The sequence below is a fragment of the Echeneis naucrates genome, chromosome 16, assembly GCF_900963305.1.
Source record: "Echeneis naucrates chromosome 16, fEcheNa1.1, whole genome shotgun sequence".
Taxonomy (NCBI): domain Eukaryota; kingdom Metazoa; phylum Chordata; class Actinopteri; order Carangiformes; family Echeneidae; genus Echeneis; species Echeneis naucrates.
In genome coordinates this window covers 16,966,328-17,110,506 of record NC_042526.1, presented here as the reverse complement: position 1 = coordinate 17,110,506, position 144,179 = coordinate 16,966,328, and the positions used below count along the sequence as shown (strand labels likewise).

Sequence of the window (144,179 nt, the reverse complement as noted above, 5' to 3'; positions counted from 1 at the left end):
CTCCAACATTCATCAGACAAAACAATTGGTTCCCTAGGAACACTTCTCCTCGACGGTTTTCTCAGTTCTTTTTCTGGAAAAACTAAACCGCAGATGACTGAAAGAGTTGAGTTGTGTTTTTGCCTCAGAATGTCCGTGTTCCTCAAGATGATGATCTTTGTCTTTTCAACCACTTCAGTCCTCATCAGGCCATTTTCAGCCATGAGGGGGCAGAAAAACATCAAAGCAAAAATTGCTCAAACTAAAAATGTTGGCGATAATCAACAAACCAGCAGAGACCAAACAAAATGAGTGTTGGATCCACTAGATTTCTGGATGTAAATCCATTGATTAGATTTCTAATGGATGGCTTTGTCTAACAGGTGGGATACAGATGATTTATTAGAGCCACATGAGTGGAAATAGCTGCCTACTGCGGTTGATAAGAGCAACGCAATCATACAGTTCAACAAGGGGACAACATTTGGAAGTATTCAACAACAATATATTGTGATTTGGCAACAGAAACACAGTCATGATTGTGTGTCTTTGCTCCAGGTTGTGTTCATTTGATATGGTCATGGTCCAAATGGCAGAGCATTCCAAGCTCCTCGAGTCGGGTGATGTGCTGCAGACAGTGAGGACAGCTCACGATTTGGCTGCGTCGCATGTGATACATCTTCATTAAGATAGGACCAGTGAATGTAAAAGCTACGACATAATCTGGCAGGGTCTACATTATCTGTGGTAGAGAATGGGGGGGGGGGGGGGGGGGGCAAAAAATTGGTCAGATAAGGCCAGAATTTGTGGATCAGTGGACAACAATTAAAAGTAGCCGCACCAGAGAATATTAGAGTGACGAGAAAAAGCAGAAACTTAAAATTCAACGGGATATAATTTTTATCAAACTGCAGCTGGAAGACATTTAACACTAGAGAAATGTGGAGTAAGCCGATGGGTACAACTAGACCTCTTATTTTAATATTAGTCTCAAAAAGATCCATTATTACAAGTTCAAAGCAGAATTGGTGGAGCTCTTCTGAGTCCAACCAGGAAGAAGAAGATAAAGAATATTGAAGCTTTGATAGATAAAATATATTGACATGGCAGCACAAGTTTGACTCATCAGAGAGTCTCTGGTCTTCAATCTGCTGGTTTTGCGTGACAGCACTTCTCTGTGGTGATTGGACTCCAGTTGAAGTGTGAAGACATGAACCTGGCAGCGAGTCGTATCTTGTCTTGTCTTGTGTGATAAACCGAATGAAGTTTAAGCTAAGTGGGCATTATGCGGAGGGAAGAATTTTATCACAGCTGAATGTAGCAGGTAGAGATCAGCATGTGCCTTCTTCCTGCATCTCTCTGCTCCCTGCCGTTCCCCCTTGCTGCAATAGGATACCATTTTACTGTTGAACATTTAGATCAATAATATATTTGCCTGCCCTGCTGAGACGAGTGTAATTGTGCTGATATGTCAAGGTTTAATACAATTTACCTTTGAGTGCTAGCTATGCACAGATCCTACGGTATCATGGTGAGAATTGAATTTGCCTCTGTAAGCAGAACAAGATGAGAAATATGCATATGCAATGAATAGGTTAAAATAGCTAGTCATAGCCTACAGTCAGATACGGACATCATCTTGTCAAGAAACAAAGTTCAATTAAACCAATTTATGAGAAGGTAGTTGAGTGTGGTCTGGATGCTGACTCAGCTTGCTTCTGTTCTTCATTTGGCAAAGTGATAAGTCTGTACAATTATTGATAGACTGCCCTGTAAATTCAGATTTTTTTCAAATTTCCTAAATGTTAAAAAAATGAAGCGTCTACAGTCTGAGGCTGCACTTGCACAGCTGCACAGACACCATTTTGTGAGCGAAATGCTCACAATGACGACGCTAACATGCTCACGTTTTAGCAGATGTAATATTTATCATGTTCATCACTATGTGCAGCTGAGGCTGATGGAAATGCCAACATGTTTCATACTCCTCATAAACTACAGTAGTGGACTAAGCACAGTTCTTACCAATGATAAAATGTCAGGGGTTCACTATATTACCAGGACGTGAAAGTCTACCAGATGACACGGCAATCAATCTATAATGTCCATTCACAAACTACATGGCAAGCTTGTGACGGCAAAACAAGAAAAGTTGACATGATCTGTTGTACCAAGTTTTTTGGACATCCATACAATAGTGGCTGAGTTATGTCAGTCTGGATGACATTCTCTTCTACAGCTGTGCCTCAAGGTGGCTCCCTCTGGATTTGTGTTTCAAAACTTGAAATTCTGTTCTAGCGAACTCTTTCAATTCATGGCTCAAAGAACAGAAGGTGAGCAAGATTAATGACACATCACCGCACATGAACACTGTGTGTGAATTAATGTTTCAACAAATAATCCATAGCCTCCCTACCTGAGGGTGGTGGCTCCTCTCTTTTCACTCAGCAGCAATAAACAACAGTTCAAAGAGCTTCCACACTGAGCCCAAGGGCTCTCGTTTCTGCCGCCGTCACACACATGATAGTAAGGCATGCTTTGTTGATGCACAATATTCAAACACAAACTAAGGATGACTAAGGAGGATTACTTAGTCTTACTCTTATTGGCTTATATTGGCGTTTTATGGCACAGGCACAACAAATGTCATTGTGATTGAATACCATCTGTATTACCACTCATAAAAGAAGATATCAATCACTTCAACTGACCTCCCCTCCCCTGACGAAGTGTCTCATCAATGAGACACATCCTGGTGCCTGAGGGCTAAAGGATTATTGGTTGAAATCAATGCCATGCCAAGTATTGTTAGTGAACAATATGCCCTGTGATTCAATACACAGCACTTTCTTGATTGGATTGTGGACACCACTGACAAGCAGCATTAATGGACTGAGCATGTGATTCACAGTAACTAATTTACTGCTTGGACTATTATGGGCATCCGCTTTCATGCACTAGCATGGCAGCAGCATTAGTGGCCGTAAATTTTCTGTGACTTGGCTAAAGGCCAGCTATGAATTTGTGTTGTTTGTTTGCATGCAAATGAATGTGTGGTTATGTCAGTGTATACGATTATTGACATTTGGGACACATCCCAAAGATTGAGGGTTTGTTTACAGAAGTTCTCCTGGATCCCTTGGAGCCATGAGGGTGTTTCTCTCACCACAGCCACTTTAATTACTGTGTTTTTCATTTTGTTTTTGACCTAGGGTCCTTTAATTGCTTCATAATTACAGTAAACTTAGCAAACTTTGCTCTGTGCAAACACTTTTTTCATATCAGTTGTCTTTTCCTTCTGTCTTTTGAGCTGCCTGAGTCCTCAACCTCAAATACTGTAGGTCATTTAATTGTCTCCCACATGCACATTTCTCCGTCACTGGCATTTCTTAATGAATTTACATTCCTGGGCCCACACACCGAGGTTGCCTCATTGACTATTGGAGCGGCTCAACCTGTGTCTGGAGCCTTTAATTGTTTTTCCTGGATTCTGACAGAGAATGACACATGATGGATTTGCCAGAACACTTATCTCTGACACTGAAAAGGACAATCTGTGTACACCTTGAAAAACATTCATGGTCAAATGAGAATTTCTGAGTGTGGCTTAGCCAGTCCAAACAAAATTAGAATGGATGAATTTCCAAGCTTGGTTTTAGACCACAGAAGTGCTCTCATTTGGGGTTGAAAATGCATTCAAAAGAAATCCCCCTCGAGCAAAATGGGCTGTTCCACAAACTCCACAATTTACCGCAAATCTCGCTCCACCTCATGAACTGTTGGCTGTGATGGAAGTGTTAAATGAGCTGGGGTTTCTGGAAGAACATGGACATGCCCCTCATGTGAAACCTATTAGAAAAACCTAATCTCAAACTAATTTAGCATTCTATTTCTTGTACTCTAAGGCATTGGTAACACTGAAATAGATTAATCAGATACATTACAGCAACTGTGCAATTTAAGGTTACCTAGCTGCAAAATACATAATGAGCTGTAGGATTCAACTAAGGAATATCGCAGAAATTGCTTTAAGAGCCATTTTTCAGATCCGTTTATTATTTTCAAGGGCACTTTGACCACCAAAACACAGAGATGGCGCCTCATCAAAGTCATTATCATTATTTATGCATGCTCATAGGACTGAAGGACCTAATTTTTCAGCGATGTGACTGATAGTGGTTGGGTGTGGTTACTGGAAGCCTAGATAGTATATTTCTCAAGAAAACCTCATTCTGACTTAAGCAAATGTCATTCTGTAATGTGAAGTACACCAAACTGGAAGGCCATTCCTCGCCTCTTTCAGGCAGACATTTTACTCTGCGTTAGCTGCTTCAATTTTAGGTTTTACACCCTGAGAGAAAAACAACTGATATTTCAGGAGCTCCCAGTAGAAACACTCAAACAAACCAAACTCCTCCAGAGTGGCTGAAATCAATCCTCCGTTGTGGGCGTTTCCAGCCTTTTTGGGAGTCTCTGGTGGTTTTTTCTGGGAAGTGTACAACCTGGGAATGCCACCATCCACTTGGTAATTCGTACTCTTCCCGAATCAGTCATCAAGTTTTAACATAGAGCGGTTAAGTGTCAGATGACCATTTAAGGGCTATCGAAGACACTTCGTAATGTCCCCATTGTGTGGGCAGCTGTATAGAGTTGTGAAGTTAAATGTGCAGGTGCCTTTCATCAAAGCAACCATGCAAAATTCTGTGATGTGTCACAGTCTGTGGCTGAGGTCTCTGAAGGTTCCGGGCATTGTTGGTTTGTCTCGGGATATGTACCGTGCCACATGGACGTCAGGGAAGGTCCCTGTCGACTGGCAGACTACTAACATCTCAAATTGACTTGCTAAACAGATTTAGAGGAGAAACGTATATATTTCCCTTTGATATGAAGTGTAATGTATTCGAAAACAGAAATACAACTACCAAAGAGGTGGATCAAAGTACAGGACTTATCGTTACTTTCTATCACTGCCATAATCACAAGGTAGACGGAAACCATTTGCCACCATTCAGTGCCAACTTGAGCCTACTGAAGAGCTCATGTTAGCCCAGCATCATGCTCCAAGACGCCAGTTTCTCCCAAAACCACCATATTCTTGTTACAAAGTTAGAGCCAGGGAAGGCTCAAGGGGCTGTCACTTAATTTCAGTTTGACAATAAACTGGTCATTTGTTCATTAAACAGAACGTGACCACTGATATTAGAATTTAAATATAGTTTCACAGAGAGACATTAGAGAGAGGCAGTAATTACAGAAAAGTCTGAGGACTTAAAAGCTGATGCCGTGTCAACATAGTAGAACAGAAAACAAGAAACCCTCGCTTGATTTGAAAAGTTGTCCATCTTGACAGGAGAATAGCCAGCTTTCAATTAAAGTAGAAAATCTTTATTGTCATGGGACCCAGAGCAAGCCACTGGTACGTGCCTTAAGGGCCTGACTTCACTCCATTTCATTATCTCTCTGCTTCATGCATGGATTTCCTTTTACCTTTACCCTGCAGCCATTCGATGTTCCATTCACTCAGTATTCCACCTATGGAGGCATTCAGGGGAGATCAGTTCAATGCTGTGAGGCAGAGCCAATTCTAAATTGTTGTTGTTTAAAGTTTTTAATAAAATTATGACTTTAACTGCCTTTATGTTGTCTACGAGTGTTTTCTGAAAATAAATTATCAACTATGAAAAGGTTTAACTTCATTCATTAATTCATTCATCTTCATCCACTTATACATTTCCAGGTCAAGAGGGGTGCTGGAGCCAATCTCAGCTCACGCTGGGTGAGGGCTGGGGTCACCCCGGACAGGTCACCAGTCCCTTGTAGGGCCAACACAAAGAGACAGACAGCCACAACCACTCACACTCACACTCAGACCTACAGACAAGTTAGAGCCACCAGTTAACCCAGACATGATGTCTTTGGATGGTTGGAGGAAAAAGGAATACCTGGAGGAAACTCAGGCACAGAAAGGCCCCAGACCGGAAACTGATTGTGGGTTGACAGCGCTAACCACTGCACCAGCGTACTGCTCGGTTTAACTTTAATCCTGAGCTAATTTTCAAGACAATGCTTGCTTGTTTATATTACAAATCCGGCTCATTATCTTGGACTATATGTACTTGGCCTCATTCTAACTTTATGGAAGGGCACAGTGGATGATCTGTGAGCAAATGTATGCAGACTGCAGGCTTCATTTGACATTTCTAATAAAAATTTGATTCGTTATGTGGAAGGGTTCCAAGTTGATGTAACAAGTGAATGACAATTTAATAAGAAGATTAAGTCCTAATCCTGTTTGAAGATCACTGAGGTCTTCAGTGTGACATTGAGGGATAATCCAGGAGGCTTCACTATAGATTATTCTACAGTGCACAAACAGTGATGGAATAATCCCCAGTGCCATTATTGTGGCTGAGAATTAATAATAAGTCGTTTAAATACTCATATCCTGACATAATAACCTGGACATAGGATCATGGCAATGGCCAGGGCTTCACTGGGACAACACATAATCAATACTGAAGTGTAAGTAGAGATGTCGTGGGTCCAGCAAGCGTGAATCACAAGCAAACAAATGCACCAATAAATACAAGAAATTGTCCATCTTTGGAAATGCTGAATCAAGTGTCTGAGGAATCGATTGTATTTCATGAAAAAAGAGTGGACACTGGCCAGTTGTACTTAGTAGTGGGACAGTGTGAATATGAGTGTGAATAAATTAACTGCCCACTGAGGAAATACAGCTGCTACTACTACTACTAGTAACGATAACAAAAATAATTATAATTATAATGATAGCAATAGCAAGTGTGGGGAGCACCATGACGGCATAGTGGTCAGTGCTGTTGCCCCACAATAAGAAGGTTGTGGGTTCAGTTCCCAGCCTGGGGCCTTTCTGTGCAGAGTTTGCATGTTCTCCCCCTGTCTGTGTGGGTTTCCTCCGGCTACTCCGTTTTCCTCCCACCATCCAAAGACATCATGGTTGGGTTAACTGGTGATTCTAAATTGTCCGTGAGTGGTTGTTGGTCTCTGTCTGTCTCTGTGTGTTGGCCCTGTGATGGACTGGTGACCTGTCCAGGGTGACCCCACCCTCACCCAGAGTGAGCTGGGATTGGCTGTTAGAAGATGAATGAACTTTAATACCTCCAATACAAAATATATTACAATGTCATGCACACCTGAGGCGCACCAAGTTACCCATACAGACAGGTATGAGTCAATTTACAAAAAAATAAACTTTACCAATCTCGGTCTTGGTTCCTGGAAGAAGATTTTAGTGTCTGTGGTCCTCATGTCTCCAGAGGAAAAAAGAAATTAAAGACTTTCCAACTGAGATTTACATACTGAATATGCTGACCGCAATGTTCCTACTGTAGTGTTGCACACATGGACACAAAAATACTTCCAGGCATACATAAGTCCAAAGTATTTCTTTCAATTAATTTCTTCTCACAAGCACTTCATCATAACAGCACACTGAAGGCTGTCTGAGTCTACTGAATGATGTATGTGCTCTCATGTGTCTCACCCAAAGGACCCCCTGAGCTGCCCAAAATGCCTGTGTGAGTTTTTTCTCATTGTTACCATAAATTAACCTACTAAAATATTAAAGTTGCTTTGTCACATAAACATATATCAAGGCAACATTGAGCTTATGAGCAAACTACATTATAACCAAAAAATATGAAAAGTGAGGTATGAAGGTGCATTTCACCCCAACCTCTGTGCGGGTCTCACACCTGCAAGCAAAACAGCGGGTATATAAGTATTTAATTTAATTTAATTTGATTTGCATCCCTTTTGGATTTGGATTTGATTTGTCTGTGCAGTGTAACGGTACACAGAAGAATTCATTGATGTAAATGTACTTAGCTGCCTTCCAAGTCATTATCTTACTAGTCTTAGTCTTACAGACAACAAATCTGTGGGAGTTGGGAGAAGATAGAGACAATAGATGAAGAAAAAAATCAGCAGAGAAACTGCTAAAAGTTGATCAAAAACTTTTTATTGATAAGATTCCTGTGACGTACGGGTGTTTGGAGTCTGGATAAAAAGAGGGCACCTGTTGACGGCAGCGCTCTCATAGCGGTGACACTGATAGCTCGTGGCAGCAAAACCAATTCTAACAGCAAGACCTTCTCATGATCCTCTTCATCCAATTATGCTCCTGGGCAGCCTGCAGAGGGGCTGAAATTGCATCATGACCTTAGTTTATACCTCCCTGATTTGGGGTGAAACCTTCATGCCAGCATTCTCTTTTCTTTTTTCTTTTCTTTATTTTTTATTTTTTTGGAATTCTTATAGAGTGGAGGCTTATACTGAATTTCCTTTTGCTCTCCATTTGCTACAGACCTTCTTAATTGTCATTCAAATATACATTTTATTAATTCTGAAAACTTCTTCCTGGGTGAAATCATTCAGCACCCTGCTTGAAACATGAAGCCTCCCACACATGCCATTTTCATTGTTTCGAACATTGGAGGACTTAGGAACATGTGTGTGGTGTTGTGTTGAATCAAAAGCCTGAGCAGGTTCTGTTTGCATTGAGATGAGGTGTAAACAACAGATCTCTTTACTGGCTGAGGAGCATTGCTTAATTACCCAATCATTTATACAATAATGGATGTGATAAAGCTTCTGTGTGAAATTACTTCTCAAAAGACAACCTTATTATAAATTATATGCACATCGATTGAAATTCATATTAGAGATGTAGACATCACCTTCCGGCAGTCAGCCTAGATAGGCTTGTCAGGCATTATGAAATGATTGCCCTCTCTCCCTGATTATATATTACAATACATCAGTGTTTTCTGCTTTTTGCTGCAGTCTTTCCCTCCACTGTCTAATTAACAGCACTTTTAAACACCAGAGCAGAAAGTCATAAAAGCATCATTTGGCTTCATGATACCACCTTTCATGCCATTCCACTTTCCTTTGATTTCATTAGAAAATGTGTAAATGCTAGGAGACGGAAATAGAACAACTCAGCAGGACTTTCTATAGAGTATGCTCGTGCTTTGGATCAAATTAAAATGCCCTCCTCTGCAACAGATGCAGTTCTAAATCATCTTACATTTGTCTTGAGCTATTGAAAGTTCTTTCCAAAATCCTAATTCAATTAACATTTCAGGGAGCTGCCTTTTTCTAATCATAATTATATGGTCTGGCATTTATATGGCTTGTCCACAAAGAGCACTGTCCCATTTAATCTTCCGCAGCACATTGTCATGATAGTTCCCTGACTCCAAGTCCAAGATAGCTGTAATGGAGCTCCACACCAGTTAAGAGCAATCATTCAGTTGATATAATATGATTGTTCTTTCCATCAGCTGGGCCAAAGGTGTGAAATGCGGAGAACACACAGCTGCAGTGAAGCCAGCTATAGATGGGGTTGGATGGTAACCAAGAGTGCTGGTTTATTATAAAGTGAAACCTTGTGTGACATATATTTCTTTCATGCATTGCATTTTGATTTTGTACAGTTGCATTATTCATGAAAGTACAAATGACAGGCGTATGCACAGAATATCACAATGCAGGAGGATGTATAATCAGTTGCAAATAGAGTTTGATTTAAACGTTAAGGTTAGAATTTGCAGAAGATCACGACCAGTGGTTTCTGCCTTGAAATAAATAATAATAATACAAAAAAAAAATTGTTTTGGAGGATATGATGCTCCACAAATTATGAGACACGTTTTCTACTTCAGCAGTCTTTCTGCATAAAACCTATTAATCTCTTTTACCTGAAACACCATTGCTTTTCGTTCTGTGATACGGCTGTTTCACAGAAACAACTCCTCTCTTCTCAGAGACTGTTGACAGACTGTGTCGTTATTATTCAGGTGTTGGTGTCCCAGGAGGAATCCTCCTATCACAGACAGAATCCACTGTTTTCCCACATACTCCTCCACAATGAATACCAATAACAAAATCTCACTCTGTTTTGTTTCTGGCCACTCGTTCAGTCAGTGACAACAACATACACAGTTTGAATAGACATTTTCTTTGATGACAGTTCTAGCAAAGCAAAGCAAACGCATCCTTGTCACAGTGCAAGTTGGGAGGCTCTAATGTGATGTAAAGCCACTGGCCACATTTCCATGCATATTCAATATGTGGTGAGTTAAATTTTGTATAGCCGTTTGATCTCCATGTCGTCAGTATGCACAGCAAATACCAACCCAGTTACATAAATGTGACTATATTTATTGATGTGATGGCATCAGTAATGTTGGATCAAAAATAATAGGCCTAATAATAATTATAAAAAAAGCAAGAAGCCCATTGAAGTTTACAGAGGACACCCAAGGTAGACATAAAAGAAACAAACTTCCACCCTGATTCCAAATTTTTGGCTGTGCACAGAATCTATAAAAAGATGAAAAAACATCAATGCGTTAGTTTATCAAAGCTTTGCTTGTCTGTGACCTCCAGCCTCAAAATCATTTATTCTTGTAATGTAAGTTGACAAAATGAGTCACAGCTATTCATTTCAATCAATGAAAGTCGGTGGCACAAAGAAAAAGCTTCCTGAGGCTCTTGATTCTCAGACAATATCTGTTACGGAATCATGTTCTTACCCAGGATTTTTTGAGAAGGAGAAAAACATAAAATATCACCAGACCTGTGACATATATTCACATATATGTTGGGTGTCACAGTCTAGCTGTAAAAAACAAACAAACGAACAAGCAAAAAAAAAACAACCTACACACAAAAAGATAAGCCTTCCTGTGATCCCAGCATATTTTCACACTTACGGATAGCATCTCCACTCTGAGGAAACATCCACACACCGCAAAGAAAGATCCAGGGAAATGAAGGAGAGGCAAAATTGTCAACAACTTAACTTGCTTTACTAGTCAGATCAGTCTGCCAATGCAGACATTAATTAATGAGAAGCCTTCAGATCTTTTCATGTCTTTTAATGTCATCTCAGTTAGGTTTTAATGTGATATTCAAAATAGGATTTTGTCTCCCATTAACAATGAGTATTTGCTGTAACTGAATAATTTCTGCTGCTATATAGCCTGCAATTAATGAATAGAAAAGCTGGCTTGCAAGGAAAAAAAGCAAGATCAAGCTATAACTATAAAAATCTTTGTTTTTGTCAGCAAATGCTGCTAACATTCAAAGTAGAGAGAGGAAATAGTTATCTCTGTACAAATGCCTCCAAGCCACAAAACCTTTTGTACTTCTTTGGTACGCTCAGTGTAGCGCTCTCTCAGTCATGCTCCAAAGGGGATAGAAGCGTGGTGAATGAATTTTAAAAAATCTCAACAGGAGACGAAACTAACATATTAAAGTAAGAACCATTAAATGTGGAATATCTGCAGAGAATGTGCATAAAACAATGAAGATGTGAGCAAATGGCTCTCCTCAAAAATTATACAGCATACCAGGCTTGCATATAATATTCAGTGTGGGACTTTTTCATATAGCTTCTCTACAACATTTAGCACACAACACTGACTTTAAATGTCCTTGCCGATGAAAACTACAGTCAACTAAGCCACTGGAAATCTTACAGCCTACAGAGGACAAAGAAAGCTTGTGAATGAATGATAATTTTATTACCAGACTTTAATCCGATTTAAAATTGGCTTCTGAAATATTAATTGTGCTTCTTATGTGCCAGCTTAATGATCACCCTTAATACTTGCAATGGTAAAATATTTACAAGCACATGTAAAGTTTTATGAGGAAAAAGCTAATCAACGGGAAAGGATTGCATTAACTTCCTATAGTTCAAAATCACACTAATTTTGTCAAAATCACAGTGGAACAAAGGTCAGCTTCACACTGTGCTCGAAGAGAATGACGTAGTCTAAACAAAGCAGGACTCTCTGTTTGAGGCAAAAAAAAAAAAAAAAAAAAAAAAATCTAAACAAGCGAAAATTTAGACATGAATTCAAACAAGGAGGAAGAATTTTTCTCAATACCTGTTCTACACTTGTATTAATAGTATTCATTTCTGGCCCCTATTTAAAGAGATGGTTTTCTACAACATAAAGGGGACACATCTGAGCTGTTTTGTCCGTTTTATTGTCCTGTAACAGAAAGGCAGGCCTTAGTTTTCCCCTCATAGAAGCACAGATTTGTGTTAACTTCCAGCTCAGTTTTTAAATCACAAAAAAAGGGGGCTGAAAATAAACTGGTGGTTTTTAATCTGATCACCCGTCTATAACTCACTTCTTCATTCCTAATTTTTATTTTCCCTAGGCTCTGTATAGCAGTTCTTGTCATGTGTTTCTATTCTGCTCAACATCCATTTGTAGATGGACTTTTGAATTTGAAGCAAGTAAATCGTGCTTTGGACAGTGAGATTCTGTTCATATAATCATGATGCTGTTTTAAATACCTGAGTTGCTCCACCAAAAAGTGTTAACTTCAGTCACACTGTTGAAATTAACTGGGATCGATATTCATTTCACTATGAGCTTTATGCCGTTATACAGAACTGGAAGAGCGGAAAATTGATATTCTTCCAGTTAAATCTGACATAAATTGGATTAACTTTGTAAGTGAAAATGGCTGAGCTATTTTTCGATGTTTTTCACAGTCTAAAATGGTGATGAAAATGTTTTCTTTAGCTTACAATTGTTATTGGATGTTTAGCCTTTGACTGCTTTGTGGATTAATAAGACAAAACATTTCACCGTATAGTAAATCATTTTTTTCCGTATCGTGAGCAATAATAATAATCCCCGCAGTTCCACTTAAATGGAATCACAACAACAGGTCGGGAAAGGTTAAACCCTGGTATTGATTGGAAAGGTAATTAACTTGAGTGAGTCATGGCAACTACCTCAGCCATCAGCAGATGTGCTCAGATGAGACAGGAAGCTAAATTCATGCACTGTAGAAATTAACACCAAAGTGTTCACAGAAAGATAGTCATATATTGCATCCGCTAATTCCAACAGGTTTTGGGCGTTCTCTGTGGACAAATGAGAAGCACGGGCTTCAAGTCCAACTCCAACATCTTCACTTTGCAGCAGTAAATCTAACTTAACCAATATTTTCTGTCCTCTTCAACTCCCCAAAGCAGTGTTTCCTATTCTGTGGCGCCACATTTTGAAAAAGACTCTTGTAGAGACGACACTCCAATCTCAAACACAAAGTAACTCATCCTTTTGTCCTCTTGTCGCCAAAGACTGGTTTGTTGTGATGGTTTAGAAATTATTATTTGCTGTTGTTTTTGGTTTTAAAGATATGTTTAGGGTAATGTTGGGCAGAGATATAATTTATTAGGCTCACCAAACCAACATTAATCTGTGGGAGGCTTAATAAGAAACACCTCTCTAGGTCATGCAAAAGAGTTGAATCAACAGAATTGTATTAGTTTTAGATTTAAACCTCCTTTCTGAAAGAATAATACAAATTATTAAAGCTATACCCGAACTGTGCCCAATATTTAATATTTCTTCTTTCATTCCAGGTTCTGTATTGCAATGACATGAACTATTGGGCATTCTCGAGCATTTTTCTGAAACACTTTGCAGATCACTTCTGATTTTGCCATCCATGACATCTTAATCTAAAAATGTTGGAGCAAAACTATTCATTTCTTTGTTTCACGTCGTCTTGTTGAGTGCAGGAATAATGGTGTGAAGTTCACCTCTCAATTGCCATTTGACAGTTTGACAGCTGTGTTGTAATGAGGGCTTGTTGGATTTGGCATTAGTGCAGTCTGGGCCAAGGACTTGTGTGTAGGCCAATCATACAACAGTTGCATATGCATATAGTATGTGGAATATCCAAAATATGACTCTGGTTCCACATGAAAGCACTGAACTAAACATTTAAGTTGGTATGTCTTACCCATTGTATCAGAAAACACTTAAATCAGATTAAATCAGCAAGCTCATTCAATCTTGTACCGCTTTTCCGTTTCCAGGTTATGGGTGGTGCTGGAGCCAATCCCAGCTCATACTGGGTGAGGGCGGGGGGTTGTTACACACCCTGGACAGGTAGGACTCCAATTACTCCTCTGAGCAATAGAACAACCTTTAACCTATTAAATTCACCTCATAATGCCCAGAGATGCAACATAGTCTTCCAGCAATTTGCATTTAGATTGTGCTTCCTTACCAAAGCCTGTGAATGACTGTTTGTCCCGAGCCAAAGTAAGGTTTCCGCAGAAGGCCGTGGTAGATGGCCTCTCTGCTGGCACGCTCTCCAGGAGTAACTAACTGTACAGTTGCAACACCCAAGTAAAATGTTGAGACAATCCAAGGCCTAGTTGAGTTCATATATTTTGTCAGTGGGGTAGCAGTTTTTTCATAAATTATTAAAATGAATATTTATCAAGGTTTTGCTACTGGATCCAAGTGGAAAAAAAAAAAAAAATCATCCATAATTGCCTCATTTTTGCTGCAGTTGACAGATAAATTTGGCCAGGAAAGAATTCTAAATGGTGAAACAGGGACATTTTAAGCATCTACAAAGTTCGACTGTCTTTATTTCACATTGAGAGCAGCTTTCCTTCAGTCTCATTCATAATGCCACTTTGTCCTCATCGTGTCTGAGAGCTGAAAAGGTGGCTGATGGTTTCTGCAGGTAGTGCAGTCAATGTATCTATATCACGGGTCCATTCTGTCCCACTGGAAGATGTGGCTCTTTTATTGGATGTATTGATGAAAGCAGCTCTGGCAATCAAGTTGAATGGGCTGAGGCATTTATTTTCATTAACTGTTGATATTTCTTTAGGCTTCACAGGGATGGAGAAGAGCAGGTCATTTGTGAGGCATCGCGGTGGAGTCATCAGCGCTACCTTTGGACGGATTACCACTCAGTTTATAGGCCAACACTCTGCACTGCTCATTTTATCTGATGCATGCCTCTTCCAATACCCGTGCTATCGAGGCAATGAGGGTTTTGTTGCTGTGTGACTCTCAGATTATCAGAGCCTTCATATTACCATATTTTCTGAAGCATACCTACCTTGGTGTCAGATGTGACATTTTTATTGTCCGAGTTTTATTGCAATGCCTATCTGTCTCATTACATTCTGATATCAGAGTAATTTGACAGAGAGCGCATTTGGAAAAGATTTGCTTCTTACCGACAAAGCCACTCCTGCATATTCTACTTCATGTTCCCTGCTCTTTTCGTCTCCCGGGTCTTCTGAATATGAATAGACAGGTTGAATGAAATGATGGTATCTGTGAATATGCCTGTTTCAGAGGGCTAAGGCTGACAACAAATGATAGCGAATCCCGCACCCCCATCAAAAAGGTTCATTATTCCAGACAATTTCAGTACATTCATTATTTGCAGCCCTTCTTCACTCAGTCAGTTGAAATAGTGGGAGATCTATTCATGAGGGCCTTAATATTTCTCTTTCATCCACATTCGACCGACCAAGCTTAGAAGCTTGCTAATGGGATAATGGTGTTGGAATAAGACTTTTGTGGAGTAAATATAGATTGAATAACAACATGGGAAGTGAGTAACCGAGTACTCCATTGTCAATACACCATGCAATCTATAAAAAAATTAAAATTTGTCTCGATGCCTTTGCTGTGGTGTGCGCTGCACACAGGAAGGGAGAAAAATGTGCCATAAATACACAATAAAACACAATCCTTTCAGTATCTGAAAATAAATTCTGTAAAGAAAACCAATTTGCTTTTATGTGAAAACACATCTGAGTGATAACTAGATACTCATTGCATATTCTCTGTAGATATAACACTCCTGTCTTTGTTAAAAACATGCAGCATTGATGGAAGAACTTAAAATGAATCCCTTTTTGACAGCTACCATAATGTTTTGATATTTATAATGTAAACACCAAGAATAGTGAGTATTCACGGCAGCTGTAATTACAGGTTACAAATCACAAACTAATTACATTAACAAATGCCTCTAATATTACTTATTATGACAGGTTTACCCGCTTGTGAATCATTTTGTCTAAACTACACCTTAACTTGCACACGCAACAATTTATTGTATTGTATAGAAAACTTGAAAGCAGCAGTTAAGCAAAGGTTAAGTGATGAAGCTGGGCAAAGATTCACCGCACTCTCAGCCATCATTTCTCCGGGACAGTATTCAAGACCTTTGTCTGTACTGTCAGTTGAATCTGCCCACTGATGGGAGCGCTGATTATCCGTGTGCATTGTGTCGTACTGACCATGGCACTTTACATCACAAGCCTTGTCAGCAGCAAATGCCTTAATAACTCCTCCCTGGAGCTTTTTACCTGAAGTAACGTCTGATTAATAAATCACAGCTCATTATACCTTTTCAAAAAGCCTGAGTCAATTATGCACATATTCAACACAATAGCAAGCTAATTATGAACACAATTAATTAATGCAATGAAGAAAATGCCACCATTGACAAGTGGATTGAAATCATTTTTAAACATGTCATGTAAATGAAGACCGTGCTTCATCAACATTTTATTAAATGGTGGGTATGTGTTAAAAATTAGAGCAGACAAGTTATGGAGTGAAGTGTGCAAATTAACAATTTAGCTTGATTCATATTTCATGCCTGATTTGCATATTTGACAGATTTCCCCAACTCACAGCCAAATTAAAAGCAGCTGTCAGTCAAGAACAGCCCCGTCGAAAGAATGGATGCTAATCCAGTTTAATTTGATGGTACAGGTTCTGTTCTTGCATTGCTCCCAATCTTAAACCAAGCAGCATCCAGCAATTCAGTGAAGACCGTGATTGAATTCCCCAGAGATCTTCAGACCTGAGACCTGCAGTCACACATCACTGAGATATGGGATATACTGCGGGAGAGATTCTGTGATTAATAAGGAACCAGACAGGAGGAGACTGCAGGCTGGTGTTGCAGGGAGAAATGAACACAGCGCCAAAGTTATATATGGGAGTGGGTGTAAGCAGTGTAAATAATAACAGTGTGTATGTATGTATCAGTGTATACTTGAGAAGAATAATAATTTCAAATTAAATGCTCAGGAAATAAACTTGGTTAGAGATGCATGGCTTGGGTCACTTCATGATCCCCTGGTGTAACGTGCAGGAGTTCCGTACAACATCGACTCAGAAAACATGAGCCGACAGGAAATGAAACCTCCTTTCTTTTCACTGTACTTCGAGATATGCTGTTTTATTTATCAGACAAGTATTTCATTTCATGTTGGGAAAACCTATTTTTGATCCTTTTTTTCTTTTTCTTTCTTTTCTCATAACACAAAGTTCCAGTTCCAGGGATACAGAATAAGAAGATCAAATTTATTGATGAGTGGTGTCACACTTCTGAGCTCTGGAAAAAAGAATGAAGTTGTTGTTGTTTCTTTTTATCTCCAGTGCTGTAGACATGATAGTGAAACAAAGCAATGCAGGGGAGCTGGCGGCTTACGGTAAATCCAGAACAGTAAAGAGCAACTTTGTGTCCATGATCGCTTCGGCCCCCAGTGCCCGCCATATCCCATAACCGCGTGGCATGCGCCATGCTGTGTGTGCAGAGTACATTTCAAAATAAGAGATTCAATACACACAGGCAACATTTTCCAGCATTCTCCATCTGCTGTGAGGCTGTTTGTGGAGCGGTTGAAGCCCCATGTATAATTCTGACAGGTACTTTTCTCCATCCCACATGCAGCTGCCTGTGAGGCTGTCAGCAAACAAAGGAGGAGTTGGCATATTGGAAAGAACAGCTGGTGAGTGCTAATATAGAGGGCTGCTGATTTGCCAGGGCCTCTATTGCACACATATGTACACTAAGAGATGCGCTCAAGCTCAGATTCCAGTCGCTGCAGAACTTCCAAGCAGCGTTGCAGTCTTAATCCTAAACCCCGGTGGTAGTTCCTTCCACAAGCACCTGTGTTGTCATACTTTCATCCCAAGGATGAGACACAGCTGGCATGTGCTCAGCAACATGAGGCAATAGTTTCTACTGCAGCCCATTTTGAGTCCAATGAGTAAATGGGATGGGACTGTGGTCAACATATGATGATGCTTCCCTGTCCATTAACATATTTTTAATGGCTTAATGATGCATGCATATGCAGTAGATATCAAGTAAACACAGGAATGTGAATTTGTTTGCTGTCTGAAAAAGACTTGCAGGTATTCCAGTGGTTATACCACGGCAGTGCTGAGGATTCATCCTGCAGATGAACAATGAAGTTGTGGGTCATAGAACTGAAACAGTGAGCTGAAAGACATTGAATGTCAGACTGCTGTGTCTCGCTTCCATCCCATGTCTCAGAGTCTTTTCGTCCGTGCAGCTATCAGAAGCAGTTTCAATTTGCAGTTCATAGAACGGCATTGGTTGTTTGTGCAGCCGCAATAGTCCGATAAATTACCCAAAACCCACAGACTAACTGCCAAGATCCCCCCTGTACTCACTCCAACTGAGCATCGCAGCCAGGTACACAACCCTGTGATGTCATATGAAAGCTTTGGGAGCCTGAGGATCTAAAAAAGAGATTGGAGACCAGGAAATAGGACATGCAACAAGAGGGTAAAATCAGCTTATAAAATTCCCTCAAGGGGCTCTGAAGATATCTTCACACAAACATTTGCCTCACACCAGCCCACACACACACACACACACAGTGGCAGCGCGGCGTAACGCTTGTTGTGATCCATTAGTGGAATGATAAGAGGGGCATGTGGCAGGAAGAAGACTATAGATCTCAATGCAAATTCTGTGTCTTCTGACAGGATGAAAAGACTATTCTTTAGGGGAAAGTGTGCCAAGGCGGCGGAAGGCTTCACTGGGGCAAAAGAGGAAGACTGGTAAACAAGAATTAAATGATGCCGAGTGTTCACTGAGGCTGCTGGCATGACATTTCTGCTCTGCGAGATTAATAATGAAGGAGATTACAGGCACCTCGATGGGGATGCACAAATGAGACAAAACCCAGGAAGATTACAGCCCACGTCAAATAACAGAGAGCCCCAGACTGCTGTTGCGAAATTAATATTTTATGGCCTTCCTTCAAAGACCACAAGGAGGGATCTTGACGTGGGTGACTTCATATCAGTGATATTGGGACGCCTGTGTATTGAAAGGATGCACTGGTTATCATTCCCATCATATGGTTTGGCAGCTTGTGAATGCACTGTAAAAGGAGAGACAATGAATTAAATATTTCCTACGGGATACAAAATATTACTGTTGTTGCGAAGCTAAATGTTTAAAACTGTCATATGCCGAAGGCGAGGCAGCGATATATGAGGAGACATGAAAACATGGGAGGGGGCAACTAGAGGTTAGAAACGACTTTTATGCTAATAAAGTTACAATATTTCAAGAAATGTACAATATGTTATCATAAAATACAAGATTTGGAGGAGTTTGCCAGTTTGGATGCACCCTTTGCAAAAAAGCAAAACAAAACCCCTAATATAATGCTTTTTGCCATTTACAACTGGCTGAAGGCAGACAAATATGAACATGGTAAGCCATGCTCCACTTTCAGTTTTCAAAGCCTGTTCTGGTGAGTCTTGATGTCGACTGTCAGTCAGACTAGATCAAACAGATATGGATTGATGGGTGAATTCAATTTGCAAGTTTTAGCTCAATGTTGATTTTGATTTCAGACAGACGCATCAGCACCCGACGCGTTTTCCAACCCCTCTTCCAAAAAACCAGAAAGTTGCTCTTGATAGACATCACGCAGATGTCTTTCATCTTTTCTGTTATACACACAGTGCATGTGTTTAAGCAAAAGCCCAAAGGCTTTCGCGGAAGGTAACATGTTTGTTTTGTTTTTTTTCACCCACCTTATGGGACAGGATGTGCCTTCGACACACTGTACCTGCATAACCAGTGTTGCCGTCCCCTCAGAAAAAATAATTGCCTCTTTTGTGGGCACACCATTCCCTGTGATGGGGCCTGGTAAAATGTAAGCCATTACAGTCACATAGCGTCCCTGGCATTTGAGTGCGAGGCCAAATGTAAATAACCAGTGATGGGTGGTGATGCACGGTTATGTCAGGCTGCATCTCTGTGTAGCCGAAGGTCATTTGCTTTGCAAGAATTGTTCATCACCCATTGTGTTCACGTTGTTGCAGTGGGACATAGAATTCATTGCTTTCTATTTGTCAAATGCATTTCATTTCACCACCATATGAACCCAATAATGCACGCAGCGGTGCAGATGAAGCACAGCAGAGTGTTTAAGGCGTTACCGCACTAAACCAGATGCTTCAAGAATTGACAGGAGAAGCCATGTTTAACAGCTTTAATGTAGGATATCGCTAACAGCAGAACCTACTGCGATGGGTGGCTAACAATTCTGTCCGAATTTGTGCAGCACAAAGTAAATCAAGTTTGCAGAACACATTTCCAATTTGACCTTTATTGGCTCAGCAAGAGATTGAAATCAAGCACTGGAGTGTGGAGGGTACTTAGAAAGGTGGGCCTAAAGCTGCTAATGCATACCTGATGAACCTGTGGAGCTGAATAATATAATATCCGCTTTGTCTCTGCTGTTTTTATTCATAACTCTATTGTTCTTTTATCAAATCCACCTGTCCCTGAAGGAATTCCTTGAGGTGTAGGAATCTACATAGAGTTCAAGCCAGTGTGTGCACGTGCGTATATGTTTACTCTACACACGTTTGCCAGTAAAATCATTTTGTTGAGTTTGTTGCATAATCAACATAATGCATCAGGATGTCCAAATCATCCAAAAAGAGGACTTGAATACTTTTGAAGCTGACAGCCTGTAGCTGCAGGGAAAAACACAGAGGGAGATGAATTACTTCACTGTACATTTGGTGCAGTACGAACATTTCTCACTAAAAGTAGTGACCAGAGTTTTATTTGTCAAATTCAGAAGAAGAAAAATGGAGCTAATCTGCAGTAAACTAAGGACCCTTGGATGGCATTTCAAGATATTTGGCATTGTGAGGGCCAGACCTTGTTCTTCTTACCTCTGAAGGTAGTCCTGTTTGACTGCGGCTCTACCTTTGGGGTGGGCTGAATGAATTTGGGACCAAATTTGTGTGAAGTACAGAAAACTAAACATGAAAATTCCCGAAATGTTTAATTCATGTGACCAAAACCAAGCAGAACAAAAGAGGTGTGGAGAGAAAGACAGAGGGAAGGAAGGAGGGAGAGTCCTTTACACAGTAACAAAGTCTCTGCAGTTTTAATATCATGGAGCAGATTCCAATGCCACGCAAAAGCGAAAACTGTCCGTCTCAGTTTCAAAACTCTTGCTAGACCTCATGAATCCCTTCCTGACTAACAACAGACATTCTGGGGCCCAGGAGCTATGATATGTTTTCTAAAAAATAAAAATAAGATCAACATTTGTTGTATGTAGACATATATGAATAATATGTTAGATGTAGTTATTACATATACCATTTGGTTAGTTGGTAGTCATGATATTTAAGCTGGGAAAATAAACAATTCTAACCTCCTGAGGGAGGATCATTTTTGGACATTCAGGAATTCAGAAAACAACATGTACTCTGAGCTGAACACATAAGGTGAATAATAGATGAGTTCAATGACATCAAATATAGGTGACAATAACAAATTGGCAATCTTAATGACTTTTTTGAAAAATGGGACCAAAGTCCATGAATGTATGAATGTTCTTTGTTTGTTTGTTTGTTTGTTTTCACTGTTTAGGTGATGGCATATCTCAGCATTTGTGTTTTAATTAATTCACAGACCAATGGTAAGCCGATTGTGCTCTAACACAACTTTTCAATGGAGTTCAACATCGTGGCCAAGAAAATACTCTACTACAGCAATGCTGAATTTACAGTTAATCAGAGTAAATCTGCAAGAGCCCCAAATTATAACATAGTCATATTAGATCCTCATTTCTAAAAGGATTGTGTTTTTTTTTTTTAAACTTTGATGTGGTCGGTCCTGTGAAAAATGAGCCTAAAGGTCACCGGTGCATTACGAGACATCATTTTTTGTTGTTAGGCAACACCTAGAGCTAGGGTAGTTCACACAGTCACTATGGGAGGAGGGTGGGGTGAAGAGATGGGTCAACAAAACACAGGAATATGACACAGGAGAGCTGTGTTCAATTCCCATGTGTAAGTAGCGGTTGTAATGCACAATGCCTACACACCATTTAGAAGCTCATAATGTGAAATCTGACCCGCTCCTGACTTTAATGCAATCAGGTCAGCATTACTGCCATTACAAAAATGAGCTTTCAGCCACTGTGAGAATAATCTTTCGGCACCCTAAACTGTCTTACTGCTTATTTACCCCTATGATGGGTCAAAATAATGCTTCTGCTGTGATGACAGCTCATTTTACACTTTTAATGGTTCACGCTTTAAAATTCATATTTATAAGAAAAAAAGATGACCGCAAAAACGAACACTGATGCAAAAATGTTTATCTTGAACGGTCTGTCATTTTTGAATTGCATATCTACAAACTGCAAACATCTGCAAATTTCTTTTATTTATATTTCATACTTCTTATAATTTCCTATTAGATTAAATATGTTATCTGACCAAAACTGTTACCAATATCTTTATGTGCTGAAATCCTTTGTAAGCATCGTTCTGCATACAGAACTAAGAATGAGGTTAAACAGGATGTTCATATTTAAAATTCAGAAAACAACATGTACTCGGAGCTGAACACATAAGGTGAATAATAGATGAGTTCAATGACATCAAATATAGGTGACAATAACAAATTGGCAATCTTAATGACTTTTTTGAAAAATGGGACCAAAGTCCATGAATGTATGAATGTTCTTTGTTTGTTTGTTTGTTTGTTTGTTTGTTTTCACTGTTTAGGTGATAGCATATCTCAGCATTTGTGTTTTACACAGACCAATGGTAAGCCGATTGTGCTCTAACACAACTTTTCAGTGGAGTTCAACATCATGGCCAAGAAAATACTTGATAAAATTGATAAAATTTACTTATAATAAAATTTACTTATAATAAAAATAATATAATAAAAATAAATTTATTTATATTTCATACTTCTTATAATTTCCTATTAGATTAAATATGTTATCTGACCAAAACTGTTACCAATATCTTTATGTGCTGAAATCCTTTGTAAGCATCGTTCTGCATACAGAACTAAGAATGAGGTTAAACAGGATGTTCATATTTAAAAGAAATATTAGCCCTTTGGATCATTGGTAGAATTAATGCCATGCATTAGTCCAACAATATGGCCATGCATGAATGGCTATCAGATCCCTCTGTGTTTCTGATCATCAAAAGAAATATTAGCCAAGCTATTCAGCCTCGACTGTTGAATAGAATCTAATTTACAATTTGCCAACAAGACCTTTTTTTCAGACAGATGAGGTGAGTATGTGCATGTGTGAGGGAGAGATAGAGGACCATGCATGAGAATAAGAGAGAATATTACAGGGAGCTGCTATTCATAACCACACTACAATATTATATATCATATTTCATTGAATGATAACTGGTTCAACGGCAAACAATACAAGTCTGGGCCATGAAGCCTGCTGTGGTGCACCCAATTTTGTTTTGTCTGTGAATAGCAGCATGTTATGTCAGTATTGAATGGTGCCAGAAAAAAAAAAAAAAAAAAAAGAAGAAAGTTATAGTGTGGTTTCATGTTGGTTAAAACAACAAAGTGCTCTGATTTCAGTATTCATTAGATTCTGTTTCATAGTACAGATACAAAGCCCCTGAGAGTCAAATTCTTCTTTTTTGAAAAGAGCAACCAAACAAAATATAGAAAAAATCCAATTATTGTTACAGACCAAAATGATTTATACGACTACGACACTATGAACTTCCTGAACTTAAAAACACAAAATAATAGGTGGGCAAAGACTAACAAATCTAGATAGGGATTTTCTGATAATTCTCACAGGAGAGAAAGCATGAAGTAAAGCTAGAAATACTGCATCACTAGTAAAGGACGTTTTTCGCTCAGACTCAAACTGCATCCCTGTTCATCCAGAGTTTATTCAGGACTCCACAGTCTACTGTCTAGGGTGCATCACTCTGTCATATTTGTGGCAAATTTGTAGAAAGTCTGTGTAGGTATTACTGTGTTTTGTGAGGCACAAAAACCTGAAAACATTATATTTTACTGTATATACAGTATATGCAAATGAGACTGAAAAATAAGGGACATGCATGGGACATTGAAGGGGCATGTATTGGACATGTATGGAAGGTCGAACAGCCAGCAGATGCCAGCACAGAGGCATAAAAAAAAAAGATTAAATTCCTTTCCCAGTGAAGATGCCGCATTAAAAATAGATAGTCTGCTCCTGCTTCTTTAGGTGTGATGTTCAGTAGGGGACAACCACAGAGGTTAAATCAATGTGTGGCAGTACGGTTTGACATTTCCAGGTCTTTCAATATAGATGTTAGAATTTTAAAATACATGCTTGCAGCACTGAAGCAAATCTAAATCTTAATATAGTCCGTCAAACAGAACACAAAACATCGAGTACAGTAAAGGCTCTATTTTTGAAGCAGTCAATTATATTTTCAGACTGTCTTCCTGCTAAATGTCACATTTTGTCAAGCGACTCAAATTGGCCTAGGGTTGCTCTTGTTTGTCTGATTGAATGAGCCGTTGAGGGTGGAAGGCAGTGGCATGATCAGCTGGCCCAAAGGCAGGCTAACTGTATCAGAGTATAATTTAAACAGTAACTATCAGGAGTTTAACACTTTCCCAATCACTCCTTGTGGTGCATTTAACTACACGGTACCGACTGCCTCCATTTTTCCTTATGTCTCTGTGTTAACACAGTGATAATGTCCTCTGAACTGTCAGCATGCTGAAAAATATTGGCAACTCTTTTGCTTCATTATTCTCTCATATGCCCGGACACATTGTTGTGTATCGCAGAGAGCGACTCATCTTTATAACAGCGGCTTCACTCAGTACCTGCCAACTACTCCCATGCTAATGCAGACTCAGTGTTTCCTAAAATTATTGATTAGGACTAAATTAAATCCTCATCTCCGAGAAAGCAGCTAACAGAGCGTAGTGTCAGACTGAAGAATGGAGTGGTAATGAAATTGGCTCTCAATCTAAATATCAGGCTTGTACATAATATGAGGACAACAGACTGTTATCTGTGATTGCATTCTTATTCAGCGAGGAAATTAAGCTATTAGTCACAGTTATAGAGCAAATAACCAGCCAAATGTGACTGATCAGTTCCTGACTTATCTTTTCAGATGTTCATACTAGCAGATAATAGATGTTTCCAGTATCACAAAACTGCTGGCCTAAACAAAATAATATGCACTTAAGATAATGAAAACACCCAACTTTTTAATGGCTGCGTACGCAATTCTCCTTAAAACATAACTGATGCTGCTCTCCGTAAGCAATTTTAATTGATTAGACTGCAGCACAGCGGTGGATGCTCATAACTTTACATAGCTCATGAGATGTCTTTGTTCCCTCCGCGCTCTGATCCCCAGGTGCCTGAGGAACAGAGGGCACACCTGAGGAGGCTTGAGCTAAGAAATATCCCAGATAATTATTCTCTGAGCACAACCAGAACCACTGCAGAAGAAATTCACAAACTGCTAATGATTCGAAATGGGATTTACATATTGCTTCCAAAAAAACAAAAAACAAAGAAGCAAAAAGCAAGATCTAAATCCCAAAAAGTGTACTGTTCCCACACAAACAAAACTTCAAATCCCCTCATGGTGCTCACACATTTTCAAAGCAACATCGTGGGGCAATTACACAAATGTGAACCCACATTGACCCAGTCTAGCTCACAGAAAACACATCTGTCCTCTCAAGCTGTTGCAGTCAACGTAGTCTGTGACAATAAAGCAATCCAATTAATGTGCCATACAGATTGGACATTCAGAGGAGGAGGATGAGGATGATATTAACATATCGCCTATTTCCTTATTGAGAGCATCAATACATTGTGCGTTTTTTCCAAATTATACTTCACTGCTATGATCTACCTTTTGTGGAGTGAAGAGTTTGAAATTAAAACTACTAACTGCCCTGCCTGTGATGTATGTCAAGTTGCACACTCGCTCTGTCTGTGACCTTCTCTTAAATAAAACAGAAAATGTTTTAATAGCTGGATTAAAGAAGTTGGAGATGGGGCCAGGAGAGGGCAGACATATAATTGGAGCTTGCAGTAATAGAATATTCTAACCCGCTGTGTGCTTCAAGGTGCTGGTGTTACTCTGCTAACTATCTCAAGTCAAGTCTCACTCACTCATCTTGTACCACTTATCTGTTTCTGGGTCTCGGAAGTTTGAAGAGCCAATCCCGGCTCACTCTGGGTGAGAGTGGGGTCACCCTGGACAGGTCGCCAGTCCATCACAAAGGCCAACACACAGAGACAGACAGAGACCAACAACCACTCCCACTCCCACTCAGACCTACGGACAATTTAGAGTCACCAATTAACTCAAACATGATGTCTTTGGACAGTGGGAGGAACCGGCAACCTTCTTACTGTGGGACAATGCCGCTAACCACTACGCCGCCATGCTGCCAAAGACAAGTCTAACTTTACTTTTTGACACCACAAGCAATTTCAGACACAAGCAGTCATCGTCAGTGGCTACTCCTCCATCACATTTTTTTTTTTTTTTTATTATTATTATGAAACTCAGTGTTATCAAATGGTCTGCAAAGCACTATGAAATCAGTGGCTATGAATCATAAAGCCTCCACAGACTTCTGCAACCTACTGTAATAAAGTATAATGGTGTACTTCAGCCTCAAGGTCAGTCACTGAGAAAGACTCCACTGTGCAGTCGAATGGATCGGTCTCCCTTTTTGCATTCACTTAATCCCCCTCCCCTGTTCACCAACGTCACCACTGGACAGCAGCATACCTCAATTCACCTTTCTTCAAAGGCAATGCAGATTATCGGCTACGGGGCCTGAAAGCAGCATTTTCCTGTGTGGCCACCAATGATATTTCAAAGTACTTATATGTGAATGAGAAAGTAGCAAATGCATATCACAATGGAGGAGAACGATGCACGCATTAATGACTAAAATAGAATAACAGGACAACATTTCAGTTGTTAATTGAAATCTGAAACATTCAGATTTGAGATGCACCATGCACCATTTTCAAATTGGAAAGCCATACGAGGCTGTCACCTAACGATTTCTGAAGGTACTGAGTACAATCATGGTCTCTCCTGAAGTCAAAATGTATTTGTTAATGACAAATATATTCAGCTCTCCCTCCACTAGGCATGATTTCTTTCCTTGGTAAATATGAACTCACTTGGCCATAATGACTCTCTGCACTCTGCAAATGCAGTGATGAAATTAGTTAAGCTCAGTGTCCTGTGCACTGAGTTTAACTGGGCACAGTTTACTGCTCTCAGGTTGTGTTATGTGACTGAAGCTTATTGATGTTAATTTTTTTTTTTTTTTTTACTTTCCTCTCTGTGCTTTTTGGAGTGTTGTGCAACTTTACAGTGAACATATATGCAATGTGTCAGCGATCCAGAAGAATCCCAGACTGGATTACGGTGAGGTCATTACTCAGTCGGCTCTGTCGCTGCAGATGCTCTCTGGATAGTTCTAAGCTTGATTCAACTGTGGCAAAGTCTGGAAGCAGTAAGGAGCTGAGCTCTGACCAGCTTGGCCTCCTGGCAAGATTCTCATTACTCACAGTGCAGGTGTCCTGTTACCCACAATGCAAATGAGAAAGCTAAATTTCTTCCCACTTGATGCTGCACTGTATCAACCCTATCACTGGCATAAGTGCAGAGATGAATTCACTTCACACTCAATATGCCACTATTTCATTAGGAAGCACACCAGGAGCCAATTAAATTAAGGTGAGAACATGCCGGTTTCTGACATTACTTCCTGTCAGGACTATCCTCAAGGTTTCCGCTTTTTTCTTAATGTTTCTGCCTCTTAAAAGAACATTTTTCCCGTCCACTGTCAGCAAGTGCTTGCTCATGATATGATTTGTTGGGTCTCTGCAATTAATATTATATAGTACCGAGTACTGAGCTGTACAGTCTGCTCTGTGTGAAAACTGCCCTGAGATCATTCCTGTTGTGATTTTGTGTTATGCAAATAATGACATGACTAGACTACATAGTGTAATACAATTGGCTCACCATGACTAATGAAAACACTCTCCTCTTAGAACCTATATGCTGACACTGAGACAACAAGAGGGGAGGGATGGGGATCAATGTTTACATTGTGTAATAAATGTGAAACAGACCCTAAGCACTGACTGCCAGGCATTATTTATTAATTCTCCAGCTAGGCGAGGTAATCACAGACAGAATCGTACGAGTAATTTCTATTGGATACGGACCCTGACCCGCAGCTCATGAATAAGAAACAACAAGCTGAGAAAGTTTACATGAATAATAATGGGATTCATAGAGACGATGAAAGCGCGAAGCGGCAAGTTTTACGTTTGTACACAAGATAGAGTTTGCATGGTCGAACACATGTCTATCATTTTCTACTTTGAAGTTTAGTGAAAACACCAGGATGAGACTTGAGGCTTGGGACAAATCATCAGTTCAGAGCTTTCAAAAATATAATTTCCAGAGAAAACACAAGCATCTTATAACTGTGAAGAATTAGGTATTTCATATGTTTAACGTTATTTCAAGTTAAAGTAGTTTAAGGCCTGGTTAGAGTTAAGTTTTGTTGTATAATGTGAAGAATAATGGTAGCTGCATGTTTTTACCAGCTAATATTACCCATCTCATAAAATCTACAAATAGTGTCTATAAATAATATACTAGCACATCTCTGTTTAGGGCTAGCATTACAGTATGTTTTAGGGAGTATTACACATATTCTAATTGGAATCCAAGTAGTACATGTTTGAGACCTTTGCAGTGTGTATTGTAGTTTGGTTCGCCCATTTTATAAATAATGAATTGTAATTAGAGCTCTAATTATGCTCTGAAATATTCACAGGTTTTTGCTTAATAGGTCCCCTAATGCATTTGGTTGAGGTGCAAATGAAACAACTAATGACACATAAAACAGGGGGTGTGAGAGAAAAAAAAAAGTCCAAATGGTTCACAGATGCAATAAAAGATCTCTGCCAATAATGACATGCAAACGTATCCAACTGAGTTTGAAAACATGGAGCTGAGATGAAGTCGACAGAAGATTACACTTCATCTAATCCTGAACACTATTAACTTGGGTAACTTTGGTAATTTATTCGCAGTTGGCTGTAAACACTTGGCTATAAAAAGGTTTTGTGCATGTTGCCATAATGCCGGAAATGAACTGAATGTGAACGTACCACCTTATTCACTTATCCAAAATTGAACATGTAGTTTTTGTTGTTGTTGTTGTTTTTGGAGGCCCAGGAAGTTTTTCTGCACTTCCAACTACGGCACTTAACTTTTCCACTGCTGCACGGCAGGGTATCCTATTGTGGTCTGAAGTGATGTACACCTCTGCTGTCTACAGTTCTGTCGCCAAGCAACAGTCTCCAAAGTTCGTAGTACATGTGAAGAATATCTGAGGAACGATATTACCACTGAGAGCTTACCCAAGACAAATACAACAGCAGTTTGAGTTTTTAACCTTGTCCTCTCTTCCAGTTGTATGGCTGCCAGTGTCAGATTGTTGGTTCAACCTATAATTTGGTCCAGGCTGATATTTCAAAAAACTGCAGCCATAAAATTTTCTAAAGACCAATTTATTATTCCTTTGGAGATAAATCTTTGTGCTATTCCCCCAATTGTATCAATTCAGTTGAAAAATTTGGTTTAGTTTTTTGTGGGTTGGATGACATTCACGTCCCCCCCGCGGGATGAATAGAAGTCTTTGGCACTGAGATTGGCACATGATGTGGAATTTCTGCTGACGGAATAAAAAAAAAAAAAAACATTGTGTACGTTAAGAATTCAAAGAGGATTTAAGTGATTTCATGCACCATTATACCCTATCAGGAGACTCACTATTGTCTTCTGCTTGATTAAGGCATATAAATTCAGAACAGCTGGCTCAGCACTGGATCTCTGACCATAGCACCCGCAAGCTCACCGCTACATCTGGCATGATGGAGCCAATTACGACAACACGGCAGTTATTATATCAAAGATCAAAGCTGCCATCAGTTTCAAAAGCAGCATCCAGACACTCGTGATCCGAGCCAAGTACCAGTTGGTTACGGGTCAGATTAGCAGAGAGCTGGGGCACCATGATGTAGATTGCACCATCACGCGTCAAGAGGATTTGTATGTCAATAAATATGGGCCTCCTTGGATGAATAGTGAAAGAGAATTTGTAGTTTTTGCTGTTCGGGGAGTCCTAAAGGTTATCAGCAAACCTTCATAACAGAGGTGATGGTTGTGAATGGATGCGAGTGTGTGTGAGAGAGAGAGAGAGAAGAGGAGATGAGCCGTTGCTATCTGTTTGACATTTCTGTCAGTACTGGTATTTGAACTGCTCGGTAGCTCTGACAAATGCCATGGCTATCACCGGCTCGATTTTAATTACACCTGACTGGGTCTTTCAGGGGCTCAGGGAGGAACTTAATTAGCCAGCAAGCACTTGGGCTAGTCCTGGCACTGGTCTGGTGCGAGCCTCACAGCTTCTTCTTCTGCGGCTTTTCATTGGCATTTTAATGGTCCCTGTCTATGCAAAATGGGAGAGTAAGCAAATGAGGGCAGAGCAAATGGGCTTTGAGAGACGGAGAGGGAGGCGGCTTCCCAAAACAAACTTGGATGTTAATGTTTGGTTGTTGAATAAACTGAACGTGCCACAGCAAATGGGGGGCATTACCTATGTGATACTTCAGAGATCACACAGAATGCAGTAAAACAGCTTTATAAATCTGTATCGTATGTAGAGTATGGCTTTATGACGTGGTTTCATGGTGATATACTGACTGAACAACTGCCTTTTTGTTTTGCGAGGACTTGGATGGCGTTCTTCACAGGCCAGTTTGCACACATCAAGTATTTGGAAATAGGACGCAGAAGAATAAAAGAAGAAAACCAAACAGTGAATATGTGCTTGGCAAGAAAAACAGAGACATAATGCCGACGGATAACCATTTCTATTCGAAAGAAAACACGTTTAGTAATATCAGGAGGGACTGTCTCTTTTTATATTTTCCCAATTTCCTTTTAAGTTAAATGTGAACACAGAAATATATAACAGTCCTCAGGCAGTACCATATCTGTGACACTCCAATTTCAGCTTTATCACACTGAAGATAGCACAGAGACCAGAAGATCCCAGTAGTCTCCCCCTCCATATGACAGGGCCAGAGAAGTGATTAAGTGGTTAGTATGTTTTAATGAACATAAAATCATCCGAGTGGAAGTTGATTTTAATTGAAATCTCTTTGTGTTTAATAGTTTAATAACTTATCACAGTCACATAGTGGAGAAAAAAGTGAGTCTGTGTGTACAGACACAGCATCTGTAGTGGCTGAACTTTATTCTAGAATGAGTTGCTTTAGATTGTGAAGTTGCTGTTGTTGTTGTTTTGTTTTTTTTTAATCTGGTTTTGCTGGATTGTTTCCTTTTCTGATATGACGGCAGCATTTATCAAAACTCCCCACCTTTCCTCTTTATATATTGTCCCGCAGCACCATCCACCAAGACTGAAAGGGAAAGGCACAATTTGTTAGTGTTGCCCACTCTCACACAGTTCACACCAAAATGCGGAAATAAAAGTGAAATTTTGAAATGACTGCACAAAACAATAAAGCACAAAATGTGCAGGAGTGCTGCTGAAATCAGTTTCATGTCAGTTTTATGTTCATGGTTCGTCCACATACAACTGCCAAACTTCCTACCACACAGTTCGAGTACCTGGCACAAACTGCAAAGTACTGGCAGTCTGATATCTGTGATTAAAGATAATAAAAACACACTTCAGTGCCATGTTATTCCCAAAAAAAAAAAACAAAAAAAAACAAACAAAACAATAATTTATTAATATTTCTTTTGCAAAGTTCACCATTATCACATATTTTACCTGGCTACAAAGGTGCCAACTACGCATTACTTGAAATGAGACCATCAGACATTTAGTCAAAAGAAACACAGGGATTGGTTTAAAATTTTCATTTACAATATTTCAGTTAAAAATGAGGCATTTGAAAGTAGTGTACTATACATGTAACTGAACTATAATGTCTGCTGATATATAGCAACCCATTAGTTTCACCAGTTTGGTTTTGCCATGATCAATCGATTCCATGTGCTGTGTTCTGAGTCCTGCTCAGTGGCAGTCATCCTAACACCAGTTAGTGGCTGCAAATGTAATTCACTAACAACTATACAATATGTAGGAATGTTTCCAGTTAAAAAACAAACAAACAAACAAACAAACAAAAAAAAAAAACTCAAATAATCCAATAAGGCTGAAGAATACCTCTCTGCTGAAGAGATATATGGAGTTTATTTTTTGTATATGAAATCAGGTTGCCACACCAACATGTCATTGATTCAGTCTTTGCTGTTAAGGCTATGCTGAGTAAAGGTGGACGTGGAGAGTAAAAACTATGCAAAAATACTGGCATGTAAAAGCTATGAGCAGGTCCGTCTGTAGTTGAATATGTAGGGGAAAAAAAAAACTAAAAATATTAAGTTGAAATAAAACTGAATAGAAAATATTTTACCCAAAACTGCAAACCAGACAAACAAGGGCACAGCACAGGCAATGAGTCAGGACCTTTTTAGATATCTGGGCCTTGTATCCTTAAGAATGCAAAAAGAATATTTTTATTCAATTAAGCGATATGTCTGCTGCGACCACCAGGTTGTTTCAATGTCGAGAAGATGTGGCTCAAGTTCGCAAATAGCAGAGGAACACAGGAACAGTTTCGCTGTAATATGAGGTATCCAACTTGATGCTTTCCGTAAAACCGCCGGGGATAAAAGTAAAATGCTACCAGATGAGCAAAAACATTGGCTCAGAAATCTAAAAGGATTTTCCCCCCAAAAGATTTTTCTCTTTCAGTACCTTTCATACTTGAATTATTCAACTTTGTGAGCACAAAAACATTGACCACTGAAACAGACCTCCCAAATTAGAATTCACAATTTGTTTTAGGGATTAAACACATTCTTTGCTCTTGCTCACCCTACTATTAAAAAAGAAGTATTGAAGCTATCCTAATATTGTGACTTATGTGTGACTGTTGGACATCTGGGTCATTTCTCTCCGCTGACACTGAGACTTATTTCAGCCTTCCAAGAAAAGTAGATGTGATCTGACCCACGGGTTCATTGTGTTCATCAATTGGCAAAAGTTCATAACACACTAATGAAAATACTTAACCTCTCATAAGATGTTCATACAACTATCTTGAGTTATATGGTTACAACATAAATATGAAAATAGACTTAAAAAGCTTGAAAAGATAAACATGTTTAGTGCGAAGTAATAAAATAATTATATAGTCATAATTTCATAGAAAAATGCTTTTTTCTCCCACCCCCCACAGAGCGATGTGAAAAAACGATATTGGAAAAAACATGAAGAAAATGCCGTGACACCACTGATAAATTCTTTACAAAATGCTTTTTGGGTTACAAAGTGTGAAAAATATTCCTATTGTCCTCATAAAAATGCCACATTGAACGAGGCAAGTATATTATACCGCATGGGGTAGAATGTGTGTGGTGTTTTTTTTATACAGTAGTGACTGACAGGAAGGCATTGTTCACCTTGGCTCCCTCGGGGGCCTTGGTACCATGAGTCATCAGCTCCTGGATGGTCATCCAGTTGTCCAGGATCTTCTTGTTGCGTTTCTTCATCATCTTCTTGTGGCTGAGCTCAATTATGCTGACCTCCTTTCGACCTTCACTGCTGCTCTGAGGATTCTCCCTCAAGCTCTCCAGTCGACTACGCTGCATGAACTCTCGTCTTTTTCTCTGTTCTTTTGCCCTGACCAGGTGCTGCTTTCTTTCTTCTTTACTCCAGTACCGCCCCATCTTCATTTCGCTCATCGCATCGTCATCTGTGGTCATTCCCCCGCTGCGCTCTTCTTTAATCTTTAGGGCTCTCTCCCTCAGGATCTTGTCTCTTACAGGCCTCTTAGTGATGTAGCGGGTGCCGTCGCTACGGATCTTGACCTTCCACTCCATCTTAGGCTCATTAATGGGCCTCTGAGGCTCTTTGCACACGCTGAGCAGGCTGAGCTGGCTCTGTGCATATTCTACAGCTGAGCGCTGCTGGATCAGCTGCATGTAGCTCTGGTAGTGGCGGGCATGAGCTGGGATGTTGGCCTGTCTATGCTGGGAGCTGTGGGATGGAGAGAAGTAAGGAATCTGGCAAGCGTGGGTCTTTAGTGTCCCTCTGCCCTCCTCCTCAGCCTGAGGTGTCTGGTCCGACTCAGAAGGATTGCTGTGGTCCGGGCTGCTGCTCTTGCCTGGAACGGGAGCACGGCAGGCTGGAATGGGGCTCAGGCTGAGAGAGTGGCCACTGGCAAGAGTGCTGCAGAGGTTCCTCTGGTTGGTGAGGCTGACCATCCTCTGCAGTGAGTGCTCCGGGGAGCGGTCCATGGCCAGCGGGGTACTGCGTGAACTCTCTGCTGTGTTGTAGGCACTGGAGCTATCCTTGTCCGATTTCTCCAGCCTCTCATTAATGTCTGCCAGCTTACTCCTCGTGGGCTCGCCACGGTGTGGGCTTTGGTTTTTGGTGGAGGGTCCGGAGCGGCCCGTCAAGGGAGACTGCTGACCCTTACGAAGCTTGTGTGCCTGCATGATGTTCTGGCATTCAAGCTCGATGCTGCGTAGCTCCTCGTTGAGCATGCGCAGCTCGTGCTGCACGCCGCCCTGCTCCGCCATGCTGCACTCAATGGTGCTGCGGCGGCTGTAGAACAGGTCGTACTCACCGCTGTTACGAATTTGACACTTCAGCTCCAAGAGCTGCTGGAAACGGTCACCCTCCGTCTCCTCGTCGTCCTCATCCTCTTTGTCCTCTAGCCGCGTGGAGCCGGTGGTACAGCGTGTGTCCCGGCTGTCTCTCAGACACTGGGACAGACGTCTCTGGATGTGTGCCAGGACGTTGTGCTCCGAGCTTTCCATTCTGTCTTTTATAGTGAGTACACCGTCCTTATGATGAGAGAGTGTGGAGCAGGTGGGCTTATCATCTTCTGCTCTCTGAAATGAATGAGGTAAACAAAACCAAGCTGAAACACTCAGAAATACATGCCATATGCAAATAGCTAAAACTAACTTTTAACGATCCATGTAGGAATATTTTTACGAGCACATTAATTTGCAAAGCCTTTTATGCATTTTAGAGGGGGTTTTATTTTCAAAATGCATAATGTTAATGTTTAAGCTTATCTGCACTTTGCAACCATGTTTGTAAATGTTTTAGCTATTTAAACCTACAGAATTTATAAAGAGGCTAGTGTATAGAAAACGCACCATAACTAATGATTTGTAGTTCAACTATCCCCATTATGGGACAAGAGGACAACAAACAAAAGTTAGCACAAGTATTCAGTAAGTGCAACCTGACTTCGTTCTCCTGAGGGATTACATGTGTATAACTCTGTTATACAGCTCTGTTACTTCAGGGATTGTTTCCTCTCTGCCATGTCTTTGAAGTCCCATTTATGTGGATTTTTGTTGTATGCTCTCCCTCTGACAAAACAGAATTTTAAATTATGATTACTAATGTTTGGAATGTAAATGGTTCAATGGTCCCCTGCTATAAATATTCATAATCATTTTGTATTCACATTTCAAAGGGCAAAGCATGTTTACACTCAGTTTTGTGAGGAAAGTCAATGAACAGTTTGATTCCATCTCTGCCATCGGCTAGATCTGTAGTAACTTCAAGGAAAAGGTTAATATTGACAGTGAAAATTGACCTAATACAGTCAGAGCAATTATTGGTGCGTGTTATGTTATGCTGTTCATAACACAGTCGGAACTAAACTGTGCGGTCAGTTGGGGGAAATGCTTCATGGCTGACTTGTTTTTAAACTGTGTTATTCTTATCAAACAGAGCGAATCCAAATGAACGAGTTTACATAGTTTCTTAAACCAAACGTTTGGCACTGACTGATGAATCCAGTTTCACAAAGCACAAAGTTTTGTCCCTGTCTGACCTGTTCGTTCTCCTGCTCCTCCTGTAAGGCAGCTAATTCCATCTCCTCTCTCTGCTGCTCCTCCAGCATCTCCATCTTCAGCTGCTCCAGGAACTCACTGTGCTCATCATCCAGCCAGGCCTCCTCCAGCTAAGCGTGAATGAAGCGAGAGAAAAGCAGATGAAGAGAAAGGGGCGAGTGTTATTTCTCATGGACTAAAGCTTGTGGCGACACAGTGTCTCAAAATAAACAGCTGGGTGTTCCAACTGGGATTTTATGAAATGAAAAATAGCAAGCAAGCTCTCAACCATCAAAATGCCACTGCTCATCTTTAAAACATGCCTTCTAATCTTAAAATCAAGCCAATACAATTTAATGGACATAAGAATTGTCACCTTTGACCCCTTTACTGCACACCATACATCATTTGTTTGTCTGCTTGATGTAAGCCAAATGGGATCCATATCCGAAGACTTCAGATTTACTACTTAGAGACACATTTAATTACAAAGTCCACTTTCACTCCTGGCTCATCTGCACTGCGGCAGACTCCTTCTGAGTATTTGCCATCGGCCTTGGGCCTGAACTCACTCCACATTAGCATGCCATTAGCTTTTATGGCGTAGTGTTGGAAGTCAATTACAGTAGTGCTACATAAAAATAAAACATGATGAGTTGTCTCTGTGGTGTCTTCCACTAGAAATGGTTGTGGTTGGTGGCGAGGGGAGAGTGTTGGCTACTACTAAGGTTTACTCTGAGCAAATGTTCCATAAATGACCAAACTTCAGGGCTGTAATTTGCAGTTTCTCTTCCTTTTTATTTGTCAACTTTGGCCCACTGTAGATTTTTAAAGATATGTCAGCGTGATGCTCAGTGTGTGGTCGTCACTAACCTGTATCTCGGGTCTGGCAACCAGCAGAATAATGTTCCTACACTCATCGTTGGAGAGTGTAGCCATCGCCTCTTCTCTGTCTTGAACATCTTGACCATTAATCTGAAGATGGCACACAAGCATGATTTCCACACACATTTTCAAGAAAGCAAACACAAACATTTGACCAAAGACACAGAAACACATACACAAACTCTGAGTAAGCTTTGTCGTCGCTGCTACAAAAGCCCCAAAGAAAAACAAAGTACCACAATAAAAGTTGGAATGCACAATAATTACCCCTTTTCAGGGGAAATTGTAAACACTAAGCGCTGCTCTCTAATATGAAGCAGGACCCAGCAGTGATTATGAATCGGACAGTGGACACAGGCCATAGGGGCTGTTGTGCTCACCAAAGTATCCGGCAGCATACATACATCTAGCTGTACAATTAACCGGCCACTGACAGGGGGCGTCCATCTTTTTGCAGGCAGACTAATGGCCCTGTCACTGGCGGATAATGGTGCCAGAGTACTGGTCTGCCACACACACATACACACACACACCCTCTCCTGCTGTAAATCAGTCATACAAAACATGCTCTAATTGGCTACCACCATCTACCAACAATGCATCTTACCCTAATAATTGTTGGGAGATTATTTACTACTCTTCGTCCTCTCTCTTCTGCCAAAAAGCACAAAACTTATTTTCTGCTTTGAAAATTGGCCTGTTTTTGCTTCATAGATTCTCTGTAGCGTCAAGTCATTGTTACTACTACAAATTTGTGGTATCATGCTGTCTTCCTTCAAGCTGCCCTTCTCCACGTATTTCACATGAACAATGGACAAAATGACTATGTGTTTTATAAGAAGGATTGCTTGTCTTTTAATTTACTACTTTTTTGCCAGTTGTGCAAACTTTATTGCCAGTCATCGCATTTTTAGTAAAAGTTGGCACAGTCCTCAGTGGTGGTGAGCATAGTGACCATCTATCACACGAAAGAAGCAGATATTTCCCTAAAGACTTGGTGATCACCAAGAAGGAACTCTTGGTCTTTTTGCTGAAAATGAAAATGGGCAATGGTTTGTCGTAATAGTTTATTGAGCTAATAATGTGTCAGATGTTATTTTCAACATGTTTCACTTCTTCCAAATGGCTGTGGTAAATAAGTTTGTATAGCTTGAATAATAAAAGTGCTGGTTCTAACAAAAACAATAATCACCCATGTAACCCACCGAAGCAACACTATCCTGCCCTCGGGGCTGACAAATGCTGCTCCTTGTCAATGCAGAACTCCAGCTCTCAAGCCTGAAGCCTCAGCTAGGGGCAAATAACTGCCGTGGCCTTTCAGTGATGCCACAGGAGGCTGCAGCGCAGCACCAACCTGAACCAGAAATCTTAAAAACTCCTGTTGGTGCTGAGTCTGTAACTAAAACAGCCAGGGGGGGCACTTCTCCCCCTCTAACAGTCACAGCGGGGGCGAGTTCCCCCTTTAATGTGTTGCCATTAAAAATGAATGGGCTCTCCTGCTGGGAGACAGTGGTTCTGTGTGACAAAATAAAGGGAGACTTTTTTATGTTGAATGAAATGGGAGCTGGAGTAGTGGAGGGCAGCAAGAGGGAGCGTCCTGCTGTACCTGTAAAATCCGATCCCCCTCTCGGATGCGTCCGTCCCTGGCAGCGATGCTGTTTGGACTGACCTGTGAAAGTAGAGACAACAAAATAACGTATCGAACACGCATTCAATCTTCATTCAATGAAATCTAAAGAGCCTGAAAAAAAAAAAAAAAGAAGTTTTAAGTCATTATGAAGACATCACCCAGCTAGACATGTCTAGACTTTCATTAACTGATTGAGAACAACACATTTGGTGCTCTGCCACGGAAAGACCATAAATGTCAGCTTGTGGTTGCCTGGTCAGATTTCAGAGCCATATTGGCCCGGGGAAAACCCAGAACCAACTTCATCATTTCAGTCCTCAATTGTATGCACCTCAATTGCAATATCCTGGCAGGTTGAGAGAGCACAAGTCTCTGCATATAGCAACTACAGCTCATAATTCAAACCCAATGCATGATGCACCTGCTCCTCCTGTAACTAATGTGAGTGAACAGCGGGGCAGGACACTCTTTCAGTGGCCAATCAATCGCTGTCTGGGGCCATTCATTTCACTCTCTCCTATCAGGTGGGATCTCTAGAGATGTGAGGAGCTGTGGCACTCCATCTTCATGATAGTCCATTCCTACACAGAGGACCACTCATTAAACTGGGAGGGAGGTCACTAGACAGGCATTGGGGTAGTAGAGCTGGAGGGGAAACTGAATGTAATCTTTCTGTGGAGATGGGGAGAGCATTCACACCCCGAACAATCTACGACTGGAAACTTAAACACAGGGAAACAAAGTGAACTGGTAACGTTGAAGATACACGAGGTTACAAGAGGTGGCAGGTGAAATGTCAACTGTAAAGGGCCCATTGTTGTGAATGAGTGAGTCCTAGTTTGAAGGTTACATGTTTTAGGTCTGGTGTGAACCGGAAAGCTGCAAAAGGTGGGCCCGGCCCAATGAATTTAGACTCCTGTCTATGTGCTCTTGAAAAAGACATAACAATGTATCAGAGGCTCATGAGAAAAACATTTTTCTGCCCTTGTACTCCTGAATTAGTAAACCACTTTACTTGCAGATAATTAAAAGTGAGGGAAACCAACTGTAACAACACAGGGTGGAAACAATGTGAATTTTTGCTTGTTTGGAAATGACCTTGCATTACTCTCAACCTCACATTGATTTGTTGTCCCGGCTTACGCAACATTACCACACATCATGTGAGCACGTAACGAACCTGCACACTGTGACATTCAGCCCCTTCATCTAAATGCAGCCCACTCCTCTTAGCCTAATTTATTTTTATTTTTATTTTTTCTTTTTGCACTGTGAACACTCAAAGATGCTGCCAGGAGCAATAGACCTCACTTATTTTTATTCCACTCAGCAAGTGAACACCTTGCAGGGTCCTAATCAACATCAAATGAATCCGGGAGAAAGTTGAGCGGAATGGAGAGCAGTATTTTCTGTATTTGGTTGATGTGGATCTTATAGCCATCTTGTTGATATCTGCTGTACAGAAAAGACTACATGAACAAAAAAAAGAGCTAATCATAGTTTATTTTTGTTTTGTTTGTTTTCCCTGTCTTGGACGTCATTCCATTCTGGCAACTGAATGTGCAATAATGTCGTTTAAATATTACCCAGCTGTTCAAAAATGCCATTTGCGGTTGCTAAAAGAACTTAATTTTTGAAGTTACTACACCCAGTATAGAAGCGTTGCTCATGACTATTAAAGCAAACCTTAAACTGAAAAATTAAATTTAATGATTGATACAGTCTCAAGAATATATTTTGATTGTTTTTTGATATGCTACTCTCTGCTGCAATCTGATCTTGCCGTGATGTTTGCCTTTTCCACAGCAGTGATACGCTAATGTGAGTCTTCAAAGAACTAAAATACAGAATCTGTAGAATATGCATATACCTTTGGCACCCAGCGTATAGAGCAGTCCTGACTGGTGGTTGGAAAAAACAAACAAACAAACAAACAAACAAAACAACAACAAAAAAACAGTAGCAGGATCCATGTATGATGCATATTTCTTTGGTAGTATCTCCAGGGGCAAGGCAGAGTGGGGAAAGATAAAAGAAGATGAGAACAGTCTGAACAGAATTCTCCACTGAAAAAATTTAAAGTGGGCCTCCCGACGGCAAACTGAGTTGGAAGGAGCAATGCTCACAGTTTTAATGAAGAAATTAAACCCCTTTCAACTGAAGTCATTTAAGCTGAACATCTTGCAAGTGATCTACTCACCTCACTGACATAGATGGCCACGTCCTCTTCTTCATCAGTCCTGTAGCACAGAGTTAAGCCCAACTTCTCTTGGCTGTTGAGTCGACACAATTCCACTTCCTATATAAACAAAATGGGTAATGCAAAATAAATAAATAAATAAATAAATAAAATAAATTAAAATAAAAGAGAAATAAATAATAATATCAATTTAAATGTAAAAACACGACAAAGACCGTGCTGCTGTGAACGAAATGCCAACAAGTCGATGTTCACCATGTTCGACGTTGTAGCTGTTCGTGTCACAGTGTGCCAAATCTGCTAATTAGCACCAAACAAAATGCAGCTGAGGCTGCTGGGTAAGTCATTAGCTTCACAGGTACTGAAGGAGCTGCGAGTGTCTCTGAACCAGTGCTGTGTGAAGGAATTTGTAGCGAGATTGTGCTGCGTTGTAGTTACGGTGCTTCAGTCAGCTGGTCAGAGTGTGTCTGTGCAAGGATCAGGGGTACGCCAGGGTTGGCAAGGTGAAACTGTGTCGGGGCAAATTAAACTCAACACTTTTAATGAGCTATTACATTAATGAGAAAACAAGTCAAACATGGTCTTGACACTGGCAGAGGTGAAAGTTGGCAGCATAGATCCGCACTGTCCAGTGTTCTATACTATGCTGAAGAATCGTCAAAGCGGGAAAACGCCTGGATCACCAAATTTACTGGGGGTTCATCTTCAGAGCACCATGAATGTCTGCAAAAATGTTTGCTATCACTCCAATAGTTTGACATATTACAGTCTGAAGCAGGCTGAGATTGTGAATCCTGGAACAAGTTGTACATTTGGGAGCCAGAACATACATATGAAGTTGATTTTATAATATAGAAAGAGTAGCGGACAAAGCAGTCTCTCCACAGGGTACGTTTAGTAGCTGAACTGCAGTCTTAAATCACATCGCACCGATTTCTTTCACCATTTGTCATGAACAAGGTCAAACACGTGTCAAATTCTCTGACCTCTAGGAGAGGATAAAGGCAGATCTGGGACACTAAATAAATTCTATTCGCTCACATAAAACTACAATGTTAATGCATGACAACAGCTACACAAAAACAAAGGATCTCTCTCACTGAAAACAAAACAACAATGCTCTTCAAGTTCATTCACAAAAATACGACTTGTTGAGACACTTATTGGTTTTGAATTGCCAACTCTTTGGCGCAGGAGGTTTTTGAGTCTCAAAGTGTTTGATCATGAAACACATTCTCAGCTCGCAGAGTTTGATCGGTGGAGCTTTGATGAATGTCAAAGGACTTCAAGTGTTTTTCTTTCAAGTCGTTGCCAAGTTAGAGTGTTTGGCTATAAATAAACTATAATTATGCTGCTGCTTCCAGATATACACATTTGCAGCAGCATTAAGTATTCCTCAGCTTCCCTTGGGGAGAGATAAACAAACTATTGACTTACAAATCAGTGGTCCCCAAATTTCCCACAAGCCCCTAGGAACATTGCTTAGCACCCCCTGTGTCTACATGAACTCCTCATTTAAGCTCAGATTTACAAATACATAGAAAGTGAGATTTGATTAGCCACACTTTAGTGAGAACTGCAGTCTCCCGTCGGCTAATATCAAATTCAACCGAACAACTTATTATTTCCACAAAAAACACAGTTTCACACAACAGAGGTGCAGCCAAAGACCAAATAGCACAAGCCTGTGCTCCTTCTCCAAATGCTGAAACATATCAAGGGTATTGGAGGGAATCAAGTGTGAAATGGCCTCTCCTCCCAAGGTCTTCATTAGAGCAGAAACACACCAACTCTCAGCAGCAGGAGTGAGGTGGTTGACTGGAGAGGAGGATGGAAGGGGCAGAGAGAAATGAGGCAGTGGCGAGGGCTCTGGTGGGGCTCAGAGGGGTCTTGCACAGAAACAGATTCATTTCCTCCATGACAAGTGAGGGTTGGCTGGTTACACGTGTCAGATGTGGCAGGGCTCTGGAAGAGGATAAGGGGTGGAAGGAAGGGGGGGGGAGTGTGGCTGAAGTCTGACCATAATGGGATGAGATGCGGGGGAAACAGGGAGGCCAATACCGCTGTCAGAGAGCCACCACCCGGTGCCTCTGGCTGCCTTTCCCTAAACTGTTCATGACTCTTTCCACCGCGTCCTCATACGCGCACACATATTTGCACCTTCGGGCTAAATTCACATTTTCTGCTTCCCCTCGGTTACACATTTCTTCATACTCTTTTCTCAGTTTGTTTTTTCACACACAGACAGTTACTATTTTTTGGACCACGTCCACTTGGATACAGAGTCACACTCATACTGACACAAATAATTCCTCCATCTCTGCGCAAACCCAATCCTTATAAGGACACACACAAGCCACTCAGAGGAGCGCACAGGGTAGCACAGGTAGATAAAAAAAAAAAAAAAAAAAAAAAAACGACATCATCTGAGCTTTGTCGTTTCATCTTTGTCGAAAGCCGCCCCTTGACAGGGAGCTCAGATCTTTAATTGACTGTCTCAGAGGCAATGACAACTTCAAAACCCTCAACTGATGTGTAAGGATACCATTTTAAAAAAAGAAGAAACTTTCTTTTTGACCACGTGAACAAAGTGACATGCAGAAATCCTTCATTAACTATATTTCGGTTTTAATAATGACCTATCTGGCTTATTGTTGGTGGTAATATTATTAAAGCTGCATGTCTGCCTAATTCAACAGAGCAGTCATGGAAGTAATGGGGGGTATGGAGACTGCGCACCTCTTGCATACTAATATGTTGTGAGCGCATGTGGGATATCTGTCGGAAATACTGAAGGCTCATGCAACGTCTCGGAGACGTCTGTCTAAAAATAAACCGCACAAATAGGTGTGAGCAGGTACTACATCTGAGAAACAAGTCTAAAGTTACTTCTGACTAATTAATTGCTAGATACAGTGCAGGAGACCTATTTAAAAATAATCAGTGAGAATGGATTGCTACAATTAAAGCATGTTGGATGAAATGTCAAACCTTCGTGTGTGTGTGTGTTCAACTATATAGAGCACATATTTGTGACCCTTTTGTCTTCTATTTCGATTTTTAGACGTATGTGTTGAAAAACAAAGTCACTCAGTTCGCTCAGTTAAAGGGGGGGGGGGTCTCCTTATCCATTAAACACACGTCTCTCCCCTTGTCTTTTGAATTTCTTCATTTTCCAGGCGAGCTCCCTGCAGGAGATTACAGCATGGCACGGGGACGAGGAATGACAATAAATTAATGACTGGGATGGCGCGATTAGGGGGAAGATTGGTGCCTGGCATCAAAACATTGGATGCTGTCACAATAATGCTGCCTTTGATTACAAGTAATTAAAAAGGCAGTCAAAAAGGCATGGGTGGCTAATGGTGGGAAGGCTATAGTGAAGCCGTGTCAGAGTTAATAAAAAAATAATCAGAGGAAAAGTTACTTATACGGCCATACACACGGCAAGGGATGCGAGCAAATGTGTGATGCCATGGTGTGAAAGTCTAGAGATAGATCCAAGCTCTGGAGCATGCCCTCTGTGCCATGTCCATCCAAACAAGCTGACAGTTGGAGAATTCAAAAACACAAATTCCTGTACTGAGCCAAGGAATAGTTTTTTTTTTTTTTTTTAACTTTAAGACTTGCAGAGCCACGTTAGCTCACCTTTGCCAGAGAATGAAAAATCAAATAAGCTGCAGTACATCCCCTTTCCCCTGCTTGTGAAGCAGAGCTTTAGACCATCTTTAATGTTTTTGAGATAGTAGCTTATCAGGGTGAGGGGAGCAGTGGAGAACGTTAATGTTGGACTCTGGCAGTCAGTACAACAGAATTAATGGCAATGGGAGAATCGGTAAAGTGCAGATTGGGTTCACATATACCGCAGCAACCAGATCATTGTAAATCCAGCCAGTAATCTGATTTCTTGACCCACTACCCCTGAATATATTCTTAATCAAGAGCGGTTTATTTTAAGTGTGAAAGACACCGTGGCGAGCCCGCCACATTGAGAATGTGACTGACAGATAGTCAAGAATTCGTCCATGGAGCTCAACCTTCACAAAAGTGTGGAAGCAACTATTCTTTATTTAAGAGCCTGTTTTCATTTTAGTCAGTCTCTGACTTGGTTTTAATTATGAATGCAAATGGGCTACTTTCATTCATCCTGCTGCAGACAGATAGGACTCCCTGAGTGTAGTCTTTCACAAGCATATGCTTTTGCAAAATCCTTGTTAAGTCTATCTTGAGTGTCCACATCATGAAAACATATTAGGTTTCCAGCAGAAATGGAGCTGCATTAACAGGCTTTCTTTTATCTCCTGCTCCAAAACAGAAATACTCTTTCATTGAAATGATTTTTAAGAAATAAGTTTGACATAAAATGCCATCACCAACCTGGGACCAAAAGAATATATATAAACTTTAATATATTCTTAAATATCTTTAATTATCATTATTTAATTATCTTTAATATCATTAAATGCCCCATGTACACCAACCAGTTTCTAAACTTTGACTGCCATTGTGTGTGCTGTGGGTCCATCAGACCTGTCTCATTGAGAACAGCTGCCTGCTGGGGCTGGAAATGGGGTTAATAACAGTCTTAAGACTGAATCAAAACAGACAGGCCGCATTCAGACCGATTTTCCTCTTGCATGAAAAATTTTCATTTGAATGAGACTGGTCTGATCTCACAGCCGGGGTGCAAACACATCAGGCACCGGTGAAATAATACAGGGCAATGCAGCAGTTTAACTGGGCTCAACTGCAACACATCAATCAATATGCACAGCCCACACTGTTACTGCTCTACCGTAACGCATGTCAAAAGGTGTTTCCACTGGTGGCCTGAAACAAACAATTAAGTGTTCCAGTCTTTTGGCCTCTTCCAACCTTTGTTTTTTCATTTCGTGTCATACCTGCAACCAAACACCCCCACACCAACACACACCCCGCCGAATTTGACTTGTTTTAACAACGTTTTATTTTTTAAGAGCAAAAGCCAGAGCAATGCTCCTTGTTGTACTGCCAGCATCAGTAAAAGTGACGCCTTTCACATCACATTACGCGTTTAGCAATCGCTTCAATCGTTATCTTACATTGCTCATGTATGGGTATTGGTTAAAACAGTGATGTGCATGTCGGCACACTTATTGTGCTAATTAATGTGCAAACTCTGCAGGTGTTTGAGAGTCGTTTGATGTCTCTACTGACGTTTCAGTGAAAGTGAAAATTCCACAGAAGTTGATGAAGGAGTAGTCTGAGTGGATGGAGTTAAATATACTAATATGGAATATAAAAATCTATAATAACAGTATGTGATGTATCCACACATCCCGAAACAATGCAACCACAGATCTTATAAATATATTATATATATTATATATTTCAGATGCATCTGGCATCTCTACTCCTCATCAGCCACTGTACTGTACTCCAGGAGTCTCACATGTTGATTACCCCAACACAAACATCTATGTCCTGGTGTATTAGAAAGGTGAATTAGATTTAGATGGTTTCTCTGAGATGTGATGGCGCACTGCTCTCCCACCCACTGTGCTTTTTCATCTAACAAAGGTAATTTAAAGAAATGTCTTTCCTTGGCTCTCATTTCTCTTTCAGCAGGGAGCGAGGGATCAGGTCGACCCTGAAAGTGGCTTTTCAGCTTTTACCTACATCCCCTTCATATCGTTTTCAGTTGACATACAGTAAGTGAGGCTGGATTAGTGGGTATCTAGCCCCCTGGGCATTAAAACAAACAAACAAACAAAAAAGAAAAGGGGGCACAAACTACAAAGCATACACAGTATAATGGGATTTGTTAATGGCAATGAGGCATAAAGAGAGACTTTCATACATTATATTTATTTGGATTGACACTGGAGCCACTACGATTCAACTGGGTGCACAAATCTCTTTAGGATGTGAGGAAACAGCCAAAGCTCAGTGGGTGGAAGCATTCAGAACAAATTCAAATGAAACAAATAAGAGAGAGGGGAGGAGGAGCAATCATACATCAGATCTCTCAGAGCCCTCCCTGGCTATATGCTTGCACGTCATTGACTCACAAATAAAGAATATTGGACCAAACCAGAGAGAGCCTGTCACAGTTGAATCAGTGCGTGTGTCAGAGCTCAACAGCCTTGGAATCATTACCTCTTCAACGTTACTCTGTTACTTATATACCAGTGAGGAGTAAAGAAAGAGTTTTCTTCCTTAGTTATGAAAACAATTAGCAGATCTCAGGTAACACAGTAAGCTGTTTTTTTTCCCCCCTACTCTACTTTTTTCACCCTTTGGGAAAAAACAAACAAAACAAAAATAAAGAAAAATAAAAACACAGACCCACCTTTCTCAGAAGAGGTACACTTACTCTTTTTTTAAGGTTTCTGCTGTGTGGCTGATCATCTGTCTCTACTGTCTGTATGGGATTGGCCTGTAGATCGATTAGTGCCCCTCCACTAATTCATGTGCATCATTAAAAATCAAGTGTGTCCATTTTTTTGCAGGGGTTAGCTGTGTGTTTGTGTTTTTATGTACAATCCTGTACCATATTTTGAGCCTTTTCGTGACTCTAAGCGTGACCGACCATATTTTCAAACCAAGGAACAGGGACCAAGTGCACACTGATACAGACCAATCTGTGTTTGGCACATTGTTTCAGTCCTTTGATTGGGTTAGATAATACTTTGTTGGACAAATATTCCAGTTTCGGTGGCGAAAACCACGATCGGTTTGGAGGACATGTTGAAAACCACGTTTTGCAAATATTTGTCAGGACTCATGCAAGTAGCTTGAAATCAACACAGTCAACTTCTGGTCGCTGTTAGTTCATCAGCAAAGACTACTGATATGCAGCCTCAATGCTGAAAAGTTTTCTAACTCGTCATCAGCACTCTCAGAGGTCATTGTTCAAGATTACCGAAGCTTTGTAGGAGCTATGAGCTTAATATGTACTGTAACGTCTTGTTAGTTAACTGCCAACACATCTGCTCATGGTAAGACAAAATGAGCCAATAATAATATCTCAGGCTGTAGTTTCCGTTGATGTCGGCCGATGCTTACCTCGTACTCAAACTCCTCCGTCCTCTCTCCATCAGCTGGAACGGGGGAGAGATAGTCCATCCCATCATAGTAATCCTGCTCCATTGTATGAAGAGAATGACAGCTATCAAGGGGAGACAGGGAGAGGAAGAAAGAGAGGGAACGACAGACAGGCAGGGAAGGGGGGGGGGGGGCAGAGGCAGGGGGGCGTGAGCAAGATCCGTCTCCTCATTTTCTTTTAAACGTGTTCAATACCCGAAGTGACAGGATTTCCTTGCCTTTGTCTTTGTGGGAATCAGAAGAATAAAGAATTTGTCAAGAGCTTTCACTCCCGCTGGAGTGTGTGTGATAAAAGTACAGCCCCTTTTTAATAACAGCATATCCGCATAATTTGCTTCCTACCCTTGACAGAGAAAACCCCCCACATTGTACAGTGTTACTCTACTATGCTTCCCTCAGTCACTGAACAAAACAGCATTGTCGACCTAACAAGATGCACGGCTTCGGCGCCACACAAGATAATCACTGTGGACAAAAACTTCAAAAAGACACTGTTAAGCATATTGAATGATGTGTTCAGGGGCTGTCTGACTCTAAGATTACCAGGCACGGTAAAACTGTCTCGAAACAATATTACAGTCACAAAACCAGACAAGTAAACATCAGACTGCTTTATACTTTGATGCCCTACTATTATACATATGACAAAATTTGGCAGTGGGAGCAAAGAATACAATTACAGTTTTTACAGTCTAGCCTGAAAAGTGACAAACTTTTGTTATGTCTATAAAATCCGTTGTATATTGAATTGTGCACCTGATCTCAGATGAAAATAAGAAAATGTGGGTTTTATGTGACACATTGATCACATTTGGCTTTGGCCCCAGGGCTATAAGTAGTCCAGGAGCACGCGTTGTTCTGTGTTGCCTAGTCTTTTTTACGAGCCTATTTGCTTTAATCACCTTGTAAACCTTCCATGAGCCAAAATGGATACGCCAAGCAGCTCCGATTATGGCGGGAAGGCCCTGTGGGGAACTGTAGTGATATTCTAAGATACATATATGTGGCAATGAATCTGATCAGCTCGTGTTCTCCACAGTGCTTTATAACTATTGTGCTATTCGTTCATTCATTCCTTCATTTATCTTCTATCCTTTATCCGTTTCCAGGTTCTGGGGGGTTCTGGAGCCAATCCCAGCTCACACTGGGTGAGGTACACCCTGGACAGGTCGTCAGTCCATCACCGGGCCAACACACAGAGACAGACAGAGGCCAACAACCACTCAGACCTACGGACAATTTAGAGTCACCAGTTAGCCTAAACGTGATGTCTTTGGACAGTGGGAGGAAACCGGAGTCCCCGGAGGAAGAACACGTGCAAAGTCTATTCAGAAACAAGAACTGAACCCACAACCTACTTATTCTGGGGCAACAGCGCTAACAACTATGCCATGGTGCCGCCCAGCACTGACAATGACACACATTTTAATTTTTTATGTTCACAATGATAATGAGCAATAGAGATGAAGCATGAATGATTAAACAAGTCTCTGGTTACAAATGACAACAGAGACTCACAGAATTCAGCATGTTTATCATTGTTAGAATTAATTATCTACAGTACTGAACTCGGTTTTCCACAAAAATAGTTGCAACATCCCGACGCTGCGCTATAAAGGTCTTGCACTGCTATTGTTTCATTGTTTCATTCCCAAGAGGCAAACTCCAGATCTTCCTTTATGCTAAACTTTTTCTTCTTCAGAGTTTACTTTTCCTTTGAGATGAGCAGAATATAAACTGAAGCACCAGAAGAGGAAATAATGAATCGTGTTTCTTTTGTTCTCTTCCAGGAAAACCTCTTGTCAATACTTTAAACTCTCAATAAACTCTCAATTCTTTTTCTAGTTTTTGTGGTACATCATTTTATGTAGATTTTGAGATAGTGTTCTACCCCGCATAGAGTCATCGGTGTGTTTACGCCTGTAGTGATTGTACCTAGTGTGTTTTTAGCTATTTTACATACAAGTCATCCAGCTATAACGTTTCATTGCTTCTAAAATAATAGACCTGTGAGCTCAACAAATATAATAATTTTCCGGTTGATTTATGACCATCACGGTGTACAGGAGGTATGTGCGAGCTGCTCATGTGATATATCTGTAAGCATGTGTTTTCTTCATCCGAAATTCAAGTGATGAAGGGATGAAGATTTCCATAACCTGACACATCCAAATGCTCGCATAATCAAAGTCACTTAAGCATCAAAGTCAGTTTTTTTAATCGTTTGAATTTAGTCTCTCTTTTTTCATAATTAGTGATACATTCAAACAAAGGCCTTATCCAGAACATTAAAATGAATGTGTGTAATCTGTTTTAATGCTCTCAACTTATCCATTCTTTGATGCTTCATTTATATTTTATGTCTTGCATACTTGTGGTGCTAATGCTAATTCACTAAACACTGATATTTCTGCCTCACAGCTCAATAAGACAGGACACTCATTTTTTCCCCCTTTGTAATTAGCATCAGTCTCAGCCAAAGTCAAAACAAAGGCGCAACAAACAGAATTTGCATCGCACTGAACCAAAATAATTTCTAATAACTTCAAGTTGATAAAAATTCTATCAAACCTCAAATTTGCTTAAGCTATGTACTTTGCTCTGAGTCAAATTTAATCGACCAACAAAAACTGGACTACGTGTGACTCCGTGTGACAAGACTAAATTTCCTTTCGCACTGACCTGTCAGAGAGCAGAAAGGGACAGACGTCAGGCACGGGAGGGGTTGAAGGCCGCAGCTTTGCCAACGCCATGATGTGTTCAAAGGTGATGTCTGTCTGAGTGCACACATCCACCACATGGATTTCCTGAGGGGGGCCATGGGGGCGGCCGCTGGGGGTCCGCCTGATGACCTGCACCACAACGGGGTCCTTGGCAGTGCGAAAGGCCTCCACAGTCTCCTCATGGCTGGACTTGGACAACTCCTTTCCATTCACCTGAGAAAAAAGCATGAAAACAATTTTGGGATTGACGTGAAAATCTTTCTCTCTCTTATTTTTTGTTGAAAGTTTTCTTTGAAGAAACTTGTCCAGATAAACCTGAACGGGCAGACTGGAAGAACTGGTTTTATGGTGAAGTGACATTTGACTAAAAGTCAAGAGGGAATCAGAGGCACAGCTAGCAGTACGCTTATGCTCTTTCCATGAAGAAAAGACAGACTAGTCTTGGCGTCAGAAGTGCATGTAGAACTCGCTAATTTACATTCACATTCTGTAGTTTTAAAACTAATGCCATAATTAAAATGTAATAAAATACAACCCCCATAGTCATTTTCTGCACTTGACTGCTTAGCTTGGGCTTAATGCAATAAGACAGAAATTGTAATTGTAGTTATTTTTTTTCCCTCTAGAGCGTCCTCCTGACTGCAAATCAAAAAGAAATCTTAATGAATATAACACTGCAAAACATAAATACAAAATTTCAGTTTGATGCAACATTTTCAGAATGTTAGATCAAAGCCCAAAGCCCAAATGGCCCATGTTCACTCAGTCCATCTTCGATTTCATCTTCACAAAATGAACTGGATTTTCTGGCAGATTGTAAACCACTTTCATTACAGCTGGCACATATGAGGAAAATTATTGCTTCGTTTAGCACTGTTACTTTCTCGGGAAAAGAAGCCATGGCAGTGCAATACCTTGGAATGTGCTTTTGCTATATACGCTGAAACCAGAGATTATAATTTAGATAAGTGCCGAAAGAAAGAAAAGAGAAAAGGCACAGCATAATTACACTTGGAGAATAAAAAATAAATAAATAAATATTTCTCACAAGGCAAACTGAAACCGGTTAAAATGATAACTAGAAGAGCAAAAGAGAGCATTTATATTCACATTTCTAAGAGATGGAAAAATACAGAAGCTGTGTCTGATGTTTCAGAGTTCGAATCACAACCTTTTTAAAACGCAACAATGAGGTAGATTTAAAAAAGAAAAGAAAAGAAAAGGCCTACTTCCAACAAACAAAATGACCCAAATTCACGAGGAGTCAACAGTTTCAAATAGCTCTGGCTGTGTTTTTCTAAATGAACATTAAAAACACCAGCGAAGCTCCCTGATATTTTCAACCTTGGACATTTTTACCACTAACTCTCCACAACTCAGATGTGTTTTATTTTTTCTAATGAATGAAACATTCTGACCAGTGTCAGTTGTAAGTAGGCTGCTAATAAACAGTTATATTCTGATGATGATGATCGAGATAAATTGATTCATTAAAGCCAACAAAGTACAGGCAGAGAAAATGCCCCCAAACACTCAATAGCTGCATACGTAGCTGCCTGCAGAAGCAACACAAAAGGCATTGAAGTAAAAGTCATTTGAAATCAGTGGAGTGCTGCTTTAATTTAGTCTGCAATTTTAGACTTCCACACAGCCAACATCATTGCTGGCTACCAGAAAATATGAAAAATATTTATAATGTAATAATGGTATAGCCCAAATAGTGTGTTACTCTCACTCCTCTGTGTGTTGGTGTGTGTGTATCCCTAGAGAATGAGTGATGCCCCACAAAACAACAAACAACTTATTTTCTTAGCCTCAACAGTAGCCATATATAACTCCCTTAGCTCTTGTTGTGCTCTGGCCAGCTCCCCTGCCTCCTGATGTGACCTTTGTTTGTAGCGATGGTGCATTAATCACCTGAGTGGGAGATAAACTGGGTCAACACCACTCCTATGGAACTGCAGGGCAATTTCCACCTTCCCTCATTTCTCCTTCGCTCACACCTGCTTCCATTGGTTTTTGGCCAGTCAGCAGTTATTACATACTGCTGCATGTACATTAGGGTTTTAAACAGCATATTAAAAAAACATGGAGTGCTATTATAATTAGCTTGTATAGTACCTTTAACTCTCTCCCTGCCTTACTCCCTTTCTCCCTCTCTCTTGTGTCCCTGCCTGCGTCCTGCTCTGCAGCCTAATCCTGGAACAGGGAGCCTGGTGGAGACAAAGGAGTTGGAGCAGACAAATGAGGCAGCCTATGGCGTATGACAGTCCGGGAGAAAAATGAATAAATTTCCCAGCTCTCCCTCTGGTACAGCCTGTCCAGCACTAACTAACTCCTCCTCCTCCTCCAACCCTCACCACTTGCTAGCCATACTCCATGAGCATAATGAAACAAGAGGAAACGCGTCAGGAAAAAGAGGAGGGAGTGTTGTTTTTCTATTCTCATCACTAGTTTTCATGAGAGCCAGATGGAACAATTAATTCCCAATCAACGCAGGAATATTAAGTAGCCTTAACTCCTGCATGGGGGACTTTGCCATCCCTTTTGTGTCCCTTTGGCTGATTTCTATCCAGCTAAGCACACTGCCTCAGTTAGTTGTGTGCTTGACAGATGGGAAGGGCTTCCATAAGCCTGGCTGGCTGAAGCTTCGTAGATATTCTCAGTGAAGATCTGCCTTCAGCACAGTCCTTGAGATGTCTTGCAACAGCTTTCCTCTCTGAAAATGCATTATAAGCTGGCGTGATGAAGGTGACTTTATACTCGCTTTTCTTTCTTTTTTTTATTTTATTAAATGGCAAACTTCCTGAATTCCTAATTAAACGTAAATCCAATGCCTCCTCTCAGAACAGGCTGTGGCCTCTTAAAGTTTGATCGCAGATATATCAGTGTGGTTATACCAGCGTAAACTATCTCCTTCAAGTGCAATGCAAAGTATGCAAACACATACTCACTCATAAACACATGCTGGTAAACAAAATCTGTTTGCAACAAATTATTTAGCAGCTGCAGTGTTTATCAAGTCCAAGGCAATTCAGCACACACGTCATGGCCAAAATGGCTCCATATGCACTGAGTCAACATGAATTATCTTATTGGTCTGGAGCAAAACAACACAGATTACTCAAAAAAGATAATTTGTTAGACAATGGAGCCGAGAAATGATCAGGTAAATGTGAAGTTGGACGGAAAAGGGTGCTGGAATGGAGGAGCTGGACCAAGACCCATCTGCTGACTGTTTGCATATGGATATGTCACAGCTGTGGCCAAGGGAGAAATGTGTTTTCATTCAGAGCCCCTGTGACAACCAGCGGCTTTCTCACAACAAACGCTGTAAACCTGCTTAGTGGAGTGTGACAAAAAGATGAAGCCTCTTTCTTTTTCCTTCGTTTTCTCTGTGGCAGAACCCCATATTGACAAAGACATTCAGAAATTGTGTTCTTGTGACGCAGCTGAGTGCATTAACTCTCCACTTCAGTAAATATCTCATGTCACTTTAAGCTGTTCTGAGCCTTTTCGGGAACACAAACACACTTACTTGAACACTTCACTTAACTGAAAGTCACTGGTTTTACAATTGGGATCCTACAGAATAGTACACTCTCAAAGGTTCTCTCATGTGCATCCCATCTTATCATTTACCCTCCAGGTATGAGGACAAGCAAGAAAGTACAAGCACGAAGCATCTTGGCTGGACTCCTCAGGCGTCTTCTCCGTCATTGCTTTTGTCTCATCGACTGCTGCTTCCCATCAATATTTCCAAGGACTGAAGGCAGAATGTAGTGACAGTGGTAGTAAAGTGTGGCCAGTTTATCTGTTAAGATGTCAACTTCAGCCATGTGTAATGCTGCATCTGCCGAGGGACTGTGTCTGTGGTGGGAGGTAAAGACACTGCAGGCAGCTTGCAGGGGATTATAGATAGTGATTGATGTACCTCTTCTGCAAGGAGAAAAGACAGCCGCAGGCAGGAGGCTCTAATAGACCATTAGCTTTTTTATGCTTTAGAATTAACTGTACACATTGCTTTATGACTTGCACGCAACACTCGGAATCTTAATGAATTGTTTTTGTTTTCAGTTTTATCGGGTTTACGCTGGATGAAGGATGAAGCTTCGGGTTTCATATTCAAGGTCATTGTTTCAACATCAGCTACAGTGATAAATAAACAAGACTTTTAGCATCACACTAAACCACCTTGGGTTGTTGCTTAACATATGTACATGCACTAAGTTTCCTTTGAGTGTATGTCTCCTGTGTGTTGTCACCTGCTGTTTGAGTGGCAGCCTATGGGGTGTTAAGCATATGCAGGCAGATGGAGAAAATCTAAAATGTAGGTCATCTGGCCTCGGGAGTGTTGGGCTTGCAGCCGATTTTTACACTTCCATTCCACCTTCTCATTTTTGAGGAGACAACAAGTTGATTGCTCAGCATTAAGGCGCCGTCAGCTGCGTGGAGCCGTGACATAAGAGTTGGAGGAGATTGGGGATGGTGACAGTTTTGGTTTTGGTGGAAATGCATTAGGGGGGTGGCTGGTGGGGGCTGCTAATTGTCAACCACTGAGTGCTCATAGGACAGAAAATACTTCAGTCTTCGAAATAATTACAGTACAAGTGACAATTTTGGTCACTTAGCTATGTCATCGATATTTCTCAAAGTACAACCAAATTAGTGTCTGATAATGTCAAACTAAAATTTGCTGCTATGATTGCCCAACAAAAAGAAGTGGTTCCTTTTCTGTGCAGAGTTCCTCTTCTCTTGCCTGTGTGGTTTTCCTCTGGGTACTCCAGTTTCCTCCCACCATCCAAGACATCATGTTTGGGTTAACTGGTGACTCTAAATTGTCCGTAGGTCTGAGTGTGAGTGGTTTTTTGGTCTCTGTCTGTCTCTGTGTGTTGGCCCTGTGATGGACTGGTGACCTGTCCAGGGTGGCCCCGCCCTCACCCAGTGTGAGCTGAGACTGACTCCAGCACTCCCCGCAACCCAGAAACAGACGAATGGTAGAAAATTAATGAAAAAATAAAGGAAATACAAGCAAGAGCATAAACATTCAGCAGAGAAGTGGAAGTAAACACTCCCAAAGGTAATTGTAAATGCTGGAAGGATATGGGTTCCTTTTAACACCTAAATGTCTCATTTCAATAATAAGTGACAGAAGAAAATACGGGCCAAGATCTGCTACACTACAGCCCTTATGAGTGCATAAATCACTCTCAGACAGTCAGCGCAACTGTCTGAGCGACTCAAACAATGCTCCGGTGACAGGAAGCTGAGAAAGGGAGGATGCCACTGGGGAAATCTGACAATCGCGTCAACATCTCTACATGAAACCATGTATAGGTTTCCTCTACCCCTTCCAACCACATAAAACACACCGCACAAGGCCCCTGGGCTTTTTTTTTTTTTTTTACATTAAAAAGGCCCAACACAACGCTGCTGAGGTTTTACACCCGTGGACCATTTGATCAATTCTGCCCATTTTCCTCTCTGATCACCGGTCTTGTTTGGAGTACTCCCTTTATTGCGCAACTCCGGCAAAGTGCATCATCTCCTTCAAGCTACCCTAAAATTCATTGTCGGTCTTTTACTCGCATTTATTATCCAATCTCTTGCAGTAATCGTCAGCACAAGGACAACTGTTATACAAAGGACAAAGGAGAGAGCTTTAGTCACACTCAATGTCAAACATTTTAAGAAGCAGAGTAGGTGAGAGTGGAGCATTCGTTCCTATTTCCTCCTTTACATATGTCCTTGTCTGCTGTTTTGTGGGGAGCAAGTAAGTCAATCACTCAGTAAATAAGAAAGCCAGTTATACAATTACCTTTTTGGAAAGCCATATTGCACACAATAATTAAAAATTCAGCAATGGCTTACAGCTAGAGTTAACAATTAGGGGCGAATTTACTGTCTGGCCTCCAATTATTAACAGGTATAAGTGGGTGTTGTAATACAACCCGACTGACCGCTTTTCCACTGGCAGTCAAGTTTCCCCTCACTGTGCAGACTGACGCATTGACACACAACTGGCGTGGTGTTTTCTCATGCACTAAGACTACACACACGCACACACACACACACAGCGGATAGAGAGTAGGCTGCTAATGAACGTGCAAACTGTTAAATCGTATCAGTAATGTCTCATACCTGGGATAGTGCCCCTTTAAGTGTTGGAGAGGGCTTAAGAGAATAAATACACCTCTCAGTAATTCGAAAGTTTTTTTATGTACATGCTGTGTGTTCTTCATTAGTGGATTTGTTGAGTGACTGGGAATAATTTGAGGTGTAAGTTGCGTTTAATGGCTTCACCGTGAGGTCTGTGTTTGTGGGGGGGTGCATGCTGCAAATGGGAATTAACATTAAACTAACTGTTTACGCATATATTCAGAATGTAGGTGGCTGCCTGTTAAATTATGATGTGTTATTTTCCATTTCTAACCATCTGAAACACGCAACATGTGGCATGTGGGTGCAGACACTTTGTGGCTATTGAAAGGCACCTTAAATGTTGCTGGGCCGGAGTAATGAAAGTGAGGTAACCAGCAACGGAACTAATTACACGCTGCCATTCAGTTGTTGTAATGCGATGTGACGGAATTGATCAAATTTTTAAAAGCACAAAGTAACCCTCCCAACACTAGCTGTGGGTCAAAATTGTTGCGTTCATGAAATACCTCCAGTGAAAGCTGAGATGGCTTTTCCAACCAAGCAATACTCAAACAGTGACGGAGACAAGTGTGTACACAGACAAGGCAGATATGACAGAGGCAGGCACACACACTGTGTTTACAGAGCTCTATATGAAAGATTGTCGGGTACACATTTCATCTGATCTCATTGTACTTGGTCCAATTTGTCGGATGCAGTGGGTAATAATATCCACGCCATCCCCTTGTCCTGCTTTTGATAACTTTCCCATTAAATTATATCAATATGGCATTCCATCTTCATCACTCACACATTACAGCTGAGTGCGAGATAATTGTACCATCCTATTTTGGTCGGATTAGGAAATTCAGCAGTGGATTTAAAATATGATTTGGGACTGATGAGAGAAGCCGAGTGCTAAGTTAATCAGCTTGTTCAAGGTTAATGGTACATGCAGGGTATATTTGTTAAAGGGATTTAGAGATGCACAGTTAATCTCTGTGCTTAACTTTAAAATCTTGCCATCTTGCAGTGAGTTTTAATGTAAAACGGAGAGTGAAATCAAATTAGAGTAAAAGCAGCACTTGGGTGGATGAATAACTAATGGATGAACGACCTCCTCCTCGGTGATAACTGGTAATTGGTTTGGGGGACCGGAGAGGATCGGGAGATGGGGAACAGTTGGATGGCGCTATGTGCTGCACAGATCAGCAAAATGGCCTGGCTGGCGTGAAAAGCGGTTGTAAGGAGTAATGGTGCCATCCATATGCTGACTGAAGAAAATAAAGAGGGCACTGTCATGGAACATCTCTTTATGTGCTGCGAGCAAGCCAGTGGGGGGGGGGGGGACACACACACAGGACAGTGTCTCGTATCAGTATTTACAACATTCGCAAAATTCACAAAACATGATATTAACGTACAAAACTGCGACCAGCGTACTTCGCCCACAGTCTTTTTCTTGCTTGCAGCAGTGTTGTGCCTGCAGCCGATTTCAATGCCAAAGAAACATACATTGTTGCAACTTAGGTTTTAGTTTGTCAACATATCTGCTACCAAAGATAACACTGCATCCACCAAAGCAACAGCTAACGTCTGCTAATGCACCAACATCGATCAATCTGTCCATGTCTGAGGGGACAACAGATACGACCATGTGTAGAATTAGACAGGATGTAAACACATCAGGACGAGGATGAGGTCATCTGGGAAAGGACTGCTACCGTTCTCATATTTGTCCTTTAATTATAAAGCTACAGCTGTTCCCAATTGGCTGACTAGTTACCCTTGAAATAGTTTGTCACAGGGCACCCCGCATTACCTGGCATGTCAAACTGCCTGTGCAACAACTGTGGTAACAGCTTTGGAGCAGTTCTGCTTGGTGTTCTTGCTCGGTCTTACTTTGTAGACAATATCACCACACTCTCAAGATCCCAGCAATTAACTTGCAAGTACAGTGTTTCCAAAACAAAACAAACAACAACAACCGCCCCCCCCCCCCACTCAAACTATAATGAATAAGATTTTTTTTTTTTTTTTTAGTTTTTATTATCTGTTGTTTCCCATAAAGTTTTACAGAGCAGATGAGAGTACACAGGTAGCAGATGGCACGAACAAAGCCCCTGCATGCCAGGTTCAGTCTTATTCACGGTGGCCTGGAGAGACTTTGAAAGTGGTAAATTGTTTCCTTCACATTTAATATGCTCATCCTAGCAGCAGAGGCAATTAACACTGGATAAGCACTATTTACATAATTCCAGACACAGTCATGATGACAACAAAGACGTTATGTCCTACCCCCCCATCCCGCCCTCCTCCAACTGGCTCCTTGTCTGTGAGGCTGTCACATGGTCGCTGGGTTGGAATGAGAGTGTAGGTCAGACGGTGGTACGTGGAGGTTTGACAGCGCAAATAATGAACTGGGAGGGTTTGAAAGGTCAGTCAGGACCCCTGCAGTTGGCCACTGATCAGTCTGTTAGCCATTAACTTGGAGCCAGTTCAGGTGGGGGTGTTAAGGAAGGGTAGAAAGGAGGGAGGGGGGGCATAGAAGAAGAGAACAAACAGGTACAAGTTGTGTTTATCTTCCTGTCCATTGTACTTGCTGCAGAAAACATCCATTGAACAATTACTGCATGTGATTGTAAGGGTCTTAGGCCCCAAAGCTGCTCTTCTGACTTTCACGTCACTTTCCTCAAAGGCAAATAAAGCAATTAGTGTCCCATCACAAATGTCAACCGCCACAAAGGACCTGACCAGAGAGTGGACAGCTAAAAATCAAGACCGCTTCTGAGAGCAGGTTTGGTCAATTTTGTCAACGTCATAGCGAACAAAAGGACAGGATTACTCATGATAGCCTGAGGCTGCAAGGGTTGAACTCTCATTAAAGCTTTGTTTTCAGCATGGGCTTCCTTACTTTATTTCAAGCAGTCAAAATATTTCAGACAAAACGAAGCTAAGTGGATGTGTCGCAAGCAAATGGGTGGTGTTTAGTTTGCCTTTTTTTTTTTTTTTTTTGGAAAATGTCAGGTTTATGGAGTCATAGGATTATAAGGCCTCTCCAGCGCCCAAAGAGTAAATATTGAGGTAATTGACTTCAGAGCACTCAGGAAAGCTCGACACCACAGGGCTCAAAACTGACGTCCTGCAAATACAGAAAACCCAGATTTTGCAAAGAGCAGTTTTAAAAGTAATTATGTTTGACCAGCAGCTAAAATTGCAGTCCATCAGTGGAAATCTTTTAAACAGGAATGGCTTAGAGCGTATGCCATGTAAGCACAGCATCCATGGTTGGAACCTGGCCAGAGACCTTGGCTGCAGGTCATTCCTGTTTCCTTTCAGTCTCTCTGCCAATTACTGAGTAAAAATAAAAAGGCATAAAAGCCCAAACCTTTGAATAAAGACAATGCGTTTTACTTGTTTGCTGTGAACAAGGGAACAGCGTATAGAGCAGATGAAACAGAGTCAGTTTAAAAAAAAAAAGCAGACCAGCCCAAAAGTGCTACCAGCTGAAGGACACACAGTATTAAATAAGATCAAAACTTCCAATGAAAGGCTGAGCTGTCCAATTAGGACAGCATTTACAATGAGACAGTGATGAAGTTGCTGATGATAATCTTAGTCTTGTGAAGAGCAGAGGAACAACACATGATTAAAAGGAAGGACATTATCTTAGCGGAGTGATCACAAGTGTAATCAATCTACTCCAAGGCTCCCCATGGTGTTGTTCATGGCACAGCAAACGTGCCGGCAAGAGGTTGGGAGATTCGATGTATGTGGTTTTTCTCTCAGCCCACGTGAGTCTCCATCCTTGGCAGGTTCTGAGTTGATAAACAAAGGGAAGTGAGAGGAAATTGGACGCAATTCGGTGCTTCCCACTGTGTCCTGATTGCACAGTTGGAACAGTGGAAACAGAAATGACACTCAGAAGAGCTACTGTATATTTGATGAAAAATACAGTAGCTCTGTATGTCAGCTCAAAATACAAGGAGGGACCCGAAACCCTGAGACTGACCTAGTTAATACTTAGAAATATTAATTAAAATGTATGCCTCATATGAGGAAAAACTTTTCTAACTCACCCCAAGTCCAATGGGAGCCTTTAAGGCACATACTCATACACAGGACAGAAAGAACTCTGACGTCTCCTCTGTATAGTTTATAATGTTTCTGTTATAATGCTGGTCCGAGGCCTGCTGCTACTTTTCTCTTTCAGAGTTTAATAGTTTTGTTTTGTTTTTTTTTCCATTTTTTTTCCCTACGTTTTGTGTACATGCAGCAAAATCTTTACTATTATTGAACATCTATGTGTACAAAGCAATTACATTTTTTCCCTTATATTTTTGTCTTGTTTGTTCCTGTAAAGATTTTTTTCTTTTCCTTTCTCTAGTGTGTCTTTCATCGGATGGGATCAATAAAATAAATCTATCTATCCAATGAAGTTCACACCCAAAATGCAATTATTATAAAGGCATACTATTGGCTTTTTGTTTTCTTTTTGTTTGGATTCGTGGCTTCACCACGAGTGCCGCTCTGCTACGAAATCGGTGTTCACTTGCCTTGCAAACACGAACACTGCTGGTGCACATGTGTAACAGGTCATGACAAACAAGTGTTGACTGATTTGATGGTCTTAGATTAGAATTATCTGTGAAGAAATATTAATAAATAAATGGAAAATAAGGGCTAAATATACAGTGGAACATTTAGAAGTCCCGAGTGTGTCGAATCCTAGATTTTGGTGAATCTACCATCTCATAAAAAAATAAAAAAAAAAGTCAATCGATTCTTTGCTCGTTTATAGCTCTGATTGGCTAACAGATGCTTAGGTAGCCACAAATCCATCATGATGCTAGCTTTTTTGAGGTTTGACATGGCAACTAGGCTTATGATGTAGCGATTTATAGATGTTTTTGGAAATATAGGCTGGAATAGGCTGAAAAATGGGCTGGACAAAAAAAAAAAATCAGCTCTGCTTCATTTACATTTTAGCTCCCATGAGGGATTATCTGAAAACACCATAACCAAGCAAGTAGATGGAACGTTGTCAGGGGGCGTCATGATCAATTCCCTGGTATTGGATCACTGCAGGACAGCTGTTGTGGACTACATATGTTTCCCATGCTTCGCACAAAGCACCGAGCAGCGAGACCCTTCCTTGCTGTCTATCAGCGGGGATTAGGTAACCTGTGATAGAAATTACAACAGTGTCAGCCCAGCCTGTACTGGATGTAATGAAACACCTGTCAAAACAGGTTTATATGACCTGAAGCTTTGCACAGTAAATGAGCTGTAACATTACCCTGCTCTTAATGGAGAATACATTAATAAAAAAGTAGTCCACCTGGCAATTGTAATGTATGCAAGAAAGCTCGCAAACAAACCAATCTTGATTAAGAACACCTGGCACTGTTGTTGCTTGAAGAGTACATCCAGGAATGAGTGGAATGATTTACAGGCAATATGAAGGGAACTTCCTGAATAATGATTCTGTCTCCTATTGAAGTTTCTCCAGAAAGAGAAAAGAAAAATGTGCCGATGAGCATATTGAGCTGGTGGAGGCACTCCAGAGACGCGCTTATTAGCTGGCACTTCAGAAATATTTTGACATTACGGGGCGAGCGCAGACGACTGTAATGCATCCACTGATTGTGCAAACGGATGGGAGACTGCTAATGTGGTAATGGTATGCGAGGTGTGCAGGGTGGTGATGTTGGTGGGGTGGGTCTTCACACTGTCATGGGAACCATAAGTAGGCCACGTATATGGCGACTGTGCTGCGTGTTTGGTGTCCTGTGTTTCATAAAGCTTGGGCTCCTCTGGCTAATGAGCGTAATAAAGGATTGTTCATGCCAGCGTCCGCTCATTTATTCTCATTCCTGAGAGTGTGAAGGGACCGCTACAGCAATCAGCCTCTGTTCACTGGTTAATTCCAACGCAGATTTATAGTTCGACTGTGTAACGGATGTGCACACGCATGTTTTTGAAGTGCCCCCCCCCACACACGCACAAACACACACACCAACACTCTACTTGCGCACAAAGGCAGTTTGTTTGTTTTTTTTAATACGGTTTTATTCCTACAACCGTGAGCCCAAGATTAAAATTTAATTGGCTATTAAGTGCAATCACAGTCCGGGTTTGGATCCTAATAAATGTTATGCCCAGAGACCACACCTGGACCAAACAGGCTGCAGTGGGGTTGTCATCTGTCGTGGCTCTGAAACAGGCACAGGTCACTTGTGGCTGTGGTGGAGGGAGGAGACATGACTTCCAGACAGAAATGACAGCTGCTCTGCCTCCCCGGCACAGAGTATATGGTATGACGGATGAAGCCGGGAGATGAATGTGAACATTGGAGAGGAGGAGGAGAAGGACAGTATGATATCCATTGATGAATGGTATCATATAACCACCTTCATAGGCCCCACTTATTTTATTGTTCTGTTGTTCTCTGTGCACTTTGGCTAGACATCCCTGGAATTCAATTCTGGCCCAAGTTCCCACTATCAGAGTTAAAGGTACATTTAGGCGGCACAAACACTGCCGTACATCATCTCTGGTCGAACAAATGCACAGATTTCTGCTGCATCAGCAACTACCAGTAATATTTTGTCAAAAGAGGCAGCTGGAATATGGACAGCACCAAAGCTTTAATGGTGTCCCGAACTTATACGGTAGGTCGCTTTGGGTAGAAGCATCTACCAAATGAGTCAATGCAAACAATAAGCTTTCGGACAGAGAGGCTGGATGGAATCAGGTCTTTAAAAAAAAAAAAAAAACAAAACAGATTCATTCTTAAATATCATCTGGACCGTGTGACAAAATAATGCAGGGAAAATATTCATAAAAGGAAATGAGGCCATGGAAAATTCAAGCCACCAAAGTTTTTGGCTACTGACGACTTTGCATCAAAATGCAGATCACAGGTTTCTCCATCAACTCATAAATGTCTCACCCTATTTTCATTGTCTGTTTTCCTTCTTTTTCTCCCACCACTAACAGATGCCTAATTGTGGCATAGCCCTGCCAAGTGTGAAGCGCAAGGACACTGAAGCTATTAGTCAATGAGACGATAGCACGGCATCATCACGCTCACTGCCTCATCACTACAGACACACAAGCCCCAAAACGAGACACCACAAGCAAGAGGGAGGCTGACAAGTCAGACACCGCAGCAGGGCATGGCACACCACTTTAGCTGAAGAGGAAGTTCTTCTTTTGTTCTTATTTGCCGGACGGTGTGCAGAGTTGGCAAGGATTAGGTTCATTTATACCATGGCAGCCGCTTGGCAAGGACTGACACTCCATGTAGAGCCAATGTAACACTAGAATGAGGCCAAATGGCTCTCTCAATTGGAAGGCAGGAGGAGGGAAGAGGTGGTGGGCGGGGGCTGGAAGGGGGGGGGGGGGGGGGGGGGGGGTATTGGTGCAGGGCCTCTATTCAACATTTACCTAGCGTTTTATAATTAGATGAGTGCAACTGCTTGAGAGCAAAGTGTCTGTTCCACTGTGATTTTCTGATACAATTCTGACTTGGAAACAGGCAGCAGAGACCTGTGGATGGAGACAATTAGTGAAGCTAATAAAATATGAACCATATTGCTGATGAAAAAGAAATCTGTGTGGAAACCGTACAAATGGGTGGCGGCATGGAAGTCGGTCATGACAAATACTAATTGGTCCCAAGTAGCAGTAGGACAACCTGCTAAAGCATGCGCACATCTGCCACTTAGGCACCCCCCCCCGCTCCCTTCCTGTTTCACGCATTTAATTTTCTGCCAAACAGCAACATTTAGTGCAGGAGGATAACGGTGCAGTGGGCGAGGAAAGACTGTGGGATGCTCAGCGCAGAGCCCCCTGACCGCTTTAAGCGCTTTAAGTCACACAAGATATGTATTTAGGATCAGCACGCAATTTGGCTTGTCACTACAACAAAACACTTTTGTAACAATTCATTTAAGTTGCTTCATTAAGTTGTGCGTGCGAATCATTTAAGACAGTCAGTATGAGCAGTGCGGCCATTTTGAATGTTATTAGCTATGTGCCGACTGGCAACCCCAGGGTGCACCATGTCCTAACCCTGTGCTAGATGGCTTTTTCTTTAAAAACTCAAAAAAATCATGTTAGGGGGAAGATTGCATGAAAAAAAAACAAGAAAAAATAAAGCATTTTGACATTGATTCCAATGAAACATGAAACTGAAAAAGTGAAGTCTTGCATGTGTATCCGTAACACGTACCTTATCTTCCTTTAGTTTGCTGTATGAACATTACTTTGGGCTGATGTGTTTGGAACTGCACTCATGTGTGTTATATTTTATGAACAGCGGTGTAGCTGTCAAGGAAATAGTTGTGCTGCACCAATTTATGGTCTGTCTTTAAGCTAATACTGTATAGGAAGTGTCTCTATTGAGTTGCAAAGGAGCCCACCTGTACAGTCAGTCAGTAGACATCTTATTCATTATTAAATATGCTGTTTCAGCAAGTTTGCTGAGACAGAATACAACCAGGATTTGTTAAATTCCTCTTTCCCCATTTACCTTTTAAATCCACTCAAATGTCATACTGTAAGAGCTGGCGACAAGCCACGTTTTGTAATCACTTGGACGGTTGCTGCCATAATTCATCTCAGATTTTTACAATGCAATGGCTGAACACCCATATAAGCCTCACTCCTGGCTTTTATTTACAGCCCAGGTGACCAGCGTGAACATGAATCTCAGCTTCACCCTTGATGTTTCCGTGCATTAATATTGAACATTTAATTTCCCTGCTTTTTGGTAAAAATATATTTTGTTGTCCCATGCAGGACGAAGGACTTCTCCACAGTCGCAGGCTTCAGACTTGAGTAGCCGCATTCAGGCATGAGAAGCCCTATATATTTTAGATTCACCTGGGGCTGTGAGTGAGGTGTGGGCTGTTGACCCGTCAGACAAAGGCAGAGAAGAAAATGGAACTCCCTCAGTTGTGTGCCAAACTCATTCCTGCACAAAGAATAAGTAAGTGTGACAGATTTTCTCCAAGCAACTGGGATATTTCCAGTCTCAGTGTTTCCTGAAATACAACTCTCTCCCCAGAGAAGGTAAATCTAGTGGAGAGCTGAAAAGCATGATATGATGTTTTCCTGTGGAAAGAGGAAAGACTCACTTGCATAACCCCCCCCCCCCCACCCCCACCCCACCTGGACTATAAAGATAGACAGAAATACACAGCACTGTCAAGAGGGAGCTATCTCTTTCCTCTTTGTCCTCTTTCTTAAACAGCAGTCTGTCAGTTCCCTGAAGAATAGCAACCCTCAGGTGGAGGACGTAGCCCCCTCCCCCACCCCCACCCCCATTTCCCGTCTATCCCAAAACATATTCAGCTATTGATTCATTCGAAAACAGTCTAAAAAACACCCAGTGTCTGAAAACAGACATTCCTGTATTGATTACTTGTGTGCTATTCCCTCAGGCTGCTTCACTTCCAAGGCACGTCTCAGAGGAAAACATTGTTTCCAAATCAAATTCACTTTGTTAAACTGATGCTACAATAGAATAGATGCAGTTTCGAGTTAATATCAGACCTTCAATTCAAACGTTTACAGCGTATATAATTTGCATACAACACAGGCCTCATTAGTGGTTGAATAGAGGATCATTTGCTGCTGAGCTGAAGCTCTGAGAATTCAGCGTGCTCTTCTGCCACTGAACACTCACTGTCTGGTGTTATTATTATTTTAGGAAGCGTATCTCAGTACATCTATGTGATGACAGCAGCCACTCCCACTTCAAATTTGACATGTGACTGGGAGAAAGTGACATGAACTGATGACACTCAAGAGCTGGTGATGAGCCGGTGACATTAATGGACTCCCACTCAGTGCTCCCCTGACATTATCCCGTCTCTCTCTCTCACACACACACACACACACACACACACACACTTCACCCCACAGGGCAGTCAACCTGACGAACAGTCTGCACGTCTACCAAGACCGAAGTTTCTCTGCCGTTAGGTGTGCTGTTTGAGTGTACAGTCAATGTCAGCTTGTACTTCCATCTACTCTGCTTCCAGGTCTGGGTCGTTCTGGCTCGACGTCTGTCTCTGCAATCCCCGTTCCTGTGGATCTTTCTCTCACAACGTGACACATCCCCAAGCCAGAAAAGATATAGACAATAATACCTCCAGTACGTTCTGGGGTCTGCTTGCCATCTCCACCCAGATGGATGTACCTGGAATACTTCCAGAGCACAGAAGGGGAGTGGGGGGGTGGGGTTCTGGGTCAGATGCCTGAATCACTGTCACATATTCTGTGAGCAGGGGCTCTTACTCAAGCTGTCTCTGGATATTCACATTTTTTACCCAGATGCTAAGTTGGAGCCAAACAACACCCAGTGGAGCCATCCATCTACCTTCCGCTTTTTCCGTTTCCAGGTCGCCGGGCTGCTGGAGCCAATCCTGGCTCACATCGGGCGAGGTACACCCTGGACAGGTTGCCAAGTCCATCTCAGGGCCAACCCACAACGACAAACACAGACGAACAACCACTCATGCTCGCATTCACACCTTCGGTCAATTTAGAGTCACCAGTTAACCCAAACATTATGTCTTTGGACGGTGGGAGGAAACCCACACAGACACGGGGACAACATGCAAACTGCACAGAAAGGACCCAGGCCGGGAACCAACTCAAATTTCACCTCATCTTAGATGTCCAACTCAAAACCTCCATCACAACAGAAGCTATACCAAACCTACAACATCATCGTTGTGTCACGTGTAAACAGACACAACAATAATCCTTACTCCAGTCTGCCCACAGGGGATTATGCTACAGGTCACAGCATGCGCCTGGATTAAGAGCAAATCAAACTGATGTGGCCGTGTATGAATTATCCTGGTAGCTATAAACTTGTCTCAGTGATTGCAGTCTGAATTGTAAATGTGGGTTGACACAGTATAAAACTTTACGATGATGTTAAAACGCCTTAAATCAATCAAACCCAACGCAACCTTTTCAGAACAAGGCACTGAATGAGCCCCCTCCCCACCCACCCACCAGTGTGTCAAGTGTTGAGACTGTGAGGAAGAAGGCCTGACTGTGAGAGAATCTGGGTTGTGTGGGAGGTGCTGGGTTGACTGCAGTGCTGCGGGGGAGAAAAGGCCGTCACCATTCCAGCCTCACGAAAATCTACTTCCTGCTGTGAACTTCTGATAGTTACTACTATGTGCTCTGTTGGAAAATTACTCTCCATTATCTCAGTCAGATTGAGGCATAACATTTTTTGTGTGATTTGATTTGAAAATTACACTTTCCATTTCAAAAAAAGTAAAGAAAAATCAGCTGCAACAAACATAGACCAGCATTGAATGAACTGCTTTACATGAAACATTTCTTGCAAATCAATTAAACCATAACCTGTTTCCTTGAAATTCTAATGTGTACGGGTTTGGCAATCCAATTAAATTCCATTTACACTGAGTTGTTCACTGAAACCCTACATATAATGAGACATTGATTTCATATGTGGAGCTTTTACAAAGCCATTGTGAAGCTCTCATTGCAAACGCAGCTCATTAAAATCAAGGTCTCTGAAACCGTGTCAGTGTGTCAGTGTCACAGCGGCAGCAACAAATGCACGGCTCTGCTCTGCCAAAAAGTGGACTTTAACACTTAGCCACATTGTAATCTGAAAACAGAAACACGAGCATTGTTGGAAAAAAAAAAAAAAAATACTGCTAAAGGCTAGGTGTTGCTATCGTTCTGTGGCAAATAACATCTGATACAACTGGCTCTTGTTTGGAGTCCACTTTGGATTCCAGCCCCCAGGAATGAATGTCAGATAGCGAATGTAACTGCAGTGGCTGCATGCATAGAGCCTCTTATCGCTGTCCTCCCCAGGGTCTGGAAATGCAAGCTGCAGAGCAGGGACATGCGTGTGTGTGTGTGACACTTCCCATCAAACGGCTGTCAAGCTTATTATTGAAGCTGCGGGGGGTGCCCGCTGACCTGTGGAGTGACGCCCAGAACGGTAGCCTTATCCAGGGGGGGAATTGTGTCACCCTGACATCCACACACCCTCCCTCCTTACTCCACCACCAAACGCACACACACACACATACACATACACACACTGATGTCTTGACCTACACCAACATCATTCATCCTCTCACACACCAGCAGACACACACCTGTCACAGACATTCCACACCTTCACAGGACTTGACCAAAGGTGAGCGCATAAAAGTAAATGCAACAAAAGAGAGGGAGAGCAAAAGACAGACAAAGAGTGAAAAAGGGGCTGTCACTGAAAGTATCTTCCACAAGACCTCGAGGCTTTGTCACCTGATTTTATCAGCTATGGATCACGCATGCAGCCACTGCCCTGACAACATACTATTTCTCCAAATGTCAGTGGCGATGCTGGGGCCGATATTTTACAGCCGGGCGAGGGGGGTGGGTGGGGGACTGGACGCTGAGCACATTGTGTGGTACTGATAAGAAGAAGCTTGTGTATTCTGTCAGGTCCTCTCTCATTTCACCGGCAGCAAAAAGGGAAGCGTGTTTTTGTTTCAGCAGTGAGTGGCAGCTGTGGAAACAGACACATCTCAGATTCTTCAATAAATTCAGATGACACAGAACCTTATTGACCCTTTCAAATGTGAAAAATATGACTTTTGCATAGGTTTCCATTTTCGTAGGTGAATGGTATAATTCATTTATTGATCATGTAGCGATTACAGGTACATCTATTCTCATTTTATGAAATATAACAGAATGAATGTAAGGAAAAGAATGGTTTAATGAAGCCTTTGTTTAACGAAAGCAATTAATTACAGTGCAACATGGTTTGTTGCTCTCAATATCAATGTGATGTACACAATGTTTTTCTTACATTTAAACTATTCATATTGACATCAGGAAACATTTAACTTATATGGTGATACTGACACGGATGATATCAGCTTAAATCTGCCCTATTATTTATCGACTGAGCATTTTAAGGAGTAGAAATATTGGCATCATTAAAGTACCGACGTGAATTTGTTTTCTTTTTCGGATTATTTATTCATGGCTAAATGAGGAACAGTTTAGCATATCCGAAATATTCCCCGATTGCTGAATGTATTTAATCAGGAGTATTAATTATTTAACTGCATTTCTCAGTGCTGTGATGATCTATGTGCTTTATGGATCAAATAAGTCTTGATCAAGTGGTGTACTGATGCATCCACACAATGTTTTCTGAGGCGTTTCCTGAAGCCCGTGCACAGCAGATCTTTAAGCTGCAGTCTTAAGTAAAACTGAAAATCAGTACGTGATGCCAAGCAAACAGATGAGCATTCACCTTTATGTGGAGGACACGTTCCTTTGTTGCCAAACTGTTTTAGAGTGGTCCAACTACTCATCACAGTTAATAACAGTTTAACAGCGCTGGTATCTCAGCTCAGCTTTTGCAAAAAGCTGAACCAGCACTGCTTATTAATTGGTGGCCAAAAGACCGTATGCCAGGAGGAAGGGTCTTCATGAATATGTCAGAGGCAGAGAGGTGCTTATAGAAAAACAAAAACAACAAAAAACTGTCATGATTTTGTATTCACACATTAAAATCTAATTATTCTTTCGCCAACAGAGTGCTGACTCACCTCAAATCGACAGACACCGAACTCTCCGAATTGACAGAACAGAACAAGGTGGTCGCTTCAGTCGGAAAAAAAAAAACAAAAAAAAACAACAATAATTGTGAGTTCACATAGGATCTAATTAGTCAATACAAGCTGCGTGGGAAAACAAAAGTCTGTGTTCAAGGTCCTGGAATTTTTGAGGTGCATGATTTGTAGAGGTGTTAAGTAAATATAGAAATATTTTTGGAGTAAAAATCCCTTCCTTCCAAACATACAAACTCCATGAAGTGGGAGGAGAGGGGAAGAAGCGTTCTCATGAATGCTAATTAATTAATGAGGGCCCTTCTGTCTGCTTAAGCACAGATAATCAGCTAAGAGGCACCCTGGATGCAGATGCACGGCCCCCTGTGCGCATCCCATAGTCCTTTGTTTTTACCAGTATTTGTAGTGAAAAGCACAAGCTGTCAGGACTTATTGCTCTCTACACCCAATACACACACACACACACACACACACACAAAAACAATCCAAAGTATCCCATAAAAGCTACCACCACACACATTGGCACACAACATACACATATTTGCAACAATCAAGCACAGATGCAAACCAATTTAGACACCATAAACAGTCATGCGCACACATACACACCACGGTTATGTGTGTGCAAAGGGGGAAAAGCTGCTTTGAAATGCATAATGTCACGTTACATGGAGAGCAACAGGTAGGTTACGGCTAGTAATAGGGACAGAAAAAGAGAGTTTACTTATGAGATATGATGAACACAAAGGACAGAAAATATTTCATATCTCCCAAACCTCAGTAATTGGTCATTTCCCAACTCTCTCTCTCTCTCTCACACACAAACACAAACAACAACTGAGTCATCTTACATGGGTTTTATTCATTAAATAAACACTCAGGTTCACTGGGGGTTGGCAGAGACGGGTAGTTCATTTTCTCTGTTGTTCCTCCACTCTGATTGAAGCTGACGGCCTTTGATCCAATGAGCATGTGAAAGTAAAACATGCACTAAAGAAGGCTGAGTATTACTCAATGATGGCACCACACTGATGTCATCCTCATTCACCACAGTGAGACTTAGAGTGAGATTACTTTTATCCCTATGAATTAATGAGGTTGTGGAAGTGGGGAAACAAAGAGAAGGTGAAAGGGTATAATGACCTCCAGAACTTTGATTGCTTTTGTAATTGGTTTTCTTGTTGTTTCTGTGCACGTATATCGGAAGATAACCTCCCATCACAGCCCTTACCTCAGAACAGCAAACAGCCAAATAAGCGCTTCCTCCTGACACCCAGCAGTAAGATGTAGAGAAATTTGTTCCGTGATGAACAAGCTTTGCTTCCTTAGGGAAAATGGTACTTCATGGTTTAGTTGTGCAGCTCCTCTTTCGCGATGGCTCAGAGCAAGTTGAAGGATTTTGGTACAGACCGCCGCACGTAGGAGAGATAAAACTAATTAAACAAATTTTTAAGAACTGTGTTCACGTTGCGTTGAAAAGGTGCAAGGAAACCGGGGGGGCAGGGAGTATACGAACAATTGATATGTGGCTGAAAAGGGCAGCTGGATTCTTACTGAGGTAAGAAACAAATGAAAAGGAAAAGGTCAATTCATCAGCTCCCTCTTAAATCCTCTCTCCTCCTCCGTGGTGAGATTTAGTAAACTGGTTGATAACGCTCATTGACTGCATGTCTTCTGGTAAATGTGGCATCATTTGTATCTGTATAGAACAGAGCACACCTCTGGGCCAAAGTATAAGATCTTATCTTCTACGTCCTCCTTCATTTCCACTTATCTCTAACAGCAATGTTTTTCAAAACAAGCTATTGCTCCTGTTACACTGAAGCAGTCAAGTGATTAAATGTGACATTCCCGAAAAATTATACAATAAATTCTCCAATTATACATTAGCATGTGGCAGTTATTCAGATTTGTTAACAGTTGAGAAAGATCATCTCAACGCACTCAGATCTAAATTTAAGCCGCTGGAAACCGTGAAACAGACTGAGATAGACAGCAGCAAAGCTCGCAGACATCAATTTGTGTTGTAATCAAACACAGTTGGCTGACTGTGGATCAGGCATCTGCTTAGAAGTTGTAGGATGAGGCAGAGAAAGAGCATTTGAAAAGATCACGGGAATGGGCCTGATTCAGATGGGGTTCTTTATGTTATGGCGTAAAAAGAATCGTGGAGCATATCCCTTTGTCCATCTAGCTGATCTGTCCACATACCTAATAAGAGCTTCAAGAAAATGGACCTTTGTATTACTTGAAATTTTTGAAAGCTGTGCAGAAATCCAAGATTATATTTCATATTAATCTTTCCTGGGTGGACACAAGATCAATCAAGCAGAGCATATTTCCCTCTCCTCCCCCTCTGTGTTCCCCGCTATCAATTTTAATGGTTGAGGGACATCCTTCAAGAAAACATAATGGGACAAGAAGATGGATGAGAACATTTGCAGCTAACTGTCCGGACGTAGTGCCAAAGAAATGATGGGGGCTGAAAGCAGCATTCAGCAGCCTCAATGTACAGCCAAAGCCTTTATACAGACATGTACACTAATAGCACTGTAGTGGAAGGTCTGCAGCTTTACAAATTGGAGGAGTATCTCCTCCAATTTGTATTGAAGCACGAATGAATATGCAGATTCACTTCTCAATTAGTTGATTCGAAGTAAAAAAAAAAAAATCCACTTAAACTCTCTAAAGCCTCAAACGTCAACGTCAAGACTCAGACATCAAACTGTCTTGCTTTGGATATGCAGTGTCCTATCAGATAAAGCTCAATCAGAGATCAGATGATCAGAGTTTTAGCAACTTCAGGAATTAATTTAGAAGCTTAGATTGGTTCATGAAACATGAAATATTAAGTAGAAGGAAGATGCATATGGAAAAATACAACAGGTGCCAAAATTCTTCCTGAAGGAAATCCACCTCCATCCATCAGTTTTTGAAGATTTTGTGTCTCAGATGTGAAAAATGTCTTGTTGAAGACAAGTTCCAGTGAAACCAGTCAAATAAAATCTTTAACCTCTACCCAGTGAACTGTGCTATTTATTTGTATTGCTGAATTAAAGCTCAACACAGTTTCTTGACCATTCATGTTTTATTAGCATGAACAACGTTGGTGCAGAAAATGTACTCCTACTTTCAAATGTATGTTTGTCTGTGGTGATCCATGAAGCCCGGAGCAGTATGCCAACTCTTTTCTCAGAATGCCTGTTTTTTGTGATAGCCTCTCAACCTTTTTATTGAATGCATATCCATTACACACATGGCCAGCAGTGTCACAGAGGCAGGTAGCAAGTCAGCTGTGTCCTCCTTAGACCTTCCCGCCGGTCCACAGGTTTTCACATCTGATGTTACTGTGCAGAAAATATACGGCCAATAGCAGGTCCAAACTCCTGGGAACCACTTTCACCCCGTGTACAAATGAATTCCTGCGTTGCTTCATTTCATATCTGTCTGTCCCATCCTGTCAACCTGGTGACACAGCTCAGCATGACACCGCCAAACTCTCAGATTCCATTACAGGCGGCCTCCTGAGCTTTGCCACATAAAATTCATGAACACCGCTTTCTGATTTTATAGTTAAAATATTCTCCATGTTCTTGTTTCCTGTAGATGGAATATGTGTGTGTGTGTGTGTGTGTGTGTGTGTGTGTATGTGTGTGTGTGTGTGGGTGGGTGGGTTGCGGGTGCTTCATTCTCATTGAAATGCATCAGCAAGTTATCTGGGACTGTTGTGCCTCATTGAGCTGGGAAGCTGCTTTCCATTTCATTCTCAAATGCAGCGGGAGTGAGTCTGCCCCTGTCTAATAAAACTTAGGAAAACTGACTATCTCACTTTAAAAACTTCCAGTAACAGGAAAGAAACCCTGGCTCATTGGAAAACGCAATAACGGCATAATGAAATATGGAGAATCTACACTCTGTGCTGCACTGTAAAAGTTAAAATTCATTACCCAGTCGCTCTTGTCTACTATTGTAGCCCACTGGTTTAACATCATCCACAACTGCTGAGTTCTGACATCCATTGCAGTGCCTTTGAGTCCTTTTGCTGTTATTGCAATTTGCAAGAAACAAAAAGCCTTTTGTCAAAAGACCATTTACGCATCGACGCATTTTGAGACTGCAACAACAAAAAAAAAAAAAAAATCTCATCTTACCCGCATAACTCTGGGCTACGCTACGTCGCTCTTCTCATCAACATCTGCCATCCTGCTAATTAGCCCCCAAAAAGCCACACATCGCTGGGTTTCAGTCGTGCACAAAGAATGTGTGACACGCAGGAGGGGGGATCATGGCCACAGTGGGAATTTAAAAGCCCTACCCGATCACAGTGTGAATCACCAAAAGTATTTTCTCTCTTATTATCTAGTTATTAACTCTCCTGAAAAAAAAGAAAAGAAAAGACAAAACCCCCACAGCCTGGTGGAGAATACATTGTGTAAAAAGTCTGCCTGAATGTGGTGCAAGAGCTCCTGAACTTCAGGTCAAGAAGGTTCAACAAGGTTTCATCCTTGTTGACTAAAGAGGAGAAAAAGCTTCCTCCTTCCACAGAAGACAGTCATTGGAAGGTTAACTGGAATGGAGCCCAGCATGGAGAAGCCTGGAGTAAAAGTTGAAGCTACTGGAATCAAAGATCAAAGAGGGAAGGAATAGAGAATAGAAAAAAATGAGAAATAAAGACAAGGAAGCAAAAGTACACACGGGATGGCCAGTTGCAAGTAAAAAAAATAAAATAAAACAAAAGTATTGAAAAATGGAAAATAAAAGCAAAGCAGCTCAGGTGTCCTGTTGTCCAAGCAAGAAGGAAAGATTCAATAAATGAAAAATGTCAGCCCTGTGAGACGAACGTTGCAGGCCAGCTGAGAAAGGTTGGCACATTTCTGTGGAGAACACCCACAGCAGTGAGAACAGAGAGGAAGGGGAAACGGAGAGAGAGAGAGAGAGAGAGAGAGAGAGGGACCCAGCCAGTCATAAATCTCCCACAGCTACTGGGGTTAGGCAGACGGGGAGAGTGTCAAAATTGTTTCTGGGTGTGAAGGGAAGGGGGAGGAAGGTGTCTAACCAACCACTGTGACTGACTCCTGCTCCTCGAATCCACCCACTGCAAGGCCGGTCAGTCACGCTGCGACCCCAGCAAACCGTTTCTGTCTCATTTGCATACACACATTCGTCGGCTCTGCATAATCACATGTGTAAAGTAGTGAGTTTGAGTCTGCCTTGCTGTGTGTGTGTGTGTGTGTGTGTGTGTGCGTTTCTGAGCAGCAGTCATGCAAAAAGACAGAGAATGAGGAACTGAGCAAAGAGGAGCTGAGCAAGCCGGACAGATAAAATGATACGTTAGAAAGAGGATTAGGTTGGTGGTGTTGTGAGCAGTGAGCGGTCTCCGCTGTCTAAACACACTTCTCCTGACCACAAAGACACGGTGACACACTTCTGTAGCGGTGGGGGGAAAATGCCACTTCCTCTCTTCCTCTCCTCCATGTTTGTCTCCCTCCTCAGTTCCTCCGCCGCTGTTGCTGTTTTTACTTTTTTTTTTTTTTTTTTTTTTTTTTTTAGATATTTTCGATGCTGTTGGCAGGGTGTACTGCTAGTTTTTCTGGTCTTGGAGGACATGTGTGTAAATGTGCATGAATATGTGCATGCCATTAAAAAATAAATAAATAAATAAATCTTTTCTTCTTCCTCTTTAGTCCGCTGCTTGTTGTGTAGCCTATTTGCTCCTTTCTTTAATTTCCTTTTAACCCCCCCTGGACTTTCTCTATGAACTGCATCTTTAACAGCTTACTCTCTATTCCCACCCCGGTCTTTATCCTCCTATGCTCTATATACTTCCCGCCTTGCCTCCCACAGCGGTGATCAGAAAGTAGGTGCTGATGTTGCAGCTCCTGCCTGAGCCAGCTCAACATATCAGGAGGTGGACAGACGTGCCAGAGAGCTCCTGTCAACAGCGAGCGTGCCCTGGAGACTAAGCCCACTTGGTGGATACTGATCCCCTCTACTAAACCAGAGGAATAGGAGTCAACCTCATTTCTTAACAACTGGTGCAGAGACAGGCGCAAAAGCTAAGATAAGCACCAAGACAGCACTATTTTTGTGGTCCTTCTGAGGCTGCTGTGGCTGCCTACTCATCCGTCACGGTCTCCTCACAATCCTGTGGGTTCGCTACTATTTAACAGACCATTAGCGCATGCAGCCTCCTCCTAAAAGCTTGCAGCACAGTTTTCTTGGATCATTCAGCAGTTTAAAATCTGACCACTGCCGTCTGTCAGCAGAGTTTGAGAACATCTCAGGTGAGCTGAAAGCTACAAGGCAGTGGTTAAGCCCGGACAGGTTTACCTCCCCCGCTTCTTCTCATCCTGTCACTTTCCATTGGTGGAGAGAGACATTCCACGTCTAATTAATGCACAGGATAGTTTTATAAAACAGCTAATGAGGCTGTGTTCACAGTTGTGTGAAGGCAGGCGTTATCCAGGGGACATCAAGCCTCATGGTCATTAGCTTGTCACATGGAGAGAGCGGACCGGGATACTAGAGGCGATATCTGTCATGCTTCCCCCTCAGTCTGGGAGACTTAAGTTCTGCTACTTACCCGTCTCTTAACTCATTAAAAAACTGATTTAATTAGGTATGAAAAGCAGACTGGATTTCACACAGAAATGCAAATTTTCCCTGCAGTTGCATCACTGATCCAACAAAGCACGCATGAGCCTAAAGTTGTGAGAGCCGCATAAATATATATAGAGAGCGCGAGTGCCGAGATCAAAATCATTACTCTCGTGAAGTGACACCAGAAGTGCAAAAAGGAAACTTTTAAAGATGGAGCGGGTGTGTTTGAACTTCATTCAAGGAATCAGAAACTGGCACAGATAATTCCGTGTGAAATGTTCCTCGTGTGCGCAGATGCTTGTATTCTATTAAAAACTTGCTCCCTCAGCACAGCTCCTCCAACAGGATGAATGGACTGCACACAAGCTGCTCTCTAAGCAACTGCTCATTACTCAAAACACATCTGCTGGCTCGTACGAAGCCCCTCTCTCTCGCTCTCTCTGTCTGTCTGTCACTCTAAATTGCTGCCTCACTTTCATTCCCGCGTCTTAATCCACTCACTCATAGCTCTTTCCATCATCTCCATAAAACACTCCCAACGAGGCTTCTCAGTTGGTGTGAAACCTCTTTCTGAAAACAAGCAACAGCAGCAGCAGCCCCGAAGTGCTCTCTGCCTAGCACGCATAATGAATCTCCCTCTTACACATACATACACACTCACCAATAACACACATACATACGCGCGCACACGTTCATTGCCAGAGTCGGCCATGCCTCCGCTCACCTGTGCAATCTCATACAGCAGCTTGTAGTGTTCCTCTCGCTTCTGTAAAGTGCACAGATTGCAGCCCATTATAGTAGTCGTGGAAACGCCAGGCGTCCAATTCTCCCCGAGTAGTGGTGGTACGGACACAGGGGGTCACCCTCCACACTGGACCGCTGGTTCTCATCAGTCACTCCTTGCCAAGCTTACCATCTCTTTCAGGCATCCCATTCACACATTCAGTCGCAAAGAGCCTCAGCTTAGAGGGACACAAAGCTCTAGCTGACTCTAACAGATGAATGTTCAGATGTGAACGGTGCTTCAGCAGCAGCCGGTGTGTCTCCTCTCTCCCCTCTCCTCTCCTTCTATTTCACAGACTCACTCACACACACACACGCACGCACACACACACACACACGCGCATACACACTTGCACGCCTGAGTTGTGACTCTCGCTCGCTGAGACACTCCCCCCCTTTTTCTCCTCCTTAGCCTTGCCGCACATGACTATGCTGGTACCAGCTCATGAATAGTGAGAACGAGTGCAGGGATATTCATGAAGGAGGCGGAGGAAAGGGAGGGGACACGAGAAGAGGGTGGAGTGTGAGAGAGCGGGAGCGCTGTACATTAAAAGTGAGACACAGTTACACAATCGGGTCCTGTGAGGAAGCTCGGGCAGGGCTGAGACGGCACACTGTGGATGGAAGGTTTGCACAACTGATGGCTAACTGCCTGGATCAGATGCTGCTGAGTGCTGACCTATTTCAACACTTGGTTGCAGGATATGCTGCCATGTGCCGTTTATTTCTGATGGAAAGAATGATAGTGGTTAAGGATAGATCAAGCTGCATCAAATCACATAATAATCAATAATATTACGTCTTTATTATTCAATTAGTTAATTCCTAAAAGTCCAATAGTAACAACAATTTCGACAACTGCATCAATTTTGAATCATAAATGCTTTGAATCAGTTCATTTCCTGTTCCCAGAATCTTAAATAAGATTGTTTCAATGTTTTGCATCACCGTATAAAAAAGTAATTTCAAGATTTCAATTTTTAAATTTTCTACAATTCCACAGCATCCTTTTTCCAAAACAAATCAAATACGGAGGGGGGAAAAAAAGCAACAGATTGATCAATAATGAATCAGTCTCAATAAAGCTCAAATGAAAAGGTCAGTTACTTGTTTGAAAGAAAAAAATGTATATAACATTTTGTTGCTTTTCTGTTGTAGTTGACTAAAAACTCAAATATGTTTTATGATGGTGGTATAATTAACACCTGATAAATCAAGCGGTAAAACAATTTAGAAAATAACCTTTATTTGAGGCGATAATGACTGTGAGTTGCGGCCCTTCTTAAAATGAAGAGCTGAGACTTAGCTTGTCACTGTATATCATCATAACGATGCAAAAGTAGAGCATTTCGGGCACACAGCGGGTTAATGGACCTCATCTCTGCAGTGCCTAGCCATTTTAACGGTGAAATATGAATTGACTGTTCAGGGGGAGAAGAGGTTTAATACAAAAGAAAAAACTGTTTATTACATATTTATAAATCAGTAGGCACTACAGGTGTCACTGGTAATGGGGTGTCCTCACAGCAAATTGGCAATCAGGAAAGCCAGAGACTCCAGACACAATACATCACCTACTGTCTTCTTTCAAACTGCAACAATTACGGCACAATAGACCTGGGGTATTGTCTCAGGCAAGACGCCCCCTTTTGCTAGCAGGAAGCTACACTAACAAGCAATAATTGTTAATAAATTGGCCCCCAAGTCAACAGCAGGGCTCTCTGTGCAGAATACAGCTAGCCAGTAGATGAGCGCTCATCAGCTGGCTACTGGGCATCCCACCCCAAGGGACTGCATAATCCGATTTTGTGGGCTTTAATTTTGCTTCCCTGCCTGGAGGCAAGCCAAACAAAAACCTACATCATACAGCACCATTATGGTTAATTCAAACGCCATCCTTCCCCTTCACTTCCAACACCCTGCAACCATTCTCATCCTGAAGAAGCCACAAGGAGCGGGTTTTCTGCAGTTGCCAGGCAATATCAAATCCATGAAGTGCTGTTCACTAAAGTGTCTATTTGACATCAAAGGGACTTGTTGGGAAACTGGGAAGCGGGGTTATAATATTGCATTTGATGAACAGGGGTGCTATGTTTGCTTGCGGTAAAATGGACTGAAGAAAATCTGAGACAGGCAGTCCTCTGAAATTGTATATCAAGGACTTAAAGCTATGAAATGCTTGGACACAAGGAGCCCTGCCTGTCTAGATGTCTATAGTCAGCACATAGATCTGAGATGTAAAACACTCAGGGTCGAACACAATGTCCTCGCTACCCAAGAGAGACAAATACTAGATTGAGGATCTGCTGACTGTATCCAATATTAGATCACGTAAAGAAGTGTGCTCAGGGTTCAGGTCTAGATGACCATCACTCTGTGATGTTGTGTTGGCTGACCCCTAAAGGTTAAGACGCTCATCGTTCACCCAAATGGTCTCTCTCATCATCTGTGAAGCGAGACTGATACAGTAGCCTCTGCCTGCGGTCAAGCGGCACCTCTCAGTGAGACATGCAGAGTGAAGGATGCTCTTTGAAGGGAGCATTAAGACTGATAAAAGGTCTCCCGAAGGTGCTTTATGGCCGGGGGTTTTACATTGTGACAGGGCGAATTTACCTGAGGCTGCATTTCCAATGCTACCTTAGGGCAAGACGGGCACATTATAGTTAACAGTAAGTAAAACCATTCACTTTGTGACAAGGTGAAGCTTAACTTGATCTATAATTTGTCTCTTTGCCTGTCCCTGCAAGACGTTTTATGTGAAAATTATGATCAGCCGTAACAATGTGAGAAACTTACTCAATATAATTTATTGTTTTAACACTTATGTGGCAAATGAGAGAAGCTACTGTGGATGGAGTCGGTATTTCACGTTGTCAAGCACTGATTCTCTGTGCCCTTCTTGTCCTTTTCGACTTGCCCGCTGTCCTTTCCTACTGTCCAGTGGTTGTTTGTCATCCAGTCTGTCCTTTGCCTGCTCGGGTAGAAACGCGCCCTCGGTCGTGTTCATTCTCTCAGTTAATGAGCCACGCATCGCGGGGGCATGGAGAAGTGATTTGTCCTCAGCATGATGGGTGTATTTTGAAGTTTCTTCAATTGCATTTCTGACAAACTGATAGTTGACTTCGCTCACCTCAAACCTGGAGCTATAACCTTCAGCCAAGTGTGTAATGCTGTTATCCCGGACGGCAAAGACCTACAAGTCTGCATGATGCTCTCGCGACCGCCCAGTATTTTTCTGTCCATCCCCTCACACTCAGTGCATGCTGTAACAAAATGGGCAGCAATAACAGCACAACTGATATGAATGCTGCCAATGTAGAATATGAAATAACAGTCAGTACCCACAAACTAATTTGGATCAATTTCTTGCCCTGACATAAGCAGCAACTGTGATGATGCAGAAAAATTGGATAGATTCAGTATTCAACTGCATCTGGGTCAACAGACTGCCATGCATCACATCTGAATGTCTGCCAAATTAGGTAAACTGTGGTTTGTATTTTTCTTTGCTATTCTGGCATTAACATTTCAACGCATTTGGTGCTGCCAATCACAGTTATTGTCAGAAGAGCATTTGTTAGGAGCTCTTGAAAAGCTGATATTAAACATTTAGCGAAGACATCTTATAGACCTAAAAAAAACCAAACAAAACAAAACAAAATAAAAACGACAGACTGGCTGGGACAGAATAAAATGGATCATTCCAAACTATTGGAGATGTATTTCAATAGCTTTTGGTAACCTTGACAACAAACAAGAAAGCATTTTAAAAGAGGTGCAGATTTAATAAGATGCCGTTATTGCTGTGATTACTCGTCTATGGCGGTGTCTGTCAGGAATACCAAGTGTCCCCACAGTGTTTAATACATAAACAGGTTTATTAGGCCAGCTCTGACACACCAGGCGCATTGAAATCTCTTTGGTGTGAGCACTTGAAGCTTGTGAAGATTGAAATCCTGTTCACGTGAATGGAAAGCCATGGGGATTGAAGAGTGGTTTTATGAAGGGACGCGCAACTCAGATCCAACGGCCCCAGCGCTGCTGCAGAGCAGCTGCTCCTCCTGGGTATGCCTATGACCTGTATTGGGAGTAATTAAATCAGGCCCTTTTATGAATGAATCATTGTCGCAGGTTGCTCCTCTCATGACAGCTTTGACGGGACTTGGTGCATTGTGCACACACACGGATGCACAGGTGGATGCTTGGAAGCCAACCGGGTTGGACTTTGGGAAGCCTACCAAAACATCTTTCTCACTGACAATAAATTATTAAAAAGGTGTGAATCTTTAATTCACGTGGGAACTCAACCCTGGATAAAAAAAAAAAAAAAAATAGTACATTGCAGGCTGTTTTGCATGATAACACAAGTTGGGTGATAACATATTAGCCACCTCTGAAAAGCAATTGAACCTCATACTTCTGCCCACACAGTGTAGCTTTTTAAACCTTGTTCAGTATGTCCCTCTCAGAAATCTGTGAAATTATTATTAAGAATTCAGTCTTGATAAAGCACAAGAACCCTACACTGTTTCTTCTAAATTAATGGTGACATGTAAAGTAGCAGGCAGCAAGGCAGCGTAGTGGTTAGTGCCGTCACCCCCACAATAAGAAGGTTGCGGGTTCGGTTCCTAGCCTGGGTCCTTTCTGTGCGTTTCCTCCCACCGTCCAAAGACCATGTTTGGGTTTACTGGTGACTCTAAATAGTCTGAGTGGTTGTTGGCCCTGAGATGGACTGGTGACCTGTCCAGTGTCCCCCACAACCCAGGAACAAAAGCGGTAGAAGATGGTTGGATGAATTTAAAACAGCCTATTGCTTTTATGAAATTAATGTTTGGGTTTAGTGCTAAAGCGTCTTCCCTGAGAGAGAGTCTCCCTTCCACTTACGCAAAAAGTGCAAAAGTCCTGTGTGCATGGAAATTACTCCAAATGCACATCAGGCAGGAGCTCTTATATGACAAAACTAATTAAACCATGTGCGACCTTCAATACTGTTCCTTCAGTACGACTTGGGCCACTTCAGGAATACTATATGTCAGTAAGCAGTCAGTAGTAAGCAAATTGTTGATTGTAAATTGATTGTAACAATGAGTTTACAGGATTTTTAAAGGACTATGGTTTGTCAAGAAATATCTTACAGAGTGAGAGAGTGCATTCTTATCAAATAAGGTCAATTTAGTTCTGCACTTCCATAAAATGTCACAAAGGACAGATTTTGGAAAATATTATTTTTAGTGCGTATGGATCAGGCTCCCATGGAACCATATTAATTAATAAAATAATAATAAAAAAATATATAAATAAAAAAATGTTCGGTACAATAAGAGTTTCCACCACACATCAGGAAGCACTCAACATGACCACGATTTTACACGAGCCTGGGGATTCCCAGGTCAAGCCAATTAAGTGCGTTAATAATTACACCTGAACATAATGAAATTCTGAGAAATAAATTGCCTATCAATCATTGGGGCACAATCAAAGCGTCAACTCCCCAAGAGAGCTCCTCAATATAATCATGTAGATAGTAAAATTAAACATCATTAATACGGTAGGTTACACCTTAGATGCCACGGAGCTGTGCCCACTAAGACAATCACTGCTCCGATAACGATAAAAAGTTATGAACAAACCTTAATTTCTCTCTTGACTGCATTTCCCCCCCTTCATTCCCATCGTCTGCATATGCTACCTTAAAGAACCATGATGTAAAAACAGACTCTCTCCATCAGGTAAATCCCCACGTCCGTATGTCACCCCGGCTTTCTGTCAGAACTATTTAGTCCCCTGACCATATACAAACGCAAAATTATACATAGTATCATAAGGGATTATGTCCATATCCCCCTCTGCACACATTAGCTGTTTACTGCAAATTTCTTCAGGATGTCAGGGATGTCCGTCATGCGTGACCTAGTTGTGATGAAACGAGTGAAAAAGAGGCCCTCGCCACTCTAACACATGTAAGACTAGTGACCTTTTCAGAGAGGAAAGCGTCAGTTTGACACTTTAAGCTCCGGGAGGAAGGGATGAGGTAGAGTTGATTCTGCGGGTGATTGAAAGGCAAACTGCCTCCACCTTCCCTCCTGGATGCTCATTCAACTCAGGGCTGTGGAGTGCATGGCCCCGCAAGAACCGCTGCTGGAAAAACACTAACAACCCACGACCCTGACACCGCCCGTATAGCAGGATGCCCCCAGGACATCCTGTACTGATGCCGCTGCACTACATCCCCTCAGTTGTGCAGCAGCAACAGGGATGAAAAATTAGCTCCCTTACATTCAGATTCACGTCGGCCTGTGATGAACAGTTGCATAAAGCACTCGAGCATAAACAAAGCTTTGCTGTGAAGAATGTGTTGTGCATCTGTAGATCTAGCAGACATATTTTAGCTCCACAGGTCTGCCAACGTTTGGTGTTTGGGTGGTTAATGATATTGGTCACAAGATAAAACCTCTGTATATGCTGCACTTATCTGACATAATGATCAAGAACATAGTGATAATTCATAGTACCCAGGTCCCTCTAAGACTGAACTAGAGCTTCCAAGACAGGAAATTTAATCTTGTGTTCAAGGAGGGCAGGAGTGTAACAAAGAGTGGAGCTGGTTCAGAAAAATTGCCTTTAGTGCCATCAGTAATCAGGTCTTCCATCACCCCGACTGAAGATAATCTGAGTGATATAGATTTGAGATAAAACTCTGGTCATTGCTTTATTTAATAGCATTTCTGCTCGCATGGGTCTAAATAATCAAAAGTGGAAAATACACCATAATTTGAACTCTTTACTTTCAATCCTCGAAATACCAAATAAAAAAAAAAAATAAAAAACTAATGTGCTGATCAATATGTCACAGAAGCTCAAAGTGGCAAATCGTACTGACAACACGCAGCCAACAAGTACAGCAGGGACATTATTGATCTAAGGCTCTGCCCACCGCCCCATGAGAACTTGTCAATATGCAGTCAATACACTTTTGATTGTGGATGAGAGTTTTGCGCTCCTGAAGAGAGGAAACGGTTCTATGGAGACAATCAGCTCAGAGGGCGTCCGGGTATGCCAACCTGTTCTGTCCATTCAAACCTTTTGCTGATACCTGCACAAACTGAGAACCTCCTTTTGTGTCGCGTCCAAGGCCTTCTCCAAGACAAAGTCACCAACAGGTCATCATCTCATTACAGAGACACAATAGCAGCACCCTCGAGGTCTTTCTCTATATCACATTGAGACAAAGTCAGACACCTCAGTTTGCTGAAACTACCTGATTAAAAGAAAAAAAGTGCAGCAGATAATGGCTTCAGATTTTCACCATGCAACCATAGAGCTGCCCTAATGATCAAATATTTATGTATTTACGTATGTATATATTTATATGATGTAAATGAAATGGACTGCAATTATGTGGCACTTTTCAGGACGTATCCGCCATTCCACATGCATTAGGATGGAAGTAACCCATTCACACAGCGCCTTTCCCTATAGATATAGAGCCTGTCACTCACACACACACACACACACAAATGACACATCAGGGACAATTTGGGGCTCAGTACCTTGTCAAAGGACACTTCAAATTGGTTACTGGATGAGCCAGTAATTGAAACAGTGATTGGTTGACGTCCTGCGTTACCCTTCTGAGCCTGATGTGAAACCTTCACAGAATTATCAAACTCAACAGCTCTTACAGTAGCTTGTTGTGTCTAATTTTCCTGGCCAGCTCAGCCTGGTTTCCATTCGTAGTTTTGGCAGCTTGTTGAAGCAGTGGTATGTGACTGCCTTCTGGCTCTGCTGTGGCCTCAAGGATGGTCTTCCCCTGGCCATGCTGCTCGTTTTGTCTTCATTCAAGTCCCGGTCAGACAGTGCTGGCATGAATAAATCTGGGTCAGTCCCCCCAGAATGCATTTAAGACCAACCATTCCTTATTGTCTTTCTCACTCCATGGTTGGATCGTCCCATTTGACCACAGCTTTTGTTTTCCCCTGTTTGTTTGGGTTGCATTTGGAGGTGTCTTTCATACATCCTCTTGCTAATACTACAGATATACTGACTATCCATTTCATCCATTTAGCTGATATGGTTTGTTTCCCTCCTTTTGTTATGGCCTAAGAACCAGATGGCAGACAGACATACCACTGTGGGAGTTTACCACTGCAGGAGCTTGTAAAGGAAAGCTGAATATTTAGAGAAAGAAAGAACAGAATGTGCAAGACGTTGTGTTTACTGCTCATTCTGTTATCAAAAAAATAACTTATTACATCTTAATACCACGTTTCCCCAAGCAGCCTGTTGACTACAGATGTGTGTGTTAATACTACTGCAGTTTGATTTCATTGTGACAATCAAAGTGAACATGACTAAATAAATGCGTGTGTGTTTTGTGAACTTCTGGCATCACAACTGAATCATAAAAGCTGATGGAAAAGATTTAAATTCATTCTAAGACAGAAATTGATAAAGCCATTTTCTGCTGAGCTCTTTCCCAATTCATTGCCAATCTGTAGTTTTAAACTAGCTGCACAATATTTCTTCGCAGTATTAACGTGACCTTGACATTAAGGATTCCAAAACAAAAAAATAAAAGTGAACTGATGTAATTTTCCCAGAAGCGAGGAAAAAAAAAAAATAAGATTTAGCATCGTTGGAAAACAAAGTATATTTTAATCTAGTCAGACGTTGCAGCAGCACAGTAATTTGTGTTTCCTCTACATCAATGCGGCAGCAGGCCTTCACCAGCACCCTCATGTACTCTATAATTGGTGCCGTGATGGGCTTGTTCTTAGCACACTTCCAAGCGCTTCAGCTGGCCTAGTGGCTGCAAAAACACACCTCCATTTCCTAATATGAATTTTTTTTTTACCCCCCCAAGTGACTTCATTCCTCGCTGTGCAAGTTGGGGAAAAAGTCTTGGTGCGCCCGAGGATCGGCTTAAAACCTTCCTCTAAACTGCAATGCTCCACAACGAGAATGGCTACAGATCCGCTGGTAATAACAGACCTGCAGATGGATCACATGCTTGTTTTTCAGCACACAGATTAGTCTGGAATTATGATGATACCCAGGGGGCAGGAATCTTATTTTCTTCCCTCCTGATAAGAAAACAAGAGCAGACGACGACCAAAAGGAAAGAAAGGGAGAGGGAGATGTGTGTGATTTAACATGCTGTGCTGCATGCTGGTGTGTTGGCACTCCAATTTAGGGAACTGGATCAGATAGTGTCCGACCGGAATTGTTTTAGGGTTGGCTATGGAAAATACAGTGTCATGTCCTTTGGTACAATGGAGTTTGGACCTGTTTACATTCATTCTACACTACATTAAGAGCACCTTTAATTACATATGCAGCTCTTTTTTTTTTACGAAGCATGTGGATAATGGGAGTATGCCATCACAGAGGAGGGTAATAAAGAATGAATATCACCTGAAGAAAACAAAGAGGCGCTCAAACAGCTATTCAACCAACACAACATTGTCCTTCACAGCATTTACAGCAGCAGGGAGAAAACGAAAGACAATTTTAGAAACAGTGTTATCATTTTGATCGTTTCCCAAGCAGCTACACTGCTGCCGCCATATTTTCAGCTTTGTTCTCCGAGCTACAAGAACCAGTCGACACAATGAAATGGTTAGAGTGAACATGCCGATTTATGAGTAGATCTTATGCTTTCCACGTTTAGCATCACAGCATTACATTTTCTAATTAGAGTGAAACCAATGGGCAGTTGATTCTGATTGAAAAAACATGTATCCATTTCAGGCATCTGATTTGGAGAGGTAAGGATTTTGATGCAAATTGAAAAACAGGAAAGCTATTAGCATTCATCCTTCAGGCATAAGAAATGTCCACACACAATTTCACACCAGTCTATCCAGGAACTGTTCGGATATTTAAGGGAAAGGAGCCGCACCAACCAAGCAACGTTGAAGTCGTTGCACTCTGTTCTGGGCTTTTAGAGATTAACTGGAAAATAATCAATAGAAGAAAAGAAGTGCTGGACTAAACCTGTCATTTTATCAGCTGACAGCGACCACACAGTCCTGGATGTTGTCCTTTATTCTGTTGTAATTTGAATCAATTGTGATTCATGTGTTCGATGATAATGACAGTTATATTGGTCATTTGGCATCTCCAGAACAATGTCCACAAAAGAGGTGAAAGTGAAATTGTTTCCTCCCTTGTTATCTCTGACAGAACAATGAGGAAAAATGTCAAATCTCTATGATTAGAAAAAAGAATAACAAATGAGGTCATTTCTCTCACCATCATTAATTACAACCATTTAACTGCTTTTTAACATAAATATGTAATCAGCCAGTCACACACCAACAACTCAATGCATTCAGGCACATCAAGATGGACTACTTAAGATAAAACTGAGCATCAGAATGGAGAAGAACGGTGATTTAGTTAGTGATTTAATCCACTGAGCAGGAGTTCTCTGGGAAAAAAAAAAAAAAAAAAAAAAAACCTTATTGATGCAACAGGAGGTCAGAGGAGAATGGCCAGATTTCTTTGAGCTGATAAAAAGGCAACAATAACTCAAATCACCACTCACTGCCTCTCCATCTCTCCGTGTTGCTCTTGGAGGGATATGTTGGGTCTCTTTAAAAACTCCAGAAAGAGTTTGGTCTAGACCTGCTCTATGTGTAGAAGTGCCTTGACTTTCTTATGATGTGGTGCTGTATAAATGAATTTCATTTTCAACAGCCGTGGTGTGCAGGACAGCGTCTCTGAATGCTGAATATGTTGAATCTCGAAGCAGACGAGCTACAGCAGCAGAAGACCACACGGGGTGCCACTTCTGTCGGCTAAAAACAGGAAACTGATGCTACGATTTGTACATGCAACCCAAAAAGCTTTAAGAGTCTCCGTATATATCACAACGTTAGATTTCGTCAGGTAAACTCTCAGTATTGGCAGTGGATGTCCTAAACTGCACCTGATCTTGAATACAAAGGAAAACACAAACATCCCTGTTGATTTGCATACTTGAACGCACAACACGGGAACAAATAAACTAACACCGTCCCCTCACTGTCAGCGACTGTCTCCTGCAGCACATTATATCCCAAAGGACACCCATTGATTTTCCAGTTATAATCAACACCAAATTATTGAACGTCAGATTATAAAGTGTTAGCGTCCACAGGCATTTCTCCACGAAGGGTTCTCTCAACCTGGCCGCATCACCATGGCAACCCTGGCTGTTTGACAGAGCTCACAACAAAGGGACCCTTCTGCAGAGATTCATCTTAAAACTGCCGGAGGCAGAGCCAGGTAATACACATACACGCACTTTACCCTTCAGAATGGTCTTCAGTATTCGAATATTGCACTATTCTGAGAACAGTGAATGACAACGGCGGACTTTTTACCTACGGGACACTACAGGAAGTTTCATACCTAAGCCAAATCCTTTGAAAATGATTTCCAGTAAGATGTTTGGTACAACAGCTAAGACATCAAAAAATTGTACAGACACAGAAGCATTGATCAGGGCAGACAAACCACAGTCAACAAGCTATAAAAGTCAGGGCTCTAAATCCACACTGCAGGAAAAAAAATCTTATAAGGCCATATTTCTTTGTAGCAGCCATCTAATGAAATTATACATCTTGGATGTAGTGTTATATTGATTTGTCTTCTGGTATGCTTGATGGACCTCGAGTCGCTGCAGGGCATCCTTGCCACTGAGCAAATCTGCAGTGATCCTGAACTGAAGCCAACGGCACACCCTTAAGAAATCAGCTCATCGTGTTGGCATGTCAAACCTACAAGGGTGACCCCATCACTGTATGCCTACAGCGACAAACAAGGGCATAATTGACTGTATTAGTAAAGGCTGAGGTTACAAAAAAAAAAAAAAAAAAAAAAAAAAAGAACCCCAAACACACCCTCGGAGAGCAGTTCATCATTAACTGGAGACAATTTCAAGGTTTTGGGTCAGAACAGGTCAACGTCCGCCCCCCTTCCCCCCGTTTACATTGGTGAAGAGAGGATTGGGGTGTTAATACACAGGAGATGAATTAACAACCTCTACTGGAAGCCTACTGGGAATGGTTTCCGCCTCACAGCACACGACAGATGAACTAAAGGGGGACAATATTCACAAATCAGCCAATGGTTATGAGGGAAGAGGCAACACTATCTATTAGAGAGCTCTCTGTCACCTATAACACCTCCTTAATAAGCTGCCCGCAAACTGTGACTCTGAAACCACCACTATCTAGATGTTGGTGTTAAATGTCCTGGGAGGCCGCCGATTGCTCCATTTCCATTTTCAAGTCCACTGTTTGAAAAAGGTTTTTCCTACAAATGGTGTGTATATAGCAAAATGATCATTGGTGCAGGATTTGAATTTCAAAATTTCCCCTTTGAGTGACAATTTATATTTTATTCGATGACTGCACATTTACATGCTACAAAGAGCTGGAATTTATTTTAATGAAGCAGTACAGTATGGGACTGTTTCATTGGCATGGTGTTTTGTTTTAATTTAAATTTTGCTCATCCTATTAACGTCCACCTGTCCATCCAATGTTTGGTTGTAACTTTAAGAAGCACCCAGTATGCCTGGTTTAACCTGAAGAATCTTATTGCTGGGTGATGTTGGTATTGTAAGGATTTATTGATTCTGAAACAAAAACAAACAAAAAAAAAAAACAAGCAGAGAACAAGACAGAGACCTGTCAACAGGACAAAGAGGTCATTAACTGAAAAATTACAGTCAGAACACCTTCCTGAAATCTTGCTACAGATTGATGGGTGTCATCCTTGCTAAGAAAAAAGACGATGCAAGAGCTCTTGTTACAAAACACTCACTACAAGAAGGAAAAGATTTGTTCGTTATTGGAAGTTTGGAATAGGACTTTCATTGAATTATAGGTTTCATAAGTTCTGGTTGATATAATTTTGTGGTCTAGGAGTAGAAAGAGAGTATAGAGCTGACTGTGCCGTGGGAGGATTCAGTTGAAGAAGCATATGAAAGGAAAAAGCTCAGGTATGCAGATCTAGGTGAGGATGCTGAGCAGCGAGGGTGGAAGGTTAGGATTTGTCCAGTGGAAGTAGGATGTAGAGGGTTTGTAGCAAGAGCTATTGCTTTGTTGAGGGAGTTAGGAGGAAGGGGACAGAGTGTGAGGAAAATAGTCAAGGAAATGTCAGATGAGGCAATAAGATCCAGTCAGTGGATTTGGATTAGAAGAAGTAATAGTAGCTGGGGGCCCAGCAGGGGGAGCTCTTAAGATAGACAGACTCTGGGGAGAAGCAGAGGAAGAAATCCAGGAAAAGGAAGTGTATTTAAGTGGAGGGTGTGGCCTGTTTGAGCCTCTTTGAGACCAGGCAGTTAGTCCAGGTGAGTTGGCCTGTATTGGTTTGATTATAGGACTGTTCAGGTGAGTTTGCTTGTCCTTTCACCTACTGCACCCTCTACACTTCAATGCCTCCTACCTGAACCAGGGTCTGTATCCCATCCCTATTTTTATCTCCACCTCTTCTATTTCTCCCCACTACCCGAACCAGGGTCCGTATCCCCACCCCACTTTCATTGGTGCAGTTGGCGAGAGGTCAGAATAGTTGACGGTAGTGCTGTTTGAGAGAGTTGCCTTTGTGTGAGGAGCAGTGATGGCTGGCATTAGGGGGGTGACTCTGGGACGCCAGTGATCACTGTTTAGCCTCCTGGAGGTGTCGTGGGCCTAACTAGACGAAACACCAGTGAAAGGAGGTTCCCGGTGAGGAGAGGAGGGTGACCTTTTGAGGTGAGAGGAGTTGCATCAGAACTCACTCTGGTCAAGAGAGCCCTTCACATGAAACTGAGGGTAGTTGGTTTACTCGTGAGGTAAGCCAACCTCACTCAAAGTGAAAACCCAGTGATATCATGTGGTAGATTCCTGCTCAGATAAAAAGAATTAAAGCCTTTTGCACCAACTCCATTTCCCATCAGCCCCAAACAGCCCTGACCAGACTCCACAGAAAAGTAATAGCAGAAAGACACTGGTGTTTAGATGTTTTAGAACACAGACATTTCAGCATGTGAAATTCACATTAAAGCCCGTTTTGGTGCATTTTTATGTGTAAAAAAAGGTTATCATCATTGACTTTGTAGTCAGCAAGGTTTCAGCTTGTCCAGAAAAAGCTGAATATTTACTATGACTGATGAAAGAGGAGCCGAGCATAGAGCTGATAGCCAAGTAGGCAGGACGCCTACCATGTGGGCACAGCAGCTCTGAGCAGTGGTCCGTGGTTGATTTGGTGGGCGAGACTGGGCTCTTCCCTGCAGGTGATTCCCTGTCTCTCTCTCTACCACCTATCCTTTCTTGCTTCACTTTCCTCTCAATAATAATACTAATAATAATAATAATAATAATAATAATAATAATAATAATAATAATAAGAAGAAGAAGAAGAGACATAAAGAAAAGCTGAATGTGCAACTACAATGAGTTAGGCATGTGACTTGCATTGCTGCTTCAGCCCTGTACATCTGAAACATCCAAACAGAAATTAAGAATTTTTCATTTCTGAAAAGGATTGTGGGCGACATCTTGTCTACAGGGTAAACAGTGAATAACAAATTGGTGTAAATTTACAGTAGGATTTCAAAAGCATTCACTAAAGTAACACTACATTGACTTTTTTTTTTTTTTTTGTTTTAACAGAACTGAAACCTACTCCTAAAATACAGCACTTTACAGTTAAAGTACCTTAACTATCAGTATCATGCAGTATTTTTTGCATTCTGGGATGAGCATCACATCAGCTGCACATGTGAAGCTAGATCCTCACCTTTCCATTCATCCGTCCCCATCTTGCCAATTATTTGGCAAGTAGCAATTTTATTTGATTTATTAATTGGTGCAAAGGACTTCACAGCTAGCTAAAATTTCAAAGATGAGTGCCGATTAATCAAACACAAGGAGCACATTTTAATTTCTACTAAGTTAATGTGTGTGGACACCTGTATTTTGCCAGTGAGTTCATGAAGCTTGTGATAGTCTTCTGTAAACACTTTCAGTCTATGTAAGTCACTTCAACAGTTGAAGTAGCCAAGGCTAACATTATTTAAGACTACAGTGCGTGCTGATTATTGGGCGGTCTCAGTGCAGAGTCAAACTAAAGGCAAGATTATTTTCAAGACAATTGTTGGATCACAAATTAACCCTGTGGGGACGGTGGCGTTGTCGGCGACATCTTCGGAATGCGTAGACTGATTTATTTACCACTTTTTTTTTTTTTCCCCCACTGCGAGCTGAGATTCTTGCCTTTCCAACCGTGTGTGTTTTTCTATGCTTTGTAATCCTCCAGGCACTTCAGGGTATTTTCGGAGCCAACTGTTTTGCTAAAAATTAAAGGAGTTTTCTGGAAGAAGTCTTTGGCTCCCTGAGAGCATAAAGTTGTGTTTTATGAGCTCTGAATGATTTATAAATAACTTAATACTATCTATTATTGATAGATAGTTTTGGGAAATGAAAGGTGTTTCAGTCCCTGAAAGTATAAAATAGTTTTCTAACCTCTGAGTGATTTATAAATAATATTAATAGCCTAATAGTATTGGTAATATTGCATGATAAACATTTTTAACAAAAACGATCCTGATAATATAATATATGGGAAAATGGGTGTATTTCCTGATTGTATGAGTTATAAAAGGTAATTTCAATACAAATTGATTCAAGACATTAACACACTATTACATTAGGCGATCCAACAGTCAAAATAAATATTCCTACAACGGTTACAGATGGAGTGGACTGCTTTACCGCTGCTGCACTGAGTAAGCAGATTACTTGCATGTCCATCACATGACGCAAATGATCAGTTCATTTTTAAGACCTCAGACACTGCAATAGGCAACTATCAGGTGAACTGGCAAAAGGAGCTGTTTATGAATTTCTGTTCCGTAAAAAGTAGTTTACTATTTATCGCATAGTCAAATCTGTTTGGCTGGCAATGATGCTTTCTTGCCAGATCTGTGGACATCAGTGGAGCACCTCGGTGGCCTATGTGAGACATGAAAAGTCATTAGAAATGTGTTATTGAGCTCAGATTGAGTATGTCAGAGGAGCTGACATGACTTCTGCGCTGCCAAATGTGATTCCTTGACTGAGTTCTATTCTCATCTTAAAGGGCACATCAAAGAAGGACGGACAGTTGCATGTCCTTTTAAGTAATAAAGGCATTTACTGTGGTATCTACATTTACTTCTCATTTGTCCAGAAAATGATGTAGCTCAGCTATCTGTTACTGTACAGTAGGTAGCCTACTCCACAAAGCAAAGCTAGTATGTTTACCAGATGACTCTGAAAATGCCATTCATACATCTTCTACCGCTTCTGGGTCGTGGGGGTGCTGGAGCCAATCCCAGCAAACATTGGGTGAGGGCGGGGTACACCTCTCTGCAGACACATGAGGAACATGCAAACTCCACACAGAAAGGCCCCAGGTCGGGAACCGAACCCACAAACTTCTTGGTGTGGGGGCGACAGCACGAACCACTATTCCGCCATGCTGCCCTGAAAATGTCATAACTTCTGAAATTTGATTGATCATGACTTGAATTGTGAATCATTATTGAATCATATTGAAATAGCCAGTTCTAATGTCAAATGTTATCACAATAATGTAATATTTTCATACTGACTGTAGCTAACTTTCTAATCCTGCTTTGTGGAACAGTCCTCTGGAAAAAAGCTGCTGAACAGGATGCAGTTTCTTCAAGTAAGCCATTCTAAAGACTATATCATATTTTTTCGGTACATTTTTTAGTTTGAAAAGTTGATCATGTCAATATTTCTAAGTCTAAGTGCCTCATACTTTTATTGCACTATTCTCAACTAAAAGGTAAAGGCATTTTCAGAGAGAAGTTTCTGTCTGCTTTTTGTCAGGACTCATTTAACATGCAGTTGTTCTGCATATGAAGTTTTTCAACTTGACATTCAAATAAAAGTAAAGTGCAATAAGAAGCTGTGATTTTATTATTTTTTTTTTACATTGTAATCACAAGATTTAAAAATCAGTGATTATCTTCATTCACACAGGACATTTTGTTATAGTTTGCCTTCTGTGCTTGTAGCCAGGTTTTGTGAAGCCTATTAACATGTTTTTCTTAACATAAGTGCCTTTAATCGCATGACTAGCTATGTGTATAGCCTGTAATTTAGGTTTTTAAATTGGTTTATTAAAATGTGTAAATAATACAATCTAAATAGTTGTTTAATTGTAAAATACTGTGAAAGTAATTTTAAAAACCCAGTAAGCCAGTAAAACTGTATTTTTCCTTTACAGTACAAAACCAAGTAACAGTAAAACAACAGTAAAAGTAAACGGTAAAAAGACGTTAATTTTACGGTGACATCCTGCTGTCAGTTATTTGCTTCTTTTTTTTTTTTTTTTTTTTTTTAAACACAGGAACATTTCTAACAGTGCGATTACCCCTCTGGTGTGTATACACATGTAGAGGAAATGAAGAAGGTGCACCAGACATTACAAATGTCAAAATCCAAATATTAGCTTTGTTTTCATAACTTGCACTAGTATGGAATTTTTGTGCTTTGGCTCTGTCTTATTCAGTTATGTGATCAAATTCGATATGTGCCAAATTTCTTTTGAGACTCTGTTCCTGGAAAACAATACATCGGTACACTACTGTACGTAACTTGATGATTCTGAGCATCCTTGCCCCCTTCCTCACCCCGCTCCACTCGTCACATCATAAAACTGCTGTTAGCTAATACTGTGTGTTTAATTCCTCGTTGTGGAGCTCACCTCGCATTGGCCCTGCCAAACCCTACCCACTGGAGATTTACGGTCAGCCATTTTGTGGACTAATTGCCCAGTCCTAGTGCAGCAAGGTCAGCCATGGAAAACACAGGGAGTCGTCTCACACACCTGCCACAAGCCAAAGCAGGCAGAGGGCAAACTCCTCAAACAGCAGGACACTCAACACGCCACACCAGGAGTCTCCTTGAGTTGTCCAAAAGAGAGTCAGTCAGATTATGCCTACATCGGGACCCGTTGTTGGGGGATAAACTAATGCTAAACGTTTTGCTTTGTGCTGTTTTTTTTTGGAGGGAGGGCTTTGGCACTAACTGTACATAAATCAAAGTCAGATAAGAGGAAGATGTGCAATGATGGAGACTCATCTGCAGCCTGTTCTCCATGATATGGATCTAATCTCTTCACTATGAATCATATGGCCATTGACTTCCTGTCTTTCTACGTAACCTGCTACCAATCTCCTTTCAAGTGGATGAATCAGACAGACGCTTTCGCTGTGAAAACGCATCTGAGTTGTGGTAAACGTCATTCGGCGGTGCCGCCTTATCCACCTCCGACATTAACATTTCCAGCAAATTTTATTAGATCTCTTTGTCCACCTCATTGACTCCTCATATCGGCATTGAAGAGTTGACAGAGTAGTCCGAGTCTCAATGTTTACATTAAGCGGCTTTGTTTAACTGACAGCTAAGCACAGTTTTGCCTTTGTCTGGTCATTTTTAATAGCTCCTAATGACCATCTATTACAGGTTTCTACTTCATGCTATTCTGAGCACTCTCCTTTTATTAGCATCAGCTGACACCCCCATCACTCAGCGGTTCCCTTGACTTTTTCACTGCTGGTGACCCTTTCATCTATCTAATTAACCACAATTTACTAATCACATAGGCCACTTTCCCAGAGCCGTGTGCCCTCCATCGCTGAGCAGGGACAAAGGCTCATTAACAGGGGCCTCCCCACCATTACTCCTGAGTGGGAGAAAATAGAGATTCCTCAGGTCAATTTGGAATCAGGGGCCATAAGATATGCAGCATTAGTGCCAGCGTGTGATCTACGCAGGCATAATGGCACTGAGCCAAAGCCACAACAACATAAAAACAAGAATGTGTGGTGAAAATAGACTCTCGGTTTTCTCAAGGACCAAAAGAGAAGCATTATATAAATCACAGGCCGCAAAGTTTGTCGAAAGCTACAACCTGCAAAGTGAGAGAGGAAGGACGGATGCGGGGACTATTTCAGGTTTCATTTCACAAGAGGAGGTGGAGAAAAATCGATAGACTGAATGCTGGCTTATTGCCAACTTGCTGAAGGAAAAATAAGAAGATAACCAAAAGCAGCAGGTTGTTTTGGGGTGTTTTTTTTTTTTTTTTTCTTCCTTACACACCACACTCACAGCCCAGGATATTACATCACAAACACAACAACGTGGTGCCATTGAGTAGCGCATCAGCGCACACACACACACACAGACTCTCACAGCTAGTAGAGAGAGGCTTGTGTTAGAGATACGAGATCCAAAAAAAATTTTTTTTTGCATTATCGCCTGCCATATCGCAGGTTCCAGTCATTCAGCAATGTCCTACCATACTCTGTTCAAGGTTTACAACACACAAATTCACAAAGAAACTCCTGCTCTTGCTCATAATGAAGACATTTTAGAGTTCTAATAAAGTAATTAATCATCAACAGAAAAGCTTTCTCTCACATTTGAGAATTTGGTGTTTTAAATTGGATCGTGTGATTTTGCTCTGTTGGATGGACAAAATAAGCTCAACATTTGTGCTGAGAAACCGTTTTTCATAGCAATCACATCATCAACTTAAGACAAGTCTTCATTTGACATATCAGTACAAAAAGTACTGTGAAAATGTTAAACATGCAGCATTTACACAAAAAAAAAATGAGTGAAAGATAAATGCAATAAATTAGAACTGGTACAACAGGTAAATTAAGCAACAAGTCATGGAACAGAAAAGTATTTTTAATTTTGATTATCACTAAAAAATGCTTAAAATATGCCACTGGATTTGTGTTGTTGCTATTATTGTACACAATCTTCTTACTCTACACATTTAATTACTTCATAAATAATTTGGTCACAACTCTAAAGCAAGAGATTGCATTGAAACATTTTCATTTTGAAACCAAAAATGTGGTAAAATCCTTATTTAACAATACCATATTGATCTTGTCCAGATCCTGGAAATGTCAGGCTCTACAGCTCTGAACAACTTTAATTTATAAAGTGTGTTTCTCGTTCACAAAAACATTTGGAAACAGAATCCAAATCAATGAGTCACACAGGATGTATACGCCTGTTTTCCTTTTTAATGTCCGTTTCCATAGTCCAGTGAGTCTGACACACTGCGGCTCACATTAGTGAGTTAGACCGTAACCCTGTGCAGCTGCTCATGTCAGTGATGGGCATCAATAACTGGCGCCAGGCCTGCGGTTCGTAATTGTGTTGGAGGGGTCAGTGTTGGGTCAACAGGGCATTCCCCCGGCCCGTCTAATGAAGGGAACACAACTCTCGCTCGCACCAATACTCAGCACAGATATCTCCAATCCCAGGCCCCATTGCCCATGTCAGTCAAACCATCAGTAATAGATATGCAACCCAGACCCAGCTCTGCCAGGTCTACAAGCCATCATAATATACATGGCTCCGGCCAGTTAAACCATGTTTCAGCTAATGTATGATAACCCGTTTCTTTACTTGACCACCAGACTACAGATTTTAGTCTTCATAACAAAGTAGTACTATGCAGTAAACTTAATTAGTATAATTACATTGTTAACTCTATTTGTTTACTGATAGTAAACAAATAGCATGACTCTCATTAATTAAACCAAGAGTAGCTACACCAACCTATCCAACCGGGAGCTCAACCAACCGAACAGGCCAGGCCAAGGTTATACTGTACAGATGAAATGTTTACTTTATTTACTCTTTGAATTCAAAATACTAATGTTTTCTAATCAGCCTTAAATAGAAAACATGCCTGAGGCTGATGGTATTTGAATATAAACTTGTGTATTTCACAAATTCACATTTTGGACACAATTATGGCATCAGATGATACATCAGAGGAATCAGCGAAGTTCATTCATTCATTCATTCATCCATCTTCAACCGCTTATCCATTTCCGGGTCGCAGGGGCTGCTTGAGCCAATGCCACCTCACCCTGAATATGGTTTTATTTTGGACCAAAGAGACAGACCGCCTACCTGGGTGACATCAGCCAACACCTTGTGCTGCAGCATTTACAAATATTTTAAATATATCTCAGAGCTTTATCACAAACACATAGATTACTCCTCTTGGCGGGGTGCATAGATTTCATTACAAACCACTTCTTCATTATGGGCACTATAAACGCACGCCTTTCAGTGACGAATTCCATTTTACTTATGAACACCTGAGGACAGCCATGACAATCTGGTCCACCACCCAGGCACAATCAAGTGTACCACCCAAGCGCAATCTGGTCCAGCACCCAATACATCACTGGACCTCCAGCTCCAGTGATGTATTAAGAGTCATCCATCACCATTGGCTTGTATGAGGCAGGGGAAGGCCCGATACACCCACATGTCAGACATACACCAAGGGCAGACGAGGGTCCTCTTTGAAATCTTAAGTGGAGCTAACAGAGCTTTTATTAGAATGATTGGATTAAACTTGTCATGCTTTCAGGAGTTTGTGCATATGGGAAGTTAGAAAGCTTATGATGAAAGCATGCCTGCCTTATCTAGATCTAGAAGATAATGAGATGAAGAGAAACAAGAGGAAATTTGTAATGAGCTATTCTGATGATGAATTAATTGCAAGTCAAAAAGAAATCCAAAAGAAAAGCTCAATTATATCCATGTCCAGATTCAATTTTCGTTTGCCTACGATTGAAGAACCAATATATTAGGGTGGGAGTCTAGCTAGAATTGAATTACCACAAAGTGAATGGCTTTGGTTACATGGAGAACAAGTCATGTCCAATCACTGTCTCTTTTAAGAGAAAGACGCTCCTAAAACATCAGTCAATTATACTTTGTTTGAATAGTGGGAGAATGAGAAATGCTGCCGAGCAAAAACAATGAGCGAGGGTAAACTAGAGGGAAGACAGAGTGAGTAAAAGTAAATGAAAGAGTGTGTTGGGGGGGAGGAGGGGGAGAAGCAGGCAGGCTAGGCTGCGTGCGAGACAGGGAGATGGAGGTGGCGAGGAGAGATAGTGAGACAGAGAATTAGAGAGAATATTTGAGAGAAGTATGGCTACATGTGTCAGCAAGCGGGCGAGGACGTCAGGATTGTGTAAAAATAACCTGTCCAATTATGAAGAGAGACTGCCCGCCTTCCCTGTGAGGATGCTTTACCGTGAAAGAACCCCTGCATTCAATGGCCCCCTTGCTCACATAAACATCTCCAGTATACATTTAGATGCCGTCACATATTGCTTCTGATAATGTGATTCCAGAAAATAGATTGTAGTTGTTCACTGTCTTTTATAAAGATGGATTGTTCTGTCAATATCGTATGGCTGGCTAGCGTTAGCTCCCCACGCGGCATATGACTTTCCATTCCCTAGCAAAAATGGTGTTTAATGTCTCCCTGAGAATGCATGGCTGCAGCTGTTTCCATTATCCATTTAACAGCCTCTAAAAGGAGGATTTATTCCTCTAAATTAGATCCTGTATAACATGACAGTATCATGGATCATAAACTTTAAGTCAATACAGCATGGGAATACCGTGGTGAGAGGGAGCGAACACCTAACTGACCCGATCGTCTCCGGCATGTACGGTAGTCGGCAGGCCCAGCTTGGGCGGCCACAGCTGTTCCTCCAAGAACTTTATCTCATTCTTCCTCCCTCTACAGGGTTCCCCAACGTCCCACAGTAGCCATTTCCTCATCATCCTATTACTTTCAATAGGCGTCGGAGTAATTGGCTATTACACACATGTAAGGGTTGAGCTGGCAGAGGGTAAAGGCCAGGCAACCAGGCTGTCAGGGTCCTGCACCACAGTCATCCATCAATTACTATCAGGCACAAGGAAAGCCAGTGCAGCCCGGAGCCGGCACTTTGTCAAATCTCGTCCAAGGACTCCCTGGTTAATCCATTAATGTGTGCGCTTTAGCCATGTGGATATACAGTACTTTGTAATCAGTTTGCGCAAGTAGTTTTCAGTGATATTAGCAACATTATAAAATTTGAGCATCCAAATAGTGCTCTTCTGAGCCACTTGCAAATGCAAATGATCCTAATTTGTTTTTTTGTTTTTTTAATCACAATGTGTGATGAGATTATTCTCTGGGATAATCATTTAGCAGTCATGTTCCTTTCTGATGTTTAGTGTGATGATTGAGGGAATGGTAGCTACCAATTGCACCATTTCTAGAATATTGTTTTTATAGGAACTTCACTACACAGTGGCCATGACCTGCAGCTGTTATTTGATATTCTGTCTGTGAGAGATGTGCTGTAAAAAAAAAAAAAAAAAAAAAAAAAAAAAGACAGATGTATTGGAGATGCTGTGAAACCTGAGCCAGTCAACTTTCCCGACTCCTGAGATGAGATGTAGCATCAAATGGTGACACAGAGTACTTACTAATGAACACGTTGGAAGCAAAGACCGAAACAAAGCCGTTTAATTCAAAGGCAAAATTACACATCTGTGTCACAGTGTAGTGTGATCCCACCACACACAGCTACAGGAAGATTAGTCAGGTTAGGGTTAGGTAACATTATTGAGGCTTTGATCATCATGCTGTTGTCTTTGATTTTAATGATCTCTACAAGCGCTGAAAATCAGCGTAGCTCCATTTGACCTGCAAGACTTGGTCTCCATCGCTGATGGTACCATCATCATTACCCTCCGCACACAACTATAAATCCCAATAATCGTAGCAATCCAAATTTAGGCTTAGGCAGAAAATTATATCAATGGGAGGGAGCTCAAGACGCAACAGCCCATTATCTGGCCCGCAACAAAGGGCTACTACTAAGGGCTCCTTTCATTGAAAGAGAGAGGAAGGAGAGATGAAGCAAAGAAAACAGTAGCAGATGGGGTTTAACCGTCTCTGCTTATAGAACCACGACAGAAGCTGGTTGGCAGATTTTCTGAGTGTTTTAAAACACAGCCTGTTCCTGGAAACCAATGAAACACCTCATCTGCAGAAGGGAGACTGTTTTTTTTTTATCTGGACTGCTAATTCACACTCACTGTGATGTAGATTTACATGTTGAAGCTTGGGGAACTATGCAAACCGTCTTGTCCCTTTTGAACCGAACACCTTAAAAGTTTGTTCATTATTTCAATTACTTATAGACGTAAGAAAGGCACTGTTTTCTGACACCCAACTTCACAAACTATCTTTTGTTTTGTTTGGGGTTGTTTTTTTTTGTTGTTGTTGTTGTTGTTGTTTTTTTGGTGCAACGTCAGGGCCGTAATGTTGTGAAGTAGTGAGCATTGCATGCATCTTTGTATCCATAAAAGGCAATGAGACGCTCTCTGTGCTTCCGCCATCTTTCCATCTCTGTGTAGTAAAAACTGGAGGTGAAGATAAAGGCGTGCAGGCTGCTGGTTGGTTGGCTAGCCAGCTGACTGGGTCCCTGCTGACAGGTTGTGATAGGCGTCATCTATCACCTGTGAAAAGGCCTGAGGGCTCACCACACCAATCACACTACCACCACCAGATGTTACAGCCAAAGCACCACTCTCGTACACACACCAACACGGGAACATAAATCACACAGAAACAACAAAGCAGACACTCAAACATATGCAGAAAGATGCAAATATTATTCACAATAAAACCAAATCCATACAGAAGCATAAGCCGACTCGCGTATTAGAATTTTCCTTTCACAGAGACACTGAGGACACAGACTGTCTAAAGCAAATATATCAGTGGAAGCATCTGATGGCACAACAGGTGAGCAAATTTGAGTGCCTTAAATCTCACATATAGAATAAACCCGATGACTTCACTATCATGTAATCACCACAGACAAAGAAGCCAGGTCCCTCCGCTGTCTTCGCCAGACCTGTGCAGACAAAGGGGAAGGCCACCTCGCTGCATGAGCAATTACAGCAACAACTTCACATGTCTCTCTATCCCCCCCGAGGGGCCACACATTATGAGCCCACCTGTCAAGTGCCCACATGCTCCCCCACAATTTTTCACTGGATTCAACAAAGCTGCAGCTACCCTCTCAATTAGTCCACGGAAAAAGGCCATTTTCAGCAACGCTGTCGTAGGAGTTTTAGAAAACGCTCTAATTAAACGGGCGGGGATGAAAAGGAAATCTGAAATTTAAATTGTAATGCGCGAAAGCCGTTGTGAGGTTAACAGGGTCTAAACAATTTTAATAAGCTGGATGATACATGCGCACACACAAACACATCCACACACAAAAGTCAGATTGCTTTCATGAGCCCATTCGCTAATGCTAAGCTAACCAAGCCATCCAATTACTGATTGGAAATAGTCATGTTAGAATATGTAACAACCCCTCTGAAAAGCGTCTCACCCCTAATTTGGCTGTTCACCTTTCCTTGACCACCATGTGCTGCAAATATGATTCAGTCACTTTTTAATCTCCAGCATAGTTCAAACACACCCCAGTGAGTTTGGTTTTAGCAAAGCTGAACACTCGGCAGGTTTTCCATGTTGTTTCTGCCGGAGCGTTTCTGAGCTGAGAAAAGGGGGAGCATGGGGAGGGGGGGCACGGATGGTGTCGAGGTAATGGAGCTCTTCATGCTCTGCACTCCTAGAATGGCTGAGGTATGAAGGACGATACTATGGCTGCCTTTACATCACACTCCAAGACCCAAAGACACCAAGGCAGCAGTAGAATTGTGATCGTGATTTATCAAGATGGAATTTGACGGTTGTATTAGACTGGGCTTCGAACCATAGCCAATGTACGCCAACAGTTTATCTAACAATATATAAACTAGAATTTGAGATTTCAACACGTAAAACCCAATGAGTCTGTCATCGCTGTAGGTAGGTGTAATTCACAAAAAGATGCCAAAAGTCTTCTAGCTTCATCGCTATAGAAGTTCCTTGGCACAAGAAAGACCGAGTTCACAAAATGATGTTGAAACGCCACTGTAGTGACAAAATACATTTCAATTACAGCCATGTGAAATTGGATTTCCTTGGAGCATTAGGGGATTGAGAATCATTGAAAGGTTTTCACGCTTCTGCTCAGGTCCTTTTCTTCTACACGCCAACTCGTCTTGGTCACGGGACCTCCAGCTTGTTGTTACTGAGCAGCACCACTGGCTTTAGTGACAGGATTATGAAATCAATAAATCATTTTGGACAGATGTGTTTTCTCTGGTAACAGCTCACACAGAATTGATACAGATGATTACAGGCTGAGCCCATTCTAGGTGGTTTTCCTCTACCTGGTGACCTTCCACGGGAAATGGCCTCTCTTGATGACCATTTCACACCCGTTCTGTCAGTCCCTGATCAATAACAAACAGAGCTGTATATTACAGCTGTAAATAAAATTTCTGAGCACAATAAAGATGCTGTAGACAGTCTGATCATTTGTAGATGATGGTATCCTGCTCAAGAATTCAGCTGTACCAAGTTCACCAACTCATGATATCTGAGCAGACAAAAAAAAATGAACATAAGGGTGTGCTTACCTTTCTTTTTCTTCAAAACACACAAACAAGAAGAATCAGTTAATTAAATATTCTACTGGCAGAATTGACATAAAAAAATATCAAACGTTTAGTAGTCACAGATGCACAAAAGTCCAGCTTTTCTACTTTCCTGTGCATTGAATATTCTTTTTGGTCTGGAAATGTCTGACCTCAATCTTTTGACAATTAAGTGAAAATGATAAATGACAGAATATTTGACTCCTAAAATCATTTGGCGCAGCGCAGCTGTTAAGCTATAAAAAAGAGGTACATTCATTGTGTTGAGCAGACATCTGCATTCAATCAGTGTGGACAGAAGCTCTATAAACCCTCCACCAGACCTGTCTTTAGGGTGGTCACTGAGGTGTTAATGCCAGCTAATTGATAAAAATACAAACTTTGTGATCCGTCTGGACAATTCGGCCTAAGGGTTAACTTCAACTACACATGACCTCCTTATCTAGGGAAGCATGGCACTGGTCTCCAGGCCCATGGAAAACTGAACAATGAAATGATCCCAGACTGCAGAAGCAATGTTCAATCAAAAACCTTGGTAAACCTTTATTCTTTTTTTGTTAATCTTCATTACCTTCCCTCTCACTTTCTCTCATCTGGAAAAAAAAGCATTTCAGGTGACATTTCCCTTTAAAAATTCTATCTTCTTCAGTCTGCTTCACAGTTTCACTGTTGAATGGTTTCCATGAATGAACCTAAATGTGCCAGGCTTCAGTGAGACTCATTTTCACAATGGGCAATAACGATGAGAAATTCACCCTTTGAGTCCTGCTGAAACCCGGCGTTACAGTAAGTACTATCCTGCTCGAGCAAAACTCTTCACGACGCAGGGCATTACTGTCAGCGAAGACACTCTCTGTGCTGTTGAAACATTCATTTACACTTACACTTTCCGGACAAGTGAACACAGATGTGTGGACGTGAAGCACAGATTTGGTCTGTAGAGCTTTTTGCACATTGGGTATGCATTTCTTGGAGATTTACTTCAGCAGAATGGTAAAAGTACAACACTACAACCTTCATGTTTCTCTGTCAATGAATGCAGACATGTACTTGAACTGATGAACTGTGTGAGTGGTGTCACAATTGCACATTGGTAATACTAACACAGTACACACATTGCTGTTACTTGTATACGCTAGTTTGTAAGGTATGTTATAGTTAGCAATGAAAAGCAGTATGCTTACAGGAAATTACCAAACTCAAACTACAACGATTACATTTCAGAGAGACTTCTTCCTAAAAATCTTGACCTTTTTGCTCATTAGCTCAGTTCCAACATTTTTCTGGAGCTCTGCTACTACCACCACAAGTGTCTTTTAATATTTGGCACACACTCTTTACTTTCCTTTGTGAATTTGATTGTCAAACTAATTTCCATTAAAAGCATAATCAAAAGTCAAGTGTTTTTAGTATGCGTACAGACTATATTTAATGTCACTTTCAACACGAACACTAGAATTTGTATAAAAATGGGATGCTGCTGAAGTTTCTATTCACAACAGTAACAAAACCTGCTCATGTTTGCAGCCAGGAAGCTTGTTTGTATTCCTAATGGACAAGGGGAAGGAGAAGATATTGGCTGGGCAGTAACAACACACACACTTTCCAAACAGCTTTTGAAATTGAAAACTGGCTGCAGGAAAAGTGCCCAATGAGGAAGCCAGAGGCTCCAGTTCAAAAGCAGCATTAAAAGCACTATAAAAACTCTGGTAATAGCTGCTGACACTTTTGAAGAAAAAAGATTGGCCAAAGATTCAGGATGCAGGATCACAACATAATTTCAGGTCTAACACTCTAAGAGTCACTTTTGCTATTTGCCATCCACGGTGGTTGGGCTTTTCTGTAGTGTGATATTTTAACTTATTGCAACAGCCCTAATTGGACATAGTTAAGTTATGTGTGTATCGGCCCCACAATTCACAGTGCATGTCAGGTCGTATCAAAATCAAGCAATGCAGTGGAAAGAACTCCATATGGGCCTCTCCAATAAAATTTTAGCAAAACATAGAGAGAAGAGAAAGGATATAAAACCATTTCCAAAGCTTTGAGTGTTCCAGGAAGCACCTCAGTCACTCGAAGCTTCAAATGTCCTCTGCAGAGATGGGAAAACCTGTCAGAATGACCACCATCAATCAGACCTTGAAGGAAGAGTAGCTCAATGGAACCCACTTTGAGTAAAAGCCTGCCCGAAGTTTGCTAAACAACATGACTAAAAAGATTCTCAGGCCTGATGAGATGAGAACTGATCTAATTGAGCATAAAACACGACTCATCACCTGGCCGAGACAGACGCTAAAGTGTGGTGGAGGCAGCATGGTGCTATGGGTGGGAATGAATGAAGCCAAATCCAGAGAGGTCCTTTGAGAAAACCTGCTCCAGAGCGCCCAGCCAAATTTTACAGCAGCAGAGAGACATGGGGGAGGCTAGTTCAATGACAACAATAAAGATGAGGAGGATTGGGTAAGATGAATAGGACAAACGTCACAAATCCAGGCATGCAAAGGTTGCAGAGACCTTGCTGGAGAGCACAGAGACCACCCCCCCCCCCCCAAAAGGAGCTCTACAAAGTGCTGAGTAGTTTCATGAATAAGAGATTTCAGTGATTGACTTTCAATAAAAATGGTCCTTTTAGCTCCCACTGGCTGAAACCACAGAATAGTGATCATGGTTGTGTTTATTTTACATTATTATTTCAGAGACAGAAATACTTTGTTAATCCCTAATTAATTTCTGTGGACAATCTTCTGTTCAGAATCAGTGCTTGAAAAGAAAAGCAAATAGTGTCATTGTTTCCTAAACATGTATGGTAATACATGTTATTACTGTTCTGGTGGCATATTGTTACACTTGATTAACTATTCCTAATCATCCAGTTGCCCATGTGTTGACAAGCTGCAAGATTTTCTGGATATCACTGAGCGTGTGATACGTCAGGCTGGTTATGAATTCCTGTCAATGACTAGACCTCATTTCCATATCACACTCAGGCAGCTTTGATTTGAATATCGCTCTTCCCAGTTCACCACTCCAGCCTTTAGAAGCAGAATTGGAGGTTGAGCGCTCTCAGCAGGGGGTACTCAGAACGGAGAGATGGAAAACCGTCTGTGTAAATTTTTCTCACTGACACTTTAACTTGTAATGCATGTATATTATAAAAACAAAAATCCCAATAAGTCCCAAGTTGTACAAAAATATTTGATCGGATGAGCTTGTTGCATGAGTCATGAACAGTCATGAGATAAAATTAGAATGCTTCTGTCTGTGTGTGTGTGTGTGTGTGCGCGTTTTTAAATTGATTGTACTAGTGTGTCCATGAATATGTAACAACAAGAGGTGTGATGGTTGAGTGTTGGTAAAGGTTCAGATGATTCCAGGAGCAGCCCAGGGACCATTTAGGGACTTCAGGGTTGAATTCTTCAAAGTAAATAATAATAATAATAATAATGAAGAAATAAAGTAAATTTAACAAAATGTATTAAAATGTTGATTTAATAATTCCCTCACATATTTTTTTCCTACAGATACTCACACTACATGCTGTACCACCTCATTCGAAATAGATTTTATGTTGTTGGTCCTGTATGTAGAAATTGGGGGGGGGGGGGGGGGGGGGGGGGGCTGAGTATCCATATAGGAATGCAACGGGTCAGCAACATCAGAGTGGCTGTAATTCTGCAGTGGTCGTGGTGTTCAGTGATGAATGAAAGAGCATGGTTGGTAATATGGGATGATTTTATTCCAACACATAAATTGATATTGGCATATGTTTGTGCGTTGGTCAATACAACACAGAACCTCAAGGACAAACATTAAAAACAGACCTTTGCTGAGGCCCATATCAAATAACATACACCAGACTTAAGAGGGGGAAAAAATTAATAAAGGAATCATTAGGAAAAATGAAAAGAAAATGAATTTACAGGAAATGATCCAAATCTGCCAAAAAACACACTGTTGGTCAAAATGTTTGGTCATAGTTGTCAATATGTTATGGTAGGAGAAGTGTGGATGTTACATTACATTAACAACTGTGCTGTTTGTTGACCAGGAAATGTGATATAGCATGCATATCTGTTTACTCCCTGCCATTCTATCTGTGACAAAATGTATGCACTGTACAATAATATAATCTTATTAAGAACTGAATCGATTTCAGTAACGACGCAAAGTGGCAATAAGCCATCCAAGGTGTTCATGACCTTGTGTTTCTGCTCACTACAGTTTAAACACCCGGCTGGTTAGTCTACAGTGAGAAGAAATCAGATCTCTGCTCAGGATGTACACGGGGCCGAGCAATGCGTAAAAATATCTGAAGTCGCCAAACTCTGTGAACCAATGAGAATAATGGATATATACTGTAGCTTCTCCACCCCAAGAGGTGGAATAAATGAAGGCAGTCAAGAGGAAGTCAATCAAGCACAGTCTATAAATACAAGCAGCATTTCAGAATAGTCCAAAATAACCCAATAATGAAAACCCCTGTGTGCATTCGCTAAAGGTACTTCAAATATGTAAATCCTCATTAGCAATGTCCTATTATGTGCTTATGTTAAAAAATGAATATTACCCAAACCATCAGATAGCTGGCAGCAGGACCACCTATTCCTATTCTCACCTTTCGTTAGCGTACGGCACCGTTGTTAGATCAGTCAAAATGTGTTCAACCTTCCATGAGTCAACACAATTCAGGAAATAATGTCACCAAGCAGACCTTAAAGGAAGCGGACCTGACGCTGTCAAGATCATTCGCTTCATGTCTTCATGTGCTGCACTGATGCAGTAATCTGTCACTTCCAGGGACTATCTGCACTCTTGTTAGCAGCGTATCGCCTAAATTATTTAGAATTAATTATTCCTATTTATTATTTGCCTCTTCAAGGGGCCAGCTCACTGATTGGCTTTTGAAATCTAAGTAGGTTTTGTGTTTTTACGTTACATTCCCCTCTGTGGTCTCACCAAATGCACCACGATCCAGCCTATATACAGTGCTGTGAAAAAGTATTTGCCCCCTTCCTGATTTCTTACTGTGTCACACTCAACTGTTTCAGACCATAAAACAAATTTAAAAATTAAACAAAGACAGCCCAAGTAAACATAAAATGAAATTTTTTCTGTCATTTTATTTGTTAATTATCCAAACCTACATGTTCCTGTGTGAAAAAAAAGTTATTGCCCCCCTTGTTAAATGATGAGGTAACTGTGATTAATCATACTATTGTGGAAAGCTGAGTTCAATTTCGGAGCCACGCCCAGGCCTGATTGCTGCCAGACCTTTCAAATCAAGAGGCACTTAAATAGAACCTGTCTGATAAGGTGAAGTCAGCCATATTGAACATGCAAGACATCATGCCACGATCCAAAGAAATTCAGGAGCAGATAGGAAGAAAAGTAATTGGCAATTGGCAGTCTGGAAAAAGGTTACAAAGCCATTTCTAAATCTTTGGGACTCCAGCGAAACATGGTGAGAGCCATTATCCACAAATGGAGAAAGCATGGCACAGTGGTGAACCTTCCCAGGAGTGGCTGGCCAACAAAAATTACCCCAAGAGCACAGCGACAACTGACCCAAGAGGTCACAAAGGAATCCAGAACAACATCTAAACAACTGCAGGCCTCACTTGCCTCAGTAAAGGTCGGTGTTCATGACTCAACCATAAGAAAGAGACAAGGCAAAAATGGTGTTCCAAGGTGAAAGCCAACGCTGACAAAAAAAGAACAAAGGCTCTTCTCATTTTTGCTGAAAAACATGTTGATGATCCCCAAAGCTTTTGGGAAAATATTCTGTGGACTGATGAAAAAAAAAAAAAAAAAAAGTTGAACTTTTTGGAAGGAGTGCATCCCGTTACATCTGGTGTAAAAAGAACACATCATGCCGACAATGAAACATGGCGGTGGTCGTGTCATGGTTTGGTGCTGCTTTGCTGCTTCAGGAGCTGGACGACTTGCTGTGATTGAAGGAACCACAAACTCTTCTCTCTACCAACAAATCCTGAAGGAGAATGTCCGGCCATCAGTTTGTGACCTAAAGCTGAAACACACTTGGGTTCTCCCACAGGACAATGTTTCCAAAGCACACCAGCAAGTCTACTTCTGAATGGCTTAAAAAAACAAAAGGAGGGTTTTGGAGTGGCCTATTCAAAGTCCAGACCTGAGCTGAATTAAGATGCTGTGGCATGACCTTAAAAAGGCGGTTTGTGCTCGGAAACCCTACAATGTGGCTGATTTTAAAACAATTCTGCAAAGAGTGGGCCAAAATTCCTCCACAGCGACATGAAAGACTCCAGTTTAGCAAACGCTTGACTGCAGTTGTTGCTGCTAAGGGTGGTTCTACCAGTTATTAGGTTTAGGGGGCAATTACTTTTTCACATGGGCCATGTAGGTTCAGATGTTTTGTTTTTTTTTTTTTCCCCCCCTTAATAAATAAAATTGGCACTTAAAACTACATTTTGTGCTTATTTGTGAGTTATCTTATAAACTTATATTTAAGTTTGCTTGATCTAACATGGCAAGAGTGACAGAGGTGCAAATTAAGTAAGAAATCAGTAATGGGGCAAGTACTTTTTCACAGCACTGTAGCTTCTGACCCTATGATTGAAAAAATATGTCAGTGAAGCCAAATGAAGCCACTACCATTTAGTCAAACAACCTGTAGAGCATAGCACTGTATTTATTACAATTGCTTGTGATTTACTGTTTGAAGGATTGGAGTGCATCTTCACAGAGGGCTACACACACGTGCAATTGTCTGAGTTCATTTCCAGCCGACGTCAGGGTTACTGCCCATGTATTATGCATACCTCACAGCTGTCTCTGATAACACCCTCCAATGGCTTCATCTATCAGAGGTTGGGTAATGGCAGCATTAGCCTGCAATGACAGTCTCTATTACCATTCTCACTCTCTCTCCCTAAGACAAGAGGTGAAGAGGGCTCGAAACAGATGGAGAGGAGGGAAAGAAAAGGACAGACAGGTTTACGTGACATTAACTTGCTCAACCCTTTAAGTCTTCCTTTGAAAGTTAAGCATTTTCTGACAGGAGCTACAGAAACTTTTGGACGCACAATTGCCCTGTATTGTCCAACTGAGGAACGTTAATAAACAAAACTCCATGAAAAATGCATGCAAAATCAAGTGTGTTTATTTTGTCCAACTTCAGCTCTTATCTATTTTATGTGGCAAGACAAGATGGAGCTCATTACCATATGACAGTACAGCTTTTATGTGGCTTTGTTAATTAGAACACATTATCATAGCATTAAAAGCTGATGTTTAAGGAATTAATATATGCAAAAAGAAAGCCACCAACAAACACAGTGGAGGACAGCATGTGCCAAACTATCCTCTACTGACGTTCACCTTGGTGAGTATATTTAGGCCATTATCATCTTGGAAATCCATAAATTATTTGAATGTGACTGTTACACTTGCATAACAGCATAAAAGAAAAGACGTGTTTATGTGACGTTAATCTCAACCCTCAAAGTCTGCGTTTGAAAGTCAAGCATTTCCAGGTGCTTACATAAAATGCTTGGAAACACAGTTCCTCAGTGTGCATAAGAGAGAAACTGGGGGTAAACGGGGTGTGTATGAAATATGTTGTTAGTAAACTGTGTGTCGAAATGGTGCATGGGTTAAGGTGGAAGCAGATCATTGCGCAACTTCGGAGAACTTGGACCAACCCAGTCTTTAAAGTTACCTGAAGAGATGATTTCACATGGCTTCCTGCTAGGGAGGTGACACTCTCCTACATTATTCACAGCCTCTTTCTGAATGTTTGTGTATCTCCTGCCACCAGGGAAATTTAAGAAGTGTCTATTCGCACACTGACCGAGTCCTGCGAAATGCGCTGTTTTGAATTCCACTGCAGACGTCATGCAGAAATGATAAAATAAGTTCTCACCAGGTATTTGTTTTCCCTTTACTTTCCCCATCTCTGAGTTCCGCCATAGCGGCACTTTCCCTGAATAACGAATAGCTTTTAACTCCCAAAGAAGCAAAATTATTCCAAGCAAACCACCACAAGGACAACTGCCTGTTATCATTTTATACGATGTCTCTCACCTCGCTTAACAACTAAGCAGCCAGATATACTTTGAGCAGGAATGAGCAACCACCTCATGATCTGACCCTGAACCTCTGTTGAAACTTGTCAGAGCTGCAGGGGTTACCAGTGCAGAGAGCTTCAGCAAAAAGGCTGTGTCTTCAGCGAAAGAGCGGAACTAAAATTGATGGAACGTCCTCCAGTGAAACAGTGCGTTACCAATCACACACAAGCTAGTACAGATTCCTGATTACTTTGTAAGATTTATACGGAGAGTATTTTCGTGCAAAATTAAATTGCTGTTGCCGTCACAACTTTCTGTCAAATTGTAAAACTTGTCTTTCTGTATTACGCATCTCTCCATTATCCAAACTCAATAATGACTGTTATTCTAAAATGTCAAACTTTGAGTTGTAATGTTCGAAGATATTTTAAACTACTCTAGTGGGTGGTCAGTGGGAGTACAGTAGAGTAGTACCAGTATCGACATATACACCTCCTGAGAGGTTACAATAAATTACGGGAAAGCGATGAAACAGTGGTGTCGTATAATATGTTGGCCACTGAAACCCATGTACATTTATTACTTTTAGGACAAAGCAAAAGCCTAATGTGTTCAAAAGAAGAAGAGGAAAAAGGAAAAGTATACTATTTTTGTAACACATTGAAAACTCTTCAATATCAATAACTCAATAGTGAGCACCTAGTCTTGCATTTATCTAAACTGGAAATTAGCATTCCACTTATATACATTGCAGAAGAGTTTCCCTGCCGAGATGGATATAGATCTTATATAATGTACATACATACAGAACATCTGCCTTACTTGGGCATTCATCAGAGCCTCTCAAAAGCCCAACATGTCATTACAATGTCTGGTTGGGTAAAAGCAGTAACACAAATCAAAGCTAGGACACTGAGTGACACCCTCTATCTGCCACATCCCCCTCCACAGAATGCATTGATAAAGGGCACAGGCGGCATAAATTTAGTGCTAAATGGCCGACTGTCATGTATAAGGTGAAGGATCACATCACGTTGCAGGCATGAGCAGATGCCTGTGAAGGTCTAATGACGGTGACCGTGTCACCTCTGTGTGTGCGCGCGTCTGAATGCACATTCATGATGCGTGCATGTGCGGCGAAAGGTCTCGGACGTACAACCCACACACCAGACTGTGAAAGAACGCCCACAGCGTGAAACCTTTACTATACAACTCATCTTGTCCATTGATTTCACAGACTTTCAAATGAGTTATTCTCTTGTAGAGAAGAGAAGAACAAAGGGAAAAGTACACCAGACAGGTCTGCTCATAAAAATCCCATTTGTCACTGAGGAGACATGTGAAAGGCTGGTGACGCAACTCATCTGTAGATCCATCTGAGTTAATTCAATAAAAGTTAGCTCACCATCAAGGTAACAACAAGGTAACAAACACATCAAGCCTATTAGTGTTATTAGCATGGAAAGAGCAACATGGTGCTGGGACGCGTGGATGTGTGTGTGAGGTGCGCTGAGTAAAGGGGGGTTGGGCATTTGTTTACCCTCATTTGTGTAATGCACAGTGACGATAGCAAGGGGCTGAAAGGATTAATACACCGTCCATCATCAAGCTAACTGGTGAATGCCTTAAATGTTGGATGGGCCAGACCTGCTAATGTGAACCAGACCTGGTGAATGCAAGCAGTCTGTCTGTCAGCTGGCTCTGACTCTAATTAAAGAGCACGACCTTCTTGTAGCATTTCAGTTGTCACACTGCCGTATACAAAAAATTGTTTTCCTTTTCCTTTGTATTATTATCTGTTAAAAAAAAAAAAAAAAAAGATCTGGCAGAAGAATATTTAGCAATAATTTATAGCACAAGGGCCCAAACAATAGATATTTCAAGTTTTGGGGCAACTTCTTGAACTCGTGTCATCACTTTTAGATAAAGAGAAGAAAAAAAACTCCTCCGTTGGTTGAAAAGCTAAGAAAATATATTTCTGAATGAGAAAATATCTTCAATCAAATAAATCCCCAAAGCAGACAAATCCAGCTCAGGAGACTACAGCATCCTGCAAATAATGTCTCGGGGCTTTAGCATATGAGATCATCTGATACAACTTTGTACATAAACAGAGCAGCAGCTTCAGCAAAACAAACTGTTTAACCTTGTTGTGAATAGATTTGCATCAATTACAGTCAAACACAGTATTGTGAGAAGAGGACAAAGAATAAGACCGCTTTCTATTTTTCTTTTCCTTGCAGAGCAAGTTGCATCAGTATCTGGGAGGATAAGCAAATTCATTAACGGCTTCTGGCAGCACAGGAGACAGGATTAACAATCCCTTTATGCCGAGATGTAATTGAAAATACGGCCGGTCTCATTTTTCACACAAATGTGATTGGATATGCTCCTGTTGTGTTGAGGCTAGCTGCCGTTAAGCCATAATTTGATTTTGAAACTACCACAGACGTGGAGCGTTAGAGTCACCCGGTTAAGATAATGTGAGGTAATATCATTAGGCTAAACTGGTGAATGCTCCCACTGAAGGAAAATTATTCTCATTCAATTCTTTTTTTTTTTTTCTTATATATGAAAGACTAGTGGTAAGCTTTTAGATATTCTAGACTAACTTCACGGCCATATACATACACTACCAATGTCATTCAAATGAATGGGAAAGTGTGTCCAAACAGCTTTGTCTGATCAGATCTCATCATCTTAAATAACAAAATCATCAACAATCATTAGACACGTACCTATAGAGAAATCACAAATGAGAGAAACATATCTTGTCCTGTCAGGAACATTTACATCACCAATGAGCTGGCTCAAGGTTGAACAAAATGACACCTGTGATATTTCTCACTCAGGTGCCCCAGTGAATTATGAATCAGCCAAGAACATATTTTAGCTTGACATACTTCCATCCTTTTACTGCAAACCTGGAAAAGCAATAATCATGACGGACGGCTGCCCCTGTGAGTGGCAGTGCCTTATTTCACCCGCATGTTGGCAGTCAGTAAAACACGCCAAGCAGCATCATCCAATCCCTAATCAATGTGGCATTCGGGCACAGCCACTCTCGGCTATTGTGTTTGCAATCAAAGGTCACTATAAGGACACGTGAAATGTAATGTATGACATGCCAGGCATATTTTATTATTTGATGAGAAATGCTCTAGAAATCAATAGTGTGTCTGGGACCATGGTGCCATTAAAATCCCCTGAAACTCCACCTGGCATCTCAGAAAGTGATTGCATACTAACCAGTTATAAACATTGCACTGAAAAATGTGATTTTCCATCGTTCTGCCTGGTTATGCAGCATCTGGACTGTAAATTGTTTCAAATAATCCAAATCAAGATTTATGATATTTAAAAAAAAAAAAAAAAAAAAAAAAAACGTGTGTGATGAAAACCTTGTCCTCATCTAATTCCGTTGATTTGATTGTCAGTTTTGATGTTCAGGAGCGGCTGTAAAACCTAAATTTCATTCTCTTGCATGGCTAACTAACTGTATAAGCATTTCTTTCTATGGCAATGGCATACATGCGCATTCTTGACTTATTCCGTGGCGTGCTGGAACCAAACAGGACCATGCAGGCCTGAAAAGAACACCGGGAGGTTCACTTTTAATTTTTCACATTATTCTAACACTTGAGATTTTTTTTTTTTTTTTTAAACAAGCAAGTCCAGAGATGACAAATTTTTTTGGATCAGCATTCTGGAAAATGTAGGAAATTCCTGATTGTGGAAGACAGTGGCCCAATAGTCTGACAGGAAGTGAATTCCCCTGGAAATAAATTAGAATTATACATAGAACAGAAATATGTAATGACTGAGATGAAGGTTCAGGTTGTTCACAAACTCATGATGCACTTCATTGTATATGAAACTGGTTTGCCGTGAACAACATGCTATCAATGAGATTAATCTGTACATTTACCCCAAGTGACCACATAGGAGATGTGGCAGGGACCTTTATAGTGACACATGGAGGAAATAGCTGAATTTCCAGCATTGGTAAGATCAAATATTTAATCCACTGAGCGCTTGGATTCCTAAGGATGGAGGAGGCGGGTTGTGTGGTTATCTCCAAAACACAAGGCTGAGGCTATTCTTCCTGTGGGTCGTCTGAAAGCGGCCTGATTGGCAGCCCCTGATCGCATACACTGTGATAAAACCCCCACATCAGTGGCCAATGCACCACCCCACCACTGACCCTCCATTGTTCCAGCCATCAAGCCTGGCACAGTGCTGATGCTCCGATAAGGGCAAGAACTTTGCTTCAGGTTTTCCCACTTAGCAAACAAAAAGAAGACGAAGAAGAAAAAAAAAGAACACTACATTGGATAAGAGGCACCCAAATAGAGGGGGAGGAGTAGCTGAGCCAAACCCGCTTGCGTGTCTATTTATTGGCTCATTAATCAATAGGGCTTTTCTTATACAAAAAGACCCAGCTGTCATGGAGAGTGAGTATCTATCACTTCCACCTGGAGCTGGGGTGCGGTGGCAAGGTCGCCGCTGATAGCCTCGCATTGGTTTGTGAGGAGGGACCTGAATGAAGGGGATGACAGCCAAGCGATATGAAGAATATAATTCATATAACTCATCTTACACACGACCAATGGCAATGGCCCTGATTATAAGAGGTGATTTACTGTATCCTCAGCACACGGCTCATAAATATCCCAGCACAGGACACTGCATATGGTGCCTGTTTTATGGTGATTTTTTTTTTCCACCATTAGGTCTATTTGCTGACCTGCAGATCCAACAAGCTGTAATAAAACATGACATCCGTGCTTTATAAAGCATACGACGCAGATTTTAACAACATGCAACGAATAAACTGTATGAGAGGATTAAAAAGGCGTCCGAGCTCAAGACATTCGGGTCAGACACACTCCATTTCGTCATTCCTATGGGGGGGAAAAAAAAAAAAAAAAAAAAAGCAAAACAAAGAGGATGATTTGTTTTTTATTCTTGTAGACAAGCGGGCATCCCAAATGTCTAAAGGTCTATGACTTCAAATTGAATCTGGCACACTTTCATGGCTTAATGTTGGAATATTTCCTGTTTGCTCCCCACTAAAGTCTCAAAGGGGATTAAATGTCTCTTTTTCATTAACAGGGCTCTGCACCACTCGCATCGTACGCACAGACTGTACATAAATGTGGATGTAGATTCCTGGTCTGAAAAGTAAAGCCAATGCTGAAGAGCCCTAAACCTGCGTTCTATCTAAAGACCATCAGGATGTGACTTGTATTGAAGTCTATTAGAAAATGGTCTGACTTCTCACTTGATTTATTACCTCAGTAAATGTTTTCCTAATAAGTTTATGGTCTCAGTGTCTAGTTTTAAGTCTTCAACACATTAATTTTTAGTTGTGTTCCCATTTAGAGGAAAACAGACAGTAACAAAATGGTCCACATTAAGGCGTGGCTACAGTGTGATTGACAGATGACAGGCTGTACCACATAGTCCAGGCATACTGTAGGACAGATCAACCTCTGATTCACCTTCTACTCAAAATATGGTTTCTTTTGGTTGTGTACAAATTTGCTAACTTACGGCCTCAAAATACCAGTTGACAGACAAAAGGGTGATGTCCTGGTAGGTTACCACTTACTAACATGACCATAAATGTGACAGTTTAAGTTCAGAGCTGCCATTAGAATAATCCTTTATTAACCAAGAATTTCATTTATTTTATTTTTTTTTTACCATCATAATTTAACTGGCTATATCAGTATGTACTGTAGTGGTTGAATACATCTTTGTTCGCTGCACCTTTCGTTTGAGACTATTTCAGAGGGTGGAAATCCCTGTAGCCAATGTAGACGAGAAGAGTAAATCTGACGTCATGATTTAAGCTGTAAGAGGTCATGTGACCATTTACCTAACTAAATGAACAACACAGACACAATTTAACATAAATGTGGCGAAATTATGCAGCTGATGATGACATTAACTCCCGAAGGTCATACAGTTCTATACAAAATAAGTAACATTAGAAAACATTTAATGTTGTCTGGATAAAATAAGAATTCAGGATATAAAATCCTGTAGACTAAAGAACCGCCTTAATGTGACATTGCGTGTTTTTATGAATGGCATTTAAAGCGACAATCCAACAACAAAAGGTGCTCTTCAAACCTCAGAAGTGAATTTGCACAAGAAATAAAACACAAAAAGACAGAAACTCAGTTTCCTAAGTCCTAAGTCATGCAATACAAGACAGTACAGTGCGTACATTTCGCTATGCACCATCTCTATTGACTGACCTAGTTTATTGAATTACCTGCGGTTTTATAAATTCTATAGATGGCCTATTTAAAATTCCCTGCTTTTTCTTCCTGGAGTGCTCCTCAGGGAATTCTGTAACATCTCAGGAATTCCACTGGGAATGCTGTTTGAGGCTAAGAACTATGGGAAGACAATCTTTCATGCAAAGGAAAGAAGAGAATCTCCTGGAGGATTTCATCTCAGGCCAGTGTGGGCACACATCTGTGGAAAAGGACTTCAGCTCTGTGTTTTGTCTCTCCAGAAAAAGTTTCCATTGCTTTTAATGCATAAACCCCACTGGTGCATTGCTAGTAAAAAATAAAACACTAAGCAGCCATACACATTAATCTTGCATCATAAGTTATATCCATTTTGATTATTGTTCTTACAACATGTAACATCTATGCTCACAGTGCTGGGTGGCCAAGATGATGCACAAAATGAATGTGAACAGAGAATCCCAGAAGACTTTTGTCCATCACTAATTCTATTTGTTCAAACCGGACAAAGAATGTTTTTCATGTTAAAAAAAAAAAAAAAAAAAAAAGTGTTTCTCTACTATGATTAAGAAGCAAGAAGAAAAATATTGTTCGGTTCCAACTGAGTAGACAATAGTGGTTGCAGGTTCTGCAGCTGCTGTAGGATACAGTACTGTAGACATATTCTCAAATGTTTGTAAGACTGCTTCAGAGTTTATTAAAGCGTTGGAGAGCAAACAGCACCCCAACCACAGTTTGTTTCCCTCTTCCATTCTTTTGAGGGGGGGTGGGTGTGTTATCAGATCAGGTCAATGCCAGTGCAGTACCACCTCCACCTCTGCCCTCCCCTCCCTCAGACTGTAATTAACTGTCAAGACCAATCTGAAGGAGAGGACCCACGTCAGTGTCAGGACGGTTAATTAAGAACCTTAAAAGGTGGTTGAGGGAACAAAGACCAATCCACCCTGCCATCAACTGTGACATGTGGAAACACTGCTTCTGATTAACTTCAATTATCTAAGCTTTGGAAGATAATCCTGTGTTGTTGGGGGGGGGTGTTTCTCCACTTTTCTTTTTTTTATGTAAATGGGCTTAGAAGGCTGATGGATAATAAAGAGCTCTATCTCTCCTTTTCCTGTGATACAGTCCATCAAAAGAGGAAATCAAACGGATGGCTGATGTTTGTTTCTCCTCCTCTGTGCATCGAGGGAAATTAAGCCTCAGTCTTTGATGGCATTAGTAATAATATCGTATGCATATCTGTCAGTGATGTCGCTTAATTACACAGCTGTGACATGAGATGCTATCATCCATGTTTCGTTGTGCCTGGCAGCTATTATCTCACTGGACATCAGTCAGGTGGAATATTATTCAAAAGACGGTAAGTTACCTCATATTCTTGCACTCCATACACATTTTACACTTCCTTGTATGTTTCTCATTTTCAGCTATTTTCTTTTTCCCCCCCCATTGTCAGACAATTTTTTTTTTAACATTATTACGTTCCTATGAAGTGCTTGTTTACAATTTCTTTTTCTGCCTGTCACTGGAACTGACTTTTCACTCCTTGCTCCCTCTTTCCACCTCAATCCCCTTTTTTCTCTGTGTGTTTGAGTACCAGAGTAATGAAAGGCAGAGTGTGTGTGTGTGTGTGTGGGTCCTTAAGAGCAGCACGCAACTACAGAGGTACCACCTCACCCTGCTCGCCTGATTGCAGGCTGCTGTGACACAGTGAGACGGGACGGCTCAGTGCCAGATCTTCTGACCCCACCCCAGAGACCACCGCCAGCCAATCAACACTCTCATCAACCATTGGAGAGACAATCAGACAGAGAAGCACCACAGGTAAGCATGAAGCAGCACAGGGAAGTGGCATGGGAACAGCACGAAACAGCAAGAAGTTAAGTATTTGAAGGAGGGTAAGAAGAGACAGGTAATCAAAAAAGGGGGAAAAAAAAAAAAAAAAAAAATCAGACACTGGGAGAGAATCTCACTCAGCAGGATAAATTATTTTACAAATATGCACCTATCAGAGTGTCAATTGAAAATCAAGGAGGAAAACAAAAACAGAGAAAGAGAGCTCTTGTTAACAGCCGTCGCACGCTAGCAGATGGCTTTGCACTACTGGAAAATTAAAGCACTCTAATCCTCATTTTAAGATCCTCATCACCCTCCCATTCATGGAGAGCTGCAGCCAAGGAAAACCAGCTGGATATTGCTGTATTAGTCTCTACCACCATGGCAACCCAAAGCAATCAACTCCATATCTTCTAACCTTCCCGCTCATCCACCCACTCCTCCCACCCGGTACCATCACACATTGCTTCCCCTGCCTTGTAAATCCACAGAAAGGTCTCCTCCATGGCAACCCACTGCAATCTAATTTATAACTAATGATACCCACCCTCCAAGCCGGCCGACCCACTCCTGAAAATTAGATTTCAAAATTAAATAAATAACAGGCAGGTGAGCTCTGAATGCAAATTCTAGCATGGGAACCTTTGTTTCGATATTATTGACTGTGAAAAGGTCTAAATTAAACACTGTTGAATTTTTTTCATCTCATACTGTGCAACTGTCAGAAATAGTTTTCGCGGCGCCACACTAGTAAATAATGACCATGACTGTGAGACAAATGAGTCCCCATGGGTGCAACTGTCATCCTTCCATAAACACTTTCACACGACAAAATCTGATTAATTCCAACAGTCCTCTAACAAGACAGCTGTGAAGTCTGCTCCGCATTTCTATCTTCATTCAACTTTAGGGTCCATTGCTCACCAGTTACAAATAAATGCGTTTCAAAGCCAGTGGTTCACGCTTATATTATCTTGTTTCTAGTATGCAAGTTAAGTGTAATCAACTTTTCATTTCCATCACCGCTGCAAACAGGTTGTGTCTGGGGTGTGTTTGTTTGTTTGGTTTTTTTTTTTGGTCAATCCAAAAAAAAAAAAAAAAAAAAAAAAAAAACACACAACATGAAAATACTCAACTTCTAACAGCAGAGGACATGAAGTAAAACGGGTGTAGGTTTTCCATGAGCAGCTCACAACTTCTCCACAAGCAGCACCATTTGTCAAGCAAATTAAAATCAATCGGAAAGATTTATTTCAGTACGGACTCCAACTTTTGCAAATGCCGGTGTGACAATAACATGTTTGAAACATTCGGACAGTCCCCGAAGTATTGCCAGTTTAATGTATGGAAAATAACAATGACATATACTGAATGTATTTTTAAAGGACCATTCAAACTTAATAAATGTGCATGTTTCTGATGTACCCTCCAAAGGACAATGCACTTGTTATTTGCAGTCTCTAATGTCTAATAACTCCAAGTATCCCTGTTACAGACCTTCACAACATGGCATCCCATCCATAAACATAAAGGGCAAGCCAATGACATTTCCATTGTAGCCAAGTGTTATTTCTCCAAGGACTTCAAAATAATATGATCCTGTCTTAAATTAAATCTAACATTTCCTTGTGACACTTCGGTCAGTGCAGAAAGAGGAGGGGTATCATCAAATACAACAGGGTCTGGAGGAAAAGATGGCAAAGCGCTGCCTGTTCGTTGACAGCAGTCTGGGGCTGAACCTCAGATAGTGGAGCGAAATTAGGCGCAGGCTGACAGAGAAAGGAGGAAGATCTGATCGCTTGAAAATGATGAGAAATATACATCTGTAAGGAGGCCAAAGTGGAAAGATTTCACGGAAAATTTTGTCCTTTTTTTTTTTTTTTTAAAGGCAAGGTGAAACAGTTGTCCTTTATTTCCTCTTTCTCTGCCATTAAAGGAGATGGCAAGGGCTTGACAGAATCCTTCTTTACAATGATTTCAGAGGACATGGAAGAGGAATAACTTCCATCAGCGGTACTGGGGGCGAACAAAGACTTTTCAGCTGTGGTGTCTACAATCAGAGATAAATGTTTGACTGAAGGCTATTCTCCCAGCTGTGGCATCCTAATGATCTGCAGCCGTCACATTCCCATATCTCTTGCGGTACATGAGGCCCTGTGACACACTCGATGCTCTTGTCCATCGGTCAGAGCAGAGCCGTATGTTTTGGGTCTGCCATTTTTCTGCAGGTCACACTTACAGCGCCCGCCAAAGAAAAAAAATAAATAAATCATCAAACCTATTTCAAGATGAATCTTTGCACAACACATTGATCACACAACAGGTGACGTCTGCAATGGTTGTGACCTCCAACTGGGTGAGATACTATCAACATTAATATTGCAATTTATCGAACCAAAGAGGATTAATTATGTTTATTGCTTAATCCTCAAATGGAGTGGTGCCACCAAAACAAGCTGAAGCAATACTCCTGGGCTTTGTCTTTTGTCGATAACAGGAGGGGTTATCTCGCTGTCAAACCCTGTACAGTAAAATTAGCTCCTAATGTCATGGCTTTCTCAGGATGAACACCCTGGTCCTCCCTTAGCTCTATAAATGAGCAGCAAGCCACTGCTGCTGAGCTAACTAACAGAAGAGTGAACCTCCATTAGTCTCGCAATTACTGCCAACCCCATTAAAAAAAAAAAAAAAAAACAGCCGCAGAAATACAAATATGAGCTTTAACAGTAACCTTTGGCCACAGCATCCTTATTAGTGCCTCATGCTCTCTCTTCTCCCTCTCTCTGTGTATAATATCACTTGAGCCGTCAACTAAATGAACCCGGTCATTAAAAACAGATCCATCTCAATTAGAAAGTGCATTTTGGCTACTACACGAGGTAGAATTTTCTACGGCTTGCCTCTATTCAGACTTATGACTAAACCTGGCACAGTAAGGTAATGATCCACACACTCCACAGATGGTAAATGGACACACGCTGTCACTGATTTTCTAATTAAAACGAATCCCAATATTACATCCATATTATTTACCATTATTTTGTCTCCACAAAGTTAAGCATGAACAACGGCAGCTTGAAAAACGCAATAAGCCACCAACTTCATTCCCAAGCAATACGAAGGAAAGTGTCTGGCAAACATATCGTATCGACAAACTGTTAAGGAAATTAACTGCGCTGCTGTTATCTCAGCAGCGAGCAAACACAACCCCAGCTGCAAACTTTAGAGTAACTTCCGGGCGTATCAAGGTGGACTTCAGTGCCTGTCTGTCTGCCCTGCTTTTCTCCAGCTACCCGCGCCCATTGATTTTGATTAGCCATTGCCCCCCACCCCTCCGCCCCGGAGTTGACTACAGGGGAACGGTGGTAATGACAGCCCCTCAGATGTCTTCATGACAGTGGTAGAGCCATCCGTCAGCCCACAGTGCTGTCTAAAAGTGGCTGACGTGCCACCTCTGTAACTGATGGATGACGCCTGTCTCTGTACTGCCAACCTCTTTTATCTGCTGAGGCAGGCCAATCCCTCTGGATAGGTCTATAATCAGCCAGACCCCTTCTGATCCTCAACGAGAGGCCCAACACCAGGTCTATTCATGCTTAACGTCAGATAAGAAATAGTTTGCACAATGCATATCCCAGGTATCATGAGCTCCTTTGAAAAATTACACGTCTGCAACGGGGTTGAGTGTTTTGTTTTGTTTTTTTTTTCCCCCTCCGACATTATTTACTTGATAAATGTCTCTTTGATTGATTTCATTGTTTATTTAACCTTGGAGACACTACAGTAATAGTGAGCTGGAGGAGGCTTAACATAGGTTTGGTACTGTTGGTGGCCAGTATGACATATTGTATATTAGCATGAGGAAAAGATAAAGGTGCAGGACTGTTAGAGAGAGATGAGATCGAAAGTCCACTCGAGCAGCAGTGTGACCTCAAAGCACTTCCAATGCAAGGCTAAACATTATTTATTGGAAACAGACTTTATAACACATTTTACCTCTACCACTGAGCATTTATCCTCCACAGAGGTTCCACCTACCCCACTGTGTTACTGATTACTTTTGTTTGATTTTCCTTTGATAACGTGGCATGCCCGTGTATCGGCAAACATCGCAAGCTGTTACAAGTTGCAAGTGGAGAGCTCAACATGCATTTCCCTACACGATCTTATCTAATTTTACATCCAGCGGGTCTTTGCCATTTGGTCTTGACTGATCTCACCCTCCAGCACCTTAAGGAACAGCAGGAGGCTTCTGCTACTCCCAAATTAAATTGGCAACATTTTCCCGATTCTGCTGCTGATACTGGTATTAGCTGCTAATCTATTAAGTGGGAGGAAGTCCACACTCAGGAATTCCTTGAATCTTTTTCATCTCCGTCTTCTACTTTATATTCATTCATGTTGTTTTCCGAAACTTTATGCCCAAAGTGTGGCCCTAGGGATGGAAATCCATCTGTCGAAATCCATCATCGCTGAGGTTCAAACTGTAATCTTGACAGGTATTGGATGGATTTCTGTGTAATTTTGTACACACATTCTTGGTTCCCACAGGGTGAATTCAAATGGCTTTGAATTTCCTTGCTGTTCCATGAGTTCCTCTTACATTTCCACTAGCACCCCACTGTGGTTAAGCCACCCTAGCCCGTTGTCAGATGGGAATGGCTCCGGCTGCTCCCGGCCCTGATGGATAAGCCGTTTAGATAATGGCTGGATGTATTTGGTCATTAGCCAAACAAATCTCACCAGCCTCGGTGACAATTAGGGATATTTGGCAAAATAGACACTATTAGCACGCTGGGAAACTTAATTGAAATTGTAAACATATGCATCTTAGCATGGCCATTTTATGCATTGCTAGCATGTTATTGCTAGCATTTAGCTCAAAAACTGGTCTCCCTTAGTATAGCTCCCAGCATGGCTCCAGACTCTTGATCTTGTTTAAATTTGAACTTAATACAAAACACAAGCAACAAAAAAATGCTGTAGGAACATCCCCCAAAAACAACACACAAATCAGTCTCTCTGAGTTATACGCAGATGTGTTGCTTCCAGCAAGAATGTCTCAGTCCCGACATGGGAGGAGGGGGTATGCCAGTTGAAAAGACAAGAGTAAGATTTGGCATGATGGTTTTGTGGAAGTGAGCTCTTCCTCTCAGAAAATGGCCTTATTTATCCTCTTGACAGCTCTTGAACTCTTAATGACTTCCTCAGCTCCAGTTCACGGCCTTGTGCAGCTGTGTGAGCCACTCTGTGACTTTCTGTAGTCTAATAAAACCCTAAGTGAGCAAAAATGCCTTTCATAAAATGTGTCGGTTCAACAGCTTTATCATCCCGGCTGTAAGCAAACGTCAAATGGGAGAGTTTCATTGGCACTCGGTCAAAGTCTCTCATAAAATGGCCAATAAAACTTTACATGGTCTATGAAATTATCTGTTCATTATGAATGTAGGTACACTAGTCAAATATGTGGATTTCTTAAATCTTTCACGAGTTACAGGGAGACATGTACTTTGTGATATCTTAATCTAAATTTGCACCAATTTGAGGTATCCTTTTGCATTGGTTCAAGGTGGTGTTGGAGGCCAGAACGAACGGCAGCACAAACCTTCGCCCAAATCATGAGGACCACTGCAATCACCAGCCAGTGGGAAGTTTTTCCCCATAACTTCTCAGAGATGCTCAAAGCTTATTAAAAATAATTAAAAGAAGTAGTTTCTCACCATCTTTTCTCCTACAGAATATTATTTTGGTAATGTCAGATATTACCAAAAGGATGCGTCAATTAGCTCTGCAACAGTTAAGACTATCGGTCAACCTGGGCAATCTCAGTGACCAGGCCTCATGACATGAAAAATAAAAATCCACACCAGTGCAGCCAGGACAATAGATCATGAGAGGCATCAATAAATAATTACATTTAAATGTCTCTTAATGAGACGAGTTTGCTGACTGGGCCAATGTTTATGGCCTCTGGTGAAACTGCACGCACAAGGCATTCATAATACAGAATGTCATAAAAGACTAGTCTGTTAATGGCTCTCAGTGCTCTGACTGCCATGATAACAGCATCCTCAATTACACACTGACGACATGCTACAACTAGATATGCAAACACACTGATTTTTCCTTTGAAATGTTTGCTGCCTCAGCACAGCAGCTTTGCATTTATTAGTTAGCGTAATTATACATTTTATGGTATGGGATTTCGGGAAAAATACTTATGCTTTAATATAAAAATAAAGTTTTCCAAATTACAAAAACAAAAACTTTTATGGCATCTAGCCATGCTGACATTATTGGTGTAATTAGTCTCTATCTAAACCTGAATACAAAAGTTGAATATATCGAATTACCATTTGCATCTAAAAAGTCGCTTGAAAAATTAAACAGCTTTGCACAGCTTTTCATGGAGAATATTTCTTCTGGACGAAGTAGTTCCAGTGGAATCTGTTTCATGCTCAGCTCTACAGTGAAAGCAGAAATCTCAGATCCAGTTATCCGAAATTTTAGGTGCAAAAAAAAAAAAATTGATAACAGCATTGTATTTTGGTGAATTGTACCATTTGCTCTAAACCCATTGCCACAGTTTAATATGTATAATCATTCATCTCAACCGCAGTTCTTCAAGTTTTAATCCCCCTGCCCTAGACTGTCAGGCATTGTGCTCTCATGGGGTGCAGCGTGTGTATGCACATAAAAAAAAAAAACAATGTCACTTTTCCTGAACCTTGACACGATGACAGATGTGAAGCCAAACGTATGACTGAGAAGACAAAGAGCGTTTAATCCAAGCGTGTTCAACATGAAAGCTGTGGGTGAGATGCTCCTTCAGGTACACCGGCCTCTTATCTACACGGCTGCCTTTTTAAATATTCATCAAGGTATGTGTGTGTCTGAGTGTGTGTTTATGTCTGGGCACTGGGACCTGTAAGGCTTTGTGAAATGATGCGCACATTAAGACACATGAAACAGGTCAAAGCAGTAGTGCAGCACAGCGTGTGTCCGCGCGCGCACGCACACACACACACACACACACACACCGGTAATACATGCACACGTCATTGATCTGGTGAAAACTGTGTGTTAAGCACATGGGAGTATATCAGTTTGATGGTGTCATGCAGGGAATGAGTGTGAGGAAACGTGATGACAATAAGTTGACTGCTGTTTTGAGTGCCGTGACTCGTTTTTGCAGCGCATACACACGAGCGCACACAGATACACACACGACAACTGGGATCAGCCTGGGTCTCCCGTGACAAGCCAAGAACATCGCATCTCTCACACACACACACACACACACATACATACTCAAACACACATGCGCTCTTTTCCAACATCATGGATATTTATCATCATAAATAATGAATGTAGTGTTCTGAGACTGTGCAGTTACCAAAGTATTACCATGCTGGAGACTAGAGGGGAAAGCAGAGGCATGTTTTGCTCAAGTCTGGCTGAGGCAAAATAACAACAACAACAACAACAACAGGTCTACAAATAAGTATGTAATAAGTATGAGTGCAAATAAGTTTTCAACCGTAAACCCTCTTTAACTAAACACATGTATACATTTAGTTGTAGAAGAGTTCAAAGGGCGGAAAGAATAGGGAAGGGACCAACTGTCTGATTCTGACACCACCATCCCCCTGATCATTCTGCCTGTGAATCTGATAAGAATGTGCTGAATATATATTTTAAGAGAGAGAATAAATATTAAAGCCACTATGTGTCAAATACCTAACATGACACAATAACAACATATTATTAAATACTTAAAAATGTATATTAATTGGTTTAATACATCATTGGGCTCATGTGTGTATTATGTGTCGTTAAAACACCCTCATGATTACATAACCAACAACAAAGCGCCTCATTCTTGTAGATTAAAATCTTTGTGGTTACGAAGCCAACTGAATATTAAACTTTAAGGCTTACATGAGCCCTCACAACTAACTTTGTTGTGTTTCTACGGCCTCATCTTTTTCCTCCTTCCCATTATTCCTTCCCTCATCAAAAAGGTTGAGCACCCCTCTCTAAATGTTTATGCTCAATATTAAATACCTTAAACTCAAACTTGGAGTCTCGGTGCATCTGAGAACATCTGGCTTAATTTTAAAGTTCTGATCAGATAAATCTGAGTTGTTGTATTTCTGCTGAGAAATCAACAATTATTTTTGGCAATACAACAAAAGTTGTAAAATGTGGATCAGGTCTTTCATTTTCTGAAATGAGCACACAAGTCAGTTTTGGAAAGAAATTAAAGAACAAAACACTCCTTCTCAACGCAAACTTTAAATAATTTATCCGATAAATCTTTCTCTATGCTACTCCTTGGGCGATGACTGACTACGGGAAGGAATATAGTTTGCACTCTTCAGCAATTGGTAGTTCCGTAGAGGAGAATTTCAGATGTGTTTTAATTACTTGAGTTAATTCTGCGTTAAATATTTTTGTGATGGTCTGCTTACAGGATGGTTTTTACAGGGCCGCGCCATCTCCCTTTGAAGCACGTCGCGATCATTAAGTTCAATCAGTCACACTGTAGATGCTGTTTCTTCTAGTTGTAGCATGTGACCAGCTGTGGGCCTGGTGCTTCATCGGGAGCTGGAGCACTCATTCACATTCAGGAAGGAGATTAAAGGAAACATGAGATAATAACTTCACTCACTCTTGAGACTTAATGTGCACAACTCATGGCGCTATCTACATTTGAAGACAAGCTCTTATCACATCATCATACTTAAACATCAAAGAAAACACAAAGCCAATTCGGCCATGGCTCGTTGGCTTGAAAGGCTCGTGAGTCACAATTTTTCTCCGCAGACAGATTATGTTTAATGGTTTCTCATCTGTTGGCAACGCTTCCTTCTGCGTCAGGTCAAAACTGCTTGCATGAATTATTACAGCGCACTGAGAGGTTGGGGAGCGCACATCGCTGTAGGTCGTTCCAGATTTGCATTGTGACAGAAACATGTGCTTTGAGGATAAACTACAAGCTTGTGTGGTTAAAGACAAGAAGAGAGGTTACGTTCACCTCACTCGCTCACTCTGGTAGGATGATTCGCTTCCAAGGTAGTGAGACACAGTCCTCCCCACCCCCTGCTGTTGTATGGAAATGTATGAAAAATAGCCCTGGATTGGCCCCGACAGCGGCCATCCATCAGCACGGTGACAGAGGCGAGTTTTCCCACTCTATTGTCTCTTACTCTGAGCGTGTGAATGAAGATGGTCAGATTTGGGCCCCTGATAACTCCAACCACCCCTGGCTTTAGCCCAAGGCACATCAATCAGAAGGCGATACAGTGTCTGATCATTAGGCATCCTCCCCCTACACAGACCTAAGCTGAAAGTATATCAACCAACAAACCCACTGGGCCCTTAGGAGAGCATCGCATCCCAGAGACAAGTACTCCTCACAGAGTAAACAGCCTCATAAAATCCCCATAGAAGAGCCAATTATGCCAGGAACCTGACATCTCTGTGTCGTAAAACCTACAGGAGGCCGTAACTATTGGACAGAACGTGAAATACAGCCAGTTGTTATCGCTGCCCATTTGTGGCGATTAAAAGCCACCCTGGAGACCTGTGGTACAGGGCAAGGAGGGCATCCTGAATGCCTTGCCTCACCGTATGGCACAACTCCGGGGCCTCTGGGGGGAGCTCTCTGTGCCAAGCAATCCTCTCTGCGAATGCCTGATTTATCACCAACCGTCCAGAGCTAATGTACCAGGCTCTCTGGCTCTCTTGGTTAGCCCACGTTGATAGAAGCCTGCTTTATTATTATCTGCACTGGCATCAAAGACTGAGCAGCTTGTATTATTCATAAGATCACCCACATTTCCTCATCCAAACACCAGATACATTATGCAAAGTGCAAATGCAGGTCTGATTTATGACTTTTTGTTGTGTACAAACACGCACATTGATAAGATGGAAAGATCTGTGAAATAACATGGCTTTGTAGTGCAGAAAAAGAAGAGACAGAGGTCAAAACTGGAATAAAAATTCTATGAGCACACTACCAAAATGATGAATCACGTTGCCTCTGCCTCACAAGACACAGTGAGTTCTCCATCCACAAGCAGCTGACTCAAGACAAAGAGAATAGCAAATTATAGTATCAGTCAATATCATCCACTGAATGAGGCTGAGAAATAAAATGTGTTTCTCTCCACTGACATCCTCATCTGCTACTGGTCCGGAAAATTTTATATACCACAAAGCAAAGGAACACTGAATTATGGGCCAAAAAAGGCTTTGTGTTTCCTTCCTATTGTAGCTTCTATCATCTCAAGCCAATTACACAGCCCTAAAAACAATAAGGAGCAAAGCTGCCATCCGTAACAGGGGGCCAACTAGTCACTTTGATTAGCCACAGACTCCAAGGTGACATCGATTTTAACCCTCACTCCATTGGGAAGTGGAAATTTCTATCATTTGTTGAAAGGCGCTTTTTAAAAGACAGGTCTATTCGGGAAGATAATTATGCATGCAAACAAAAGGCGCACAGCAAATACGTGAAATCATCATTTCTCTTTCTTTCTTGCATACAACCAGCCACTATCTGTGTCTTTCTTCATTTGCCTCCCTACCTCAGAACCAAACACATACATATATATATATACACACACACACACACACACACACACACACACACTCACAGCTAAAACACCTAAAATCAAACTCATCAGTAATCTGCACGTGTTCTAGACCCCGATAGTCTAAGGCTATTGATTTCACAGAGCAGCAGCACTCAGCGGTCATTTGCAGTGATGAGGGAAGACAATCACAGCCAAATCATCCCCGGCATTCATTAGGAGGCTAAGCGGAAGAAACCAACTAGTGAGAGTCTATTGAAACTTAATCAACAACTGGTGCAGACTAATGTGGAGAACAACAGGCGAGTTTGTCTTGGTTCTCCCAGGAGGTCAATCTCCACAGAGTAGGCTATTAAACAACTTACCAACAATCCAAAATGTTTTCCTTCCATAATTCTACACTTAGGTTTTGTAAAAGGATTCTCTCAAGCATAACAAGACATAAAGGATTTGATCTGCTTTCTCTGTATTACACGTATTTGCATTAAAGGCTCAGTACTGCTGTTACGCGAGTACATATATGATCCACATGCAGTGTGAATAGTTTACATAAGTCATGTAGGGGAAGAGCATAAGAGATGCTGGAGAGTCATATAAATCTTTGAGTATAACGCAAGTGGTTTCCGTTACAGAGGAAACCAAGAGCAGGTAAACACTTTTCAGTGCATTTGTGTGCCCATTTGCTGATACACACACACGCTCATGTAATATCTCTCCTCAGTTTTTACCATTCCATTGCATCCTTAAAGAAGAGGACATTGATTGAAACTGATTTTTGTGTCTTTATCCACCTAAAAGTGTTTCCACCACAAATGAAAAGCAGAGGAAATGAGGGCCCCTCTTCCAAAAAGAAGGAGACAAAAAAGAAATAAAAAATTACAAATTTTGAAGAAAATGCACATATAATGGTTATAATGGACCGCAATACCCACAAAAAGAAATGGCTGCATTAAATTGTTCATTTTTGACCTTGGAAACAGTATTGGAGAAATTGTCTTAACTAAAAATCCCCTTGCATTGGTGTGCTGGAGCTTTCAACCCCAAAGCCCACAGTTTGTGTAGTTTCCATGGAGCTGTAGGAACATGTCAGTCAAAATCTTCAAAAATCATGGAGCATGTGGAGCATGAGTTGAAAACTTTTTTGACAGCTGTTTTGTCAGAACAAATGATTCACCTACCCGCTGTCTGTCCTGCAAATACAAATACATTTTATTTTTTAAATTACATATTCTAAACAACTTTAACTAAGATAACACAAACTAACCCTAACATTGTAATTAAATATACACTGAGGACCACAGTAAAGCTCAAAAACACGCCTGACAGAATCAAAGGGTCAAATACACACAGCTGCCAGATGCATGGTCAAACATCTAAACTAATTCCATGAAAGAATCTATTCCCATCCATCCTAATTAGTTAAATGATTCTTTCCCACTGCAATCATTAATAATTGCATCACCTACCTTATGTAACAGTCAGGCAACTGTAACACTACATTTACACACGCCATAATCTTGGATGTTTCATTTTGCACACAGAGCTGATATCTTACATGTCAGCTTGTTCTATTTTATCTATTTCAGGGAAACGTGTTTCTTTACTATACATACACTTTGAATCTTCAAACAACCACACATCCACAACTGTGCCAACATCTGGAACAGACGGCAAATAAAAGCAATGCTGCACAGATGTGCCCTTTCTGCCATCTGCTGGTCAGACACAGCTGTTACATTTCCCAGCATGCCTTATTGAAGTCAAAGCAAGTGGTCAAGTTGGTGGGCAGATATTGCCTACAGTGGAAACTTTACATGGATCCCGCCAAATGTACCAAATAAAGACTACTTAATGAGGAACACATGATGTGGGAATACAATGTGCTCTCGATGTGGGGAAGTTGCACTGAAGCCAAATCCAATTGTGGAGCCTGAAGATAGAATCAAATGGAGTGAGAGATTGGTGTTTGCTCTCTATTACCGTGACCACATGGAGGTCCGGTACCAACACCAGTGCTGTGACTTCAGCATGCTGACTCAACGCCACCAGCTGTACTGTGGTCCAACAGATCTGGCTCATTCTTGGTGGTGGTTACACAGATCGCAATCAGCCTCCCGTTTTACTCGGTGGGCATCAATTAGTCGGAAATGGAGCAGAAAAACACCGACGTATGTGCACTGTCCTGTGAAGATACACAGTGAACACACATTTCAGCTTGTCACACTCATCTGCTTCTTTGCTAATGAACAAATGTGCGATATCTGCAGCAAAGTATTTCCACGAGCTTCTTTCCAAACAGCCAAATCTCCACGTCACCAGTCTTTCAAATCCCATCTCTTTATTTACCTTCCGTACACATCCTCTTCTCTCTCACTCAGGAGCCTTGTGGCGCTTTAGTAGGGAGAGCTGCGTTTCTAAGTGGGTCTCCCTGTTTTTCATTTGTATGTCATGCATGTGCAGGAGCACTCAGCCATGCCGTCTGCATTCCTGCTGATGGCATCATGTTATTTCACCGATCAACAGCTGGTGACAATAATGTCTTAAGAAATGTAGCAACGCATGAAAAAAGTTAAGCTATTTCCCTGCGGGCATCATTAAAGTTTTTTCCGATTCTGATTCCGAAGTTAATGAGGAAACAGATTGCTAGTTTGCAAACATGAATGTAAATACAAAGACGGAAATTCGTTCATCACATTTATTAGGGTCTCAGTGATACACTGAGTTTTGATCAGTGACACTGAATCTATAAAGCGCTTCACCAGGTACTTTCAACAAGGAGGGGACAAATTGACAGGGTGAGAAAGGGACAGTCATTTCACAGGAAGACTCAGACTAAAGTAATACATATCCCGAAAACATAAACCTGTGACCCGTAAGAATCTATGCATATTTTATACTTGAAATCAGGTCAGAAAAATGCCTTGATTTGAACTTGACAATTGAAAGACTGGGCTTGAGAACTGACTAATTTAAGCCTTAAAAAGGAAAAAAAAAAAGAAAAAAAAAAGAAAGCTCAAAAGTCTAATCTCATAAATACATGAGATAGTCTAGTCTAAATATAGAGATGAGAAATAATAACAATGAAACACATGTTTATGTCTGGACTGTATCAGGTCATTGCAGGTACACTGAGGACAGTTTAAAATGACTGTGGAATAACTGATCAAATTGTATCATGTCATCCTTCTAGCATTTTACCTGGTGTCAAATGGTTTAAGCCCATAAGAGAAATTTAGAATAAAGCTGTTCATTAAGTTCCCCTCTTGCTCTAATTGTCAGACAATGCAACAGGGATCCGGTAGCGACTGAAACACAGTCCATTAACATGTGGACAAGCCACTGCTCTGCTACAAAAAGCCTGATTTCAACTTGTTTGTCTTACAAAAAAAAAAAAAAAAAATCAAGGGTCTAAGACTGTGCTGTGATTTGGGCAACATTTAAGAGTTAAGTGATCACTCGGAGGGCACAGCCTGTATCAGGTCAGCAAAGTGCTCTTCTCAGCCACTCACTGATGATGCAAACATAATAGGACGAGCTAACTTTAGACCAAGAAGTCACTCAGGTACCAGTCACTGGCAATTACAGGGAGGCATCAGTTCTTTCAAGGTGAGGTGGAAAACTAACATCTGATGATGTCGCATGTGGAGCTTTTTCTGTTGCGGAAATTCCTGTTTTCTTGGATTATAGGAAGAGTTGAATCCATCAGTCAGAACTCACGGAAGAACTTAATCCTAATAAGGCGGCGTCTGAGGAAGATACATCTTTTACTCCTGCTTCAACCGTTTGGGGTGAACGATGCTGAGCAGCCTCTGCCACTTGCTTCATTAGTGTTGCAGATCATCTTGTGAAACTGACTGCAGGAAAGTAAATTAGCAAATTTCCATTTGACTTACTTTCATCATCCCTTTATCTTTAAATCTCTCTGCAAAGATTGCAAACTCAAACAACCACGATCGCCCAGAGTACAGAAAGTCTTCTCATTTATTTCTGAGTGATATCTAAACACAGTTGCGGTGTCAGTCGGATTTGTCCAGGTTCCACATCACTGTGGACAGCGAGGATCAACTGCCAGGGTGAAAGCTAAACACACTGAGATCTGATTTAGGAACATGTAGCGGACACACTGTAATATAATTCAATTTGTTAGTAATGTCCATTTGCAAACATCATAGACTACTGAAACCAGAACTAGCAGCATTGCTAAATAACACTACAGCAAACTGTCTTAATCGATGCAGTTTCTCCGCGTTTTGTGTGTGTTTGAACATATGTACCTGGATTTGCCTATATTTTTCATGCTGTTGCAGAGCTTCACAGGGCCAAGTGTTGGCCTTTAGAGTGAAATGAGGGGAGTATTCAAAGGGATAGGCTTGTTTTGATCCCTTGTCTTGGCAGGCACATAGTGCCGTGCCAGGGTTTGCTAATACCCGAGAAACACCTGGCATATTACACAGGCTTATCCTCTCCTCAACACATCCCTAATGTACTGTGCTTGTCTCCCACTGCACAGTCTCTGACTGGATGGCAGCGACTGCCCAGACGTAATTAAGCCCTAATTCCCCTGTCGACGAAAGCGGAGGCTGCCTTAATTCACTTTGCGGATGAATGTGTAGTAAATATAGTCTGCAGTGTGGCTCTTTGATAATGCTATGCCTCCACTGATGGGCCAAATGTGACGTCATGATCTTCTCAGACAAAGGTCATCATGTGTAGCTGGACATGACTCACACGCAGCTCAGTGCTGGAACTGCTGCTACTCAAATTTGTTTGCTCTGCTCTTAGTTTGGACTGCTGAAAATCAGTTATCGAAATATACTTTTTGACCCAGTGCAATTGGATCTTTTCACCATGCTGTTTTTATGACTTTTACTATTGTTTATTGCAAAAGTAATACGAAGATGTTCGGATTCAGACAGGTTCATCATAAAATCCCCTACAAAACAATTTAAGTGGTCCAAACTTCCCAATACTGATTCATTACTCAACTGGCCCACTCATTGAAAGCAACAGTTAAGCAAGAGCAGCACATTTTTTACTCATACCGACATAATTAAAAAAAGATGTACTCATGTTATTACTCATGTGCGTGATGTCAGGAAAATGCTATCGTCAGATATTAGAATTAAACAATAGCTGCAGCCCATTCTATGAGACTGTCCATGATGGATTCAGAGATGAATAGCATCGCTCAGCATGCACTGTGGAAGGTCTGACCGCAACCTTACCACTTCACTCACTCATCACAAGCTGTGCAGAGACCCCAACTGGCAGAGGGGCCACTGCTGTTTGGGCTTTTGCATATGTGTGCGTATACACACATGCAGCTGGTTGTGTACACAAGTGGCATGCTGACTCAAGGCTTTCAGTGTAATCTCCCTGTAACAGCTGTAGGCTAAGCCACATGTTTATCAGTACTAGCGGAAACCGGTGGGTCTGTGTGAGTTCAAAAGGCATCAGGTCACTGACTAACCAAACCTCGCCCCCAGTGGTGGTAAAGATGGGAACAGAGGGGGCGATTGGTTCTAAATTTGACCACAGATATTTAGCTGTTGAATCAACTTCACAACAAGCGATTATCTCATCACACTAAGAGACAGAAGAAAGAGTTTGGTTACACGAAAGCTCTTGGGTACAATGGAGCTTTCTAGTGTACAGGACTAGAGGGTATACAGTATCATCTGTACCAGCTGTATATGATTGTGTTTGGGAGTGCTTAAACAGTGCATATGCACTTGAAGAATCTATGTTTGTACATGTGGTTGAGTGTAGGTCAGCGGTTATGTGTACACTGTTACTTTGAAAAGTACCACATTAGGAAGTGACCTGGAAAGCTCATCAGATTGTATCGGGCCTTTGAGGTTACAGTTTCTTTCACACTGGGCTCTTTTCCAGATGTTGGCTTTTGAATCAAACCGAAGCAGGAGAGACCGGTGGGCTACAAGTCATTAAGGTGTGAATAAAGCTGAGCCCTCTCCTCCTGGGTGACTGAGATGATGAATAGCTCCAGTCACTGAAGCTTCCTGCCGCACGCCTGAGAGCAGAGCTGCACTGTAGACTGAACTGCGATGAACATCTGCTATACTCAAAGTTCACTTCGTAAAAGTACAACACAGAAGTCTGCAGGTCAAACCCAGAGCACGCAAACTAAGAGAAAGAGCTGATACTGGGAATATATAATATACTGGACCTGCACTGAACTCTTAATATAGTCACTGCTATTTGCTGAATGCCAGCAGTGGAATGTACTATCTTAGGCCTACAATTGATGATTATCATTATATATCAATTGTTTTTTTGTTTTTTTTTCATTGCATAATCTGCTGACGTGTCCCCATGGCCACAGGATGGGTGTTAAAATGTTTTATGACAATAAACTCTAAAGGAGAAAAACTGGTAGTTTTCCTAATACATACATACATACACACTACTTTCTATGCTTTATATTTCACTACAGTAAATTGTGGTGTTTTTGGAGAGTCACCGTTTTAGAATATATTAAGTGGGAGCAGCTAATAAATATAATTTGTCATCAAAGTGTACAAATCAAAACAGCTCAGAGTTCAGATCACGATGATTTACTCTCAAACAGTCAAACTAACAGACGTTCACTTACTTTTAAAAAGAGGCCTTTGAGCTGAAAGGAACACATTTACACATATTTTCAAGAGCATGGTGGTCTAGTTTTCTTTTTCACACCTCATGCTAAAACAACAGTGCTAGAAGGCTAAAGTAAACACACATACACACACACACACACACACACACAGACATGGAATGGACAACAACCTCAAAGGGGGCATGATGTGTTCCCCGGCTTTTGGTTTGGTCTAAATCCACAACCCTGGAATCTGGAGTATCCTAATCTCAATATCTGCCTTATTAACTAACACTGCCACTTGCCAAGGGCTTTGGAAAAACACATTGTTTGCCAAAGCAGCACCTATGAAAATATTGCAAATTCCTCCAGCTAATGAAATTCCTATAAATATGCATGGAGATAAGCTGGAGTAAGGCATTACACAAGAAGTCTGAATGCTGCTAAAGAGGCAGTGAATAATTAAGTGTTTATCTAAATGAAATTTATCTTAACTGATCAATCTAAATTAATGCAAGCTGAAGTTTGTTTTAGCAACCTGGTGTGCATGTGTGTGGTGAATTGGAAAGGAAATAGGAAATGGTTAGCAGGGCGGCCCCTCTCTCCCAGGCGAAGGATAAACCATAATAATGTCGTCCTAACAGAGCAGAACAGGTACAGAAAACACCTCCAGACGGCTGAAGAGCATTAAAGAACATGACACCCTCATATTTACGATTTACACCTCCACAATAACCATGCATGAGTTGAAAGGGATTGTTTGATTCCTCTGTCAGCAGTGAAGGAAACAAACAGTAAGCTATAAACCAACAACTTCGCGCTATTTTCTTTGAATACAAGTGCTCTCCTTCATTTTCCAAGTGCTTTGGAGAATTCAAACCTTGGGGGACTATAAAACTGTCTAGACAAGCAGTAAAAAGATGTTCACCCAACTGATATGACCGTTACACAACTTTCTTTGTTTTAGAACAGTTTTTTTCTAACTCTCGGGTAATAAAATTAGATTTTTGGATTTTGATTCCCTCCAACCCAACGTAACTAAGCCAACACCAACACCAATAGGCAAAATATGTTCACTTATTTCTCATTGTGTTGTAGGCCTCGGTCTGTGCAAGAAAAATCAAATCAACAGACCAAAAGCAGGAGGTCATAAATCTATCTCTTCTCCTTTCACAAAGCAATCTTTTCTTGTCATCTTTTGTTATGGAAGCAAACAAGCTGCTCTGCTTTCATCCCCGGCTTTCATGCAAGATTGGATTTTGATGACAACGATACTCAATTTGTGTACTCTCCACTCTGTCCCTCCCTCTTCCCTACGCCTTTCTGTTCCCTTGATCTGAACAAAATAGCAGAATTAGCTCAAGGGACGGTAGTGCAGCTTTCAAGCAGGTGAAAAGGCCTCAGGTTTTCCCCACTGTCCTTTTGCTCAGGTATCACTGACACAGTATGGATCAGCAAAATGGACTCGACTGTGCAGCGCACTTTGAACAGCTTTGGAAATGGATGAGAAAAAGAATTGTCCATTGTCACTTACATGAAAATATTTCCTTAGTTTCCACATTTTGACGCTGACTCCCAGGTGGGGTGTAGACTTGAGGGGGGATCCTGGCTGCAACAAAGAGATGTGTGGGACTGTTTTACCTCAACTGTGGTTTCATTTCTGCATTCATCTGCTTTCAAACAAACACAAGTGCAAATTATGTGGGCAAACGATGAGGGTATATTTTTTGCAATGCTGACTAATCCTACTGCCATTTCAATGTTGTGTTTAGGTACCATTATCCCTCTTCAATAGCAGAACTGGTTGACTCACCATCAGTCCCCAACTGCATTCATCGTCAGGCCAGTGAGCCCACAGTCAGCTGAATTTAGATCAGTCCATCTGTGAGGTAGAGTACGTGGAAAAATATGTTGCAACTCGCCGTCTGTCAGTCCTCACGCCAGTTTAATGCCACCCCACAATAGTTTCTTGCAAGCTGTTTTCTGCAGCAACCGACATAATAACTCAGAGTTAAGGACCACTGGCATGTCTGAAAAAGCTCAGTGGTTGGGTCAACTTCAGCTGTCGACTCAAAGGCATCTTTGTATTTAACAATAATGTAATTGTCCACAAGCCACTGAGATTCAACACTCTACAAAAAGAACAACTTTAACAACATGTGATTACATTTATTAAGTTATGAACACTACTCTAATCATGACATAGTAGCTGTGCCTGAACACATCAGGTCTGTTAACATAGTGAATACTTAAAGTCTGAAGGGTCTTGTAACTTCTCTTTGCTTTTACAAAAAAGACACATTTCAAGGAAATAATTAAATTCTGCATTTGTGCCTAGTCGCTCTGCCTTCGTACATGCAGAAGTAAACTATGAGTAAAAATGTATTATTTTATCTGAATACAGGCTGCATTACAAAAATCCAGGTTCACAGCTAGCTGTATAGTGTAATATAGTATTCCCAGTGGTGTAGGACCCGGTCTAAGTAATCCAGCTTCCTGGCAGTTAGCAGCAGTGGTGTATCCTGGGCAATACGTCAGAAAAAGTATAAGTCAAAGCAACTTTATGATAACTTTAGTTTCAATTAAACATTTCTTCACTTTATATATATATATATATATAATAAATAAAAAAAATTTGAAAAATATATATAAATAAAACTCTGCAACTCTGCTCAGCAAATCCAGCCAAATTCATCAGGAGATGAGTGTTCAGTGCTCATTTCCAATTATATTTAATGTTGGGAATAGAGTTGCTATTGCAAAATATATATATTTAAGCATATATCTAACATCAGTATTGAAAAGAACAGTTTGACACTATCTCAGTGAATTAAAAATGAAAGAATTAGCCACACTAAAAATAATGCTGCATCTCTTTCCTTTTCTTCTACTTTGTTAGTGAAGACTTTCTAGCTGGGACACGTAGCCTCAGTGTTTGCTTTGTATCACAGCGTTAATGGGTTTCTTTTTTGAAATCAGTCAGCCCGAGCCTTTTATTTTTCTAATTTATTGCCAAAATGGGTTTTTTAGCTGGAGCTGAAATCCTCCAGCCACAGTTGTGAGCAATGAGTCGTCTGATTTTGTCATCCATTTTTTGAAATATTACAAAAGAATTTCCACTGTTTTCTTCCACTGGATATGTACCATGCTGGCAGAAAGCTTGAAAGGCATAACAACAGAGTCTAAATGAGAGTAAGGGTGACTTAAGTTTGCTTTCCAACCACACGAAAGGACCTCGAATTTGATAATCCATAACTGCTACTGAATTGTTTACTTGCAATGCAACTCTATTGTGCACATGCCACACACACACACACACACACGCACGCACGCACGCACGCACGCACGCACGCACACACACACACACGCACACACGCACACACACACACACACACACACACACACACACCACTTTTCCAATAAAGTGCATTTCCACTTCACCGTAAAATGCTGAACTGCAACCCAGCTGGGAATCAAAAGTAGAAAACTATTAAAGATGCATTAAAGAGGAGTTTTCAGATGAGGAAAAGAAAACAGAGAAAGAGAGAAAGCTGAAAATAGATATTCCATTGCTGCCCAACACTGGCAAAGGAAAGTCAACATTTTTCCACATTTATCAAATGTGAGTCTGGTGCACACACAGCATGCTGCAGGCAATTAGAGAGATACTTCATGACCATTACCACCATTAAACCCAACTTCCCTCACCAGCAACCCAAACACAACACACAGTCCTGGCTGGAGGGTTAACAACACAAACTTTAAACTACCTTGTGAGCTTACAAAAACAACCATTATTATTACATTTGGCAGAGACTTTTTTTTTTTGGGGGGGGGGGGGTTAACAAATTATTTCCTGCAACAGCAAAACCCCATGGACCGTTAGAAACCATGTCCATATAGTTTAACCCGTCACTTACATTTTGACATGGATGAGGTCGTGAGCAATTACAAGAAAATTGCAAGCTGCATTAAGATAACACATTATGAAAAAGCTCGGGCGGGGATTAACACCTAATCTTAGTAGTTAACACAAGCAGTGAGAATATTCTTTTAGCCAATCCCCAGAAAATTGTTGAACAAAAATTTTAATAAATCAGTGATTTTGTGTCAAGAAGGAATAAAAACTGAGTGCTCTAGTTCCAGCATAACAAAGTGAATAAATGAGGCAAAACATTTTCTATGGGGATATCTGGGATTAAAAACAAAATTGATGAAAAACTTTCACAATTTTCTTCAATATTAAAATCAAAGTATCAACCATTTAGTAGAGAAAAGAACTGAGGATAATGAAGGCAATAATTAGATGAAGTGCTACACTTTTCCACCATCTGTAGGAGCTATGCTGTAGAGAGGCTGTATCTAATTCAGCGCAGAGTCGATCTCAAGTTGTAGGTGTGAAAGTAACTTTTTCCTTCTTCCTTATATTGCCAGAGAACAAACCTTTGTGTTTTATTCTTGTTGGTTTGACCTCAAATTAAAAAAAAAAAAGTTATTTAAAAACAAAAATCAGCCAGAAATGGAATGAAATGAAAAACTAAACTGTGTTAACAAACGCACAGTTTCACTGTAAGAAAGAGAGACCTTCGCCACAACGTAAACGGACATCAGGAGAGATTAACTTCTTTGAGTGGTTGCAGTTTGAGATTTTGACCTGTCACTATGATCCCAGGGTCAACACCGAGGCAGAGTTGAGAGCTTGAGGCAGCAGGTGAAACCAAAGTCATGAAGCTGAAGTCAGTTTATAAAACCCACCTAAATTCAAGGATCAAAGAGAGTTTGAACTATCACTGAGCACCAGGAGAGATGCACGGACGACATTGGCTACTTTTATAGAGCTGATGTTCTCTAAAGTTTATCAGCGAGTCATAAATGTCAGTGTTTGAAGCAGTGTGGGCAACACTGGGATCAGTGAGTTTTGTCTCTCTTACCTCAGGGGCTTCGACCTGCTCCTGTGGTTCTCCATCTGCACACGTTGCTTCCTCTGATGTGTGGCTCTGCATGTCAGCAGTGGTCTTCAGATCACCCTGAAATCAACCAGCAAAACACAGGAGCGTGTGGAGTCAATTCAAACTAAAACCTATCATTTATTCTTTCTCACCATAAAAGGTCCGACCACCCTGCCTCTCACCTTGTAGTATCCGATGACTTGTTCTGCAATGCTGCTGATGTGCACCATGTGCTGGTGCAGCCTCTGCTGGTACCGGAGGGCGGCGAGCTGAGCCTCGGTCTGCAGAGCGGACACCTGGGCCAGCAGGAACTGCTCCCTCCGGTTCCACCTGAGTCGCGCCATCCGGGCTTCGTGCTCCAAAGTTGCGCGTCTTTCTTCCAGCGAGTCGGTCACCGTGCGCAGCGCGTCCACGCAGCAGTGCGCCTCTTTGTCTTTCCCCTCTGCGGGCAGCAGGAGCCCGCATCCCCTCCGGCAAACGTCCACCGCCGCGCGGTGACCCGCGCCCGGCTCGGTCCGCGACGCCATCCCGGCCGCGTTAAAAAGTTGACAGTTCGGATCGTTCTCCCCGCAAGAAGTTGGGCAATCGGCGCACATAGTTTGCGCAGGAACGGGAACTTTTTTTTTTCGGGCGGCGCAGTGAGTTGGGAAAAAGTTGATATGCAAGTCTGAACGCAGCTGCAGCGCACGTCTGAGCGGGTCTGCGCAGCTCTCTGAGGGGGCTGCGCCACTTCTGCCACAACAGGAGCGCACAAGCCGGAGTTGTTGGGAGTGAGTCCGTGTGTCAGCGCAAAACTGCGACAACCTGCTGACCCACCTCTGCTCCCCTGGGTCACCTGACCACCAAACACTCACACACAACTGCACTTTTATTTTTTAATTGCTTGCAGCTGAGGTTGTGTGGACATTGTGTTGCAAATCCTTTCCAGCAGAGGTCAATCGGTCTCCTACTCCTCCTATGATGATACATTTGGCAGCAGTCAGTTACAAACCTTCCGCAGTTCACATCATGATAGCCATTGTCACTGCGGCTCCTCTTAGTCCTATTAAGTTAATTGAGTCTACTTTTGTAGACTGAGTCAGTGAAACTCATCTCAAGGGAGCCGGGGCTCTGTCAGCAGCCAAAGCCCAGCTGTAACACAATATCCACGCAGAGACTCTCACTTATGAAGGCCTCCTGCGTGAGTCCAGCTCGGCGTTACTGACTGACACAGCATGACATACTGCAGGCATGTCAGAGAGGGCGTCACGTTTCAGGTCCCAGCAAAGCAGTCTGGTTCTAGTCTGCCGTGCAGCACTTTTAAGTGTGTTTTGTGTTGTCTGAGCTGTCACAGAACAGGTGTAGATTTCCAAAGACAATACCACAATCTGTCTGGGGACTGCACACCTGTCTGCAAAGACACATGCACTCTGTGACAAAAGAATGGGGTTTCTTTCACCTGTCAATCACTGAAAATGAGATGGCTTTAATGTGAACTCACGATGGGACATAAAATGGAATTGGTTTAAATCAGTGTATATTTCAAAGCTGAATGAGAGTCTGGACAGTGTGATCTATGAGGAGGCAGCGCCAGCTGAGCTACGGGCCCTGCAGGTAACAGTGGATGTGAGCGTGCTTTTTGAGGAACGTGTTCCACTGGCACCTGGGACCAAACCTATCGTAAAAGGACATATGCTTGGACTGATAAGACACAAAATCAGGAGCAAAATCATGGCTAGAGAAACAAAGTCTCTTTGCTTTGTTCTGCCTGCAAGCTGATTTCAGTAAA

The 144,179-nt window shown here is 41.3% G+C and overlaps 1 protein-coding gene across 4 annotated transcripts; it reads right to left on the bottom strand.

Annotated features, from left to right (window-relative positions):
• Nucleotides 1-32,296: 32,296 nt before the first annotated feature.
• LOC115056387 (PDZ domain-containing RING finger protein 4) lies at nt 32,297-143,052 on the bottom strand. 4 transcript variants are annotated; one of them, XM_029522770.1, is made up of 9 exons: nt 142,594-143,052; nt 142,394-142,489; nt 50,453-50,706; nt 47,732-47,834; nt 40,685-40,783; nt 38,461-38,523; nt 36,843-36,944; nt 35,972-36,100; nt 32,297-35,009 (listed from the first exon to the last, which is right to left on the bottom strand). In XM_029522770.1, the coding sequence occupies exons 1-9, from the start codon at nt 143,005-143,007 to the stop codon at nt 33,537-33,539; spliced, it is 2,733 nt and encodes a 910-aa protein (XP_029378630.1). In that variant the 5' UTR covers nt 143,008-143,052; the 3' UTR covers nt 32,297-33,536. The 4 variants fall into 4 exon arrangements, with proteins under 4 accessions (XP_029378630.1, XP_029378632.1, XP_029378631.1 ...); XM_029522772.1 differs by lacking the exons at nt 142,394-142,489; nt 142,594-143,052 and adding exons at nt 35,377-35,385; nt 77,608-77,676; XM_029522771.1 differs by lacking the exons at nt 142,394-142,489; nt 142,594-143,052 and adding an exon at nt 138,997-139,047.
• Between the last annotated feature and the right edge of the window lie 1,127 nt (nt 143,053-144,179).

Excerpts from the sequence above, each read along its gene's own strand:
- LOC115056387 (XM_029522770.1), bottom strand. The coding sequence starts at position 143,007 with ATGTGCGCCGATTGCCCAACTTCTTGCGGGGAGAACGATCCGAACTGT. Across the intron at positions 40,784-47,731 it reads CGGAGGAGTTTGAGTACGAG|GAAGTGGAATTGTGTCGACT; the intron begins GTAAGCATCGGC and ends TTGTTTATATAG. Across the intron at positions 35,010-35,971 it reads AGGAGCAGGAGAACGAACAG|AGAGCAGAAGATGATAAGCC; the intron begins GTCAGACAGGGA and ends CATTCATTTCAG.